This window comes from Bufo bufo, chromosome 5 (genome assembly GCF_905171765.1).
Source record: "Bufo bufo chromosome 5, aBufBuf1.1, whole genome shotgun sequence".
Taxonomy (NCBI): Eukaryota; Metazoa; Chordata; class Amphibia; order Anura; family Bufonidae; genus Bufo; species Bufo bufo.
The window spans coordinates 15,649,246-15,793,424 of record NC_053393.1 but is presented as its reverse complement, the minus strand read 5'-3'; the positions used below and the strand labels follow the sequence as shown (position 1 = coordinate 15,793,424).

At 47.3% G+C, this 144,179-nt stretch overlaps 1 protein-coding gene across 1 annotated transcript; it reads right to left on the bottom strand.

Moving 5' to 3' along the window:
* Positions 1-30,750: 30,750 nt before the first annotated feature.
* LOC121001342 (ly6/PLAUR domain-containing protein 2-like) lies at positions 30,751-127,303 on the bottom strand. The gene is made up of 3 exons (XM_040432373.1): positions 127,205-127,303; positions 31,697-31,813; positions 30,751-31,166 (listed from the first exon to the last, which is right to left on the bottom strand). Exons 1-3 carry the CDS (start codon positions 127,257-127,259, stop codon positions 30,967-30,969), a joined length of 372 nt encoding a protein of 123 aa, XP_040288307.1. The 5' UTR covers positions 127,260-127,303; the 3' UTR covers positions 30,751-30,966.
* Positions 127,304-144,179: the final 16,876 nt, after the last annotated feature.

Sequence of the window (144,179 nt, the reverse complement as noted above, 5' to 3'; positions counted from 1 at the left end):
TGGACTAGCCCACCCTGGGAATTCATTCAGCATTGCGACTTCCTCATTTTCCAGCTCCTGCTTCTCGACGGCTTGATCAATGACACAACGCAATGCACGCTCCAGAAAGAAGGCTTAAGGTATGATGTCACTGACTAGCTGCGACTGACCAGTTTGGTGATCTCATCAAATGGCCGCAGAAGTCTGCATGTGTCACGCATGAGCACTCACTGGCGCGGTAAAAAGAAACCAAGCTCCCAGAACCTATCCTGCTGCAGAGTTCGTACAGGTAGTCGTTAACGGCACGTTGCTGCTGGAGCAGCCTATCAAGCATATACAAGTAGTGTTGATCGAGCACCAGAGTGCTCGGGCTGAACACATCGGGTATAATGGAGTACACCAGAGTATAATGGAAGTCAATGGGAGAACCCGAGCATTAAACCAGATACCACCTGCTCTGAAGAGGGGAGGGTGCCTGGTTCATAGAAAAATGTCATAAATTGATGGAAACACCACCAAAATGGTTCAGGAACAGCATGATGAGGATGTCTGGATGCATCTTGGACTCCCAGGTCGCTGCTGTGAACGATGTTATCCGATTAGTACGCCACTTTTACAGACTGACAATAATCCGCACAAAACCAAAGATGAAATAAATTTTAGAGGGAAAATTTTTAGGAAACATTCTTTCTTGTATATTTAATTGTATATGAAGTGCAAGTTCAGCCAAAAATTTTGTTGATTTTCGGAACTAGGGCCATGATTAAGAAGGACGGCCGGTGGCATCCCTATTGCGCCGCTAGAGGTGAAATTCGTGAAGCGGCACTAGACGAACCACAGTGAAAGCATTTGCCAAGAATGTTTTCATTAATCACCAATAAAAGTCGGATGTTCTAAGACGATCCGACTGTGTTATTCCCATGACCTACCGAGCAGCTTCCGGGAAACCAAAGTCTTTGGGTTCCGGGGAGAGTATGGTTGCAAAGCTGAAACTTAAACTAATTAACAGAAGGGCACCACCAGGAGTGGAGCCTGCAGCTTAATTTGACTCAACACGGCAAACCTCAACCGGCCTGGACATGGAAAGGATTGACAGATTGATGCACAACGATGGCACGGTGGAAGGTGAAATGGAGGACAAATGGGAGGAAAGAGTAGAAGGAAAAGGAGAAGATGCAGGACGTGGAGTGCCGGGAGTGTGGCTTTGTGGGTTCTGACGGCGTTGCTCCCACTGGTCTCAGTGATGGGAGGACAGGTGACTTCTTAAGACGGTCGTCCCTAAGTGAGTGTTGGGCTTACTGCGACTTATGCGTTGACAGCGACTTATGCATTGACGGCGTCCTGTGATCGGAAGATTTGACCGTGCATGGTGGATGGCTCGCTTCAGATACATTTGCAGTCTGCTTTTTGCCCCCAATGCACTGCGAGTTCTGCCTGTTTCTCCTCCTTCTCCTCCCTATCTGCTGCTCCGTCTCTCCATCTGAACTCCCCTCCTCTTCCTCTCTTGTGGGAACCCACGTGACGTCCATCGACACGTCATCATTGTCACCTTCAGAACCACTGACATTAGAGATCTCGGAGTAGGCAGCAACAGCGGGTACCACCATCCTTGGGCTCATCTGGGTACTGTCGTCAGACCACTGGGTGGCGGCCGTTGCTACCTCCTCTTCCTCATCCGATGCCAAGAATGTCTGTGCATCGGTGAGGTCTGGGAATGGATGGGAAAATAATTCCTCTGACTCGAGTGGAGGGGCTATGGTGGTGGTGGTGTATTTGGGTGTGCACACAGCAGAGAGTGAGGAGGGTGCAGATACAGAGGATGAGGAGGGTACAGAAGCGGAAGGCTGAGTTAGCCACTCAACCAACTCTGGTGCATCCTTTGATGTAATCGCACGCACCTTCTCCAACTTTCCACTTAGGCTCTGGCCTGGTGCACATACCCAACCCCTACCACCCCTGCGGAATGGACTGCCTCTTCCTCTGCCTATCATTTTCAAAATGACCCTCCGCCAAAGTACCTAGATCAGTATTTGTGGAAGCAGGTATATCGCAGGCCTCAATCAGTATTTGTTGACAACAGGTATATCAATCCTCTTAATCAGTATTTTGTGCAAGCAGGTATATCACACCCCTCAATCTGTATTTTGTGGAAGCAGGTATATCGCACCCCTTAACCACCTCCCGTCCGCCATTGACTATAAACGTCCTGGAGGTGGTTCTCTATCTCTGAATGGACGTTTCTGAACGTCCATTCAGAGATGGCAGCTGCACTCTAATCGTGCAGCTGCAGAGCGGGTTGCCCGCTGTCAGTGACAGCAGGCCAACCCAGAGAGAAGGCAGGGACAGTTCCCAGGTGTCCCTGCCTTCTAGATCGCTGGGGCCTGGAGAGTGCAGGAGCTGTCGGGTCTTCTACAGACCTAGATCAGCCCTGCACTTAGGCTGTACAGCATTGTATTTTGCTGTACAGCCTCTCTGGGGGTGTATTTCCCCTGTAACTGGGGCTATTATTTCAGGAGAAATCATTAGTGGAAGCAGGTATATCAAACCCCTTAATCAGTATTTTGTGGAAGCAGGTATAACGCACCACTCAATCAATATTTTGTGGAAGCAGGTATATAGAACCCCTTAATCAGTATTTTGTGGAAGCAGGTATATCGCACCCCTCAATCAGTATTTTGTGGAAGCAGGTATATCGCACCCCTCAATCAGTATTTTGTGGAAGCAGGTATATCGCACCACTCAATCAGTATTTTGTGGAAGCAGGTATATAGTACCCCTTAGTCAATATTTGGTGGAAGAAGGTGTATCCTAGGCCTCAATAATATTTTGTGGGAGCAGGTATATAAAAATCCCTTAATTAGTATTTTGTTGAAGCAGGTATATTACACCGATCAATCTGTATTTTGTGGAAGCAGGTATATAGTACCCCTTAATGAATATTTGATGGAAGCCGGTATATCGCAGCCCTCAATCAGTATTTTGTTGAAGCAGGTATATAAAAAAATAAACTTAATCAGCAGGTATATTGCAGGCCTCAATCAGTATTTGTTGGAAGCTGGTATATCGCACCCCTTAATCAGTATTTTGTGGAAGCAGGTATATTGCACCCCTCAATCAGTTTTTTTGGGGGCAACAGGTATACCACATGCGTTGGAAATAGTTGTTTCAATAGTGCTTGTCCCTCTATATACCTGCTGTATCGCAGCAGAACCGCACACAACTGCTGCACAATACAAATGTACTATATACTTTCTATGTTAGAAAGTTTATTATAGGTATATCACACCCCTCAATCAGTTTTTTTGGGGGCAACAGGTATATCACACCAGTTGCAATTAGTTATTCCAATAACGTTTGTCCCTCTGTATAGCTGTGGTATTGCAGCAGAACCGCATACAACTGCTGCACAATGCAAATGCACTATATTATACTTTCTATGTTAGAAAGTATATTATAAGTATATCACACCCCTCTGTGTACCACACCTATTAATAGCACACCTATACCAGTACTTAAAAGTACTTTTGTGGCCCTATTAGCTAGCGTTTGGTGTCCCTAACAGCCTGTCCCTGCTCCACAAAGCAACCTCTCCCTACACTGGCAAAACACAGAATGTAAAATGGCTGCCAGATCAGGTTATGTTATAGGGTAGGGGGTATGTCCATGTGCTGAAATGTCTCAATTGGCTGTCCTGTCCCACCTGATGTGTGTTTCATAGGTCAAAGTTGGGCGCAATGCAAAAGAATATGGCGCTGGCGGACCTCGCCATATGTTCGAATGTTCGGCAAATTGTGAACGCGCAAAGTTTGCCGCGAATCGACCACCGGGCGAACCGCAAGGCTATCTCTAGTAACAAGTCAGACCACAGATCGGAAGAGGTCTGGGCCTGCATCGCAGATAGATGCAGAAAATTAGAGTGGGGGCAGTATTATATACTGCCACTGGGGGGCAGCATTATATACTGGCCCTAATGGGGGGAGCATTATATACTGGCACTAGGGGGAGAGGCAACATTATATATAGAGATGTCGCGAACATAACATTTTCCGTTCGTGAACGGTGAACGCGAATTTCCGCAAATGTTCGCAAACGGGCGAACCGGGTGAACCGCCATAGTCTTCAATAGGCAGGCGAATTTTAAAACCCACAGGGACTCTTTCTGGCCACAATAGTGATGGAAAAGTTGTTTCAAGGGGACTAACACCTGGACTATGGCATGCCAGAGGGGGATCCATGGCAAAACTCCCATGGAAAATTAGTAGTTGACGCAGAGTCGGGTTTTAATCCATAAAGGGCATAAATCACCTAACTTTCCTAAATTGTTTAGAACAACGTGCTTTAAAACATCAGGTATGATGTTGTATCGATCAGATAGTGTAAGGGTTATGCCCGCTTTACAGTGACAGACCAAACTCCCCGTTTAACGCACCGCAAACAACCGCAAACAGTCTATTTGCACAACCGCAAACTCCCCATTTGCACAAGGTTGGATACCAAGCTAGCCATGTACCGTTCCTTGTCCTCACTGACGTCATTGAAGGTCTCTTCCTCCACCCAGCCACGTACAACACCAAGGGTCCCCGAAAGGTGACAACCACCCCCCCGGGAAGCCTGCTGTGGTTGGTCTTCCACCTCTTCAAAGCCACCTTCCTCCTCTGACTCCTCTTCTTCAGACTCCTCTCTCTGCATTGCCGCAGGTCCAGCAATCAACGACGACAAGGCTGCTTCTGGTGGTGATGGTGAACACAACTCTTCCTCTTCCTCTCCATGCTCATCTACGGCCTGATTCAGCACTCTTCGCAGTTCACGCTCCAGAAAAAACGCATATCGGATGAGGTCAATGATGTTGCCTTGGGTTTGACTGACCAGGTTTGTCAACTCCGCAAAAGGAAGCATGAGCCTACAGCCATTGTGCATGAGCGTTCAGTAACGGGGCCAAAAAATACCCAGCTCCGTAGAGGCTGTCCTCTTTTTATTTTTTTATGAAAAAAATCTGTTCTTACCAGTTTAATCTCTGTTTTGTCCCCTATCAGGGGCCGGTGTGGTGTATGGAATAGATTTTAGGAACCGGGAGATGGAAAAAGATGGTTGGTCGGTCCTCTTACTTCCAATTTGGGGCACTGCGCGTGCGCCGTGCAATGTACTGTGCCATCCGATATGAGTGCTATGTTAAGTAGTACTATTCCTAGCAGTTTAATCCCTGTTACGTCCCCTATCAGGGGACGTGTATGGAATAGATTTTAGACAACCGCAAAGAGTTGTCAATAGTTGACACACTCACGACATAAATTTTATTCCTCTATGCGTCAATCTTGGTGTAGTGATGACTGTGCTCGTGCGCACGTTTGGGAGATTGCAGTCGATGGCGGTTTTTCAAAGCCTATGGTCGTGCTGAGGTAGTTCAGTGACAGTTAAGTGACCCAGAAAACAATGATTCTGCAGTGTGGGCCCATTGTTGGCCTAGTAGGCTTTAATGATCACCTTAGATGATCACAAAGAAAATTAATGTTTTTTCTATGCAAAATTATCCAGGCGATCGCTTTTGGTCTGTTCACAATGAAGCAACGACCTTATCATCTGGGGTGAGCCAACATTGCCATTGCCAACACACTCATAGAGGTGGTCGCTTCATTGTGATACGCAAGCCCCTTCACCACAACAAGGTAACGATCACGAAGGGGAATTGACACATGTATGTGCCTTTTTTTTTTGTTTTGTTTTTGCAGCCACAGTGCAGCACCAGAGGCCAGAAAAATTAGGTATGTACACATGCCTGAAAAATTTGGTATTGTTGGAGCCGCTGCTGTAGCAGCAGCCGGAAAAATGTATGATTTCCAGGCAGAAAGTGCCCTAAAACATTGCGGCTTGAACCCTAGTTGGTGGCGGAGAAGTCACGCAAGTCATCCGGCATTCAGAGATAAAATACAGCAGCGTGTGGACCATTTTTAGCCCAAGGCATCTCATCTCATCAGGCCTTTTTTAGTCAAATGCATCCCCCACTGTCAGTCCCTTCGGGATCCATTACTCATTCATCTTAATAAAGGTGAGGTAATCTAGACCTTTTTGACCTAGGCGACTTTTCTTCTCAGTGACAATACCTCCTGCTGCGCTGAAGGTCCTTTCTGACAGGACACTTGAAGCGGGGCAGGCCAGAAGTTCAATCGCAAATTGGGATAGCTCAGGCCACAGGTCAAGCCTGCACACCCAGTAGTCAAGGGGATCATCGCTCCTCAGAGTGTCGATATCTGCAGTTAAGGCGAGGTAGTCTGCTACCTGTCGGTTGAGTCGTTCTCTGAGGGTGGACCCCGAAGGGCTGTGGCGATGCGTAGGACTTAAAAAGCTCTGCATGTCCTCCATCAACAACACGTCTTTAAAGCGTCCTGTCCTTGCCGGCGTGGTCATGATAGGAGGAGGATTACTTTCAACTCTTCCCCTGGTAGATTCCTGTTGTGCTGTGACATCACCCTTATACGCTGTGTAAAGCATATTTTTTTACTTGTTTTGAACTGCTGCATCCTTTCCGACTTCCGGTAATTCAGTAACATTTCAGCCACTTTCTGCTTATACCGGGGGTCTAGTAGCGTGGCCGCCCAGTACAGGTCGTTCTCCTTCAGCCTTTTCATACGAGGGTCCCTCAACAGGCATGACAGCATGAAAGACCCCATTTGCACAAGGTTGGATGCCGAGCTACTTATTTCCCGTTCCTCGTCCTCACTGATGTCATTGAAGGTCTGTTCTTACCCCAAGCCACGTACAACACCACGGTTACCAGATAGTGACAACGAGCACCCTGGGATGCCTGCTTTGGTTGGTCTTCCTCCTCCTCAAAGCCACATTTCTCATCTGACTCCTCTTCCTCAGACTCCTCTTCCAGCGTTGCCGCAGGTCCAGCAAGCGATGCTGACAAGGCTGTTTCTGGTGGTGATGGTGACCACAACTCTTCACGCTCATCTATGGCCTGATCCAGCACTCTTCGCAGGGCACGCTCCAGGAAGAAAACAAATGGGATGATGTCACTGATGGTGCCTTCGGTGCGACTGACTAGGTTTGTCACCTCCTCAAACGGACGCATGAGCCTACAGGCATTGCGCATGAGCGTCCAGTAACGTGGCAAAAAAATACCCAGCTCCGCAGAGGCTGTCCTAGCACCCCGGTCATACAAATACTCGTTGACGGCTTTTTCTTGTTGGAGCAGGCGGTCGAACATTAGGAGTGTTGAATTCCAACGTATCGGGCTGTCGCAAATCAAGCGCCTCACTGGCATGTTGTTTCGCCGCTGAATATCTGAAAAGTGCGCCATGGCCGTGTGGGAACGCCTGAAATGGCTACACACCTTCCTGGCCTGCTTGAGGACGTCCTGTAAGCCTGGGTACTTATGCACAAAGCGTTGTACGATCAGATTACACACATGTGCCATGCACGGCACATGTGTCAACTTGCCCAAATTCAATGCCGCCAACAAATTGCTTCCGTTGTCACACACCACTTTGCCAATCTCCAGTTGGTGCGGAGTCAGCCACTGATCCACCTGTGCGTTCAGGGAGGACAGGAGTGCTGGTCCGGTGTGACTCTCTGCTTTCAGGCAAGTCAACCCCAAGACGGCGTGACACTGTCGTATCCGGGATGTGGAATAGCCCCTGGGGAGCTGGCGGGGTGCCGTTGATGTGGAGCAAGACGCAGCAGCAGAAGAGGACTCAGCCAAGGAGGTTAGCGAAGAGGATGGAGTAGGAGGCGTAGTGGAGGTGGCAGCAGGCCTGCCTGCAAGTCGTGGCGGTGTCACCAACTCCTCTGCAGAGTGTAAGAAGGAACAAGGAGCTGTCATTGACGTAAGATACGTGTCACCGAGGTTCCTGGCCTCGGTGAGGTAAGAACCGGATTTTTTCCTAAAGTGTCAGTTCTGTAGTGCAGTCTGACACTTCAGCTGTCAGAATGGCTGTAAAGCCAATCCGGGCCGGTTCTTATTGGGAGCAGCCAAAGAGCAGGGTGGGTGGCTGTTCCCCACGGTTCCAGGCCGGGTTTTGGCTGGGATATAAAAACCCAGCCAGCAAGTTCAGCTGTGTGGATTATCCTCCATCTGCTAGTGGAGTGCTGGCAGTCTGAGTGTTGGAGCTTGAGTGTTTGGGCCTGGACTAGGCCTGCTACATTGCTGGTGGACAAAAGCACAAGGACTTATGTGCTGCAGCCTGGTGTGAACAAACACCAGACTCAAGGTGACTGTTTTTCCTGAAATTGTTATTTTGTCACTTTACGTCTGTGTGAATAAAACACTGCACTATTTAAGTTAAAGATGTTGTCATTGCCTCTGTACTGCGTCCGCAAGCCTGTCTACCAGAGCAAATCCCCACAAGAGCCACGCATTCCATGCTTGGCAGCCGTCAGCAGGTTTACCCAATGCGCAGTGTAGGTGAAATACCTGCCCTGACCGTGCTTTGCAGACCAGCTATCAGTGGTCAGATGGACCCTTGCCCCAACACTGTGTGCCAGACATGCCATGACTTCCTTTTCCACAATAGAGTACAGGTGCAGCGTACTCAAGTTGTGTGTAATAGAGTTTCTGGGTGTAGTAGTGCAATGACACTAACCTGAGACGGCTGACTCTCTGCATAGGCAGGTGATGATAGAAATTGTTCGTGACACCAGTGCCAATTAAACGGTGGCACGCCGTTTGCGGATAGCAGGAATAAATTGAAGAACACGTGGTATTAAAACAGAACTCCAACTTTAGTAGTTTTCATGCAGAGACAATATTGGAATCGCAGTTCCTTGGCATACAGTCGATTTTGCAATACGGTTGATGCAGGCAATTACAGATTTAGCAAGGTGATTACAGAGTGTTGAACACAGGACTTGCAGTACAGGAGCTTGCACTCTATTTCTGTCTGATCCTGGAATATAGCAATTCTTCACCAAGGCCCAATAACCTAGTTCTGGCTTTATATCCTTGGCTATAGCTTTAGGAAGTACCTCCTCTGTTATTTTTAGTACCTCTTGCTTCTCTGCAGTTTGCCTCTGTCTCTCTCTGCTTCTTCCTCAGGCTCTTTAGCTAAGATATTCCTGTTTCTGCATATGGGAATTCAGGAGGGGATCTTCTCCTGGACAGCAGGCTTCAGGCCTGGACTGGTCTCTGACATTGTCTAATCTCCAACTGTAGATTACAGACACTAGACTCCGTCTCCCTTCTACTTCCCTGACTGGGCCTTATATAAACTAGGGCTCCCTAGCTCCCTCTAGTGACTAGAAGCTGGAATGACACCCCTAGCAGACCTGTACATGCAAGTGTCACAGCAACAGGGAAACACATAGCATTGCATTACATGACATTTTATAAAACTGACATATACCAACTTCTCCATAACTAAGGAGGGACGACAGCACACCAAGTGACACTTTGGGAGTGACGGGTATTACAGTTCCCGTACACTACACAGGTTGGGGATTGCCTTTTGTCAAAAGAAATTTCGGCCGGGTACCTTCCACTGCGGTGTCCCAATAGCTACAAATTTTTTGAAGGCCTCAGACTCCACCAGCTTGTATGGTAAAAGCTGGCGGGCTAAGAGTTCCGCCAAGCCAGCTGTCAGATGCCGGGCAAGGGGGTGACTCTGTGACATTGGCTTCTTACGCTCAAACATTTCCTTGACAGACACCTGGCAGATGAGCAGGAACTGCTGAAGGTGAGAGGCGGAGTGGCGGATGGTTGAGAGGGGGCAAGGAGGACAGCAGTGGTTGATGTGGCTGAAGATGCTGGACCAGGAGGAGGATGGTGGCTTTGAGTTTCTGTGCTGCTTGTACTCATGTGTTGATCCCATAGGAGTTTGTAATGTGCGATCATGTGCCTTCGCAAAGCAGTTGTACCTAGGTGGATGTTGGACTTCCCACGACTCAGTTTCTTTTGGCACAGGTGCAAATGGCATCGCTGTTATCAGAGGCAGACACACACAAAAAAATGCCACACTGCTGAGCTTTGCAATGACAGCATTCTGGTGGTGGCAAAAGCATGCGTTGATTGGCGTGCTGTCTGGCTGACCCCGGGTGCCGATACATGCTGTCTGACTGTGCCACTAGCTCCTTGCGACGACCTCCCCCTGCTTTTAGCTCGTCTCCTCCTCCTCTCTGTCTCCCCATCTGAACTTTCCCCCTGTTCTTCTTCTCTTCGAGCAGGCACCCACGTGACATCCACGGACACATCGTCATCATCAACCGCTTCACTTGTATCTGACAACTCAGCAAAGGAAGCAGCAGTGGATACAACATCATCATCATCACACCGTACGTCCATGTGTGTAATGCTGCCTGACTGAGACATATCCCTGTTATCTACATCCTCTGGCAATAATGGTTGTGCATCACTCATTTCTTCCAACTGATGTGTAAATAACTCCTCTGAGGGATCAAGTGAAGCGTCTGTGGTGCTAGTGTTGGTGGTGGCGGCAGGCGGGCGAGTGGTAACTTGAGAGGTGCCCGAAGCTGAGCTGGAGGAGGATGGTGCGTCAAGGTTCAGAGCGGAAGCTGTAGAAGATTGGGTGTCCTGTGTTAGCCAGTCAACTATGTCCTCCGAACTTTTCGAGTTCAGGGTACGTGGCCTCTGAACACTGGGCATTATTCTAGGGCCAAAGGGAAATCACATCACCACGACCACGACGGCCCCTGCGGGGTGGCCTGCCTCTGCCTGTCATTTTTTTTTCGATTAGTTGTACTATGCGTGCAAGATACTGTGCCACCCTATATGAGTGGTGGCACTGGGCACTAGCAGTAGTGGGCACAGTACACGCTGTAGGCCTGACACACACGCTGGCAGACAACTGCAATTAGATTACAGAGAAAAAATAAAAGCAGACTGATGTACCTGCCTTAAAAAGGGCTTTTTGGGGTGCTGTCAGGACGCTGTCCTTACAGCAGATGAGTCTTTGAGGACTGGAGTGGACACAGAACACTGGCCTAGCTAACGATTTCCCTATTAATTCAGCAGCAGCTGCACTCTCCCTGCTCTCACTAACACTGCAGCTTCAGAATGAATCTAAGAGGGCTGCCGTTCTTGCTTTTTGATAGGAGGTGGGAGGGTCTGGGAGGGAGGGTCTGCTGCTGATTGGCTGGAATGTGTCTGCTGACTGTGAGGTACAGGGTCAAAGTTTGCTCAATAATGACGAATAGGGGGCGGACCGAACATCGCATATGTTTGCCCACCGCGGCGAACGCGAACAAGCGATGTTCGCTGGGAACTGTTCGCCGGCGAATAGTTCGGGACATCTCTAATTATATACTGGCATTAGGGGGAGCATAATATACTGGCACTAGGGCTGGAGCATTATGTACTGGCACTAGGGGTGAGGCAGCATAATATACTAACACTAGGGGGGCATCATTATATACTGGCACTAAAGGGGGGAACATTATATACTGGCACTAGGGGAGGAGGCAGCATTATATACTGGCACTAGGGGAGGAGGCAGCATTATATACTGGCACTAGGGGAGGAGGCAGCATTATATACTGGCACTAGGGGAGGAGGCAGCATTATATACTGGCACTAGGGGAGGAGGCAGCATTATATACTGGCACTACGGGGATAGTGTTGGGTGCGAATATTCGAATCGCAAATTTTAATTGCGAATATTTAGAATATAGTGCTATCGTGAATATTCTAGATTTTTTTTTATCTGAACCCATGATCCCTCTCTGCTTCTTGCTTGTGGGCCAATGAGAAGGCTGCAATGTCTTTGTCAGAGCTTAGCAACATCCCTAGCAACCAATAGGAAAGTTGCCTGCCCCTTACTATATAAGAACCTCCCCAGCAGCCCTTGTATGCAGTATTTTGCAGATGTGAGAGAGAGAGCAGTGTTATTGCTGTGATTTGCTGTGTAATTACATGGCAAGTGCCCGACTGTATAGGGAGGGTGCTTAGGGACTGATGGTCCTCCCCCCCCCCCATTCCCCCTTTAGGTCATTCTGGGAGCTGGCCCCGTCATGCAAGGTTTAAGTAGGTGGTAGATCAGGATGGCCGTTAAGGGGTTAATTCTCTGGTGGAACCTCCTTGGACAGGATGGGGGCGGTGCAGGAATCCTGAAGGTACATATACCCCTCCCCCTGTTCCAGAACTTCCTCTTGCAAGTGGAAGCAGAAATTGGAGAGGTATGTCTCCCTCTTTGCTCTGTCCACTCCAAGCTTCCGCGGGATTTGCGGCCTCGTGGTCCTCCTGGCGAGTTTGTATGTGGAGGGTGAGGGTTTGCTGGCTCATTTATGAGCGTTCCGGGTTTCCCTGGCACCCTTCCCCCCCCTGCTCCTATTCACAGAACTGGCCGGGAGCTGCCGCATCATGCGGGCAGCCCCGTCACTTAAGCAACAGGGTCGGCGGTAACTCTTGCCCCCCCTCCCTCCCTGCTTCCCTCTCCCTGCTCTCTGCTCCATTTACAGGTCAGGAGCTGCCGCACCATGCGAGCAGCCTCACCGCCTAAGAGAGGGACCTGCGATCCGCACGGCAGCCCCCTCCCCCCTCTCCATTTCAGCCCTTATCTTACCTGCTGCCCTCTATTGAATGACCCGCAGGGACTTGCAGCGCTGCACCGTGGCCCTGCTCTTTCCCCTTATAGCCCCTACATGGCACCTGTGTGGCTGGCAATTATGTTCGGTGGTGGGGGCATGTGGAAATTTTTTCACCCCAACAACAGAGCTTCCCCTACTGCCCCCCCCCCCCTTTTTCCCTCCTACTAGCAGTACTCATGGGGTTCTGTGTTCATGCTGCTTTTTATGTGACCCCCTCCCCCTCCCCCCCCCCACCAGGGACTGGCTCCAGCACCACTGTGGCCCTAGCAGCACCCTCTTATTGTAGCCATATGGGTTTTTACTGTGCAGCTTCTCTCTCCGCACTTTCCATGCGAAATGCATATAAGCCTCTGCTGCCACCTACCTTGCCACACATATAATATTGCCTGTACAGCGGATTACTGGTGCCCTGTTAATTAATCCGTGCCCTCCTAACCATGGGGCACTATGGGTCTCAGTTTTGCCTGTTTGCATCTCCCTCCCTCCCCTCCCAATTTAGGAGCAGGGGTGGCTTTGTGTTTTTTCCTCCTTCTCGCAGGTGCCAGACGGCAAGGCCAAAGTGGGTCCCGCAAGCGCCGGGCCCGTCGCCGCTTCTGGTGGAAGTAGGCGCCCCAGTTCCTCCAGGCGGCGCTCGCCATCGTCTTTTGATGGTATGTCGGGTGCGTCTGAGGAGTCTGGTCTGATGTTGCAATCAAAACCGTAAGAGGCAGGTGCCTACCATCCATTCAGCCTGGTCACTGTAGTGGCCCTTTGGGTTGCAGTTCCTGTACCTGCTACTTCAGTTGTATAGTGATATAGTAATTATGGCACTCTTGGATGCGTGCACCCTTAAAAAAAAAAAAAAACTTCTAACGTTTTTTGGGTCTATAACTCTTAAATTTCTTTTAGCTTGCTGCTTTATGGAAGGTAAATGTCTTGCCTCTCATGTGAAAGGTTGTGAGTTCGGATCTCTGGAGAAACTTTCAATACAGTAAAAAAAAAAAATAATAATAATAATTTTAAATTACATATAGTTAAAATTTTGTTGATTGCCTAAGGGACGGAGTTGTGAGTTCATATCCCTGTTTGAACTTTAGTGCTATATCCGCTTGTGTATCTCGTACGCTATATGCTCATTTGTGGGTTCGGATCCCAGCAGAAACTTTTTGAAACTTTTCAGCAAAAAATAAATAAATAAATAAAAAATAAAATAAAAAAAGTGTCGCCGTATGCTGTACTCCAGGAAGCTCGTATGGCTGTGTGGGTAAATGCTTAAGGCAAGCTGGTAGCTCAAACGTCCAGGCTTTCTGAGTTCAAACCCCTTTCAGCCTTTAAAAAAAAATATGGAAATAAAAAATAAAATGTTTACTTGTTTTCACGTAAGTTCACCAACTACACAGCTTTCATAGCTGTGTGGGTAAATGCCTTGCTTCTGATGTGAAAGGTTGTCAGTTCAAGTCCCAGGAGAAACTTTTATCCAGCAATAAAATAAAAACAAAAAACAAAAAAACAAACAAAGGGTTTTATTTTGCAGGAGCATGGCGAGTTACAGCTTTAGCCATTGGTATAGTGACCCTCTTTGAGTATATCTCCCACTGGTTCATTCCCTGTAGTAGGATATAAAAAAAAAAATATATATATATATATATGTATGTTATAGATATACAAGTAATGACATAATATGCCGTGGTTATTTTCTCATATTCCGTAATAATATAATAAACTTAGTAGAGTATGGGTAGTGGTATATTCGGGTTCTTTCCTGTGTAAAGTAGTACTTCCTGTTGGGCTCCTACCTTTGGCACTATGCCGTGTGTATTTAATAAAAAAAAAAAAAGTTATAATAATCATTTAATATGTTCTATTTGTGCTTTCAATACTGTCATATATTGCGGGATTTTATTCATCATAGGGGGCCGGACAAAAAAAAAATAATAATAATAATAAAAAAGAAAAGGAACATGAAAAGATATCCCTCTTGTGTAGTGGTTGCCATATTTGCTTCTAGTATACAAGGTTGGTTGTAGTTTGAATTCTGGCAGAAACATTCAGTAATAGAGAGAACTTTGTATATTTACTTTTTTCTAAGCCCTGCGCTATGATACAGAAGCTGTGAGTTCGGACTCCCTCACAAATTTTTCTTGTTTATATTTCAATTGCCTCATGTCCAGTGTTACAGGAGTCGCAGTTCGGTGGGTTTCAGTAGGGACGAATCCAAGGCCTTATTCTAGTGCAGCTGGGTTGTTTGGCTCGGTGGTATTGGGCGCAGCGGTTGCAGGGTTTGTACGGCCCCCGCCGCCTCTGGTTGGGTGTATATTTCAGGATCCGTGTCTCGGGTATTCCGGAAATTAAGACGGAAGCGGACATCCGGGTCCGTTCATTTGTCACTCAGGGTAGAGCTTTAAAAAGATGCAAGCACAATTCATGTAATTTCACTTTAACCTGCAGCCTTTCAATCCCCGTTCTTATCAGTTTTGGAGCGGATCAGACACGCTGATTGGTCCTCTTATGCCTTCAGGCCGTCATTCTGACCCTCCAAAATATCATTTTCATGCATCGTTTCATTGTACGGTAGGCGATGCGGCTGTAATAAGTGAGTATTTTCTTTGGTAAGTTATGTTTCGCCTCCTTCAGCCTTCTGTTTTGGCTTATTTATATTTCATTAAAGGTGTTTGTCTCTTCATTCTAGGCCGCACTGCGTTTGGGGTTTATCCCAGGTTTTGTATGGGGTAATAGTTCTATTGGGCTTAGGGCCCGTCTATACATTACGATCCAGTGAATCTAAGTGGTGTGTACCACCTCTTCCGCCCGGTTTCGATCCGGTGGTTAGTTGGGTATTCAGTTATGACTTTACTATCGTGGGCCTTCAATTCCTTTTCCTCAGCGTGGTTTTTCATTTCACCAAAAAAAATAAAAAAAAAATAAAGAAAGAAAGAAAATAGAAAATATGTAACTAACTTAATACATAATTAAAAGATAAGAATAAAATTTGTAAAATGCCATTTGTATGGAATAGAGGTATTCTGTGGCTTGTTATATGATCGATCCTCTATGTGGTGGCTGCTCGGGCTAATTCTTTTTTCTTTCAGGTCGTGGCGTTCGGCAGTTTGCTGGTTGGCCTTTCGGATATCTTCCGTGGGTTCGGAGAGAGGACCACGGCCCGGTGGGCGTTTTTGGTTGGCGAGAGGTGGAAGTTTTTGGAACGGGATCCGGGATTCCAGGTGGTTGGTATAGAGTTGTGCCAGGGGCGCGGTGCTGCTGGAGACCCAGCTGAGATAATTCCCTGGCGTATTCCGTAGCTTTGGACCTCATGGTTCTTACGTATGTTTATCTCAGTTAATTTTTAGGAGGTTGGTGATAATCTCCCAGGTGGGTTGTTTCTGGGCTATATTTGGGAATGGTTAGGGATACAATACAAAGGTATAGATCAAGGGGTGGTGGTTTGTCACCGTTATCGGATGTTTCAGCTATATAGTGTAGTGCTTACAGCTGGATCAACGACCTCTCTAACCTTCTTTCTCCGGACGCAGGAGATTTCCTCTTTTCGTAACTCAGTCCTGTGGGTAGATTTATGGGAGTTGTGTTGCCTTCTTCTGAACCCTCTCCAGCTCCGGTATGTCTGCTTGTTTACGGGGCACCAGAACTATACACTGTCCTTCATGGTGGTTTGACTAGTATTTTAAATGGGGGTTGGGCTATGTTCTCCTCACGGGTTTCTATCCCCCGTTTTCATCAACTGGTTTTCTTATTGGCATTGGTTTTTGATGGTACATGTTGGCGTTTTGTATGCTAGTCAGTAATTCCTTTTCCGGCTTGTAAGAAGGTTTTAAATAGACTCTGTTCTGCTGGGTGGTGGTCAGAGCCCCGTTTGGAGAACGGGTCTCCTCCGTGGCGGCATTTGAGTACAGCGGAGATATGGTGGGAGCAGATGGCGTGCTTGCCCGCTCTGATGATTCCGCTCTGATGATTACGGTTTAACTTGCCCGCTGGGAGTCCAGCGTTTGGCATACTGCTCCGATATTATGGTTTATTAAGGTTTGCCGCTTTAATAAAGAAGCTGTGGCCGATCACCATCCAGCAATAAAATGATACAGTTGTCGGTGTTGTTTGTTATGGGTCAAGGTTGGGTAAAGGGGCCAGAGGTGATTAAAGGTGTTTTCCCCCCTTCCCATGTTTCCCTGAATACCGGCAGTCTTAGATAGTTAGTTAGCTCATATACAGAGGCGGCTCTTCCATTAGGCCACTTAGGCCACTCCCTAAGGCCTCGCGCTGGTGGGGGCCTCGCTCTGGCTCCCACCCGACACCACCACAAGTACTTGCGGCAGTGTCGGGTGGGAGCGTCCTTAGGTCAAAACATTCCAGGCCCCGAATGCTATTCCCCACGCCCCTTGTACTTGTCTGTCCACTAATCTGCTAGGCTGCTGCGCTGCGCGGTCATGAATTCAGTCACTTGACAGCGCAACCCAGTCGTGCGTTACGTGCGTAATCTCGCGAGACCGGCGGGAGATCACAGGTCTCGCAGGATTACGCGCCACAGGATGGGGTTATGCTGTCAAGTGACTGAAGTTGAACTCATGCCCGCGCAGCGTAGCAGATCAGCGGACAAGTACAAGGTGGGGGGGAAATTTCATAATATGAAGCAGTGTGTGCTGCTGTATAGCAAGTACAGCACAATGCGGTGTGTTGGGGGAGTGTCGAATTAGAGAACTGGGCCAGGGTTAATGCAAAGTGTTAATATGCACTGTGAATATAAGCCCTGTACTGTGTTGTCACTGTGCATATTAACCCTTTACTGTGATGTCACTGCATGTTAAAGGGGTACTCCGGGATAGGAAAATAAATCCCCTATCCAAAGGATAGGAGACAAGTGTCTGATCAGGGGGGTCTGGCCGTTGGGATCCCCCACGATCTCCTGTATGGTACTCCGGATCTCCTTGTGCCCGGAGCGGTGGTCAACACTCCCTCTCCATGTATCTATGGGAGAGTCGCAGATACGGCACTTGTGTATCTACGAGTCCTCCATAGAGATACATGGAGGGGGAGTGTTGACCACACCACCGCTCTCTTATTTCTTGAGGATTGAGGCGGGGCGCCGTACAGGAGATCACGAGCATCCCAACAATCTTTGTGGGGGGCCTCATGTTCGAGTTTCACCTAAGGCCTCACAAAGTCAAGAGCCGCCTCTGCTCATATATATATATAATGCAGATAGTTAGTGGGAGATAGTCAGTGTAGTTTATATATCCTGATATAGTGGAGCTGGTAGGATCCAGTGCAGGGTGTTAGGTAGCAGGGATCTCAAGTCTCCCGGAGGTTCAGGGAGTCTCCCTCTATTAGATAGCAGCTCCCTGACACCCACCGGAAAGGTTTACTGATAGCAGAGCAGAGATAAGAGAAGTGACAGATGACACAGAGTTTAGATTACAGGTTGAATTAACCCTTTAGGGTCAAATTGGCTTCTCAAGGAGATATATATGTTAAAGGCATCCCTTCTGTCTCATTCAGTAGCTATAGAACTATTGATAGAGATGTATTTTTTTAAAATACATTTACACATTTAACCCTCCATTTTAGGGCTCTTTCACACTTGCGTTGTTCTTTTCTTCCGGCATAGAGTTCCGTCGTCGGGGCTCTATGCCGGAAGAATCCTGATCAGTTTTATCCTAATGCATTCTGAATGGAGAGAAATCCGTTCAGGATGCATCAGGATGTCTTCAGTTCCGGAACGGAACGTTTTTTGGCCGGAGAAAATACCGCAGCATGCTGCGCTTTTTGCTCCGGCCAAAAATCCTGAACACTTGCTGCAAGGCCGGATCCGGAATTAATGCCCATTGAAAGGCATTGATCCGGATCCGGCCTTAAGCTAAACGTCGTTTCGGTGCATTACTGGATCTGACGTTTTAGCTTTTTCTGAATGGTTACCATGGCTGCCGGGACGCTAAAGTCCTGTTTGCCATGGTAAAGTGTAGTGGGGAGCGGGGGAGCAGTATACTTACCGTCCGTGCGGCTCCCCGGGGCGCTCCAGAGTGACGTCAGGGCGCCCCACGCGCATGGATGACGTGATCGCATGGACACGTCATCCATGCGCACGGGGCGCTCTGACGTCAATCTGGAGCGCCCCGGGAGCCGCACGGACGGTAAGTATACTGCTCCCCCGCTCCCCGCTACTACTATGGCAACCAGGACTTTAATAGCGTCCTGGCTGCCATAGTAACACTGAACGCATTTTGAAGACGGATCCGTCTTCAAATGCTTTAAGTTCACTTGCGTTTTTCCGGATCCGGCGTGTAATTCCGGCAAATGGAGTACACGCCGGATCCGGACAAAGCAAGTGTGAAAGAGCCCTTAATTATATTATTTACCCCAGTGTTAAATTCACCCCCCCCGGATGCTTGTCTTTTTCCTACAGAGGGGTAGATAATTACACACAGGGTTTTAAAGAATAAACTTCCTGACTCAGACCAAGAGCCGACTCAGCGAGTCAGCCAGTGAATGGAAGCATCCGCGCATGCGCATTGCACAACCTAAGCTTCGGTTCACTTGCTTCTTGTCTGCTCAGCGAATGAACCGAAGATTTGATTCATGATTCGGTTCATTTGAATGAAATGATTCAAATGAACCGATTCATGTGAAAGATCTGAACTTCCCATCTCTAGTTTACTCGCAGTAAACCTTTCCGGCAACCTGTAGCAGCGTCCCCTTCTTGGCGCGTGCGCACAGTGCAAAAAGAAGCCGATGCCAGCAGTCCGCAACGGCACATCAGGCTGAGCCTGTGCGCACGCGCAGGATCTCAAAGTGGGAGGAGGGGAGGGAGAGGCGGCACTGAGGAGTAGAAGGCGGCGCTGGGCACGAACGGCGATGCGTGCGGCCGGGCACCATGCATCCACAGACCTCCCCTGCTTGGGCACCTTAATTCAGTGATTGACAGGTTAGTAAAACCTGTTTTTCCCCTCACCCATGACGGCACCCAGTGCGACTCAGGACCTCCCATCAGGACAGGAAACCTGAGAAGATAAAAAGGACACACCTCCACCCAACACCAGTTCAGGTTTCCTGTCCTCCGGATGGGAGTTCCTGAGAAGCAGCAGTATTTCTGCGGGACGTACCTCAAAGAAGAAGCCAGCGCTGGGGGGGGGGTCTGTGGCATTGCCGTAGGAAGACCTATCCCTGGGGAGCGGTAGTTCTGTGGCCGTGCCGGAAGCCGCTCCCCACAAGTCTGCCTGCGCCCGCACTCGCTGCCGGTCCTGCGGGGAGCCGCTGTGGCCGTGTTCAGGCGGCTCCCCACGCTGGCTTGCCCAGTTTGAAAATGGAGCCATCTTTCGGAGGGCCGGCCGATGACGTCGGGGGGGCGGGGCTTCTCCCTCGACGCGCAGGACCCGGAAGTGAGGGCCGAGGCGCGTCTTTTAAATCTATAAATGCGGCGGCAGGTGCAGGCAGCCAGCGGAGGCACAGTGTGCTGAAGTAGGATCCAGCTAGCAAGCATGTCGGAGCCTACAGATGGACGCGCTGAACCCCTGGACCCCTTGAGGCCTGCAAGTCCGGTACTGGTCCTAAGGATGGGGAGGGAAAAATTCACATGGTGAGAACGTTCCTTTTTTTACTAATAAGGTGTTTCTGTCTTAGATCCCAAAGCCTCCAAAAAAGTCGTCTTCCAAGTCAAAACACAAAGAGTGTGCAGATTGTAAGACGACTCTATCTGCATCCTATCAGAAACCTCTGTGTACGGCATGTATAGACAAACTGGTAGCGGAACAGTCCCAGACCCTTACAAGATCTATGAGGTCCTTAATCAAAGCATCCTTCAAGACATTCAGTAAAGGCCGTGCCAGATCCCCGGATAAAGCCACAGAATGTGATAGTATGGAGATGGACTCGTCCGATAGTGAAGCCAGAGAATCCGGGCAGTTAGATTCCAGTAATTCAGATTCCTCGGACGAGGAATATTCAGGGAAGTCCTTCTTTTCCCCTGAGGATACGCAGCCATTATTAAAAGCGGTCCGAGCAACTATGCAGTTGGAAGACATTAAGCAGACCAGATCAGTTGCGGATCAGGCCTTTCAGGCATTAGGCCCTAAAAAGCATAGGGTTTTTTTCTATGCATGAAAGCATGCAGGCGATTATTAAAAAAGAGTGGAAGAATCCTGACAGAAAGTTCTTCATACCTTCCTCTGTTAAAAGAAAATACCCTTATGAAGAAAAAGTGTCCTCAAGCTGGGATAGGGCCCCTACGGTGTATGCACCAGTCGCCAAGATTGCAAAAAAGTCTGCCCTCCCATTTGATGATTTAGGTTGTCTTTCTGACCCGTTAGACAAGAAAGCGGACATATATCTTAAACGGGCTTGGGAGACGTCGGCCGCCTGTCTCAGGCCGGCAGTCGCAGCCACCTGGGTTTCCCGGTCGCTGAGACTATGGATTGACCAGCTAGAGTCACATCTTAAAGAAAAAAGACCTAGAGAAGAGCTCCTAGCTTCTCTCCCCACCTTCTCAAAAGCAGCTGATTTTTTAACGGATGCCTCCACTGATGTGATGCGCTTTTCCGCCAGAGCCTCTGCTATGTCAAACGCGGCTAGAAGAGCTATTTGGCTTAGATCCTGGAAAGGTGACCAGGGATCTAAGGCCAGACTCTGTGCCCTTCCGTGTGAAGGCGACAGATTATTTGGGTCATCTTTAGATGACATCCTGGAGAAGGCCTCTGACAAAAAAAGGGGGTTTCCTGTCCCTCAGAAGCCGCCCTTTTTTCGTAGGCCCCAGCAGAGCTTTAGAAGGCAGAGGGGCAAGCCCTACGATAGGAAAGAGAGAGATCGATTTCAGAGGAAATCTAGCGGTTTTCTTTTCAAATCCCAAGATAATAAAAAAGATAAGCAGCAATGACGCCGGGCTCCAGGTTGGGGGGAGACTCTCTTCCTTTCTCCCTGCTTGGTCAAAGGTCACCCAAAACAAATGGGTTTTGGGAGGGATAGCAGAGGGAGTCAGATTGGAGTTTCTCTCCTACCCCCAAAATTTCTTCACCCACACTCCAACTCCGAAAGATCCCTTAAAATCCACAGTTTTAGAGGCAGAGGTTCAGTTGTTATTGGACAAAGGAGTCGTTTGCCAAGTTCCCATAGAAGAGGAGGGCAGGGGGTATTACTCCCCACTCTTTCTAGTAAAGAAACCCAATGGGTCCTTTCGAATGATTCTAAATCTAAAACGACTAAACAAGTTCCTGAAATACAAAAGATTCCGGATGGAGACGATAAAGACAACTATAGATCTGTTATACAAAGATTGCTAAATGGCAAGTATAGACTTAGAGGATGCTTATTACCACATCCCTATTCATCCCTCCTCCCAAAAGTATTTGAGAACGGCAGTCCAAGTAAAGGGCCAGCTTCTGCACCTGCAATACAGGGCCCTCCCGTTTGGGGTCTCACAAGCCCCGAGAATTTTTACAAAGGTTGTGGCGGAGATGGTGGCATTCCTCCGATTGTCCAGGATAGTGTTAGTACCCTATCTGGACGATTTTTTGTTCATAGTCCAGACGAAGGTACAGTTACAGACGGATCTTGTCCTGGTGTGTTCTCTATTGAAAGATCTGGGATGGAAGGTCAATCGAGAAAAATCTTGCCTAACCCCCTCTCAAAATTGCATATTTTTAGTGATGCAGCTAGATTCCACGGCTCAGAAAACATTCCTTCCTCAGAAGAAAATAGTTTCAACAAAGGAACATGTTTGGATCCTTTTCCGCTCCTTCCGATGTTCCATCAGGAAGGCGATGGCAGTATTAGGGCACCTGACGGCTACGATTCCCGCAGTGCCGTTTGCTCAGATTCACACAAGATCGTTACAGTGGGATATCTTAAAGAAATGGAATGGTCTTCCACAAACACTAGAGGAAAAATTTCATCTCTCCTCCAGAGCAAGGTATTCCCTCCTATGGTGGACATCCGAAAAGAATCTTTCGGCAGGGATGCCCTGGTCCTTCATAGAACCCATACGGATAACAACAGACGCCAGTCCGTGGGGTTGGGGGGCTCATTCAGATGGGAAATATTGGCAGGGAAGATGGGATTTAAGAACCCGAGCCTGCACATCAAATTACAAGGAACTCAGGGCAGTAGAAAGAGTTCTAAGGGTGGCAGTTCCAGATGTCTTGAACAAAAAACTGGTCTTTTACTCGGACAATTCAACAACAGTGGCCTATATAAATCACCAGGGCGGAACAAAAATACCATCCCTAATCTTCCTCTGCCAGGAAATTTTCAAAATAGCAGAAGACAGGAACCTGCTCCTATCTGCAATACATCTAAAGGGAAAAGAGAACACGGTGGCCGACTTTTTAAGCCGAGTGGAACTCAGCCAGGCGGAATGGAGTCTGAACGGAGAAGTCTTTTCCCAGATTGTCTTAAGGTTTGGGACCCCAACTATAGACCTCTTCGCTACCCGGAAGAACAGGAAGACAGAGAGGTTCTTCTCCTTAAATCACACAGAGAACCCCACGGCCGTGGACAGTCTGGCCCAGGATTGGAGCCGAGAACGCGGCTATGCCTTCCCACCTATTTCCCTAATTCCACAGGTACTGAAGAAAGTACGGAGGGAGGGAGCCTCTATAATCCTGGTAGCCCCGAAATGGCCCAAAAGGATCTGGTACTCCACCCTGTTAAATCTAGCCAGAAGCCCCCCCTGGACGATCCCTCCAAGGGAGGACCTCCTTCTCCAGGGGCCTGTATGCCACCCCAATCCGGAGATTCTACAATTGGCAGTGTGGAGTTTGACAGGGGCATCTGGTTGAGTAGAGGGCTTTCTAACAAGGTTGTTTCCACCCTTTTAGGCAGTAGGAAAGCTACAACAGCCAGGAAATATAATAGAGTGTGGAATATCTTTGCTTCCTTTCTAGGGTCTAGCCCTGATCCATTTAAACCTCCAGAAATACCTAAAGTTCTAGACTTCTTGCAGGCAGGTTTAGACAAGGGACTCAAAGCCTCCACCCTAAAAGTACAAGTATCAGCCTTGAGCTATTTTTTCGACTACCAGTTAGCTATGCATCCTTGGGTCAAACGTTTTCTTTCTGCCGCGGCCAGAATCCATCCTTCTGTAAGGCCTCTTTCCCCCCCATGGGATTTAAACAGGGTCTTGACAGCCCTAACCGATAAGCCATTTGAGCCCTTGTTAGAGATCCCAATTGACATCCTGTCCATTAAAATGGCTTTTCTACTGGCAATCCCCTCTGCTAGGAGGGTCTCGGAGATCCAGGCCTTCTCTGCACATCCACCATATACTGTCATCCAGGACAATCAAGTAGTAATTAGGCCCCTGCCTTCCTTCCTTCCCAAAGTTGTCTCGGATTTTCACAGGAGCCAGGACATTGTGTTGCCTTCCTTTTTTCCTAACCCCTCCAATAGCAGGGAAAAAAGTTTTCATTGCTTGGACGTTAAAAGATGCTTGTTAGTTTACCTGGATGTTACGTCTTCATGGAGGAAAGACGAGAACCTTCTTGTCCAGTTTTTAGGGGGGAATAGGGGTAAGAAGGCATCCTGCGGGGTTATTGCCAGATGGGTGAAGAAGGCCATAACAAAGGCTTACATCTCCTTGGGTCTTTCCCCTCCTTCTGGGTTCGGGGCCCATTCTACTCGGGCAGTGTCTACTTCATGGGCTGAAAGGGCTGACGTGTCCTTAGCTCAGATTTGTAGGGCAGCTACATGGAGTTCCCCACATACCTTTCTCAAACATTATAGGTTGCAGCTCCATTCTGACGCCTCATTTGGGCAGAAGGTCCTGCAGGCTGTGGCCCCCCCTAGACTCTACTTATAGTCTATCTCGCACTGGGTGCCGTCATGGGTGAGGGGAAAACAACATTGCTTACCGGTAATCGTTTTTCTCGATACCCATGACGGCACCCGATAGTTCCCTCCCCATATATAGATACATATACAGATACATTTATAAATATTTAAAAGGTATCAGTCAGGTCTATATGAAGTAATATAGATTTAAAAAAAAAAAAAAAAAAAAAAAGGGTCTTTAATCCCTTATCACTTCTCTCCGGAGAACAATTTATTTCTTCCACTGGTGTTGGGTGGAGGTGTGTCCTTTTTATCTTCTCAGGTTTCCTGTCCTGATGGGAGGTCCTGAGTCGCACTGGGTGCCGTCATGGGTATCGAGAAAAACGATTACCGGTAAGCAATGTTGTTTTCCGCAGATTAAAGCCACAAATAGCTTTTATAAGGCCACCTTAGAAATCAGAATGCTGCCACCCTGGACATGAGCAGATGTTTAGCTCACAGGGCTTATAGGTGGTGACAGAATCCCTTTAATCACATAAATATGATAATTTGGGGCAGGGTAATGAGCCCAGTCCTCCGCACCATAGAGCACAGTGTGCAGATGCTGCAGATGTCTGGAAAATGGAATAAAAAGTTTGTGAAAGGAAAAAAAAAGAAAACCTCCCTGAAATGAGTTTTTGCAGGTTGGGATGTCTGAGGTAGTGAGAGGTTCTGCTGTCCTTACATACTGTACATACAGACATAGTGCTGTGATGTCACAACAATACTTAGTGCACCAGTCAGTAATATGTTGTCAGACCTGTTAAATGTGATGTTGCACCTATTGCCCCAAAATATGCGCATGATTAATTGCCGATTTGCGCAATTGCGAATATATTGAAGCACTTGATCTGCATATAAAGCTATTGTAATGTTCTGCCGTGCCGACCATTTTCTCCAGTCTCAGGAAACTTCTAGCAGCTTGAAAAATTTAGCTATAGTGACCCATGGCTGTATTGCGCGCTCAGTACGCGAATATTACATTGCCGATTTTCCCAATCAAGAAAATAATGGCGAATTCTCGAATTAGCGAATTTATGACAAATATTCGCCCAAATATTTGCGAAATATCACAAATTTGAATATTGCCACTCATCACTATACGGGGAGGAGGCAGCATTATATACTATCACTTATTATACAATGGCACTAGGGGCCAGGATTATATACTGGCGCTAAAGGGGGGAGCATTATATACTGGCAACAAGGGGGGCAGCATTATACACTGGTACTAGGGGGGCAGCATTATATACTGCCACTAAGGGGGGGAGCATTATACACTGGCATTATCTACTGGCAACAAGGGGGGCAGCATTATATCCTGGCACTAAGGGGGGGGGGGAGTATTATCTACTGGCAACAAGGGGGGCAGCATTATACACTGGCACTAGGAGGAGCAGCATTATATACTGGCACTAAGGGGGGCAGCATTATATCCTGGCACTAAGGGGGGGGGAGTATTATCTACTGGCAACAAGGGGGGCAGCATTATATCCTGGCACTAAGGGGGGGGAGTATTATCTACTGGCAACAAGGGGGGCAGCATTATACACTGGCACTAGGAGGAGCAGCATTATATACTGGCACTAAGGGGGGCAGCATTATATCCTGGCACTAAGGGGGGGGGGAGTATTATATCCTGGCACTAAGGGGGTGGAGCATTATACACTGGCATAGGGGGCAGCATCATATACTGGCACTAAGAGGGGAGCATTATACACTGGCACTGGGGGGCAACATTATATACTGGCACTGGTGGCAGCATTATACACTGACACTAGTTGGGGCAGCATTATGTACTGGCACTGAAGGGGGGAGCATTATACACTGGCATTATATACTGGCAACAAGGGGGGCAGCATTATACCCTGGCACTAGGCGGGGCAGCATTATATACTGGCACTGTAGGAGAGCATTATATACTGGCATTGTAGGGGAGCATTATATACTTGCACTGTGGGGCAGCATCATATACTGGCACTAAAGGTGGAGCATTATACACTGACACTAGTTGGGGCAGCATTATGTACTGGCACTAAGGGGGGCAACGTTACATACTGGCACTAAGGGGTGGAGCATTCTGTAACTGGGGGGGCAGCATTATATACTGGCACTACAGGGGGTCAAGGAGCATTATATACTATGGGGGGACATGATTTATATACTGGCATTATGGGGTGCATATATATATATATATATATATATATATATATATATATATATACAGTCGTGGCCAAAAGTTTTGAGAATGACACAAATATTAGTTTTCACAAAGTTTGCTGCTAAACTGCTTTTAGATCTTTGTTTCAGTTGTTTCTGTGATGTAGTGAAATATAATTACACGCACTTCATACGTTTCAAAGGCTTTTATCGACAATTACATGACATTGATGCAAAGAGTCAGTATTTGCAGTGTTGGCCCTTCTTTTTCAGGACCTCTGCAATCCGACTGGGCATGCTCTCAATCAACTTCTGGGCCAATTCCTGACTGATACAACCCATTCTTTCATAATCACTTCTTGGAGTTTGTCAGAATTAGTGGGTTTTTGTTTGTCCACCCGCCTCTTGAGGATTGACCACAAGTTCTCAATGGGATTAAGATCTGGGGAGTTTCCAGGCCATGGACCCAAAATGTCAACGTTTTGGTCCCTGAGCCACTTAGTTATCACTTTTGCCTTATGGCACGGTGCTCCATCGTGCTGGAAAATGCATTGTTCTTCACCAAACTGTTGTTGGATTGTTGGAAGAAGTTGCTGTTGGAGGGTGTTTTGGTGCCATTCTTTATTCATGGCTGTGTTTTTGGGCGAAATTGTGAGTGAGCCCACTCCCTTGGATGAGAAGCAACCCCACACATGAATGGTCTCAGGATGCTTTACTGTTGGCATGACACAGGACTGATGGTAGTGCTCACCCTTTCTTCTCCGGACAAGCCTTTTTCCAGATGCCCCAAACAATTGAAAAGAGGCTTCATCGGAGAATATGACTTTGACCCAGTCCTCAGCAGTCCATTCTCCATACTATCTGCAGAAGATCAATCTGTCCCTGATGTTTTTTTGGAGAGAAGTGGCTTCTTTGCTGCCCTTCTTGACACCAGGCCATCTTCCAAAAGTCTTGGCCTCACTGTGCGTGCAGATGCGCTCACACCTGCCTGCTGCCATTCCTGAGCAAGCTCTGCACTGGTGGCACTCCGATCCCGCAGCTGAATCCTCTTTAGGAGACGATCCTGGCGCTTGCTGGACTTTCTTGGACGCCCTGAAGCCTTCTTAACAAGAATTGAACCTTTTTCCTTGAAGTTCTTGATGATCCTATAAATTGTTGATCGAGGTGCAATCTTAGTAGCCACAATATCCTTTCCTGTGAAGCCATTTTTTTGCAACGCAATGATGGCTGCACGCGTTTCTTTGCAGGTCACCATGGTTAACAATGGAAGAACAATAATTTCAAGCATCACCCTCCTTTTAACATGTCAAGTCTGCCATTTTAACCCAATCAGCCTGACATAAAGATCTCCAGCCTTGTGCTCGTCAACATTCTCACCTGAGTTAACAAGACGATTACTGAAATGATCTCAGCAGGTCCTTTAATGACAGCAATGAAATGCAGTGGAATGTTTTTTTTGGGATTAAGTTAATTTTCATGGCAAAGAAGGACTATGCAATTCATCTGATCACTCTTCATAACATTCTGGAGTATATGCAAATTGCTATTATAAAAACCTAAGCAGCAACTTTTCCAATTTCCAAAATTTATGTAATTCTCAAAACTTTTGGCCACGACTGTGTGTGTGTGTGTGTGTGTGTGTGTGTGTGTGTGTGTATGTATGTATGTATATGTGTGTATACTGGCACTAGGGGGGCAGCATTATATACCAGCACCAGGGGAGCAGCATTGTATACTGCCACTAGTTGGGGCAACATTATTTACTGGCACTAAGGGGGCAGCAATATACACTGGCAATAAGGGGGGGCCATTATATACTGACACTGCAGGAGGAGTTCTATAAATACTAGGAGCACTATGGCTATATTATTACTACTCTTGGTATAGAAGGGGCATTATTATTATTGGGCACAATACATTATGTAGGCATTGCTGTTAATGGGGCACTCTTGGGGAGTATTGTCAGTATTGAGCTATTACTAATCAGGGCAGTCTGGGAGAACTATTACTATAGGGGACTATCTGCATGGCACTGTTATTTATGACAGTATAGGGCTTGTGTGCATGGGGGAGCACAGCTGGCACAGTATTGGAAGGAGCAGCAGGATGACAGTGGTCTGTATTAATTTGGGGGCCTATTTGCAAAATCTGTAACAGTCCCTCAGGTGCCATATAGTAATGTTGGTGTCTTTTTATGTGGCAGAGGGATCTGCACACCGTTGACCAAAGATGTCTGCCTGTGATGGTCTGGACCAAATGGAGGAAAAAAAAAGTGAAATCTGTGGAGACGTCAACTGTAAGTCACTGGATCTGGGGAAGGGGGGGGGGGGGGTAACCAATTTGCAAGGCAATCTACTGATAGATGCCCTTTAAAAAGTTTGTTTCCTTGATGCTCAAAAAATCCAAGGTGGCATCTTCAGAAAGCTAATAATTTTAATAGTTTCCTTTAATTAGCATCTGTACTCTGTGAACAGCTCAATGTTGTGAGAATATTCTGGATCACTTGGGTCATTCTCAATCCAGTGTGAGAATCACCAGGGGCAAACAAACACTGTTCTCATAGCAATCAACTAGTTAGTTTTATGCCCATAGACCCATTGTTAACAGTTAGTCCAAAAAAGAAAGGAGACCCAGAAGATCCTTGGATATTGCCCTTTCACAAGGTGCCTGTGTCTGCCTATGGCCACCCATGTTTTTTAATCGTGCAAAAAACTGATTTGTCATTGTAAATAACCAGAGGTAGACTTATTCCTGTCAATTGCCTGTCACCGCCAGCTCTTTGAGAAGGTCTGGCAGACGTTCTTCTGTACCTCTTGCATGATGTTCTTTGTTTTGGTTTCACTTTGTCATCTCCTTTCCTTCTCCCAGCTGTCATCTATTCACACTAATTGCCTCCCTTTATATTCCCTCCCATACTGCTTCACTTTGCGGTTTTTTACTACTTCCTGGATTGAAGTGATCACTGCTGGAGACTTCTGTTACTGCTTGTTCAGATAAGTCCTTTCTTGTATTGTGTTTCTTTTCTGGCTTGATTCTAGGTGACCCTGACTCCCTCCGTATTAAGTGCAGGGAGCCGGTGGTCGTGTCCCCTCACTATTATAGGGTTTTCAGGTGTCACACAGTCTTAGGTACGAGGGCATGCAATCGTCTACCTCTGAGACCTTTGTATGTGCTTAGCAGTCAGGGTGAGCTCTTAGGGTTTTATAGGGGTCACCTTTATGCTCCTTAGTTTGGGATCAAGCCAGTCGGATGTTTATCCATAACTTCCAGCTATCTGCAACATCATCCGTGACATTGCCCCATCCACATCACAGGCCACTGTAAAGGCTCTTTACACGCACTGTGCTTTGTATCAGAGGTGAAGCTTGAAGCTCCTGGGCCCAGATTAAAGCTATTCCTGCTCCCCCATCTTCAGTACTGCCATATATGAAGACCTCCACACACTACGAAAATGTAGAATCATCATACTATCTACTTACAGCCCTCCTATCTGGTAGAGGAGCTTGTAGACACCCTAGGCAGATGGGTCTGGATGCCATGACTTTTGTCATTCCACTGGTATGTACATTATATGTGTTCTCTTCTCCATATAGGACCTGGTGTCTGGGATTAGATAAACATGGCTGCTTTTTCCATAAACAGTGCTACACCTGCCCACAGGTTGTGTCTGGTATTGCAGCCCAGCTTCATCGAAATAAACAGAGCTGAGCTGGAATATTGCAGTCTCATGTTTTGTATGCAAGATCTGATATTTGCTGCCCAATATACTGATCATAGACCATAACCACATATATGAACTGGAAGCAGCTCCGGAACATCTTTATTAATGTGATATAATTATGTATCTCCAGTAATAATAGAAAATGCAGAAAGGAATTAAATCTGTATTTATATTGAGGTGCCATTATGTCGCCGTGAACCATGATCCAGCCCAGTATTTCCACCAGCATCATCTCTGGGGTACGAGGCACTTCTGTTAAAACTGGATGATCCCATCCCCAAGAGACAGGCTGAATGCTCCTCTAGCTGCGCATACCACTTTAAGGCTACACATAAACATGATCTATACAGTTGATGAGTCCATTGGAGATGACTAGAGATGAGCGAATTTCATATTTTGAAATTCGTTTACGCTTCGTTTGGTGGTAAAAGCAGAATTGCGTTATGAATTTCGCTACCACGGACCATAACGCAATTCTATGATGGAATGCCTTTAGAGGCATTCTGTTATTCATTCCGTCATAATAGAAGTCTATGGGCTGCAAAACGGATCCGTCCCGTTTCCGTTATGCAGGGGAGTCCTCTTCCGTGGTAACAGAATCCATAGCACAATTCTGCTTTTACTACCAAACGAAGCGTGAACGAATTATATAACATGAAATTTGCTCATCTCTAGAGATGACCAACAAAGCAGTTGGTGGTTACGCTAGATCATGTCTAGATCTGTAAGAGACCTGTGATGACCTCTGCACCCATGGTCAGGGCTGTGTAAGTTGTATGCATGGAAGCTTAGTTGATGGGTACTTGAGGGTTAGTTGGTTTTTGGGTGGTGGCATTGGTGGCGGGTTCGAGAATAAAACCTCCTTTGTTACAAAGATCAGTTTGGCAACAGCGGACCACCTCATCCACTCCTAGAGCGTTGGCTTCGGTTGGCTTACAGCTTTCGGCACAATCCTTGGTTACAGTCTCTTCTCCGTGGAATGGAAAACCTGCAAGAAAATATTGATGTGAAAGATGTAGATAAAGCTGAATGATGGTCAAGAACACAAAAATGAACCTACAGTAAAAACACCTAAAGAAAAAAAATATGAAAAGCCTGCCTGAAATCTATGATGGTTGGTGAAGGTTCCTTGATGGATTGTCCCAAAACAGGGATGCCTAACCTCCGGCCCTCCAGCTGTTGCAAAACTACAACTCCCAACTTGCTCTGATAGGCTGTCCAGGCATTTTGGGAGTTGTATTTTTGCAACAGCTGGAGGGCCGCAGGTTGGGCATCTCTGTTTTAGGACAATTCATCAAGGAACCTTCACCAACCATCATAGATTTCAAACAGGCTTTTTTTTTTTCTGTACTCAAGTCTTGCCAAAAGCTAAATTCAGAGTTCTACTGGCCTCCCACAACCAGATTGCAATGCATTGTGGGAAAGTAAATAGCAGTTACTGTTTAGTAATGAAATTAACCCTTTAAGTGTTCCCAGACCTGAACTGTGATTTCCAGATAACTGACTAAAGTTACTCACCAACGTCACCACTTTTAGTGATGGTTTGGCATGATGTTTGGGGCGTCAGACACTCCACTATCTCACTGCAGTTTCCAACAGTTTTTTTCACGCAGGTGTAACACTTCAATGTAAATGCTAAAAAGACAAAAGATGAAAATAACCTAAAAAAATTTTAAAACATGAAAACCCTATCTATTATATTTACTGTATGAGGCCCTACCCTGCACAGAGTAATAGCAGCCCCTAACCTGCACGGAGCAATGGAAGCCCCTCCTCTGTCCAGAGTAATAGCAGCCCCTAACCTGCACAGAATAATGGGAACCCCTCCCCTGCACATAGTAATAGGAGCCCTCCTGTCACGGCCTTTGGTGTGTGCCGTGACACGGTTGCCGTGCATGCTACTGCCAGTGGCAACGTGTTGTGGTTGCAGCATGTAGGTGCCTCCTCCTTTCTCCTGGGGGCTTTCCTGTCTGGTGCTGGAGCGGTTAAATAGGTTCCCTGTGTGGTGAGCCTCCGGAAGGGTGTGTCAGGGTTCCCCGGAGGGGGAACTACCAGTCAGCAAGCAGTATTGTTCCACCCAGTCGTTGTGGCAGGTAAGTGCTGTTGTTCCATTGCTTCTCGTTTTGTGCTGGGCCCTTACCTGCTGCTATGTGTTTTTGCTTGCTGTCTGCTCCTTCCTAGTTGCTAGGCCTGTGTGAGACTCCGGTTCATCCGTGTCGTGGATGAACTGGTTGTCTCCTCGCCCTGACATTATTTCCAGGGATCTCTAGGGTTAGTAAGTTCTGGGTATGAGCCCTCCCCCCATCAGGGTTGGCTCATATAGTCAGGAGGTCAGGGATTGTATTTAGGGACGCATAGGAGGTGACCTGCTCCCTTATCCAGACCTAATTGTATTCTTGTATACCCACCCGGGGGCGGACTGACCATTAGGGCACTCGGGAATGGACCGAGGGCCAGTGACCACTAGGGGGCCCTGGCCCTGTGAGAGGCTCCTCCTCCTCCTCCTGCAGGGCAAGCTGTCTGCCCCTCGTACCAGTCAGTCACTATCAAAGTAGCGCAGCAGGCAGGCCTGCCCGGACTGCAGTGTAAGCGTAACGTCACTCACTCCGTCACGCGCCTGCTCCGCCTGCTTCATTTATAAAGTGGGAGGAGCAGGCGCGTGACGCAGTGAGTGACGTTACACTGCCATCCGGCCGGCCTGCCTGCTATGCAGCGGCAACGCTCATGCGAGAGTGTGACTGTGCGATTATGTCAGACTTCCCTGCCACTGCCAGCCAACATCTTTATGGGCGCATTGGGCGATTAATTATTGGGCTGAGAATTAAAAACTGCAAAGGAATAAAAAAAAAATCCCTGGCCTTTCCGAACAGTTATGCTCAGGGCTCCATTAACTTGAATGAGGCATGACTGCATTGCTAGACACTGCCTGTGGATGACACATATCATAAGATGCTAATGCGATGTGTGATGATGACTCATAGCATCTTATGCTATATATGTGTCAGCCACAGGCAGTATCTAGTAATGCAGTAATGCCTCATTCAAGTTAATAGAGTTTATATGCAATTTCAAACAATACTTCATCCACGGATCCCCTCCATAAAAGTACATCATCCACGGATCCCCTCCATAACAGTGTGTCATCCACAGATGCCCCCATAACAGTGTGTCATCCACAGATGCCCCCATAACAGTGTGTCATCCACAGATGCCCCCATAACAGTGTGTCATCCACAGATGCCCCCATAACAGTGTGTCATCCACAGATGCCCCCATAACAGTGTGTCATCCACAGATGCCCCCATAACAGTGTGTCATCCACAGATGCCCCCATAACAGTGCGACTGAGGAGAGACAGAAAGGAGGGGAAAGAATCCGCGGAAGCAAGCAGAGGACGGCACAGCAGACGACTGAATAGCTTCTATTGTAAGTAAATTGTTTTATTATAAATGTAGTTTAATATCTGTTTTTGTCTTTTATTATATTCTGGCTTTTGCTTAAAGGGACAGTAAAAAAATCGCTTTTTTTTAGTTATGTATGATGCTTTTTGATAATAAATAAATTCTAAATGTAGTGGTGCTATAATGTGACCCCCAGGCCTCTCTGGTGTCCTGCAGGCTGGGCTGGCGCTGTGGCAGCATACGGTTGGCCAGGCAGCAGAAAGGCTCTGGGGCGGTCATTGTGTGCTCTGGAACTTTTCCCTTCACAGCCACTGCTATCTCCCTGTCCCTGCCTCGCGTACAGTGCGGACTCTGCAGGAGGCAGACTGTTTCATAGGTGCGCGGGATGAGCAGGCAGCACCTACTGAGGAGACAGAATGGGCAAGCAGGTAGCATGGCCACGGGAAGGCTTGCATTCTCTCTCTTGTGAGTCCTGCGTCCAGTAGTGCGTTAGAGTCCTGCGTCGAGTAGTGCGTTGCAGACTCCTGCGTCGAGTAGTGCGTTGCAGACTCCTGCGTCGAGTAGTGCGTTGCAGACTCCTGCGTCGAGTAGTGCGTTGCAGACTCCTGCGTCGAGTAGTGCGTTGCAGACTCCTGCGTCGAGTAGTGCGTTGCAGACTCCTGCGTCGAGTAGTGCGTTGCAGACTCCTGCGTCGAGTAGTGCGTTGCAGACTCCTGCGTCGAGTAGTGCGTTGCAGACTCCTGCGTCGAGTAGTGCGTTGCAGACTCCTGCGTCGAGTAGTGCGTTGCAGACTCCTGCGTCGAGTAGTGCGTTGCAGACTCCTGCGTCGAGTAGTGCGTTGCAGACTCCTGCGTCGAGTAGTGCGTTGCAGACTCCTGCGTCGAGTAGTGCGTTGCAGACTCCTGCGTCGAGTAGTGCGTTGCAGACTCCTGCGTCGAGTAGTGCGTTGCAGACTCCTGCGTCGAGTAGTGCGTTGCAGACTCCTGCGTCGAGTAGTGCGTTGCAGACTCCTGCGTCGAGTAGTGCGTTGCAGACTCCTGCGTCGAGTAGTGCTTTGCAGACTCCTGCGTCCTGTAGTGCGTTGCAGACTCCTGCGTCCAGGACAGGCACATTCACTCACAGGTTACATAAGCTGGCCATACACCTATAAATTATCTGCAGATTTTCTATGGTCAGATGGAAAAAGTGCAACCGGTTCCTCCATCTACACTTAAGTGTGCGGATGGAGGAATTTCCCACTGGGCCAAGCTTCAGTATACTGCTAGACGGCCCCGCTGACTGTCAAAATACCTGAGCATTGCCTGCCTCCAATCAGATTGTTCAGGTATTTTGAGAGCCAGCGAGGCCGTCTAGCAGTATACTGAAGCTTGGCCCAGTGGGAGATTCCTCCATCCGCACAGTTTAGCGTAGATGGAGGAACCTGTTGCACTTTGTCCATCTGACCATAGAAAGTCTGCAGATAATCTATAGGTGTATGGCCAGCTTTCACCTCGTCCAAAACAGCCGAATTAGAAATATTTTCAAAATTGGCTACCATGGAATGGATTTTGCAATCCCCTTGCCAGTTCACTACAAGCCAATTTGGAAATGTACAATTGTTGCACTTTATTTAATGTAAGTATTTCTAATTTATTTATTTTTTTAAATTAGTAAACATTTATTTTGAACATAGTAAAGAGAAATTCTGTACCAAGTGTAGGTGATGTGGGCGGCGCAATATGTGGGTGGGGCTGTGTGTGGGTGTGGGCGGGGACACAGGGGCCCCATAATCTCCTGTTGCCCGGGGGCCCCATGAGTTGTTAGTCCGCCCCTGATACCCACCTTATTGTACTGTGGGGAGTTTCCCCCACTCCCCACCGTGACAGTATGTCCAACTTAGGCCACTCTGTGTCGGCCTTCGGAAGAGGGTGCCAGCATGTGTCGCCTTCTGTTTTCTGACATGCATGCTTGTCCTCCGGAGGGAGGCTGAAAGGGGAGATCCTGTTAACGGTGCGGTTCTCCTTAACTGCGGTTGCAGGTGGTGTGAACCGTTACTTGTGTTTGTGTCTCCCCTTGTCCATGTCTCAGTGGTTCAGTCGCTTGTGTTGTGTGGCTGGTTGCATTCCTTGTTGTACTGGCTCTGGTGTTTGCTGGTTAGGGATGCATGCTGGCAGCGACCTGGTGTGAACTGTGTCTGAATGTGGACGCAGTGTTCAGTGCGGTCTCTCCTGGCTGTTTGTTGGCTGGCTGCCTGGTTCCTAGTTGGTGGTTCCGGGGTGCTGGCGGCAGTCTTGGGGAGACTCTCTTGCGATGACGCTGATTATTTACCACCACCCCCGCGTTGTTGTAGGTGTTCCATTTAGTTACCCTTTTTTCAGTTGGGAGGGCTTTGAGGGGTCGGAGTGTGACAGCCTCGGTGTTGTGCACTGGGACACTTTAGCCGTGCATGCTGGTTGCCAGGGGCAATGCGTTGTGTTCGCAGCATGCTTTGCTCACCTTCTACAGGTTCCTCCCCTGTTTGGTGTCTTTGGGGTTAACTATCTGGCTGGGTATGTCCACTGGGTTCATATTGCCTGTGGCTTCCAGGCTGGGGTCTGTTGTCCTCCAGCCTTGGTGTGTGCTGGAGTTGCTCCTGTCCTGGATATGTCATCGATCCAGTTTGAGGGCCACCTAGTTGGACATAATGTCACAGTGGGGGAAACTGTACAATAAGGGAGCAGGTCACCTCCTATGCATCCCTAAATACAATCCCTGACCTCCGGACTATATGGATGAACCGGAGTCTCACACAGGCCTAGCAACTAGAAAGGAGCAGACAGCAAGCAAAAACACATAGCAGCAGGTAAGAGCCCAGCGCAAAATGAGAAGCAATGGAACAACAGCACTTAGCTGCCACAACGACTGGGTGGAACAACTACTGCTTGCTGACTTGTAGTTCCCCCTCCGGGGGAACCCTGACACCCCCTTCCGGAGGCACACCACACAGGAAACATGTCTAGCAAACATGCTGGACTATAGACACCAACAGACCAGACATGTAACAACCACTAGACAAAACAACAACCACCCATACATAAACAACACCAAACATATGCAAGGGTAGTAAGGGGAAGAATGGGAACATAGGGGAGACATCATGGTGACCTTGATGTTCTACAAGGAGGCCCTTTAGCACTGGGCAGATAGTAGAGGCCTGGCAGGAGTACAGCTCCAGCATACAGCAAGGCTGGAGGAACACTAAACCCAGCCAACAGGCCACAGGCAATATAAACCTCGTGGCCACACCCAGGACACACCTAAATCCCCACCAGCTAGATAATTAACCCCTCCGGCACCAGACAGGGAAGGCCCCAGGAGAAAGGAGGAGGCACCTACATGCTGCAACAACAACACATTGCCACTGGCAACAGCATGCACGGCAACCGTGTCACGGCACACACCAAAGGCCGTGACACCTCCCCTGTACATGGTAATAGGAGCCCCTAACCTGCACAGAGTAATGGGAGCCCTTCCACTGAACATAGTAATAGCAGCTCCTCCCCTGCACAGAATAATGGGAGCCCCTCCCCTGCACAAAGTACAGAATAATAGCAGCCCTCTCAGGCACTGACTAATAGGAGCCCCTCCAGGTGCAAGGTAATAGCAGCCCATAACCTGCACAGAATAATCAGAGTCCCTCCTCTGCACACAGTAATAGCATCTCTCCCCTGCACAGAGTAATAATAGCCCCTCCCCTGTACAGAATAAAGGGAGCCCCTCTCCTGCACAGAATAAAGGGAGCCCCTCTCCTGCACAGAATAAAGGGAGCCCCTCTCCTGCACAGAATAAAGGGAGCCCCTCTCCTGCACAGAATAAAGGGAGCCCCTCTCCTGCACAGAATAATCGGAGCTCATCCCTGATTAGAATAATAGCAAACCCTCCTCTGCACAGAGTAATGGGAGCTCCTCCCCTGAGTAATAGGAGCCCCTCTCCTGTCCAGAGTAATAGAAGCCCCTCACCTGCACAGAATAATAGCAGACCCTCCTCTGCACTGAGTGATAGCAGCCCCTCTCCTGCACAGAATAATGGGAGCCCCCTATCCTAAACAGAATAATGGGAGCCCCTATCCTAAACAGAATAATTTTAGCAGCCCCTCCCCTGCACAGAGTAATGGGAGTCCCTCCCTGTACAGAGTAGTAGCAGCCCCTTAGCTGCACAGACTAATAGGAGCCCCTGCCCTGCACAGAGCAATAGGATCTCCTCCCCTGAGTAATAGGAGCCCCTTATCTGCACAGAATAGCAGCCCCTCCCCTGCACAGAGTAATGGGAGACCCTCCCTGTACAGAGTAGTAGCAGCCCCTTAGCTGCACAGACTAATAGGAGCCCCTCCCCTGCACAGAATATTATCAGCCCCTCCCCTGCACAGAATAATAGCATCTCCTCCCCTGCACAGAGTAATTGGAGCCCCTCCCCTGCGTAATAGGAGCCCCTCCCCTGCACAGAGTAATAGGAGCCCCTTTCCTGCACAGAGTAATGGGAGCCCCTTTCCTGCACAGAGTAATGGGAGCCCCTTTCCTGCTTTGAGTGATAGCAGCCCCTCCCCTGCACAGAACAATAGAAGACCCTCTACTGCACGGAGTATTAGGAGTCCTTCCCTGCACTGAGAGATAGCAGCCCCTCCACTGTGCAGAGTATTAGGAGTCCTTCCCTGCACTGAGTGATAGCAGCCCCTCCACTGCGCAGAGTATTAGGAGTCCTTCCCTGCACTGAGAGATAGCAGCCCCTCCACTGTGCAGAGTATTAGGAGTCCTTCCCTGCACTGAGTGATAGCAGCCCCTCCACTGCGCAGAGTATTAGGAGTCCTTCCCTGCACTGAGAGATAGCAGCCCCTCCACTGTGCAGAGTATTAGGAGTCCTTCCCTGCACTGAGAGATAGCAGCCCCTCCACTGTGCAGAGTATTAGGAGTCCTTCCCTGCACTGAGTGATAGCAGCCCCTCCACTGCGCAGAGTATTAGGAGTCTTTACCTGTACACAGTAATGAGAGACCCTCCCTTTCCCACAGTTAGAGGAGCCCCTTCCCTGCATAAAGCAATGACTTGGTGCACACTGTGGTCACTGTTATAGTCTTATTACTACATCGAAGCAGCTCCGGGGATATGACAAATAGTTTCCTAATAGTTTGTTTATACAGTCTGCTGACATCTTGGACACTACTCATGATCTACATATATGGGGTCATTTGTCAAACTGGTGTAAAGTAGAACTGGTTTTGTTGCCCATAGCATCCAATCAGATTTCTCTTTTCATTTTTGACACCTCCTTTGGAAAATGTAAGGTGGAATCTGATTGGGCAAGTAAGTTCTAATACACCAGTTATAAATAATATATGATAAATGACTCCAATAGTATATGACATTTGGATGAAACATAGAGACAAAGTTATACATTTCCATTCTACAATTTTGAAGCGTCATAAAATGGGTTGTCTCACTTCACTCATTTCCAGAGTTACGACCACCATGCAATCCAGCAGTGATGGTCGGTCGTGCTTGCACACTATTGGAAAAAATGACAGCCTCTCTGGTGGCTGGGACCTTGGCATCACACATAGGCATGCCTCGTATCTGCGAGGCTTAGAAAAATGAATCCAGCCAGCAAAGGAGGCAATATGGAGAATCACAATACATTAGTAAGTGCCTGGTATGTATTAACTTTCTCTACATGATAAATGCCATTTGCTGAAGTGAGACAAGCCCTTTAGGGGACCTGTCACAGGGATTGTTTGTATAGAGCTGAGGACATGGGTTGCTAGATGACCGCTAGCACATCCGCAATACCCAGTCCATCTAGCAGTCACTGTGATGGACCATGTGATGGACCATGTGATGAGCGCAGTGACGTCACCACAGGTCCTTTTCCTCCTGGGAATCAAAGAAGAAGACAGAAGAGAAGCCGGAAGTGGATGAGGTGAGCTAAATTATTTTTTATTTTTTTTAACCCCTCCAGTCCTATTGTACTATGCATTCTGTATTAAGAATGCTATTATTTTCCCTTATAACCATGTTATAAGGGAAAATAATAAAATCTACACAACACCGAACCCAAACCCGAACTTCTGTGAAGAAGTTCGGGTACCAAACATGCCGATTTTTCTCACGTGCATGCAAAACGCATTAAAACTAGAGTTGAGCGAACACCTGGATGTTTGGGTTCGAGAAGTTCGGCCGAACTTCCCGGAAATGTTCGGGTTCGGGATCCGAACCCGACCCGAACTTCGTCCCGAACTCGAACCCCATTGAAGTCAATGGGGACCCGAACTTTTCGGCACTAAAAAGGCTGTAAAACAGCCCAGGAAAGAGCTAGAGGGCTGCAAAAGGCAGCAACATGTAGGTAAATCCCCTGCAAACAAATGTGGATAGGGAAATGAATTAAAATAAAAATAAATAAAAATTAACCAATATCAATTGGACAGAGGTCCCATAGCAGAGAATCTGGCTTCACGTCAGCAGAGAATCAGTCTCTTCATGCCATAGCAGAGAATCTGGCTTCATGTCAGCACAGAATCAGTCTTCATGTCATAGCAGAGAATCAGGCTTCACGTCACCCACCACTGGAACAGGCCACTGTCAGATATTTAGGCCCAGGCACCCAGACAGAGGAGAGAGGTCCCGTAACAGAGAATCAGGCCTTATGTCAGCACAGAATCTGTCTTCATGTCATAGCAGAGAATCAGGCTTCATGTCAGCACAGAATCAGTCTTCATGTCATAGCAGAGAATCAGGCTTCATGTCAGCACAGAATCAGTCTTCATGTCATAGCAGAGAATCAGGCTTCACGTCACCCACCACTGGAACAGGCCACTGTCATATATTTAGGCCCAGGCACCCAGACAGAGGAGAGAGGTCCCGTAACAGAGAATCAGGCTTCATGTCAGCGCAGAATCAGTCTTCATGTCATAGCAGAAAATCAGGCTTCACGTCACCCACCACTGGAACAGGCCACTGTCACATTTAGGCCCCGGCACCCAGACAGAGGAGAGGTTCATTCAACTTTGGGTTGCCCCGCAATATAATGGTAAAATGAAAATAAAAATAGTATTGAATGAGGAAGTGCCCTGGAGTAGAATAATATATTGTTAAGGGGAGGTAGTTAATGTCTAATCTGCACAAGGGATGGACAGGTCCTGTGGGATCCATGCCTGGTTCATTTTTATGAACGTCAGCTTGTCCACATTGGCTGTAGTGACGCCCCCTGTCGTGCTGAATACACGTTCAGACAAAACGCTGGCCGCCGGGCAGGCCAGCACCTCCAAGGCATAAAAGGCTAGCTCTGGCCACGTGGACAATTTGGAGACCCAGAATTTGAATGAGTCAGTACGTGGAGGTGTGTGCACAGGTACTGTTCCACCATGTTAGTGAAATGTTGCCTCCTGCTAACACGTTCCGTATCTGTAACAGTCCTACAGGCTCACCTGAGTCAGAGGACCGCTGGCTGGAGGTAGGAGTGGAGCCCAGTGGCAAGGACCGCAGGCAGGTAGTAAGCGTGGTCAGACAATCCGGATGACAACGGTGGTAGCAGTTCAGTAGGTAGGGATAAGGCAGAAGAGTAGTCGGTAGGCAGGCGGTGAGTCAGGGCAGGCGGCAGTAAGCGTGGTCAGACAATCCGGATGGCAACGGTGGTAGCAGTTCAGTAGGTAGGGATAAGGCAGAAGAGTAGTCGGTAGGCAATTCCTGGTCAGCAGTAGCAGGAGCAACAGATGAGGAGAAGCTTGATCAAGGCTCAGGAGCTCAATAATCAGCAAACTGGAGTGCAAGGGGCTGGACTATATAGGGAAGTACCAGGTGTGGGGAATCAAGGGTAATGAGCAAGGCTAGGCAAGACTGAGGTTAACTAATAGGCTTCAGGGAGGAATGTCCAGAGAGGACGGTAGCCTAGTAAGCAGGGCTACCGCCTGGGATGTGGCTGGTCACGGGTTCGAATCCCGACAGTACTCCCCCCCCCCTTCCAAGGTGACCTCTGGGCACCGCAGGGGCAGGCTTACCGGGGTGCCGTTGGTGGAACTCTTTTACCAGTCTGGGGGCGTGGACATTTTCTTCTCGCTCCCAGGAGTTATCCTCGGGAGGGTAACCCTCCCACCCAATTAGGTATTGTAGTCTTCCCCGGTGGATCCTGGAGAATCTTTGCGACAACGTATTCTTCTTCACCCTGTACCCTCACAGGTGGTGGAGGGGGCGAGTGGCGGCCTGTGAAGGTGTTCTCCACGTATGGCTTGAGGAGAGAGCAATGGAAGACAGGGTGCACCCTAATGGAGTCCGGGAGGTCGAGCCGGAACGTGACCTCGTTGATTTGTGCGGTGATCCGGAACGGACCCATGTATCTTTGGGCAAATTTTTTGGAGGGGACCTTCAATCTGAGGTTCCTGGTGGACAGCCACACCTTGTCTCCCACATGGAAGCCCGGGGTGGGTTTGCGACGTCTGTCTGCTCCCTGTTTAAAGCGCCTCTGGGCAAGCTGGAGGTTGTCTATAATGTTCTCTTGTGCCTCCTGTAGGGTTGTTAGGCGTTCGGCCACTGCTGGGAGGGTGGAGGCAACGGGTAGGTGGGGAATGAACACCGGGTGCGAGCCTGTGTTAGCAAAGAAGGGGCTGTGCTTGGTTGAGCTGTGCTCAGCATTGTTGTAGGCGAACTCGGCCGTGGGGAGATGATCAAGCCAGTCATCCTGCAGGTGGGAGCTGAAACAGCGTAGGTATTGCTCTAGGGTCTGATTAGTTCTCTCCGTCTGCCCGTTTGACTGAGGGTGGAAAGCAGAGGACAGGTTCACTTTAACCCCGAGCGCCAGGCAGAAGTTCTTCCAGAACTTTGAGGCAAATTGTACGCCTCGGTCGGAGACCACGTCGTCCGGGATCCCATGCAGCCTGAAGACCTCTCTGAGAATAAGATCGGCCGTCTGTTTGGCTGTGGGTAGGCCTTTGTAGGGGATGAAATGGGCCATCTTGGTGAGACGGTCGACCACGGCCAGGATGGTGTTCATCCCTTTTGAAGGAGGAAGGTCTACCACAAAGTCCATGGAGATCGAGCCCCAGGGGCGGGAGGGAATCGGGAGGGGTTGTAACAGACCCACTGGAGAGGAACGAGGAGTCTTATTGCGGGCACAGACCGTGCACGAGGAGATGTACCTCTTGATGTCCTCCTTGTATGTTGGCCACCAGAAGGAGCGGGAGAGAAGCTCCTGGGTCTTTCTTGTGCCAAAATGACCGGCCACCTTGGAGTCATGGTTGAGTTTGAGCACTTCGAGCCGTGCGATTTCTGGTACATATAGTTGTAGGTCCTGATGAAACCAATGACCGTTCTTAAACGTAAGGCTGACATTGCCTGTGGGGTGGGAGAGGAAGGGGTCATTTTCATATCCTTCTTTGATTGTGCCCAGGAGTTCTTTAGAGTAGGTGGCCCCTACGACCCTTCTCTCGGGTAAGATGTTATTTTGGCCCTTGTTACTCTGTGAGGGCTCGGAAAACATTCTGGAGAGGGCGTCAGCCTTGCCGTTTTTTGATCCAGGGCGATAGGTGATGAGATAGTTGAAGCGGGAAAAGAATAGGCTCCATCTGGCCTGTCTGGCTGAGAGTCTCTTAGCGCTGCGGATGAACTCGAGGTTCTTGTGGTCAGTTAGTACGATTATGGGGTTGGTGGCTCCCTCCAGCAGGTGTCTCCACTCGGAGAAGGCATCCTTGATCGCCAGTAGTTCTTTGTTCCCGATGTCATAGTTCTTCTCGGAGGGGGACATCTGGCGGGAGAAATATGCGCACGGGTGTAATAGCATCCTCTCCCCTGTCCGTTGTGACAAAACTGCCCCCACCGCAGAGTCTGATGCATCCACTTCGACTGTAAATGGGAGCTCGGGGTTCGGGTGGATTAGGATTGGGGCAGAAGTGAAGAGGAGTTTCAACTTGGTGAAGGCCTCCTGGGCCTCGGGTGTCCAGGAGAGGGGGACTGCCTTCTTGGTGAGTTGGGTGATTGGTGCTATGACCTTGGAGAAGTTCCGGATAAACTTCCGATAGAAGTTGGCGAAGCCAATGAATCTTTGTATCTCCTTCTCGTTTTTCGGAACGGGCCAGTTCATCACAGCTTGGACCTTCCCCGGGTCCATACTTAGGCCCGCTGGGGAGATGATGTATCCGAGGAACTGAGTGGTGGTTCGCTCAAACTCGCATTTCTCTAGCTTAATATAGAGAGAGTTCTGTCTGAGCCTCTGCAGTACCCTGCGGACGTGTTCGCGGTGCTGCTCCAGGTCTTCAGAGAAGATCAAGATGTCGTCCAGGTAAACGACTACAAACAGATCCAGCATGTCCCTGAGGACGTCGTTAATGAAGTGCTGGAAGGTGGCGGGAGCATTGCAGAGTCCGAAAGGCATGACCAGGTACTCGAAATGACCATAACGTGTCCGGAAGGCGGTCTTCCATTCGTCCCCAGGGCGGATTCGGACGAGGTTGTAGGCCCCTCGAAGGTCGAGTTTGGTGAAGATCTTCGCTTCCCGGAGTCTCTCAAGGAGTTCGGAAATCAGTGGGAGCGGGTACCGGTTTTTTACGGTTATGTCATTAAGCTTTCTGTAGTCTATGCAGGGACGCAGGGAGGAGTCTTTTTTCTCTACGAAGAAAAAGGGGGCTCCCGCGGGGGAGGTGGAGGGCCGGATGAACCCCTTCCTCAGGTCCTCGTCCAGGTACTCTTTCAGAGCCTTGAGTTCAGGCTCTGAGAGGGAGTAGATACTGCCAAAGGGTATTTCGGCCCCGGGCAACAGTTCTATAGGGCAGTCGTAGGGTCGGTGTGGTGGCAGCTTGTCTGCGTTTTTCTTGTCGCAGACATCCTGGAACTCGCTGTATTGAGGGGGTAGCAGATCCTTGACGGATAGCTTTGAGATGGTGGTGTCTTCGGGTGGAAGGACGGGTCTGTGGGAGCAATTTAGCGAGCAGAACTCGGACGGGAATCGTATGCAGCGGGTTTCCCAGTCTACCGAGGGGTTGTGGGTGGCCAACCAAGGGATGCCCAAGATCACCGGGAACTTCGGGGAAGCGATCAGCGAGAAGTGGATCTTTTCGCGGTGATCGGGTTCTATGAGGAGTTGTAGTTCGGTGGTCTCGTGAGTGGCCGGCCCCGAGGAGAGTGGGGATCCGTCGACGGTTTCCAGGTCAACGGGGGCTGCCTTGATTGTCAGTGGAATGTTCTTTTCACGGGCGAAGGTTAAGTCCATGAAGTTGCCTCCCGCCCCGGAGTCTAACATCGCTGAACAGGGGAGTTGTCGCCCCTCAATGTCGATGAGGATGGGAATGATGAAATGGGATCCATGAGCCGCCGTATTGTTATTTTCCGGGGCTGTTTACGGGGTTGGAGTCTGTGGTTGCTCCTTTAGTTCCGTGACGGCAATAGTCTTTCGGATCTTATAAAGACATTTGATGGCAAAATGACCCGGCTCCCCACAGTAGAGGCAGAGGTTTTCGGCCAGCCGTCTCTCCTTCTCAGCTGTAGATAGAGACCTACGTAGAGCGTCGACCTGCATAGGTTCAGTTGCTGATTGGGGGTCGCGCTGGGCGTTGGAAGAGAAGGTGTAAGTGGGTCTGTGGTCCGAGGACCAGAGTCTTTCTCTCTTCCTCTCGGAGAGTCTTTGATCTATCCGGATGCATAACTGAATGAAGTCATCCAGATCGTCCGGGGCCTCAACTCTGGCGAGTTCGTCCTTTATTAATTCTGACAGGCCTCGCCGGAATTGGCTCCTCTGTGCCGCTGGGTTCCAGGTGGTGTCCGTGACCCAACGGCGAAACTCGGCGGTGTATTCGGCGACGGAGTGTCTCCCTTGCCGCAGACCATGTAGTCGCGCCTCAGCTGTCGCACAGCGGTTGGGGTCGTCGAAGACTTGGCTCATGGCGGTGATGAAGTTGTTTAGGTCGTCCAGGAGCTGACTGTTAGTCTCCACGTAAGGTGATGCCCATGCTAATGCTTCTTCCGTCAGGAGATTGACCATGAATAGCACCTTCTTTTTCTCGGTGGTGAAGGGGGCCGGGTACATCTGAAAATAGATGCGGCATTGGTTTAGAAACCCCCGATACTGGCGTCTGTCGCCGCCGAATCTTGATGGGAGTGGCATGCGGGTGTCTGCGGCCGCGCTGCGGACGTCCAGGTGTTGCCTCTGTAGTTCAATAATCTCCCTTTGCTGGCTTTGGACTACGCCTTGGAGCTGGGCAAATTTCTCCTGATATGTAGTACCAAATTCTTGAAGTTCGGAGACCTGCTTACGCAGAGTGGCCATTGCGGACTCCATAGTGGGGCTGATTATTCTGTAACAGTCCTACAGGCTCACCTGAGTCAGGAGGACCGCTGGCTGGAGGTAGGAGTGGAGCCCAGTGGCAAGGACCGCAGGCAGGTAGTAAGCGTGGTCAGACAATCCGGATGACAACGGTGGTAGCAGTTCAGTAGGTAGGGATAAGGCAGAAGAGTAGTCGGTAGGCAGGCGGTGAGTCAGGGCAGGCGGCAGTAAGCGTGGTCAGACAATCCGGATGGCAACGGTGGTAGCAGTTCAGTAGGTAGGGATAAGGCAGAAGAGTAGTCGGTAGGCAATTCCTGGTCAGCAGTAGCAGGAGCAACAGATGAGGAGAAGCTTGATCAAGGCTCAGGAGCTCAATAATCAGCAAACTGGAGTGCAAGGGGCTGGACTATATAGGGAAGTACCAGGTGTGGGGAATCAAGGGTAATGAGCAAGGCTAGGCAAGACTGAGGTTAACTAATAGGCTTCAGGGAGGAATTCGCAGTTAGCTGTGGCGTGGTGACAAAACTTTTCCACATCTCTGCCATGCTAACCCTGCCCTCAGAGGAGCTGGCCGTGACACAGCTGCGTTGGCGACCTCTTGCTCCTCCTCTGCCTTCACCTTGGGCTTCCACTTGTTCCCCTGTGACATTTGGGAATGCTCTCAGTAGCGCGTCTACCAACGTGCGCTTGTACTCGCGCATCTTACTATCACGCTCCAGTGCATGAAGTAAGGTGGGCACATTGTCTTTGTACCGTGGATCCAGCAGGGTGGCAACCCAGTAGTCCGCACACGTTAAAATGTGGGCAACTCTGCTGTCGTTGCGCAGGCACTGCAGCATGTAGTCGCTCATGTGTGCCAGGCTGCCCAGAGGTAAGGACAAGCTGTCCTCTGTGGGAGGCGTATCGTCATTGTCCTGCGTTTCCCCCCAGCCACGCACCAGTGATGGGCCCGAGCTGCGTTGGGTGCCACCCCGCTGTGAACATGCTTCATCCTCATCCTCCTCCACCTCCTCCTCATCCTCGTCCTCCTCGTCCTCCAGTGGTGGACCCTGTCTGGCCACATTTGTACCTGGCCTCTGGTGTTGCAAAAAACCTCCCTCTGAGTCACTTCGAAGAGAATGGCCTGAAAGTGCTAAAAATGACCCCTCTTCCTCCTCTTCCTCCTGGGCCACCTCCTCTTCCATCATCGCCCTAAGTGTTTTTTCAAGGAGACATAGAAGTGGTATTGTAACGCTGATAACGGCGTCATCGTCACTGGCCATGTTGGTGGAGTACTCGAAACAGCGCAACAGGGCACACAGGTCTCGCATGGAGGCCCAGTCATTGGTGGTGAAGTGGGGCTGATCCGCAGTGCGACTGATCCGTGCGTGCTGCAGCTGAAACTCCACTATGGCCTGCTGCTGCTTGCACAGTCTGTCCAGCATGTGCAAGGTGGAGTTCCACCTGGTGGGCACATCGCATATGAGGCGGTGAGCGGGAAGGCCGAAGTTACGCTGTAGCGCAGACAGGCGAGCAGCGGCAGGGTGTGAACGCCGGAAGCGCGAACAGACGGCCCGCACTTTATGCAGCAGCTCTGACATGTCGGGGTAGTTGTGAATTAACTTCTGCACCACCAAATTCAGCACATGCGCCAGGCAAGGGATGTGCGTCAAACCGGCTAGTCCCAGAGCTGCAACGAGATTTCGCCCATTATCGCACACCACCAGGCCGGGCTTGAGGCTCACCGGCAGCAACCACTCGTCGGTCTGTTGTTCTATACCCCCCCACAACTCCTGTGCGGTGTGGGTCCTGTCCCCCAAACATATGAGTTTCAGAACGGCCTGCTGACGTTTACTCCGGGCTGTGCTGAAGTTGGTGGTGAAGGTGTGTGGCTGACTGGATGAGCAGGTGGAAGAAGAGGAGGAGGAAGCTGAGTAGGAGGAGGAGGAGACAGGAGGCAAAGAATGTTGCCCTGCGATCCTTGGCGGCGGAAGAACGTGCGCCAAACAGCTCTCCGCCTGGGGCCCAGCCGCCACTACATTTACCCAGTGTGCAGTTAGGGAGATATAGCGTCCCTGGCCGTGCTTACTGGTCCACGTATCTGTGGTTAGGTGGACCTTGCCACAGATGGCGTTGCGCAGTGCACACTTGATTTTATCGGATACTTGGTTGTGCAGGGAAGGCACGGCTCTCTTGGAGAAGTAGTGCCGGCTGGGAACAACATACTGTGGGACAGCAAGCGACATGAGCTGTTTGAAGCTGTGTGTGTCCACCAGCCTAAATGACAGCATTTCATAGGCCAGTAGTTTAGAAATGCTGGCATTCAGGGCCAGGGATCGAGGGTGGCTAGGTGGGAATTTACGCTTTCTCTCAAATGTTTGTGAGATGGAGAGCTAAACGCTGCCGTGTGACATGGTTGAGATGCTTGGTGACGCAGGTGGTGGTGTTGGTGGTACATCCCATGTTTGCTGGGCGGCAGGTGCCAACGTTCCTCCAGAGGCAGAGGAAGATGCCGAGGCGGCGGCAGCAGCAGCAGAAGAGGCCGAGGCGGCAGCAGCAGAAGAGGCCGAGGCGGCAGCAGCAGAAGAGGTAGCAGGGGGAGCCTGAGTGACTTCCTTGTTTTTAAGGTGTTTACTCCACTGCAGTTCATGCTTTGCATGCAGGTGCCTGGTCATGCAGGTTGTGCTAAGGTTCAGAACGTTAATGCCTCGCTTCAGGCTCTGATGGCACAGCGTGCAAACCACTCGGGTCTTGTCGTCAGCACATTGTTTGAAGAAGTGCCATGCCAGGGAACTCCTTTAAGCTGCCTTTGGGGTGCTCGGTCCCAGATGGCGGCGGTCAGTAGCAGGCGGAGTCTCTTGGCGGCGGGTGTTCTGATTTTGCCCACTGCTCCCTCTTTGTCTTTTGCTACGCTGTTGGTTCGGTCTCACCACTGCCTCTTCCTCCGAACTGTGAAAGTCAGTGGCACGACCATCATTCCATGTGGGGTCTAGGACCTCATCGTCCCCTGCATCGTCTTCATCCCTGACCTCCTATTCAGTCTGCACACTGCAGAAAGATGCAGCAGTTGGAACCTGTGTTTCGTCATCATCAGAGACGTGCTGAGGTGGTATTCCCATGTCCTCATCATCAGGAAACATAAGTGGTTGTGCGTTAGTGCATTCTATGTCTTCCACCGCTGGGGAAGGTCTAGGTGGATGCCCTTGGGAAACCCTGCCAGCAGAGTCTTCAAACAGCATAAGAGACTGCTGCATAACTTGAGGCTCAGACAGTTTCCCTGATATGCATGGGGGTGATGTGACAGACTGATGGGCTTGGTTTTCATGCGCCATCTGTGCGCTTTCTGCAGAAGACTGGGTGGGAGATAATGTGAACGTGCTGGATGCACTGTCGGCCACCCAATTGACTAATGGCTGTACCTGCTCATGCCTTACCATCCTTAGAACGGCATTGGGCCCCACCAAATATCGCTGTAAATTCTGCTGGCTACTGGGACCTGAGGTAGTTGGTACACTAGGACGTGTGGCTGTGGTAGAACGCCACGTCCTCTCCCAGCACCAGAGGGTCCACTAACACCACCACGACCATGTCCACGTCCGCGTCCCTTACTAGATGTTTTCCTCATTTTTACCGTTCACCACAATAAGAAAAATATTATTCGGGCCAATGTATTGAATTCAAATTCAGGCCTTTTTTTACAGACACCTAACACTATCTGGCTATCTATTTAGGTACCGTATTACACTAATACAGGCACAGCCGTAATGACAGATTTAGCTGAATATAAATTTGAGGCCTATTATTTAGGCGCTGGGTGACAGGTATACGTTTAATCACAGAATTAGACTTGGAATTGCACAGTAGCGTGTGTGTGAAGTTATTGAGAATAACCCTATCTGCATTTCGAATCTTATATACCCTTTTATGGATAGATTTAAAGTAGGCCTGATACAGCAGAAACCACTAATTTAGAGAATTGCAAAATTGGGAATTGTATTTCAACCCAGAACAAAAACTGTGCTTTGACGGACACTAAATAACTTGACCAGCTAAAGCAGTAATGACAGATTTGGATGAATATAAATGTGAGGCCTATTTTTTTAGGCGCTGGGTGACAGGTATACGTTTACACACAGAATTAGACTTGGATCTGCACAGTAGCGTGTGTGTGAAGTTATTGAGAATAACTTGGGGGACACAGGCTCAGCTTGCCCCTGATGTAGTATATGGCCAAAAAATAACCACACTATTGATGGTTAAATGCACTTGGTGGCAGCTTGTGCTGGCGCACCACAAGCCACAAAATGGCCGCCGATCACCCCAGAAAAAAGTGACTGAAAAACGCTCTGGGCAGCCTAAAAACAGTGAGCAATTGAATAGAAGCAGTTCAATGATCCACAGCTGGAGATCGATCACAGAATGAAGTCTTTTGGAGGAGTTAATCACTGCCTAATCTCGCCCAAACGTCGCAGCTGCAACCTCTCCCTATACTGATCATAGCAGAGTGACGTGCGGCGCTACGTGACTCCAGCTTATATAGAGGCTGGGTCACATGCTGCACTGGCCAATCACAGCCATGCCAATAGTAGGCAAGGCTGTGATGGCCTCTTGGGGCAAGTAGTATGACGCTTGTTGATTGGATGCTTTGCAGCCTTTCAAAAAGCGCCAAGAAAGCGCCGAACACCGAACCCGGACTTTTACGAGCGGGTTCGCTCATCCCTAATTTGCACTCGTGCGTAAAAATCGTGCATTTTCCAGCGACGCACCCGCTCGTGTGAAAGAGGCCTAAATCTCTGAACGTAGGAAACGACCCAAAGACTATGAGAATCTCAAAAACGTTTTTTCCTCTGTGATGGCGCCATCCGCTCTCATACTCAGCACTCTGTAATTCTTGTGCAATGATAACAGGTGAACACACTGTTTGAATTACATCGGCACGCCCTCATAATCCACCTCGATTTTCTGCTTCAGCTGTAAGAAACTCACATTACTAACACTTAGCACTGGCTGAAGTCCAGGGGAGAACGACTCAACCACCTGCATTATTCATAGACCTGTGCAGGGATGGTTATCTGCGAAAATGGAAGGTAACCCGCTCCGAGTGCAGCTAATCCCCAAACTGATTATATGGGCGCCACAACCAATAATTGTGGACTTACTTGGAGAAGCAAAATATCTGACTTGGTCCACATGTTGTAAACTTTAGGTTACCTTTGTATAACCCCATGAAGCACAATGTATTAATAGGTCATGGAAGATTAAAAGATCATGGAAATACAGTAAGGATTAAAAACAGGAAGAAACTAATGCAGGCAACAAAAAAACATATTAACTTTATTCTAATGCCGCTTTGATAAGTCACCACTCACCACCATCCCAAGTCCTCAAATACTTCCATCGCATGGAGAAAAATATAACAGCTATAAAACTGCACAACATACTGTACATGAATTTAATGGGTGATCTGGGTTCATTTTATATTGATGGCCAATCCTCAGAAATTGTCATCAATATTAGATCGGTGGGTGCACGCTGCCCATTAGCTGTTCCAAGAGGCCACATCGAAACGTGAGTATTCAGGCCTCTTCGTAGGCTGATAAATATACCATACGTCGTTCACCTGGTCTAGACGCAGCTCACTCCCATTAAAGTCAATGAGGCTGAGCTGCAATACCAAGCACAGCCTCTAAAAAATATATGGCGCTGTGCTTAGTTAGCTGTTCAGAGACTGCAGCGCTCATTGGAGCTCCAGTGAGCTCAGCGACCTCTTTATACAGCTCATCGCTGGGCCTGCCGGAAATCAGACACCTGTCGATCTAATATTAACGGCCTGTCCTGAGGATAAGCCATCAATACTAAATTTCCGTAAAACCCATTTAATACTGCTAATTTGTAAACAAGTATAAAAGCTACGTTACGGACTCTGCCTATGTACAAGAACATAACCACAACAATACTGCTCTTATGTACAAGAATATAATTACTATAATACTGCTCCCATGTACAAGAATATAACTACTATAATACTGCTCCTATGTACAAGAATATAACTACTATAATACTGCCTTCTATGTACAAGATTATAACTACTATAATACTGCTCCTATGTACAAGAATATAACTACTATAATACTGCTCCTATGTACAAGAATATAACTACTATAATACTGCTCCTATGTACAAGAATATAACTACTATAATACTGCTCCTATGTACAAGAATATAACTACTATAATACTGCTCCTATGTACAAGAATATAACTACTATAACACTGCCTCCTATGTACAAGAATATAACTACTATAATACTGCTCCTATGTACAAGAATATAACTACTATAATACTGCCTCCTATGTACAAGAATATAACTACTATAATACTGCTCCTTTGTACAAGAATATAACTACTATAATACTGCTCCTATGTACAAGAATATAACTACTATAATACTGCTCCTATGTACAAGAATATAACTACTATAATACTGCCTCCTATGTACAAGAATATAACTACTATAATGCTGCCTCCTATGTACAAGAATATAACTACTATAATGCTGCCTCCTATGTACAAGAATATAACTACTGTAATACTGCTCCTATGTACAAGAATATAACTACTATAATGCTGCTCCTATGTACAAGAATATAACTACTATAATACTGCTGAAGGCTGCAAACCCAGGAAAGGAGGCCGTTCTGGACAAGAAGCTGGACTCACTGGCCAAGGAACTTGCTGACAATGTGTAGGTGATTGACTCTGTCTTGGAGAAAATGGGACCAGTGGGAGAGACATATGTAACACCCAATAGTTGTGTTACTACATGCCTCTACCCTGCTACTGTCTCCTAAGAGCCTTTACCTTGTCATCTGATATGATTCTGCTCATGTCTTCACAACTGTGCATTTAAAACTATGTTAAACGTAAATTTCCTTGTAATTTTCCATGTTCACCAGCAGGTGGCAGCAATGCCTTGGTAAGGAATTAGTTTCAGTTTAGTGTATCTAGGCTGGAATGGATCATTCCAGTTTAGCTCCCCTTCTGTGGAGGTGTGGACTGTTCCCACATCCTGCACCTTGGGTGGAGAAGGAAGTTAGGTTCAGTGTAGCCCACCCCCTGCTAGTGGTAGGGTGTGTGTGTGTAAGGAGTCCCCCTGTATAGGGAAGAAAGCCAGGATCTTGTCTCGGCTCAGACATTGATATAATACCCAGGGCTGGCGCTACCATAAGGCAGACCAAGCGGCTGTGTGCTGTTCCAGCCTTTATTCTTCTATTCTACTAATTGTTGTGTTTGCATTATCTTATCATTTACTATGTTGTGTAACGCTGCCACCCTGTGGTTATTCTTATAATACATCTTTTAGTGTGTTATGTAAATTATCCATTGCATTGCTCTCCTCCCTCTTTTGTGACATCACATCCTCTGTAAGGTCCTTCGTACTTCCACTTTGTCGCAGACCTTCAAGCTGGCAAATCAATAAATGATCAAAGCTTCACCATTGTATTCTCCTCACTGGGTCATCACATGCAACTTGTGCCTATATCTGGAGATATTAGTGAGTTCAGCTATCTACCATTGCTTGTACAGGGGCTATCACTCACAACCAATCAGGGGATTTTCTCTAACGTACATCTGTGGCAGAATAGTCAAAAAGAAGCTTAAATCTACAGTCTTGCATGTCTACACACAGTCTGCCAGCGAGCTTAAAGCTGTCCGTCATCTTACACGCACGTGGCTTCATAAGCACAGTGCACAAGCTGGAATACCCTCTTAAAGAGACAGTACCGCTTAAACAGGAATAACATGTCCACAAGAGGCTTAGTGGATCTCTCAGTAACTGAACATACAGAAAGTCACCCTGCTCCCAAAAACTCAGATATGCAGGAAGCAGAATTCATGTTAACTGAAGAACAAGCAGTACGATCTAAACGTGTTATCAAGCCAACACAAAAGATTAGAGAGAACTTTGAGACGACCAAAGAAGAGTTCAGTGACAATTTAAACGATTTATGGCAGAGAACTGAACACTATATAGCAGCTCTTTTACGATATAACAACGACCCAACAAAGTTAACCACAACGTTGAATCGCTTAACTAACTCCTATGTCCGCTATCAGCGACTCTCTGCTAAGTACATCACTTTCCTGAGCGACTCTGATTTTGACGAAGCCTCAGAGGAGCTGAGTGAGAGAAAGAATCTCCTTGAAGAGAAGGATGCCCTAGTACAAGATGCTAAGAGCAAGGCAGAACTCCGCATCGCACATTTACAGGAGGCGAGATCCCATCGATCAACTTCAAGTAAACATACAAAATATACCCTTTCATCTTCCAAAACCTCTCGTTCCGGAAGGTCAGCCTTGCATGACAAGCTTATAGAAGTCCGGGCAGAAGCAGAGGAAGCTAGCGTAAGAAGTTCCTTTGCTAATAAGGAGGCGGAGATTACGAAGAAGAAAGCAGAAATGGAGGCTAAAAAAGCAGAAATGGAGGCTAAGATAGCAGAAATGGAGGCTGAGACAGAAGCCCAGCTAAAGATCCTCCAGACAGAAAGGGAAGAAGCAGCTACCTTAGCTAAACTAAAGGTCCTTGAGCAAGCATTAGGCCAAGGTACCGACCCAGACTGTTTCGTTCCAGGAGAAGAGGAAGACCCAGCCGACCGCACTGCCAGGTATGTGCTAAGGCAACTATCGCCTACTCCTCCTGCTAACACGCATGCAGCAACGCCACTTCTAACTCACCAACTGGGCGAACCCACAGAGTACCAGAAATCGCTACATCCCAGTAATAAGGTAATATCTAGCACCAAGCGGGTTGACCATCCAGAGACTAAACCGCAGCTTAATCCTTATGCCACATCATTCCATCCTGATCAATCTCAACCTTATCTGCCAGAGCCCCTACATGCTCTAGAGACACCACAATGCAATACAGCAATATGGAATGGGAGATCAGACATGTCAGACTTTGCCAGATACATGATGCGCAGGGAGCTGATTAACATTAGTCTCTCAAGGTTTGATGACCGTGCCGAAAACTACAGGGCGTGGAAATCGACCTTTAAAGCAGTAATCGGTGATATAAACCTCACTGCCATGGAGGAACTTGACTTGCTCATCAAATGGTAAGGCCCAGAATCTGCAGAACGCATAAAGACATTAAGAGCAGTTCATGCAGGCCACTCAGAGGAAGGTCTCGCTGCAGCATGGGAGAGACTTGAACAGACCTATGGCAGTCCAGAAGCTATAGAAAGTGCCTTATTAAGGAGACTTCAAGCCTTCCCAAGGATAACTGGCAAAGACAATCGCAAACTCCAGGATCTGAGCGACCAACTAAAAGAACTTGAATTGGCAAAAATGGACCCACGTCTGCCAGGACTGAGTTACCTTGATACCGCCCATGGCGTCAATCCAATAGTGTCGAAACTACCACATGGCATGCAAGAGAAATGGGCAGACCAGGGCTCCAGATACAAGAGAGAACACAATGTGTCTTTTCCCTCTTTCTCTTATTTTACCAGATTCATCAGTGACCAAGCTTGGAAGAAGAATGACCCCAGCTTTGACTTCACTAAATCCACTCTACCTGCTTCATCTTCATGTTCAAGGTATGACAACACCGATAAACGTAGAGACTTAAGGGGGACAGTATCCATTAGGAAAACCAATGTTCCACTCATTTCAACCTGCACTACTAGGAAGGAATACCCTGTCCTCAAAGAAAAGGACCCTAACCGCATGTGCCCCATCCATAAAAGACCTCATCCTTTAAAGGAGTGTCGTGGGCTCAGGGCAAAGACCTTGCAAGAACGCAGAGAGATACTCAAAGAGCTTGGAGTGTGTTACAAGTGTTGTGCCTTATCTAATCATATGGCGAAAGACTGTAAGGTTATTATCAAGTGTGCAGAATGCAACAGTGACAAGCACGTTACAGCAATGCATCCTACCTTGCCTTCAGACAACGCACCATCTCAAGCTGCAACCAATGCCGTCGCACTTCATGGCGGGGAGCCACCGGCTCAAGAATTAGCTACAACTACTATTTCCTCTTCCTGTATGGCGATATGTGGCAAGGAGGCTGATTCTAAGTGCTGTGCAAAGGTGTGTTTAGTCAACGTCTACCCAGAAGGGCAATCTGAAAAGGCCATCAGAATGTACGCAATTATTGATGAACAAAGCAATAGGTCTCTGGCAAAACCTAAATTCTTTGAGATTTTCGACATAGCAGGAGAAGCAACACCATATACCCTCAACACTTGTTCTGGTCGTGTAGAGACTTATGGCAGAAGAGCCACTGGATACCTTATCTCCTCCATAAAAGGGAACGTTCATATACCCTTGCCAACGTTAATTGATGAAATTCCTACTCCAGAAGCTGCATATCATCATTCCCACTTGAAACATCTAGCTAGTGAGATCCCCCCTATGTACATGAATGCTGACATCCTACTTCTGCTTGGGAGAGACATTCTGAGGGTCCACAAGGTGCGTCAACAATGCAACGGTCCTGATAATGCCCCATATGCACAGAGACTCGATTTAGGCTGGGTAATCGTGGGCGATGTATGTATAAATAAGAGCCACAAACCATCTCAAGTGAACTCCTTCAAAACCTTTGTGCTCAACAATGGTCGCACATCTCATTTTAAGCCATGTGTTCATCATTATGAGGTGAAGGAAAGGTTTCCTAACCTCTTAAAGACACCAGACATCATTCCTACCAGTTATGACAACTTAGGAAAAACTGTGTTTTGTACAACAGCAGACGACGACAAACTGGCCTTGTCCATGGATGACAAAGAGTTTATTAAAATAATGGACGATGAATTCTTCAAAGATGCCTCTAACCACTGGGTTGCACCTTTACCTTTCCGTGCTGTAAGAGCCAGACTCCCTGACAACCGGGAACAAGCACTCTCCAGATTCATCTCCTTGCAACGTACGTTAAAAAACAAACCAGAAATGAAAAGTCATTTTGTGGCCTTCATGGAAAAGATATTTCGCAATGATCATGCAGAGCTGGCTCCACCCTTACAAGAGCATGAAGAATGCTGGTACCTTCCATCCTTTGGGGTATATCACCCACAGAAGCCAAACCAAATAAGAGTGGTATTCGATTCAAGTGCCAAACATAACGGCGTATCTCTGAACGAAGTCCTTCTCATCGGTCCGAACCTGACCAATAATCTGGTGGGAGTGCTCATGAGATTCAGAAAGGAGCCAGTAGCCATTACTGATGACATTGAACAAATGTTCCATTGCTTTATCGTGCGGCAAGATCATAGAAACTACCTCAGGTTTCTTTGGCACAGAGACAATGACACCAGCAAAGAAATGGTTGAATGCCGCATGAAGGTGCACGTGTTTGGTAACAGTCCTTCACCTGCTGTTGCTACATATGGCCTACGTAGGGTTGCCTTAGATAGTGAGTCAGAATTTGGGGAACATGCCAGAAACTTTGTCGTGAGAGACTTCTATGTGGACGACGCACTTAAATCCTTCCCTAAAGCGGAGGAGGCCATAGATCTACTCAAAAGGACACAAGATTGAGCCACCAGACCGGCATCTGGAAGAGCCTCACCAACTTCTTCTTGGTTGACAGGTCCAGAGTTTCTGCTGAACCAGGATGAAGAAACTCCTACCCAAGATGTCTTCAGTCTCCAGGACCCTCATGAAGATCCAGAGATTAGGCCTGAAGTTAGTACCTTCGTCACCAAGTCTGAAAGGAGGGCTGGCTTGGGCTGTCATCGCTTTGAACGCTTCTCTAGATGGTCAAGACTCATTCACATCATTGCAAGGTTAGTCCACATTGTTCATTGTTTTCATGCTGAGAAGCATAACACTGACTGTCGCAGTTGGCACCTGTGCCATAAACCTCTAACGGCAGAAGACATTATTCTAAGTGAATTGCTTGTTATACGTAACGTACAGCAGAGTGCCTTTAAAATGGAACTAAAATGTATACATGACAAGCAAGATATACCAAAAGGCAGCCCCATTGTCAACTTGAAACCAGTAATTGATGATCGTGGCATGCTGAGAGTTGGTGGTCGCCTAAACAAGGCTAAGCTAGAGATTGCAGAAATGAATCCCCTCATTATTCCTGCCAAACACCACGTTACTACACTGCTGATACGGCATTATCATGAAAGAGTCCAGCATCAAGGCCGACATTTCACTGAGGGCGCTTTAAGAGCCGCAGGTCTTTGGATAGTGGGAGCAAAAAGACAGGTTGCTCATATTGTTCACCATTGCATTAAATGTCGCAAGGCAAGGGGAAAACTGCAACATCAACAAATGTCTGATTTGCCAGTTGATAGGACAAACACCGAACCACCGTTCACTTATATTGGTCTGGATGTCTTTGGGCCATGGACAGTCACTGCACGTAAGACCAGAGGTGGTCATGCAGAAAGCAAACGATGGGCAGTGTTGTTTACATGCTTAAAGGGCTTCTGTCACCCCACTAAACAGTTTTGTTTTTTTTTTGGTTAGTTTTAATCCCTATACTGCGTTTTTTTAATACATACTGTAATTAATCATTTCGGTTCAGTAGATTATGTTAAAAACGTATTTTTAAAATATGCTAATTACCTTGCTACCAGCAAGTAGGGCGGTTACTTGCTGGTAGCAGCCGCATCCTCCTATCCTAAAGACGCCCCCTCCGCATGTTGATTGACAGGGCCAGCGAACGGGATCGTCCTCTGGCTTGTCCTGTCTGCTATCAAGATCTCGTGCCTGCGCCGTAACGGTATTCAGTCGGCGCAGGCGCACTGAGAGGAGGGCGCTCGCTCGGCCGCTCCATCCTCAATGCGCCTGCGCCGATGACGTCATCAAGTACACCCGGAAGAGAAGACGCCGGCATCGCTGGAAGGAGGCGGAGAGTCTGGTGACGTCGCTGGATGCTCGAATCAGGTAAGTATGTACGTAATAAGCATGCTGCCACAAAAACCACCAACGAAATGGGAATAAATAATTTTATAAAAATGACAGTTATTAACACTATACCACCAACGATTATTAATAATAAATCTCTTCCGGGTGTACTTGATGACGTCATCGGCGCAGGCGCATTGAGGATGGAGTGGCCGAGCGAGCGTCCTCCTCTCAGTGCGCCTGCGCCGACTGAATACTGTTACGGTGCAGGATCTTGATAGCAGACAGGACCAGCCAGAGGACAATCCCGTCCGTTGGCCCTGTCAATCAACATGCGGAGGGGTCGTCTTTAGGATAGGAGGATGCGGCTGCTACCAGCAAGTAGACGCCCTACTTGCTGGTAGCAAGGTAATTTGCATATTTTAAAAATACGTTTTTAACATAATCTGCTGAACCGAAAACATTAATTACAGTATGTATGCATAAATCGCAGTATAGGGATTATAACTAACCAAAAAAAAAAAAAAACTGTTTAGTGGGGTGACAGAAGCCCTTTAACCACCTCAGCCCCCAGTGCTTAAACACCCTGAAAGACCAGGCCACTTTTTACACTTCTGACCTACACTACTTTCACCGTTTATTGCTCGGTCATGCAACTTACCACCCAAATGAATTTTACCTCCTTTTCTTCTCACTAATAGAGCTTTCATTTGGTGGTATTTCTTTACTGCTGACATTTTTACTTTTTTTGTTATTAATCGAAATTTAACGATTTTTTTTGCAAAAAAATGACATTTTTCACTTTCAGTTGTAAAATTTTGCAAAAAAAACGACATCCATATATAAATTTTGCTCTAAATTTATTGTTATAGATGTCTTTGTTAAAAAAAAAATGTTTGGGTAAAAAAAAATGGTTTGGGTAAAAGTTATAGCGTTTACAAACTATGGAACAAAAATGTGAATTTCCGCTTTTTGAAGCAGCTCTGACTTTCTGAGCACCTGTCATGTTTCCTGAGGTTCTACAATGCCCAGACAATAGAAAAACCCCACAAATGACCCCATTTCGGAAAGTAGACACCCTAAGGTATTCGCTGATGGGCATAGTGAGTTCATAGAACTTTTTATTTTTTGTCACAAGTTAGTGGAATATGAGACTTTGCAAGAAAAAAATAAAAATAAAAAAATCATCATTTTCCACTAACTTGTGACAAAAAATAAATTCTAGGAACTCGCCATGCCCCTCACGGAATACCTTGGGGTGTCTTCTTTCCAAAATGGGGTCACTTGTGGGGTAGTTATACTGCCCTGGCATTCTAGGGGCCCAAATGTGTGGTAAGGAGTTTGAAATCTAATTCTGTAAAAAATGACCGGTGAAATCCGAAAGGTGCTCTTTGGAATATGGGCCCCTTTGCCCACCTAGGCTGCAAAAAAGTGTCACACATGTGGTATCTCCGTACTCAGGAGAAGTTGGGGAATGTGTTTTGGGGTGTCATTTTACATATATCCATGCTGGGTGAGAGAAATATCTTGGCAAAAGACAACTTTTCCCATTTTTTTATACAAAGTTGGCATTTGACCAAGATATTTATCTCACCCAGCATGGGTATATGTAAAATGACACCCCAAAACACATTCCCCAACTTCTCCTGAATACGGAGATACCACGTGTGACACTTTTTTGCAGCCTAGGTGGGCAAAGGGGCCCACATTCCAAAGAGCACCTTTCGGATTTCACCGGTCATTTTTTACAGAATTTGATTTCAAACTCCTTACCACACATTTGGGCCCCTAGAATGCCAGGGCAGTATAACTACCCCACAAGTGACCCCATTTTGGAAAGAAGACACCCCAAGGTATTCGCTGATGGGCATAGTGAGTTCATGGAAGTTTTTATTTTTTGTCACAAGTTAGTGGAATATGAGACTTTGTAAGGAAAAAAAAAAAAAAAATCATCATTTTCCACTAACTTGTGACAAAAAAATAAAAAATTCTAGGAACTCACCATGCCCCTCACGGAATACCTTGGGGTGTCTTCTTTCCAAAATGGGGTCACTTGTGGGGTAGTTATACTGCCCTGGCATTTTCCAGGGGCCCTAATGTGTGGTAAGTAGGTAAATGACCTGTGAAATCCGAAAGGTGCTCTTTGGAATGTGGGCCCCTTTGCCCACCTAGGCTGTAAAAAAGTGCCACACATGTGGTATCGCCGTACTCAGGAGAAGTTGGGGAATGTGTTTTGGGGTGTCATTTTACATATACCCATGCTGGGTGAGATAAATATCTTGGTCAAATGCCAACTTTGTATAAAAAAATGGGAAAAGTTGTCTTTTGCCAAGATATTTCTCTCACCCAGCATGGGTATATGTAAAATGACACCCCAAAACACATTCCCCAACTTCTCCTGAGTACGGCGATACCACATGTGTGGCACTTTTTTACAGCCTAGATGCGCAAAGGGGCCCACATTCCTTTTATGAGGGCATTTTTAGACATTTGGATCCCAGACTTCTTCTCACGCTTTAGGGCCCCTAAAATGCCAGGGCAGTATAAATACCCCACATGTGACTCCATTTTGGAAAGAAGACACCCCAAGGTATTCAATGAGGGGCATGGCGAGTTCATAGAAATTTTTTTTTTTTGGCACAAGTTAGCGGAAATTGATTTTATTTATTTTTTTCTCACAAAGTCTCCCTTTCCGCTAACTTGGGACAAAAATTTCAATCTTTCATGGACTCTATATGCCCCTCACGGAATACCTTGGGGTGTCTTCTTTCCGAAATGGGGTCGCATGTGGGGTATTTATACTGCCCTGGCATTCTAGGGGCCCTAAAGCGGGAGAAGAAGTCTGGAATATAAATGTCTAAAAAATTTTACGCATTTGGATTCCGTTAGGGGTATGGTGAGTTCATGTGAGATTTTATTTTTTGACACAAGTTAGTGGAATATGAGACTTTGTAAGAAAAAAAAAATCCGCTAACTTGGGCCAAAAAAATGTCTGAATGGAGCCTTACAGAGGGGTGATCAATGACAGGGGGGTGATCAATGACAGGGGGGTGATCAGGGAGTCTATATGGGGTGATCACCCCCCTGTCATTGATCACCCCCCTATAAGGCTCCATTCAGATGTCCGTATGTGTTTTGCGGATCCGATCCATGTATCCGTGGATCCGTAAAAATCATACGGACATCTGAATGCAGCCTGACAGGGGGGGTGATCAATGACAGGGCGGTGATCAGGGAGTCTATATGGGGTGATCACCACAGTCATTGATCACGCCCCTGTAAGGCTCTATTCAGACGTCCGTATGCGTTTTGTGGATCCGATCAGTCTATCAGTGGATCCGTAAAAATCATGCGGACATCTGAATGGAGCTTTACAGGGGGGTGATCAATGACAGGGGGGGTAATCAATGACAGGGGGGTGATCAGGGAGTCTATATGGGGTGATCACCACAGTCATTGATCACGCCCCTGTATGGCTCCATTCAGACGTCCGTATGCGTTTTGCGGATCCGATCAGTCTATCAGTGGATCCGTAAAAATCATGCGGACATCTGAATGGAACTTTACAGGGGGGTGATCAATGACAGGGGGGTAATCAATGACAGGGGGGTGATCAGGGAGTCTATATGGGGTGATCAGGGGTGATCAAGGGTGATCAAGGGTGAATAAGGGGTTAATAAGTGACAGGGGGGGGGTGTAGTGTAGTGGTGCTTGGTGCAACATATTACTGAGCTATCTGTGTCCTCTGGTGGTCGATCCAAACAAAGGGGACCACCAGAGGACCAGGTAGCAGGTATATTAGACGCTGTTATCAAAACAGCGTCTAATATACCTGTTAGGGGTTAAAAAAATCACATCTCCAGCCTGCCAGTGAACGATCGCCGCTGGCAGGCTGGAGATCCACTCGCTTACCTTCCGATCCTGTGAACGCGCGCGCCTGTGTGCGCGCGTTCACAGGAAATCTCGCGTCTCGCGAGATGACGCATATATGCGTGACTGCGCAGGGCTGCCACCTCCGGAACGCGATCCTGCGTTAGGCGGTCCGGAGGTGGTTAAGTGTACGTGCTATACACATTGAAGCAATAGAATCCATGAACGCTTCTAGCTTCATCAATGCTTTAAGACGATTCCTTGCCATCAGAGGACCAGTAAAGCAAATAAGATCTGACTGTGGAACCAACTTCATAGGAGCCTGTCGAGAGTTGCAAATTGACTGGTTGTACATAGATCCTTAACCCCCCGCATGCCTCTCATATGGGCAGTTCATGGGAAAGAATGATAGGCATCACCCGCAAAATATTGGACTGTATGCTGATGGACTCTAACTTCTCAAGGCTCACCCATGAGACTTTGACTACCTTCCTGGCTGAGGTATCCGCTATTGTCAACTCAAGACCTCTTGTACCTGTATCTATGGATCCAGAATCCCCTGCCATTCTCACTCCAGCAACTCTTCTCACTCAGAAGTTTGGATCTGTTCCTAATCCACCTGAAGAGTCTTCTTCTAGTAACATATATCTGAAACAGTGGAAGCACGTTCAACATCTGGCCAACTGTTTCTGGAGCAGGTGGAAAAAAGAGTACTTAACGCTTCTGCAAGCTCGTAGAAAGTGGCAACAGGTGAAGCCAAACTTACCGATAGGAGATCTTGTACTCATGAAAGACCAGAACGTGGAAAGAAACTCCTGGCCCATGGGACTCATCACAAAAGTCTTCATCAGTGAAGATGGCAAAGTTCGCAAGGTCGGAGTCACCATCGCAAAACAAGGCCATCCCAAATCCTTTATCAGGCCTGCATCTGAGATTGTTCTCCTCTTACCCGTAGAGGAATGATTCTTTTACTTGAGGAACTTTATTCCTGGGATCCAGAAGACTCCAAAATGTCCAGTATGTTCTTTTGTTTGTTTTTTGTTTCAGGTTCCAACGTTTCATGGACATTTTGTAGTTGCATATATAGTGAAATCCAAGGATTTCAGACGGGGAGTGTGCTGTTCCAGCCTTTATTCTTCTATTCTACTAATTGTTGTGTTTGCATTATCTTATCATTTACTATGTTGTGTAACGCTGCCACCCTGTGGTTATTCTTATAATACATCTTTTAGTGTGTTATGTAAATTATCCATTGCATTGCTCTCCTCCCTCTTTTGTGACATCACATCCTCTGTAAGTTCCTTCGTACTTCCACTTTGTCGCAGACCTTTAAGCTGGCAAATCAATAAATGATCAAAGCTTCACCATTGTATTCTCGTCACTGGGTCATCACATGCAACTGGTGCCTATATCTGGAGATATTAGTGAGTTCAGCTATCTACCATTGCTTGTACAGGGGCTATCACTCACAACCAATCAGGGGATTTTCTCTAACGTACATCTGTGGCAGAACAGGCTGCCTTAGGACGCACCCTTGGAGAGGGCGGAAAAATAAACCTTCTTTTTATTTTTATTTATTTATTTTTTAAATCACTTACTTGTGAGTTGTGCCGCAGCGCCGCCGGGCGCCCGACCCCAGCCTGCGTGTGCCGTGCGGCCCCAGCCCTCACTCGCAGTGTGGCACGGGCCCGGCAGCACGGCAACACGATCATGGGGTCAGGCAAGGGGGGGTGTGACTGGCGAGTGGTGCAGCGGCGGTGGGCGGCAGCAGGGACTGGAGCTGACTGGGTCTGACTCACAGCCAGATTGCCATGGCAGCAGGACAGGTGGGTAGCTGATCACTGATGAGCGCACTAGCACCAGAGTGCACGGCATAAATGTGTATAAAAAAATTATTACACAAACAATCATAAATGGAGGGGGGGTAGTGACCGTGACATGACGGGAGGGGGGACAATGTCTGTAGTCTGTGGCATGGTAATTGGACCAGGGCCGGCCGGGGGGGGGAGTGATGTGTCATGGGGGGGGACTGAAATGTGACACAATAGGTGGTAATGATGTAATCATGATGTGACACGAAGGGGGTGATGTGACATGGTTTGGAGGGGAAGAACTGTGACAAGGAGGGGGAGAAATGTGACTTGGAGGGCTGATTTGACATGGAGGTGGAAAAATTTGACATTGAGGCCTTGAGGGGAGAAATGTGACATTGAGGGGGTGAAATGTGACATTGAGGGGGTGAAATGTGACATTGAGGGGGTGAAATGTGACATGGAGGGGGAGAAATGTGACATGGGGAAGAAATGTGACATGGGGGAAGAAATGTGACATGGGGGTGATGTGACAGAGGGGATTATGTAAAAAGGAGGGGGGAAATGTGACATGGAGGGCTGATGTGACATAGGGTGGTGATTAGACATGGAGAGGGAGAAATGTGACATGGGGGGCTGATGGCTGACATGGGGTCATGATGGCTTACATGGGGGCTAATGGCTGACATGGGGGCATGATGGCTGACATGGGAGCATGATGGATGGGGGCTAATGACATGGGGGTCTCATCTGAGGCATTGGAGGTCTGATCTGAGGTCTGATTAACATTGGGGGTCTGATTGCTGGTCTGACCTGAGGTGTAATGGAAAATATTTTTTTCTTATTATCCTTCTCTAAAACCTAGGTGCGTCTTAGAGGGCGTAAAATATGGTCCTCAAACCAGCGATTTTCTGAAGCAGAGAAAAGATACCAGGACCACACAGAGGAGAAGCCAGCTGCTGCAGATGGGACCAGGGCCAGGTGAGCTGCGAGGTGGGGGGCGCCAAAATGTAGCTTCGCTTGTGTTGGCAAAAATCCTTGCACTGGCCCTGCAAATACCCAGACTGAGCCCTGCAGCCTCAGCTGGATGACAGAAACGGCAGACAACCTCCAGAGTTCCAGGACGAAAGCATTCCCTGAGAGCCTATCTGTGAGTCAAGTCCAGAGACCTAGGAGAAGCCATATTCCTCCTCAGCTAGTCAGTCCCCACAGAGCAGAAGACAAAGAGAAGTGTAGAAGCTAAATTCCTGCCAACCATTGCCAAAACTAAGCAGACATCTTTTCCTGCAAGCTCCCAAGTTATAGTGCAGAAGATTTATTCCTGCCAACCATTGCCAAAACCTGCTGGGACCAAAGACCAAAGCTGTATTCCGCTTGGATGAAAGTTATCTTCAGTAAAGAAAAGTTTGAACTTCACCTAAAGCTCTGGACATCAATTTCTGCTGCAAAAATTCCTCTATTACTCCTAGGGCATCATGAACAAACTATAGACTATTAACCACCCATATCCTGGCCCACTGCATAAGTGGCATCAGCGTACCCGTATTCTGCTCTGTTGCACATACAGGAACCAGCAGAGGTTTGAGAAAGATAAGAACTCTGAGACTACATCAACATCTAGGTCTGAAATCCTGCAGTCCCACGTAAGACCCATATTACAGCCAGCAACTCTTCCTTTTGAGGAGAGAGAGTTGTACAAGAAAAGAACATCTGAGCAACAACAGCAAAGTCCGGCATCAGCCCCCGGGGAGGTGCTACAGATCTCAGCAGTAAGTACTGCACAAAATGAAACTGTGGGCTCTTACCTGACGACAGCAATGAAGTGGCAGTGCAGACACCACAAGTCCCAGGAGGCAGTGCACTATAGGAGGACTTGTAATGCCCCAGAGGTGCATTACCACCTTTTACACCCGCCCACTATCTTCTATGGTTGATTTAATGTCATCAAGCGTATTTATTCCAGGTCCTGCACATTGTGTATTTGTATTCCTGATTTTGTAACTGTTAACATGTAATGTGCCTGTTTCACCAGCAGATGGCGGCAGTAATGGCGGAGCTAGTTTATCTGGAATGGAGCCTTTCTTTCCATTCTAGCCCTCTCTAGAGAGGGAGGAGTTTTAGTTAGTGAAGTTCAGTTGAGAGTACCCCCTCTAAGGGGAAGGAAGCAGGCCCTCGTCCCTGCTAAAGCCAGCAGAGCACCATCAGCTCTGCTGGACCTAGAGGCCAAAGCCTGAAGCCTCTAAAACCAAGGAGAAAGTTCCCTGGATAAAGAAAGTTAGAGACAGACCAGACTACAGAAATTTAGGCACAGCAAAGGAAAAGTTCCTATTTAATCCTTTCAGCACAGCAAAGCCAGAGAGTAACAGATGTAGCAGAGCTGAGTGTGTTGGTCAGCCAGAATTTATGCCAAAGCCTGCTGGTGACCAAGAAAAAGTTGGAAGAAGTTTATTCAAGTAAAGCTGTTATCAAGTTCATCGCAAGGTCTGGACTCAATTTATTTCATCATCCCCCTTCACCAACTGCCTCTTTTTCTGCAATGGACGACCACGCCTGGGGTTACTGGATATCCAGGTAGGAGCACCGTTACACGTGCATCGACCACATCTAAAGGGACATTATAGGCTACCTTTACACTACTCTGGCATCCCTACACCGGGACCACCATATCACTAAAAGGGGGCCCTGTGCCCTCATTGCTGCAATGCAACTAGTGTCAAGACAAACACTTATACCATCTTAAAGTGACCCCTTGCCACGGCTGGTCCACCGCAGACTGTGGACTGACTCTTGCAGGTAACACTGTAGCAGCACCCCAGGGTGTATATGAGCAGGATGCTCAGGACTGTGATGTGCAGGGCGCTAATACTGAGGACTGTAATGCTGCTGATATGTGTGATGTTGCTGATGTCTCTGTGAGTGATAATGTCCCAGCTGAGGAGTCATCTATGGCATCTGGTAACATAGAGAACCCTGGTATTGATGGTGGGGAGGGGGCAGTGCAGTCTCAGGCTGAGGAGTTCCCCCATTTAGTTACACCACAGGCAGTAGAGCCACATAGTATGGGCGGTCAGCAGCCCACACATCGCCCCCTGCAGGACACCAGTACTGGTCAGACATCTGGAAATGCTTGGAGTCGGGGTTCTCCATCATTTCCCTCTAACACCAGATACACTAACGTTGTCAGGTTTAGAGATAAAGGGGCAAAAGATCTACCCGACAGAAGGTGTGTGGTCAGAGACATGTTGTGTACCCAGATGGGCTTCCTGCCAACCAGCATCCTGGCAGTAATAAACCTTCCAGACAGACAGGGTTGGTGAGCACCAGACCATTTAGGGAGGGTGGGCAGGGACTGGGGTCCCCCCTGTGTTCCCTATCCCTGTTTGGTGTAGTTACGGACCCCTAGTGTGGCTGGTCAAGGTTAATTCAGTGGTTGTGGGGTTAATGATGAAGGGGCGGGCAGTGTGCTGGGCATATAAAATACTCTGTCCCACCTCTCATCTTCCTCTTGGCAGAAGCGCTGTGTCTGGTAAGAGAACCCCAGCGTTCAGTCTGCATGGAGGAATGTATGCCCCCCTGAGGAATATGTTTATGTCACGGATGGCGGAGGGAGGCGAGGAATGGCTGCGTTCCTTACTATGCAGCCTTAGCTCCCCTCTGCCTCCCCACCCTGTCCTTGCGCTTGCCGCTAGGAAGCCTGATAGATTGTTAGCCGGCTCCAGTGCCTCGTCGGGGGCAGGCGGTCTGCCCGGCATATCCGACCCCCCCGCGAGGCTTGGTCATAGCCCTCCCCCCTCACATACCTTAAGCGCTGTTAGTAGCGCTGTTGCGGTCCCTGCCGGCCGGCGTAGTTTATCATCAGCGGCATTGGCTCCGCCCCTTCCGGCCTCTTCCTTGCCTGCACTTCCGGTCCCAGCGTGTTTGCCGGCAGAGCGGCGTGGTTTGAGTGTGGCAGTAATGGGGGCGAATTCCCCCTACTCCCCCTGCATCTCAACCCCCACCCCCCTGCGCTTCATGAGCAGGGGGATATTGAGTCCATGATGCCACCTGCCTCTGTGAGAGGTGAAACGGCCCCTCAGACTGTTGTAGAGGTACCTCTACAAGGGAATGCAGGCGTCCCATATCATTCAATCTTTTAGGCAGGCTCATCACTAAGCTCCCTGAGGTCTGCGTGTCCCCATTCGAGGTTGCTCTGTTTGTTGCCGGTAGCTTTTGTATAGCCTTTTTCGCGGCGCTGCGTATCAGCGAGTTAGTAGCCCCTTCTAGTCGCAAACCGGGTGGTCTTTCTTGTACTGATGTTGTTCTGGGTAATAACTCATTGAGGATTCGGGTGAGTCGTTCCAAGACGGACCAGTTTGGTAGCGGCACTGGGATCCCTCTGCACCCGGTTCCCGGTGTGGCTTGCCCGGTTCAACTGATGTCTAGCTATATTTCACTGCGTAAGTCTGGCCATAGTTTCTTTGCGCATGCGGATGGCTCCACTCTGACCAAGTTCCAGTTCAGTGCGGTTTTTAGGACCTGTTTAGAGCTGGCGGGTATGAATCCCAAGGAATTTGGCACTCACTCATTCCGCATTGGGGCAGCGACGGAAGCCGCTAGGGTAGGTTTGCCAGAGTCTGAGGTGATGAGAATCGGCAGATAGAAGTCTGCTTGCTTATCGAGGTATATTAGACCGGAACTTTTATAAAAAATTTAAAAAAAGGAGTGATTTGTCACCAGGTTCTCCCTTATTGAGTCAGTTCTGTTTGTTCTTCTGGATTTCTACATATGTGGCATGTTATTCTAACGGTTGTTTCTTCGCAGGTGCAGTGAGACAGACTGTATGGATGATTGGCCATTCTTACATATTTTGGGCCACGCAGAGAGCTGAATGCCGACCTGGTGGGAGATCCCTTGGCTTCTGCGAAGTAGGGGTGTCGTGGAGGGGGATTTGTGGCCTCAGATGGTCTCCGCTCCTTTCACAAGTGGTTGAGATCGGTATGCAAGCAGGTGGTGCAGTGATTTTGGTCGTCCACGCAGGTGGCAACGATATTGGGTCCATGCCATTGATGGAGCTCTTGACATTGACGTCCAATCTAGAGCGGTTTCCATCCTTCTTTCGAGAGGTGGTATTGGTATGGTCCGAGATCGTTCCAAGGGTGGTATGGCAAGGAGGTAGGGACGGTGAGGCGATTGAAAAGTGTAGGCGCACGGTGAACGCGCGGATATCCCATTTCGTTAGGGCCCATGGTGGTGTGGTTGTTCGTCATCGACAGTTGGAGGGCGACAACCGTACATTGATGAGGCCGGACGGTGTTCACCTGTCGGATATTGGCCTGGACATTTTTCTTTCTGGTCTCCAAGATAGGGTTGAGCAGGCCTTGTTCTTGTTGGGTGGTGGTCGGAGCCCCGTTTGAGGGCGGGTCTCCTCCTTGGCGGCAGGTAAAGAAGAGTAAAATGTTGGAGTAAGAAAATTGGCATAACTGCCCGCTGGGAGGCCAACGGCCGGCAGATAGCACGGTTTTGGTTTATGTTTATGCCATTAATAAATAGCTGTGGCCGACTACCATCCAACAATGACAATAACGATTATAAAGAGAGATTTGTTGTCAGTGTCGTTTATGGCTGGTTCAACATGGAGGGGGCCAGAAGTGTTGAGGGGGGCTTACCCCTCCCCCCCCCTTTTTCCCTAATGTGATTTCCGACAGTCTATGATATTAGCTTCAGGCTCATGTCTGATCTGGACCAGTTCTGGGCTCTCTACACCCGGGTCAGAGATACTGAGGGGTGGAATAAGTTCAGCTTTATTCCCATCTCTAAGCCGGACACTGTAAATGTCACCATCATTTTCTGGAACTGTCCCCCCTCAGGATATTATTATCTGGCTCAGGAGGCATTGTGACCTCAAGTCAAGCCTGACCAAGACCAGGGATGAGCATGGAATCTGGACCGGGGGGTGGAGGGTCCTGGTTACATTACACCAGCACCAGAACATCACCCATCACCTTCCTAATTCCTTCTTCATTGGCCGGGAGAAAGAAAGGTGTTTGTTTCTATGCTGGTCAGCCCAGGCCATGCTTTAAGTGTGGGAAATCGGGTCACATGGCGAGTGTCTGCACCATGAGGAAGTGCAGCCTGTGCGGGAACATCGGTCATGTGAGCGCCACCTGCCAGAACATAAGGTGTAACCTGTGCGGTAAGATCGGTCACCCCCATAGAGACTGTCCTGAAGCGTGGCATAACATCTGCAGAGATCTACCTGATGAGCAGTGGCGTAGCGTGGGTTGCCACAACCCGGGGCAAGCGCCCCCCCCTCCCCCCCTCCCCCCCCCCCACACACACCTGTGGACACGCCCCTTTTTACAGATAATGTAGTAGATGTCACCTGCAGTCCTATGTAACACTACAGATAACACAGGGATACCTCTCTGAGTACAGATAATGTAGTAGATGTCACCTGCAGTCCTATGTAACACCACAAATAACACAGTGATAGCTCTCTGAGTACAGATAATGTAGTAGATGGGTGTGAGCCCCCAGAATTCAGAGCTTGCACAGTGTGACCTGAAGTCTGGCGCCAGGCTGTGGCAGTGTGGGCCAAGTTCTATATCCACCCTTCCATCACTACAGAATGTACAGGGTCATACAGCGCCACATACCTCTTACATCCAGTGACGGCTCTTTGATGTAGATTAGCGATGATCGAGCATGCTCGGCCGAACACCTGTCGATGCTCAGCACATGGCGGCACTCGGACAATAAACGTGCAGGTAAGTACTGCCCTCACGGTAATGCCAGTAGCCATGTTGGCTATATAACACCCGATGACGCATGTTCAGTGCATTTGTAGTCAGGGAGAGCTAAGCATAGGAAGGGACAGAGAGTGTAATTGAATATTTTTGGGGTACCAAACCATTTCAGAGTCCCAAAAGTCCTTGTAAGGACTATTGTGTGTGACAGCAGCAATATATATTTTGTGCGCATCCCTAAAATATCAGCGACATCCAGTGCACTTTTTCTGTAGACACTGCGAACAGTGACAGTACCTGTGGTACCTGTCCTGTATAACGTTTCCTTATCACAAATACCTTTTTAAATTTGCGCATACACTTCCAAATCCTATGCTACTGTACGTGTGACAGACTTTCAAGCATATATCACATTTAAAATGAAGAAGGCGAGCAGAAGGGGACGGGAAAGTGGCCGTGCTGCTGATGGTGCACGCAGAGGCCGTGGCCCTGGGCGCGGGGAAACTGTGCCTGCTGCCAGAGCACAAAAACACACTCATCCACGATACCTAGCTTCATGTCCCAGTTTGCAGGGCGGCACAGGACACCACTCTTGAAGTCAGACCAGTGCGAGCAGGTGGTCGGTTCGATTGCAGCAGATAATGCTTCCAGTCTGTTAAGCACCACCCTGTCTTCCACCAAGTCCAGTCTCAGTAGCCAAGAGACTGGTCAACAGAATCCTCACCCTGATCCACCTTCCTCCCACCAGGTATAGTCTGGCCAAACAAGTGATCCCACACTCGGATATTCCGATGACCTCTTTTCATCCCCATTACTTGATTTGGCCCTCTCGCCAAGTACGCTTGAATAGGGACATGAGATCTTGTGCACTGATGCCCAACCTCTTGAGCATCCACAGTCACAGGAACATGACGGTGGGGAACGGCAATTAGTGTTTCACGAGGTGGATGATGATGAGACACAGTTGCCAATGAGTCAACCGCAATTACTGTCTCAAGAGGTTAATAAAGAGCAGGCATGCTCAACCTGCGGCCCTCCAGCTGTTGCAAAACTACAACTGCCAGCATGCGCGAACAGCTATCAGCCTACAGCAGGGCATTGTGGGAGTTGTAGTTTTACAACAGCTGGAGGGCCGCAGGTTGAGCATGCCTGATGAAGAGGATGAGACACAGTTGTCAATCACTGAGGTTGTGGTTAGGTCAACAAATCAGGAGGATGATCAGAGTAAGGAAGTGGAAGAGGAGGTGGTGGATGATGAGGTCACTGACCCAACCTGGGAAGGTGGAAAGCCGAACGAGGACAGCAGTATAGAGGGGGAGGGATCTGCAGCACTGCAACAGGCTGGAAGAGGCAGTGGGGAGGCAAAAGGGAGAAGGCAGGCCACACCAAACGGGCCCGCAACTGTTCCACGGAGCACCCCCTTTCGGAATTCTCCCTTGCCAAGGGGTACATGTTCTGCAGTATGGCGCTTTTTTGAGGAAAGTGCAAACGACAAAAGAATAGTAGTTTGCAACCTGTGCCATAGGAAAATGAGCTGGGGCGTGAACACTAGCAACCTCACCACCACCAGCATGATCCGCCACATGGCATCCAAGCACCGTAATAAGTGGGACGAACGCCTGGGTCCACAATCTGTGTCTGCGGGTCACACCCCTGCCTCCTCTTCCCCTGTGTTACGTGCTAGCCAATCCCCTGTCCAAGACGCAGGCCTCCCGCCCTGCACCTGGAGCTTCGCAAGCACCTTCAGCTAGCACATCCACTTCCCTGTCCCAGTGCAGCGTCCAAATGTCATTACCCCAGGCCTTTGAACGCAAGAGAAAATACCCAGCCACCCACCCATAAGCCATAGCACTAAATGCACAGCTTTTCAAATTACTGGCCGTGGAAATCTTGCTATTTATGCTTGTGGACACTGAGGCCTTCCGCAGCCTGATGTCAGCGGCCATCCCGCGTTACGTAGGCCCCAGACTCCACTATTTTTCAAGGTGTGCTGTGCCCGCCTTACACCAACATGTGTCCTGTAACATCACACGTGCCCTGACCAACGCAGTTACTGGGAAGGTACACTTAACCACGGACACATGGACAAGTGCATTCGGCCAGGTACGCTACATTTACCTGACGGCACACTGGGTGAATGTTGTGGAGGCCGGGAGCGAGTCGTACCCTGGGATGGCACAGGTGCTACCGACGACAAGGATTGCGGGCCCTACGTCTATCGGGGTTTCCACGAGCACTTACGTTAGTGGCTTCAAACCCCACTTCTCCTTCTCTGCCTCCTCCTTCACTTCCGCGTGCAGCACCAGTCAGTCATCAGTCGGTAGCTGGAAGCAGTGTAGCACTGCAGTGGGGAAGCGGCAACAGGCCGTGCAGAAGCTGATATGCTTAGGAGAAAACAGCACACCACCGCAGAGCTGTGGCAGGGGATAAGAGACCAGACTGAGCTGTGGCTCTCGCCACTCAACCTAGAACCAGGCATGGTTGTGTCTGATAATGGTCAGAACTTGGTGGCGGCTTTGGAGCTCGGCAAGCTCACACACATCCCATGCCTAGCCCACGTGTTCAACCTTGTGGTTCAGCAGTTTCTCAAAACATACCCCAATTTGCCTGAGCTACTGGTGAAGGTGCACCACGTGTGTGCACATTTCCGCAAGTCATCGACAGCTTCAGCCGGTCTGTCAACGCTGCAGCAGCGCTTGAAATTGCCAGCTCACCGACTGTTGTGCAACGTGAGCACGCGCTAGAACTCCACGTTCCAAGTGTTGGCCAGGCTTTGTGAGCAGCAGAGGGTAGTAGTGGAATACCAGCTGCAACATGGTCGTCACCTTTCCAGTCAGCTTCCGCTATTCACAAGCGAGCAGTGGGCATGGATGTCTGACCTCTGTGAGGTTTTAAGAAACTTTGAGCAATCAACACAGATGGTGAGCGGCAATAACGCTATTATCAGCGTAACCTTCTCACTTCTGTATCTACTCAAACGCTCGCTTCTCACAATTAAGGATGACGCTTTGCATGTGGAAGAGGTGGAAATGGGGGAAGACATTACACAGGGTAATAGCCAGACCACCCTCAGTTAATCTACTCAGCGCAAATTGGACGATGAAGAGGAGGAGAAGGAGGAGCAGGAGACGGTTGCCTCCACTACAGAGGGTAGTACTCATGGAAGTTTAATTCCATCTGTTCAGCGTGGGTGAGCAGAAGAGCAGGGAGAGGATGAGGAGATTGAGAGTGATCTTCCTGATGACAACAGCGAAGTCTTGCCTGTTGGTACTCTGTGTCACGGAACCATGAACCAGACGTACAACAAGAGATAAGTGAAAATAAGAAGGCTTTATTGAAAATAAAGCTGTAACGCAAAAGTCCAAGCGGATGGCGAAACCGAAGCAGAGTCTTTGCGAAGACAGAGGTCAGGAACCAGAAGGGTAGTCAGACGAGGCCAGGATCAGGAACCAGCAGGGTAGTCAGACGAAGCCAGGATCAGGAACCAGCAGGGTATTCGGACGAAACCAGGATCAGGAACCAGCAGGGTAGTCGGACGAAACCAGGATCAGGAACCAGAAGCAGCAGCAGTCTAGAAGCATGTGAACACAGGAGGACCAAGCAAGGAACTGAAGCCACAGACCTCCTATAAATATGAGCTAGGCATCCAGCTCCTCCCAGTGGGAAGGAGAAGCCGCAGGGTGGGAGGCTACAAGAAACCCAGAAACCAAGATGGCCGCCAGCACATGTCAAACGAAGGAGAACAGCAAGAAGGTAAGACCATGACAGTACCTCCCCCTCAAGGGCCCCTCCTCCGCGGAGTAAAGAACGGTTTCTGAGGGAAGCGTGCGTGGAAGGCTCGGAGCAAGGCAGGAGCATGGACATCTGCGGAGGGAACCCAGGAACGCTCCTCTGGACCATAACCACGCCAATGGACCAAAAACTGCACCCGACCGCGGACCAGGCGTGAGTCCAGGATATTGCTCACCTCATACTCCTCACGATTACCCACTTGGACCGGACGAGGCCGAGGAACCGAGGAAGTGAAACGATTACACACCAGTGGCTTCAACAGGGAGACATGAAACACGTTGGAGATCCGCATGCCAGGAGGAAGCGCAAGGGCATAGGCTACCGGGTTAACCCTGCGAAGCACTCGGAAGGGACCAACAAAGCGAGGCGCCAGCTTGGGAGTGGGCACTCGAAGGTTGAGGTTGCGGGTGGACAACCATACACGGTCTCCGACCTGGTAGGAAGGAGCAGGCGCTCGTCTGCGATCAGCCTGGAGTCTCTGGCGCTGTGCAGAGACCTCAAGGGACTTCTGGATCAGTACCCAAGAAGCACGTAGAACGGAAAGGTGATCCTCCACAGCCAGAATATCCTGGGGAGAGAATACCTCCGGTAACACGGCAGGTTGGAACCCATAATTGGCCATGAAGGGAGACGTCCCAGAGGAAGAGTTCACCGCCGTGTTCCTGGCAAACTCAGCCCAAGGCAGGAGGTCAACCCAATTGTCTTGGTGATCGGAGACATAGCAACGAAGGAATTGCTCCAAGGCCTGATTGGATCGTTCTGCGGCCCCATTGGACTGAGGGTGGTAGGCCGAGGAGAAGGAGAGATGAATCCCCAACTGGGAGCAAAAGGCGCGCCAGAACCTGGACACAAACTGACTCCCCCGATCCGACACAATCTCCTTGGGCAAACCGTGCAACCGGGAGACCTCCCTGGCAAAAATCGTGGCCAACTTTTGTGCAGAGGGTAACTTCTTGAGAGGAACACAGTGGCACATTTTGGAAAACCGATCCACAATCATGAGAATGACCGTATGGCCTCGGGATGCAGGGAGGTCCACAATGAAATCCATCCCCAGGTGTGACCATGGGCGCTCCCCGGTGGCTATGGGTTGCAGAAGGCCCAACGGAAGGTGCCGAGGGGACTTACTCTGGGCACAAACGGACCATGCCGCTACATATGCGGCGATGTCGGAACGTAGGGAAGGCCACCAGAACAGACGTGAAACAGCCCAGGACAGCTGATTCTTTCCAGGATGCCCCGCGGTCTTGGAGTTATGGTAGGTTCGCAACAACCGAGTGCGCAACTCCTCAGGCACAAAACATCTGCCGTTGGGTCTCCCAGAGGGAGCACCAGATTGAGCCGCCAAAATCTGCTCACCCAGGGGAGAGGTCAGGCTGGTGCGAATGGCGGCCAAGATCTGATTCGGAGGTATGACCGAAGTCAGAATCGACGCCTCCCTGGACAGCTCGGAGTACTGCCGTGATAAGGCATCCGCCCTGATGTTCTTGGAACCGGGTAGGTAGGAGACCACGTAATTAAAACGTGACAAGAACAGAGCCCATCTGGCCTGACGTGGTGTCAATCTCTTGGCCTCAGAAAGGTAGGTCAGATTCTTGTGGTCCGTCAGGATGAGGACCGGAACCACCGAACCCTCGAGCAAGTGCCTCCGTTCTTTAAGGGCCTGCACGATGGCCAATAACTCCCTGTCACCAATCTGATAGTTGCACTCCGCGGAAGACAGTTTCCGGGAGTAAAACCCACAAGGAAGCAGAGGACCCTCTGGTGTTCTACGCTGAGACAGAAGGGCGCCTACTCCCGTCTCAGACGCGTCCACCTCGAGGACAAAGGGCAACCCAGGGTTGGGATGCGACAGAATCGGAGCCGACACAAAGGCGGACTTTAGAGCCTCAAAAGCTCGGATGGCCTCGAGCGGCCAGACCTGGGAATTACTGCCCTTCCTGGTCAGATCCGTGAGAGGCTTGGCTAGCATGGAAAAGTCCCTGATGAACTTCCGATAATAATTGGCGAAGCGCAAAAAGCGCTGCAGGGAACGAAGACCACTGGGCTGGGGCCACTGTAAGACAGCCGAAACCTTCTCAGGATCCATGGAGAACCCCTCAGCGGAAATGATGTAACCTAAGAAGGTTACCTGGGATCGGTGAAATTCGCATTTCTCAAGCTTACCGAACAGCTTGTTCTCTCGTAACCGTTGCAACACTCGTCTGACATCCAGAATGTGGGCCTCCATGGATTCAGAATATACCAAGATGTCATCCAAATATACCACCACACACTGCTGCAACAGGTCACGGAAAACATCGTTGATGAATTCCTGAAAGACTGCGGGCGCATTGCACAACCCAAAGAGCATAACCAAGGATTCATAATGACCGGTCCTGGTGTTAAACGCGGTCTTCCACTCATCGCCCGCCTTGATCCTTACCAGGTTATATGCCGCCCTCAGGTCGAGTTTGGTAAAGACCGTGGCCCCTTTAAGGCGATCGAACAGCTCGGAAATCAAGGGTATCGGGTAAGCGTTCTTGATCGTGATGCGATTGAGACCCCTGTAATCGATGCAAGGCCTCAACTCACCGCCCTTCTTTTTCACAAAGAAAAATCCAGCCCCTGCCGGGGACGAGGATTTGCGAATGTGTCCGCGTGAAAGCGCCTCCCTCACGTACTCCTCCATGGCCTCATTCTCCGCTACCGACAGTGGATAGACTTTGCCACGAGGAGGAACGGCAACAGATTGTAACTCTATGGCACAATCGTATGGGCGGTGCGGAGGTAGGGCAACCGCGCGCACCTTATCGAATACATCCCGGTACTCCTTGTATTCAGGAGGCAACAGAGAGTCCGAGGAAGTACACAGCAACTTGACAGACCCATGGATGCAACTAGCCCCACACTGCGGTGACCACGAGAGGATCTCGGCCGATCTCCAATCGAAAGTCGGATTATGCTTCCGGAGCCAGGGGTACCCCAAGACCACCGAGTAGTGTGGAGACGAAATAACCTGGAGGCAGACCGACTCTCTGTGAACGGCACCAATGGCTATCCCCACTGGAAGGGTCTCATGAGTCACATGTGGCGGCAGAAGGGGTCTGCCGTCTATCGCCTCAAGAGCCAGTGGGGAACCTCGAGCCTGCAGAGGAATGGAATTGGCGGCAGCGAACACATTATCAATGAACAAACCACCAGCACCAGAGTCCACCAACGCCTGGGTCGTCACCGAGCCCCCGACCCAGGAGAGGACAACAGTGATCAGTGGTTTGTCAACACGGGAAACCGGGGACGAGGAGACTCCACCCAAGATCTGCCCCCGACAGGATCTCAGGTGCGAGTGTTTCCCGGACGGTTCGGACATGCCAACCGAAAATGCCCACCGAGACCACAGTACATGCATCGGCCCTCGCGTCTCCGGAGTACCCTCTCCCCCTCGGACAGGCGAGCAAACCCCAGCTGCATGGTCATCCCCAGGAGGCGTGGGAGGAGAGGGAGGCACGGGTGGGACAGCAAACGTAGGCGCCAATCTGTTAGAAAACCTCCGCAGGCTCTCCTTAAAGGAAGGTCTCTCCCTGAGTCTGGTGTCAATCAAAATCAGGAAAGAAATAAGAGACTCGAGCTCCACTGGTAGGTCCTTAGCTGCAACCTCATCCTTCCTTCAAGGCATCCGAGAGACCATGAGAGAAAGCAGCGACCAGAGCCTCATTATTCCAGCCCACCTCTGCTGCCAGGGTACGAAACTCAATGGCGTATTCAGCTACGGATAGTGAACCCTGTCTGATGGACATAAGGAGCTTCGCAGCAGAGGCAGCACGAGCCGGCACATCGAATACCTTCCGAAGAGAAGCAACAAAACCGGAAAACTCGGCAACCACCGGATTGTTGTTCTCCCATAAAGGGCTGGCCCAGGCCAAGGCCTTGTCCGAGAGCAGCGAGATCAAGAAGCCCACCTTTGATCTCTCAGTAGGAAAGGCATGTGGCAGCAACTCGAAATAAATGCCCACCTGGTTAAGGAAACCTCGGCACTGAGTTGGCTCTCCCCCAAAGCGCTGTGGAAGAGGGGCAGAACCGGTCATACCCCGAAACACCGCAGGTGCAACAACAGGTGTCGGGGTAGACTCTGGCGCAACAACCGGAGCGGCAGTAGGAGCGGGCCCAGGAGCGACAACCGACCCATCGGCAACGGGAGCGAAATGAGCCGTGCGTTCAAGCAGGGTTTGCAACGCCACAGCGAACCGACCCAACAGGTGATCCTGCTGATCAAGTCTGGCAACCAGCGTGGGTAGCGAGGATGGCCCTGTACCGTCAGAATTCATGGCTTGGTCCTAATGTCACGGAACCATGAACCAGACGTACAACAAGAGATAAGTGAAAATAAGAAGGCTTTATTGAAAATAAAGCTGTAACGCAAAAGTCCAAGCGGATGGCGAAACCGAAGCAGAGTCTTTGCGAAGCCAGAGGTCAGGAACCAGAAGGGTAGTCAGACGAGGCCAGGATCAGGAACCAGCAGGGTAGTCAGACGAAGCTAGGATCAGGAACCAGCAGGGTAGTCGGACGAAACCAGGATCAGGAACCAGCAGGGTAGTCGGACGAAACCAGGATCAGGAACCAGAAGCAGCAGCAGTCTAGAAGCATGTGAACACAGGAGGACCAAGCAAGGAACTGAAGCCACAGACCTCCTATAAATATGAGCTAGGCATCCAGCTCCTCCCAGTGGGAAGGAGAAGCCGCAGGGTGGGAGGCTACAAGAAACCCAGAAACCAAGATGGCCGCCAGCACATGTCAAACGAAGGAGAACAGCAAGAAGGTAAGACCATGACACTCTGGCACACATGGCTGACTTCATGTTAGGCTGCCTTTGCCGCGACCCGCGCGTTTTACGCATTTTAGACAACACTGATTACTGGTTGTTCAGCCTTCTCGACCCCCGCTACAAAGATAACTTCTCATCTCTCATTCCTGTGGTGGAGAGGACGAGCAAAACGGTGCATTACCAGAAGGTCCTTGATGAAAAATTGCTACAAAAATTTCCATCTGACAACGCTGGCGGCAGAGTCCGTAATTCGTTGGCCAACCGAGGAGGGGAGACAAGGGGAACACACAGCAGTTCCAACAGAGAAAGGGCAACACTCTCCAAAGCCTGGGACAGTTTCATGGCACCCCGTCAGCACCCTCACCCTGATGCGCAGCCTAGTGTCACAAGGAGGGAACATTTTTGGAAGATGGTGAAGGAGTACATAGCAGACCGTGTCAGCGTCCTCAATGATCCCTCAGTGCCTTACAACTACTGGGTGTCCAAGCTGGACACGTGGCATGAACAGGCGCTCTACTCCTTGGAGGTGCTGGCCTTCCCTGCTGCCAGCCTTTTGTCTGAGCGGGTATTTAGTGCTGCTGGTGGCATAATAACTGATAAGTGTATCTGCCTGTCAACTGAAAATGCTGACAGGTTGACTTTTATAAAAATGAACAAGGCCTGGATTGACCATGACTTCTCGACTCCACCAGAGGAAAGCGGATGAACATAAAGACACTTTAAATGTGTTGTTTAATGTACTCAATACACTGTATTCCCATGCACCCCTTCCACCAGCAGGCCCTCGCATATAATGTTTTACAAGGTCAGCTCACGAACAGGCCTTCACCTACAATATTTTACAGGGTCAGCTCACCTGAAGCCCCCCGCATATAATGTTTTAGAGGTTCAGCTCACCAGCAGGCCCTCACCTGCAACCTCTTAGAGGGTCATCTCACCAGCAGGCCCGCGCCTAAAATCTTTTACAGGGTCAGCTCACCAGCAGGCCCGCTACTAAAATCTTTTACAGGGTCAGTTCACCTGACGGCCCTCGCATATAATGTTTTAGAGGGTCAGCTCACCTGCAGGCCCTCGCCTACAACCTCTTAGAGGGTCAGCTCACCAGCAGGCCCGCACCTAAAATCTTTTACAGGGTCAGCTCACCAGCAGGCCCTCGCATATAGTTTTTTACAGGGTCAGCTCACCAGCAGGCCCTCGCATATAATTTTTTACAGGGTCAGCTCACCAGCAGACCCTCGCATATAATGTTTTACAGGGTCAGCTCACCAGCAGGCCCTCGCATATAGTTTTTTACAGGGTCAGCTCACCAGCAGGCCCTCGCATATAATGTTTTACAGGGTCAGCTCACCAGCAGGCCCTCGCATATAGTTTTTTACAGGGTCAGCTCACCAGCAGGCCCTCGCATATAATGTTTTACAGGGTCAGCTCACCAGCAGGCCCTCGCATATAATGTTTTACAGGGTCAGCTCACCAGCAGGCCCTCGCATATAATGTTTTACAGGGTCAGCTCACCAGCAGGCCCTCGCATATAATTTTTTACAGGGTCAGCTCACCAGCAGGCCTTCACCTACAACCTTTTACAGGGTCAGCTCACCTGCAGGCCTGAACCTAATTATACCTAATAGGTAATTTTCACGCATGCTGCCTTCCTTGGATGTGGTAGCCATTTCTCAGGCTACCTCTCCGGCATGGAACCCTGATTCCCCGTTACCCGTAGTCACCATGGTTTGCACTGACAATAACATCGAAAGTTGATAGGGCAGACATCCGAATGGATCGTCGCCAAAGCGGCAGCAGGCCCTCACCCATAATGTTTTAGATGGTCAGATCAGCAGGCCCTTGCTCCAAATGTTTTTGAGGGTCACCAGCGTATATTATACCCCGTACCTCACATATAAGTACATTGCTGTATATACTATATACCTGTACACACTGCATATATTATGCCCTGTACCTCACATATCAGAACACTAGGGAATATACTATATACCTGTACACACCCATCTATTATACCTCTTTTGTGTGCCAGGGCTGTTTTGTAATCCCAATCCGGCCCTGATGGCATAAATTATAAAACGCAGCAGCAAGAATAGTTCATGGAACAAAAGGAGGGTCTATAAAAGGGGTATGGGGGCCCAATTTAGATTCCTGCTATGGGGCCCAGTGATTTTTATGAACGCCCCTGGTTTTATCTTCATGTATATTCTAATGGATTGCCTTCCTTGTACAATGTTATAATATACTTTCTATGTTAGACGGTATATTATAGTGCCTTTGTATTGTGCGGCAGTTGTGTGCGGTTCTGCTGCGATACTGCAGGTATACAGAGGGACAAGCGTTAGTGGAACAAATAATTTCTACTGGTGTGATATACGACTCCCCCCCAAAGAAAACTGATTGAAGCGGGGTGTTATATACCAATATACTTTCTTTATAGTGCATTTGGGTATTGTATAGTGCATTTGTGCAAATTATATTGCCGATATTTTGCATTGAAAAAATTTATGAATGGTGATCGCAAATTCGAATAATCCATCTGGTATGTCACTGTCCATGTTGTGGGACTATTTGCGCACTTCTAGTAATTATTTCTTGGCTGAAAATATGAGCTTAAGGTTTTTCAGGTTCGCCTGCCACTAAAATGAATGGGACCCGCCGCGAACTTGCGGTTCGCGAACATTTGATAGCGTTCGCGAACCGTCCCGGCAGATGTTCATCCATCACTAATGAGCGGACCTCCCGCAGGCAGGTAACACCGAGGGGGACATGGAGGTTGTGGAGCAGCCTATAGAGCATCTCCTATAGGCTGTCTCCTCCCCTGCACCAGCAAAAAACTGAAAAAAGATAAGTCGAGCCACAGGCCTGAGGGTGCATGGACCACCGTTCAAAATCCCACTAAAATGAGAGTGGACAGACAGGCTGATGTAACTGTAACAACCAACAGATACAGAGTGCTGTCCGAGTCAGATGGAGAGGCAGAAATAGAGAGCGAGCTCAAGCGTATGATGGCGGAATGTGATGACGACCCAGGAGGGGATCCTCCCACAAAAAGGAGACGTCTTCATGCCGAGTCACAGTCTGTATGTGATATGGAAACTGGTAGTCAGCAAGACAACTCTGACTCTGATTTATGATGATGGGGGTTATGATAAACATTCCCTATCTAAACATTATAAAGAGATGCATAATCAGGATCCATCAAGTCTGGTGTTTACGGCACTGGAGAAGATGGAGAAACACTGGAGAGGCGGGGATTTTATTAGACAAATGTCTAGGATAGAATCCAGACGCATTTATGAATTTGGATCTCTACAACCGAAAGGCCTTAATTCGGAGTTGGAAATTTTGGATTTATGTAGGTTGGGTGTCTCGTGGCCGACGGCACGTCGCATGCTAGGCAGTCTATCGGCGCTGCGACGTGTCCTTGGCTCCGAGATACCGACCCTTCTTTCTCTATCAAATCCGAATAATTGTATCAAACTCTAGGATTCCTATGAAACTTTCAAGATTCCTCACATTTATTATTTATTGTTTTACATTCTTATATTGATATTTTAATCTTGAAAATTTGTTTAATAATATTTTATTATAAAAAGTCATTTTATAAGTGTTAGCAATCAGATATCAAGTTTATATTTCACACAATGATATATCACACCAATTGGGACATCTGGGCCAAAAAACGCATGGAAACTGCAAGAAAAAAATAAATAAAAATCAAGGCTGTATAGAATTATCCCCTGATTATGTGGGAGGATTCCCTGGCCAACTGGGAGTAGTATGAATAACAGGTGTCCGAAATTTGGGAAGCAATTAAAGGAATGGATAAAAATGGAGGCAGAGCAGGCAGACACTCGACCACTGAGGAAGGGAGAGTGAATCTACCCGAAATGCGTATGGTGAAACAAGTGATGTACCTGCATTGAATAGCCTCCGATAACACTGTATGGCCATACAGAAGAAAATCTCTACAGTAAAGGAACAACTATTCTTATCGTCGAAAGCTGCACCGAAGAAAATTGCGGAACAGAGTGGCAACTCCTGCGATCTTTGGAACTCCCGCGAAATTTAAACCAGATTGCTGTATGGAGCGACTGAATAAGCCGGCAAATATTTAAAGCTCCATTGAAGCAATAGGGAGACAGCAGACGCTAGACGGTAAGCCAAATATCGATTTTAAAGTTTTCTTCGATTCAAAGCTCATATCGACCTTAAAAGGATATGCTATAAGAGACTTCTCACATTATCAGGATTCCTGTGGACCCAGTGAATACACCTACAACATTTTCAGTGACATTCAGTTTCCCAAATTGGGATAGAGCGCTAGAAGATAATACCCCCTCTTTCCCAAACAGCAGCATATACTTGAAGTTTTTTGGTGTGATATATATTATTGAATTTATCGACACTATTGAGTGGTATCGAATATTCTATTGAATATTTCAACATTGAATTTTCTATCGAATATATTTTTATCGAATACTAGTATCGATCATATCTACCACAATATATGTGACTGTAATGTTGTATATTATTGCTACATTGTTCTTATAAATTTTATTACTTGTATTTTATGGGGATTTAATAAATATTTTCTGCACATGTTAATTTGGTTGCCAAGTGTATGAGTGCTCGCTCATTTTCCTATTACTATGATGTGGGTTATATTTCTTCTTCTTCTCCTGATGGCAGACTTCCATCTTAAAGTGGTCACTATAGATAGCCTTGCGGTTGGCCCAGAGGTGGTTTCACGGCGAACTTTGCTCGTTCGCGATTCGTCGAACATGCAAACATATAGCGATATTCGCGCGCGCCATATTTTTTTGCATAGCGCCGAACTTTGACCCATGACACATCCATCAGGTGGGACAGGACAGCCAATTGAGAGGTTTCAGCACATGGACATACCCCCTATCCTATAACAGAACCTGATCTGGCCGCCATTTTACATTCAGTCTTTTGCCAGTGTAGGGAGAGGTTGCTTTGTGGAGCAGGGACAGGCTGTTAGGGACACCAAACGCTAGATAATAGGGCCACAAAAGTCCTTTTAAGGACTGGTATAGGTGTGCTATCGATAGGTGTGATATACTGAGGGGTGTAATATACTTATAATATACTTTCTATATAGTGCATTTGTATTGTGCAGCAGTTGTGTGCGGTTCTGCTGAGATACTGCAGCTATACAGATGGACAAACGCTATTGGAATAACTAATTGCAATGAGTGTGATATACCTGTTGCCCCCGAAAAAACTGCTTGAGGGCTGCGATATGCCTTCTTCCACAAAATCCTGATTGAGGGGTGCTATATACCTGTTTCTGCCAAATACTGATTGAGGGGTGCTATATACCTGTTTCTGCCAAATACTGATTGAGGGGTGCTATATACCTTCTTACACAAAATACTGATTGCGAGAGATGCTGCATTCTGCTGTTGCGTGTGCTGGCAGGGGAATTTCCACCCACAGTGAAACAGGTGCAGGTACCAATCCTACCACGCTTGCAAAAAGAGGGCGGTTTGAAGATGTGTTGGTCACTTCGGATATGAGATCATTCTTGTAGCCAACCCATCGACAGCCGCCCTCCAGATCCAGCCTCAGGGAATGCCTAGACTGACAGGTGTCCGACTACATCGGGTTATAGGCTGATGTGGACGCCCTGAGAAGCGAGGAACCCCTGGACTACTGGGTGTGCAGGGATGACCTGTGGCCAGAGCTGGCACAATTTGCCATGGAACTCTTGGCTTGCCCCTCGTCGAGTGTCCTGTCTGAAAGGACACTCAGCGCAGCAGGGGGGATCGTGACCGATAAGCGCACTCGCCCAGCTCACGACAGTGTGGACTACCTCACATTTTTTAAAATGAATGAGGCATGGCTCTCTGAGGAATTCAACACCTGTGACGACCACGTTTAATTGAATTTCCTCATGCCAGCCCAAACATATCCGCCACCACCCAGAACAAAGAATGGTCCTTGACTTATGTATATACAGCGGCATAAAAGGCCTTTTATGTCCGGTGAATGCCTAATTTTTGTGGCCTGTACTGGCCGACAGTTACATATTTATCCTGTGACCGCCTAATGTACCTCCAGCCACAGAATCCAAAGTTCTTTGCTGTCAGGTGAATGCCTATTGCCTAATTTTTGGGGCCTGTACTGGCCGACAGTTACATTTTTTATCTCTAGCCACATTAATCCCACCCTTGTCTCCCTCCTCTGCCTCTCATTATGGTGGAGTATGAACCGCATTCACCATAAGGACCTTCTAATGTCACAGGGTCATGTGACTGTTCCCCCCACCCCATACTGTGCCCCCTTATACCCTGCATTGTGCCCTCTTACCACACCCTGTGCGGTGCCCCTAGTCATTCCCTGTACTGTGCCCTCTTATACCCTTTTATTCGATCACAGTATGGCGGTGTAATCTGGTCATACTATACTGTGCCCTGTATTTCCCAGTAGAAAATGATCCTTGGGAAGCACAGTCCTCATCCCTGACCACCAGGACCAGGTAAGACTGAGCTAGAGCTAGAAGGACCAGACATGCCATCTACGAACACCTGAGATACCTCAAGGTCGATGTGTTATCCTTGCAGGAAATTTTTTTAATTGGTCAGAAAGACCACAGTTTGTCTCTGGGTTAATACGTGCTACTAAATGTATCAATTATTTATATATAAAATTTAACGTTTATTTGATACTTTTAAAATTTAAATACCTTGAACTCACGCATTAAAATTATCAGTGGTGCCTGCCCTGTTGCAATGTATCTTATATTGTGTCTTTTTATAATATGCTAATTGACCACTGGGGGGCCCTCAAACTTTTCCCTTTGGTAATTCCTGCTATCTCAGTTCAACAGTGATCGCCGTTGTTTTCAAAGCGCACTCTTATTTCCACAGTGCACTACTCCAAGCAGCGGGCTTCTTCCCAGTGTGCTGATTCATGACTGACATGTGATGCTTTTGCTTGGCGTGGCACTCACTGCCTATAAACACATTTAACACACTCTGCCCCCCGACATGTTTCACCAAGCTCTCTTGGCGTCTTCAGGGGAATGGGCAGTGTTTGTGTTGGGGGCGGAACTCGGCTTTTAACACCTCCCATTCAGTGTCATAATCGTATTGCCCTATGTGCATCTCTCTTGCTGTACTCCATACTCTTCTAACCAATCCGTACTAATGTTAGGTACGGTGTTCCGTGGTGAGATCCTCCCACTTCTCTCTCCTCCAACCCTCATTCAGCTGCGCCGCTCGTCTGTGCGCACAGACTCGGTGCAAGCTGCTGCTAACACTCGTTAACCCTCAGTCCGCATGCCCAGGCACTTTAATGCTACCTTCCATTGTTTACTGGTAAGGCGCCTGCGTCGGGACTTGATGTCGGTCATTAATGCTGCATACTCTTTGCGCATGCTCCAGAACTTAGTGATCTGTTCGGCTTTACTTCAAGTTTCTATGCGCATGCGTCCGGACTTAGTGCCGGCAATAAGAGTGCGCTTTGAAACTACGGCGATCACTGTTGAACTGAGATAGCAGGAATTACCAAAGGGAAAAGTTTGAGGGCCCCCCAGTGGTCAATAAGCATATTATAAAAAGACACAATATAAGATACATTGCAACAAGGCAGGCACCACTGATAATTTTAATGTGTGAGTTCAAGGTATTTAAATTTTAAAAGTATCTAATAAACGTTAAATTTTATATATAAATAATTGATACATTTAGTAGCACGTATTAACCCAGAGACAAACTGTGGTCTTTCTGACCAATAATTTTTTTTTTCGTATGCTGAGTCTCAATACGTGCTAGTGGGTCGTATGTAATTTTCATATATCCTTGCAGGAGACACGCTTAAACACCTTAGGTCTCATACGAGAGGCAGAGCGAGAGTGGCAGTCTGGTCCGTCCTTTTAGTCGATGTCTGTGGAGCCTTATGCCGGGGTTACTATCTTGTTTAACACCCGTGATGTAATTGTACATAGACTAACGGAGGTCTTGATGGGAAGGTGCCTGCTGCACTAGATTACCATCCGAGGTAGAAGACTCTGACTTATTAACATCTATGGGCCACAGACAGTGAGCGAAAGGACTTTTTTAATGACGTTAAGCCATATTTATTCACTTCCATTCCTGTTATCATGGCTGGAGACTTTAGTGCCACCACTACAACCAGTGACAGGCCTAGAGGTAGACCCCTTACTAGGGACTGTAAGGTCCTAAGCAGCATTATTCTGCAGGCCGGCCTGTCTGATGTTTTTGTACAAGGTGGTAGGAGTCCAAAATTCACTTACACCTGTGCAGGACGCAGTAGTAGGATAGATCTGGCTCTGGTGAGTCCTACTGAAGCCATCAGTGAAAGAAGGGAAAACACAGTCCCTTATTCTGATCATTTGGCCTTGTACTTTTGTTTGGGTGCCACTAAGCATCCAGATGTTGGTAGAGGGCTATGGAGACTGAATTCTAGTCTTTTAGATGATTCTGTCCAGGAATACATTCACTCTTTCGTTCAGAATCGACTTGATAGAGTGGATTTCTATGACAACATGGCTGACTGGTGGGAGGACGTCAAGTTGGAGATCCGGTCCCTCTTACAGAGACTGTCAATTAAGGCTACTTTCACACCTGCGTTAGGTGCGGATCCGCACCGATAATGCAAACGCTTGTATCCGTTCAGAACGGATCCGTTTGCATTACCATAAACAAAATAATTACCATGATAATGCAAACGGATCCGTTTTGACTTACACTAAAAGTCAATGGGAGGCGGATCCGTTTTCAATTGCACCATATTGTGTCAGTGAAAACGGATCCGTCGCCATTGACTTACATTGTAAGTCAGGACAGATACGTCTGGCTCCGCATGATGGAGGCTGAACGGAGGGAAACTGATGCATTCTCAGCGGATCCTTATCCATTCAGAATGCATTGGGGCTGAACTGATCCGTTTGGGGCCGCTTGTGAGAGCCCTGAAACGGATCTCACAAGCGGACCCAGAAACGCCAGTGTGAAAGTAGCCTAAGAAGGGGAAGAGTAAGTATGGCCAGTATCTGAGACTGCGCAAAGATCTGGAGTTACTCTATTTTGCGGGTGGGGGTGACCAACAAAGGATTGACCGGCTGAAATCTGAGATAAGGCAGTATCGGTACAGAAGGTACACCTCCCTGGTAGCTGAACGGGATTATGGGTCCTTAGGGTCACCTGATCCCTTTGAGAATTTCCAGGAGCGAGTGGCTAAAAACTGATCACAGGTCTCACTGACTCCCAGGGTGTTTTACAAGAATATCAGGAGGGCATCCTGGGGGTGGTGAGATCCTACTATACTACTATACTGAGGATAAATGGGAGAGCTTTAAATCCACATTGAGTAATTGTAGTGAAAAATGTATTCCTTTAGGGAACAAGTATAAATGGCTAAAATTAAACCCCAATGGCTTACAGCTACTGTAAAAAGGGCAATAAAAGACAAAAAAAAGGGCATTTAAAAAATACAAATCTGAGGGGTCAGCTGAAGATTACAAAGGGCTTAATAAAATATGTAAAAAGGAGATAAAATTAGCAGAAATACAAAACGAACAGCAGGTGGCTAAATAACAAATCCCCAAAAATTCTTTAGATATGTGTAAGGCCGATTCATTGGCCTGTATTTGTGGGAGGGGCTTGGCTGTCTACTTCAACGGCCGGCGCCCTCCCACAATCGTACGACGTACCATTTCCATGTTTTCAGTTTCGCAGGAAGCGTGCGCTCGTACCTGGCACTTCAAGTCAAGCAGGCAGGGTAAGTGGATGTCCGGTCGGCGGTCGGCCCTTAGGTGAGCAGGGGCCCTCATGCTCCGGACCACATCACGGCAGGGATCTAAGCAGCAGGGGGCGGGACCTCGACGGAGGGAAGGTTCCCTCCTACCCCGTCCATGGCTACGGTGCACTGTCTGTCTCCGGTGGAGGGGGCGGAGCCCGATGGAGACAGCGCTCCCCTTCTCCGCCGCCCGGAGTACCAGCGTGGCAGTCACTTACCGGCGGGGGGCGGGGCCTGTGATTGAGAGGGGACCCCCCCCCGCCTCCGATGTCTGGCCAGTGCTGCGCCGTTCCCTCACGTGGTGGGCGGGCTCAACCGGCGGTGGGTCGGCCCCCCAAGTGGAGGGGAGGCACCCCTGCACCGAACGCCCTGCCAGGGAACGGGGTAGCACCACGTGGCACCTCTTTTTTCGATAAAGGGGTGGGCCAAGCCACATAAGGCCTCCCCCCTGTCCCGACTCAATGCCAGGGGGCGGCGCCGTTTCCCCACGCGGTGGGTGTGCCCAGCCGGCGGTGGGTCGGCCCCTCAAACGCAGGGGGGCACCCCCGCACTGGGCGCACTGCCAGGGAGCGGTGAGGCCCCCCACGCGGCAATATCCACTGATCGGTAAGGTGGGGCCCTCGTTGTCTGGGGGCCCCCCCTATGCCGGTTTCATGCCAGAGAGCTGCACTACTCCCCACGCGATCGAAATGCTCAGCCGGCAGGCGGGTCGGCCCCTTGGGCAGAGGGGGCACCCCCCGCACTGGGCATTCTACCAGGGAGCCGCGTTAGCGCTCCACGTGGCGCCCAATCCGTGTCGGTGTGGGCGCGGGCCGTTGCCCAAGGACACCCCCCACCCTAGTCCACGGTGCCAGGGAGCTCTGCGCTCCCCACACGGTTATCATGGAGGGGTGCGGGGGACGCAATGGCCCCGCTCCTCGCCTACACTAAAGTCTGGCACGGGCCGCCGTGCCGCTTAGATAGGTAGGGGTCCGTCACAACGCCAGGTACAGCCGGGGGGGGGACAACATCAGTCAGCAGCTACTCCCTTCCACCAGTCAACCCTTGGCTCGCAGCTCACGTTTTATCAGTTTGTGTCTTACGCATTGATTGGTTTTTTTTTCCCAGGTCCGAATTGGTCTTGATCTCTTTCTGTGATTGTGGCTTATCGGCAAGGTAGTAGGGGTACACGTTGGGGGAGGGGGAGGTGCTGCCCATTAGCAGGGTTGTGTCTCATGCACTATTTCACGTCCAGGTTGTTCTATTTTCAAAAACTTCCGCGGGGGTCAGTGTGTAGAGTTCTGAATAGGTAAGTACATCATATCTCCTCTGCGTGCACTTCTGGGTGGCGGTTCCTGGCCACTCCCTCACGGTTCTTCTGGTGTTAGTGTGCGTTACTACACAGGGACAGTACACCCTTTTCCATACGTTGCTAAGCAGTTTCACGGATACTGGTGGTCGTCCAGTTTAGCCGGTCACTTTACGTTACTGTTTTCACAGCTGTGATGTCACACGCATCAGACATTGTCGAGGCGTCCGTGGACGAGAACGTAGCAGGAATGTCCGAGGGGGGCAGTATACCGTCCCTACGTGCATGGACCATCCCCAGGCTTATGGCGGAGCTGACGAAGTGGGGCGTCCCTTTCCCGGCATCCGCCAGAAAGGCGGAACTATATCGGCTATGGAAAGACTCCTTGGTGCCCAGTAGTGATGATCCCCCCACGACCACGATGCAAACGTCGCTTGCTCAGTTGCACGTTATGCTGAACAGTCTGACATCTGCTGTCACTTCAATGCAGGCGAGATTGGAGTCAGTCGAGGCTCACAGCTCGGTCTTTCCAGTTTCTTCCCTCGAGGTTCCGGTCGCTACCACCTCTGCTATAGGGGAGATCCGTACTGTCCAGGCCATCCCTAACGTGACTCCATCTCATTTCGTCCCGATCAGTATCAGGAAAGACATCCTAGAGGGTAGGGATGTTAACCTCGCTTCACTGCTGATAGCCTCCAGGGACTTATCTGACAACAAAGTCATAGCTTGCGGGGAAGTCTCGGTGGTGCTGAGGAGCCGCGACCACAGGCTCAACCGCAAGTTAACCATCCCGGAGTTCGTCATGGCCTTTAGCCTGTTCAGGGATGTCATATGTACTGCCAGGCTGGACAGGAGGGAGGAACTTGATCTGTACCTCTTTCGGGTTACAGAGTTGGGTCATAGGTATGGAGGGACCTCATTCTACGATTATCACTGTTCATTTTCAGCCAAGGCGGCAGCTGCTCTCTCTCAGTTCCAACATGTCACAGATTGGTCCAACCTAGATACAGAGCTATTCTGCAGGCATTTTGCAGGCCTGAAAGCTCCCTCCTGTTCCGCCTGTCAGTCTATCTTCCACTCCGTAGAGTGGTGCCACAAGTCAGCTGCCAGCACTTCATCATACCCCCTCCAGCTCGTCAGCTGGGCCACTCGACGTTTTCAGACCCCCCAGTTCGGTGGATAAGCTAGGCCGGCCCATTGTTCAGTTAGGAAGGGCTCAGATCTGTAACAATTACAATTACGCGTCTTGTAATTTCGGGCAATGCCGTCTGTTACACATCTGCACCAACTGTTTCAGGGTCCATCCCCGAGTCGCATGCTCATTAAAATCAATGAAGAATTACATGAGTGTGGTCAATACCAGTTGTTTACAGGAGTACTTGCGAGGTCACCACAATCCAGGATTCGTACAGTTCCTGGTGTCAGGGTTTCACGAGGGCTTCCATACGGGGTTAATCACGACTCCAGAATTTACATACGAGTGCAGGAACCTTCAGTTAGCTGAAAGGAATCCCGCTTCTGTAGACATACTAATAGAGTCCGAGTTGAACAAAGGGTTCTTGATCGGTCCTTTCGAAGTACCTCCTTTTCAACGGTGGAGAGTCAGTCCTGTGGGGGTGGTCACGGGCAAGTTCAGCAAAAAGGAGAGACTCATTATTGACTTGTCTGCCCCACATGGCTCCCAGGTCCCCAGCCTCAACTCCCTCATTCCTTCAGAAGAAGTGGGCATGAGATATTTCTCAATCGACCAGGCTATCGCCATCATCATGAAAACGGGTCCCGGGTCCATGTTGTCCAAAGCCGACATATCGGATGCCTTCAAATTGCTTCCCATCATGCCAGCACTCTGGCAATGGCACGGCATCAAGTGGAAGGGCCTGTATTATTTCTCCACCAAACTCACCTTCGGTTCTAAGAGCAGCCCGTGGCTCTTCGATCAGTTGGCTCAGGCCCTCCACTGGGTTTTGGAACACAAGATTCGCTGTGAATTTGTCATCCACTACTTAGATGACTTTCTGCTGATCGAGAGGCCAGGGGCAGCCCCACTAGGGTTGGGGAAGTTGCTGAGGTGTTTTTCCCAGTTAGGTGTCCCGGTCTCCCCCAAGAAAGTACAGGGCCCGTCCACAGTTATCACCTTTCTGGACATCGAGTTAGACTCCCAGGACATGTTAGCTAGGTTGCCTGCGGATAAACTAATAAGAATTAGAGAAGTCATCCATAGGTTTGCAATCACAACCGTGGTCACTAAGACTGATTTACAGTCACTACTGGGCATGTAAAATTTCGCCATGCGCATCATTCCGCAAGGCAGGTCGTTCATATCCCGCCTGCTGGCGCTCTTAGGCACTGCCCCAGAGCAGGACAGCCCAGTGTGTCTGGACAGTCAGGCCTTAGCTGATCTCCACATGTGGGATCAATTTCTGGGCCGGTGGAATGGGGTTTCCCTATTCGTGCCCGAGCTGTCGTGTCAATCTCCTATAGTCTTCTCAGATGCGGCCGCAGGCTCAGGTTTTGCCGCCATTTTTGGCACCCACTGGGTTGCAGACGAATGGCCTGCCGAGGTGAGACAGATCTCAGGGTTCCTCCAAACCTCGGCGCTGTTCGAGCTGTACCCCATTGTGGTAGCCGCCCACATATGGGGCAATCTCTGGGCGAATCGGTCTGTTTTGTTTGTGACTGACAATACAGCAGTGGTAGATATTGTAAACAGTGGGTTGTCAAAATCAGCCCACATCATGTGTTTCCTTAGACGGTTAGTGCAACTCTCCCTACGTTACCATTTCCATGTTTTCAGTACGCATGTGCCAGGTGCGCAAAACTTGGCTGCTGACGCCTTGTCGAGGGCTAATTTCTCCCTTTTCCTACAGGTCATGCCAGAGGCGGATGTAGCAGGCGCTACCGTCCCTCCTCACGAGTCCTTAATGCTAGCGTAACCAGTCACCTTGAGACGGCCCACGATTTGATATCCAATTCCCTTTCACCTAACACGACCAGGGCATATAACACCGGGTGGAAGGCGTTTTGCAGATTTCAGGGGGAATGTCCTCAGGGAGAATCCAGTTTTGCAGAGTACATCCTGGCGTTCATTGGCTACTGCCACTCAGTACACAAGCTCTCCCACAATACGGTGAGGTCATACCTAGCGGGAGTGCAACATTTCCTCTCCGTCAGTCATCCCGAACGAGCGTCGGTGTTCTCCATGCATGCTGTCAAAGCCGCGCTTAAGGGTTTGAGCAAATGTGGACCCCAAGGCCAAGTGCGTAGGCAACCGGTCACCGGGCCCCTTTTCCGTAGGCTATCTAACGTCCTGGACAGTAATCCTTTCGGGGTTTTGCCCAGCTTGGTGCTCAAATCCAACATCTATTTAGCCTTCTACGGCTTCTTGAGACCTGGGGAGTTCACTTGTTCTCCTGGCAGTAGCAGGTTTCTCACGGTCGACCAGCTGGTCCAGAACACCGAAGGGTATGTACTACTGCTAAAGACGTCCAAAACCTCACAGGTGGGCCCCCCAGTCCCGGTGTCCTTTTTTCCCACGTCTCACCAGTGGTGCCCCGTCATGGTTCTCCGTCAACTACGGTCAGCCTTATCGGGGTCCGGGCCAAATAGTCCACTGTTGCCCTTCGGGGTGGTTCCACTCACCACCCAACAGTTCGTATCCCATGTACACTCCCTCATGGCCAGCTTGGACGGCGACCCTGCCACAATTTCAGGACATTCGTTCCGCATAGGCGCTGCGTCCGCGGCCTCCAAAATCAAGTGCCTGCGCATGTCATTCAGAAATTAGGGCGTTGGCACTCGTCGTGTTTTAGCCGTTACATACCTCACCCCGAAACTGAAATGTCAGCAGCTTTTCAGAATTTGGTTTTGTAATTACGTTGTAATAAATTACTCCTGCCAATCAGAATGTCTTTTTGCCCTCTTTCAGGCGTCCCTCCACGACGTGGTTGCGGCACAACTCTAACCGCTTAGGGGTAGGGTATCCCAGGTAGGACTAGGTACGTACTTGGTTGCCACGACCACAAGTGTAAGGCCGATTCATTGGCCTGTATTTGTGGGAGAGGCTTGGCTGTCTACTTCCACCGCCGGCGCCCTCCCACAATCGTACGACGTGCAGAGTTCTCCCTCCCACCCACCCTTTTCACCTGTTACTCTCAAAGGGGATGCCCTCTTTCAGGCGTCCCTCCACGACGCGGTTGCGGCACAACTCTAACCGCTTAGGGGTAGGGTATCCCAGGTAGGACTAGGTACGTACTTGGTTGCCACGACCACAAATAAATGCTAAAAAAACAAGGTCTGAGCAGGTAGGCCCCCTAAATATTGGTAAAGGGAGAGGGGGGGTAGTCACTGAAGATAAGGAAATGTTTTTTTTATATACAAAAGAAGAGAAAGGAGCTGATATCTGTGGTGCCGGGGCTGTTAGTACATCCAGTAATATACTCAATTGGCTAACTATAGATATGGTCCAAGATAAGTTAAATAAGGTAAATGTGAACAAGGCTCCGGGTCCAGATGGATTACACCCAAGAATTCTTAAAGAGCTCAGTTCAGTCATTGCTGTGCCCCTGTTTATAATTTTTTAAGATTCTCTAGGTACTGGTACAGAGCCAAGTGATTGGCGCAAGGCAAATGTGGTGCCCATATTCTAAAAAAGATCTAGGTCCTCCACAGGTAATTATAGACCAGTTAGTTTAATTTCTGTTGTGGGAAAAATGTTTGAAGGACTCTTAAGGGACTATATACAGGAGTATGTGACTGTAAATAATATTATAACTGATAACCAGCATGGGTTTACCAAGGAAAGAAGTTGTCAGACTAACCTGATTTGTTTTTATGAGGTGGTGAGTAGTAGCCTGGACAGAGGGGTGGCTGTGGATGTAGTGAGGTGAGTAGAAGCCTGGACAGAGGGGCGGCTGTGGATGTAGTGAGAGTGAGTAGAAGCCTGGACAGAGGGGCGGCTGTGGATGTAGTGAGGTAAATAGAAGCTTGGACAGAGGGTTTACCCTGTGGATATAGTAAGGTAAGTAGAAGCCTGGACAGAGGGGCGGCTGTGGATGTAGCGAGGCAAGTGGAAGCCTGGACAGAGGGGCGTCTGTGGATGTAGTGAGGTGAGTAGTAGCCTGGACAGAGGGGCGGCTGTGAATGTAGTGAGGTGAGTAGAAGCCTGGACAGAGGGGCGGCTGTGGATGTAGTGAGGTGAGTAGTAGCCTGGACAGAGGGGTGGCTGTGGATGTAGTGAGGTGAGTAGAAGCCTGGACAGAGGGGAGGCTGTGGATATAGTGAGGTTAGTAGTAGCCTGGAGAGAGGGGCGGCTGTGGATGTAGTGAGGTGAGTAGTAGCCTGGACAGAGGGGCGTCTGTGGATGTAGTGAGGTAAGTAGAAGCCTGGACAGAGGGGCGGCTGTGGATGTAGTGAGGTGAGAAGCCTGGACAGAGGGGCGGCTTTGGATGTAGTGAGGTGAGTAGAAGCCTGGACAGAGGGGAGGCTGTGGATATAGTGAGGTAAGTAGAAGCCTGGACAGACGGGCGGCTGTGGATGTAGTAAGGTAAGTAGTAGCCTGGACAGATGGGCAGCTGTGGATATAGTGAGGTGAGTAGTAGCCTGGACAGAGGGGTGGCTGTGGATGTAGTGAGGTGAGTAGAAGCCTGGACAGAGGGGAGGCTGTGGATATAGTGAGGTTAGTAGTAGCCTGGAGAGAGGGGCGGCTGTGGATGTAGTGAGGTGAGTAGTAGCCTGGACAGAGGGGCGTCTGTGGATGTAGTGAGGTAAGTAGAAGCCTGGACAGAGGGGTGGCTGTGGATGTAGTGAGGTGAGTAGAAGCCTGGACAGAGGGGCGGCTAAGGATGTAGTGAGGTGAGTAGTAGCCTGGACAGAGGGGCGTCTGTGGATGTAGTGAGGTAAGTAGAGGCCTGGACAGAGGGGCGGTATCACGGTCGGCGTGGCTATTACATACGTGACACAGAGGGAGGGAACGAGGAAGGCCCTGCCCAAGTGAGAGGGAAGGTGGTGACCCCTGACTCACCTGGCGGCTGGCACCTGGCTGCCCTGACGTCCCTAGACGGGTTCCTCACCCGTACGCCGATCACGTGCCTAAAGCCCTGGCTTTCCCTGAGCTGAGCCCTAGATAGTGAACAGGGCGATGGGAACACTAGTCCGCACCACTAGCTCTAAGGGAAAACACCAAGGGGAGGACAGACAACACAGACTCAACATATAATCCCAGGTGGGCGACAACAGGAGACAACAATAAGCCCAACAGGGATCCGGAGGGTAGCGCTCTGGAACGACAACCAGGATTCACAACTCCAGTGGGTCAGTATAGATGTCCAGGCAGGAAGCTCTATAACTGGCAACTAGAGAAGTGTGAGGGGAGAATATAAGGAGGTTGGGAGTGGCAGACAAGAAACAGCTGAGGAGGAGAAGCTACGGATCCCTGAGTGAGACAAAAAGGATAGCAAGGCAAACACAGAAAACAATCACTAAGAAACAACGTGATCTTTAGATATAGAGCGCGCAGCCACCCGCTGCGACTTCCTGACCCCGGGTATAACGGAGTCAGACGTGGCTCTTGATACCCTCGTGACAGTACCCCTCCTTTCACGAGGGGCCTCCGGACACTCAGGACCAGGTCTCTCCGGATGAGAGGCATGGAAAGTCTGAATTAACCTGTTGGCGTTTACCTCTGACGCTGGAACCCACATTCTTTCCTCGGGACCGTAACCCCTCCAATGCACCAGATACTGAAGAGAGCGGCGGACCCGACGAGAATCAACAATTCTGGCTATTTGAAACTCCAGATTACCAGCCACAATGACAGGAGGAGGTGGCAGCGGCGATGGTTCTAGAGGTGGAACATACTTCTTGAGTAACGATTTATGGAAGACGTTATGGATCTTAAAAGTCTGAGGTAGCTCCAGGCGAAAAGCCACAGGGTTAATGACGGCTACTATTTTATAGGGACCAATGAACCTAGGACCCAGTTTCCAAGAAGGAACCTTCAACTTAATATTCCTAGTAGACAACCACACATAGTCATTCACTCCTAGGTCCGGACCTGGCGACCGTTTCTTATCGGCCATGCATTTATATTTACCACTCATCTTTTTCAAGTTAACTTGCACCTTCTGCCATACCGATGAAAGAGATGAAGAAAACCTTTCCTCTTCGGGAACCCCAGAAGACCCCCCCTCTTTGAAAGTACAAAATTGGGGATGAAAACCGTATGCACCAAGGAATGGTGACTTGCCAGTGGACTCCTGATAATGATTATTTATGGCAAACTCAGCTAACGGTAAATATGATGACCACAACTCTTGGTTTTCAGACACAAAACACCTTAAATATGTTTCTAGGTTTTGGTTGGTACGCTCAGTCTGTCCATTCGACTGAGGATGGAAAGCTGAGGAAAAGGACAAGTGAACCCCCAAACGGGAACAAAAAGCTTTCCAAAACTTAGAAATAAACTGGGTTCCCCGATCCGAAACCACATCGGAAGGGACCCCGTGAAGCTTCACGATTTCACTGATAAACACCTGAGCGAGAGTTTTAGCATTAGGAAGTGCGGGTAGCGCAATAAAGTGTACCATTTTGCTAAACCTGTCTACTACTACCAAGATAACTGTTTTACCCGCCGACAACGGTAAGTCAGTGATGAAATCCATTGACAGATGTGTCCATGGCCTATTGGGGATGAAAAGTGGCAATAAAGACCCTGCTGGACGTGTATGAGAGACTTTCGCGCGTGCACAAGTAGAACAAGTAGACACGAAATCCATTACATCCTGACGCAACCTTGGCCACCAAAAACGACGAGATAAAAGCTCCAAGGTTGCTTTACTACCCGGGTGTCCAGCAAGTGCCGAATTATGATGTTCTTTTAATAATTCAAGACGCAGGTTTAACGGTACAAACAATTTCTCTGAGGGGCAAGAGGCCGGGGCGTCCCCCTGAGCCTCTAACACCTTTCCCTCTAGAACAGAGTGTACAGCAGAGACAACCACTCCTCTTTGTAAAATAGGTACCGGATCACAAACATTACCCCCTCCAGGGAAACTACGAGATAATGCGTCTGCCTTGGTATTTTTTGCCCCAGGACGATAGGTGATTACAAAGTTAAATCTGGTAAAGAATAGCGACCACCTAGCTTGTCTAGGGGTGAGACGCTTAGCCGATTCTAGGTACAGAAGGTTCTTGTGATCCGTAATCACCGTGACGGGGTGGATTGCCCCCTCTAAGAAGTGACGCCACTCTTCAAGCGCCAGTTTAATCGCCAACAGTTCCCTATTTCCAATATCATAATTCTTCTCCGCAGAAGATAATTTTTGGGAAAAGAAAGCGCAAGGACGCCATTTGCCAGGAGACGGACCCTGAGACAGTACAGCTCCCACTCCCACCTCTGAAGCATCTACCTCGACAATAAAAGGCTGGGAGACATCAGGTTGAATTAGAACAGGTGCCGAGGTAAACCTCTCTTTAAGAGAGGAAAATGCATTTTTAGCGGCGTCAGACCATTTGGAAAAATCCGTCCCCTTCCTAGTCATGTCGGTAAGGGGTTTAACGATCACTGAATAATTTTTAATGAACTTTCTATAGAAATTAGCGAAACCCAAAAAACGTTGTAGGGCTTTAAGGTTCTCAGGAAGATCCCAATCTAAAATTGCCTGGACCTTCCCAGGATCCATGCGGAAACCTGAAGCAGATAATAGATATCCCAGGAACTGTAATTCCTGAACGGCGAAGACACATTTTTCAATTTTCGCATATAATTTATTCGTCCGTAGGACCTGCAGTACTTGCCTGACATGCACCTCATGTGTTTTCAGATCAGCCGAATAAATTAAGATATCATCTAGGTATATGACTACAAACCTGCCGATGAGATGACTAAAAATATCATTAACGAAATGTTGGAAGACAGCAGGGGCATTGGTCAGACCGAAAGGCATAACTAGATTTTCATAATGCCCCTCAGGGGTGTTAAAAGCTGTCTTCCACTCATCCCCTTCCTTGATACGAATCAGATTGTAGGCCCCCCTAAGATCAAGTTTGGAGAACCACTTAGCACCCGCAATCTGATTAAAAAGGTCAGGAATGAGAGGAAGAGGGTATGGGTCACGGACGGTTATCTGGTTTAGCTCACGGAAATCTAAGCAAGGACGCAGGCCCCCATCTTTCTTTTTAACAAAGAAAAACCCTGCAGCCACGGGTGAAGAAGAGGGTCTGATGTGTCCCTTAGCCAGACTCTCGGAGATATAATCTTTCATGGCTTGTCTCTCGGGACCCGAAAGATTATACAACCTGGACTTGGGTAATTTTGTCCCGGGAATCAGGTTAACCGGGCAATCATAAGGACGATGAGGTGGTAGTTTCTGACAACCCTTTTCAGAAAAAACGTCCTCAAAGTCCGAAATAAATGTAGGTAGGGAAGCTATGGAGGCGATTAAGCAATTGTTATTTAAGCAATTCTCTCTGCAATGCTCACTCCACTCCAATATCTCCCTGGCCTGCCAATCCACCACTGGATTGTGCGCTACCAACCAGGGAAGACCCAATACCACCGGAGAGGGAAGGCCCTCCAGAACGTAACATGAAAGACACTCATTATGGTGGTCCCCTACCCGAAGGTGTAAATTATGAACAATGTGGGTGAGGTTTCTCTGAGACAGAGGAGCAGAATCTATAGCGAATACGGGAATAGGTCTCTGCAGCGTGAAGAGAGACAAACCCATAGTGCGGGCAAAATGGGCATCAATCAAGTTTACCCCTGCTCCACTGTCTAGAAAAAAAGAAATAGACTCCGTCTTAACACCAAAAACAATGACCGCTGGTAACACAAATTGAGATGTTCGTATGGAGGAAACGTATACCCCCCGGCTGACCTCCTCCGCACAGCCCGGGGTTAGTAGTTTTCCGACGGTCTTTTGTTTTTGAGAAAGGAGGGACAGACATTAATGAAATGACTCTTCCCCCCACAGAAAAAACAAGACCCCCCCTACGGCGAACCTCGGGAGGGCGGACCTGACGAGAAGTTCCGCCTAGCTGCATAGGCTCATCTAAGTCAGTACAGGCTGACTGTTGCTTGGGGGAGGTAACCAATTGCTCCGGAATTTTCGATCTCTCCCTAAGACGTCTATCTATTCTGATAGAGAGGGACATAACAGCATCAAGGGAAAGGGGGGTCTCATACAGCGCCAGTGCATCCTTAACCCTTTCAGATAACCCAGAGCAGAACTGACTCCTGAGAGCCGGGTCGTTCCACTGAGTATCCGTAGCCCACCTACGGAACTCTGAGCAATATTCCTCTGCTGACCGATCTCCCTGTAGGAGTCTCCGTAACTTCGACTCAGCCAGGGCGACTCGGTCAGGGTCATCATATATGAGACCCAAAGCTCCAAAAAATCCCTCCACTGACCGAAGAGCCTGAGAACCAGGGGGTAACGAGAACGCCCAGGATTGCGGATCCCCCTGAAGCAGGGAAATGACAATCCCTACCCGCTGTTCTTCATGACCAGAGGAGTAAGGGCGCAACTTAAAATATAATTTGCAGGCCTCACGGAACGTCGCAAATTTGTCCCTTCCCCCAGAAAATCTGTCGGGAAGAGCAACCTTGGGTTCTGTGACAACCTGGTTACCCATAGCAACCGCTGAGGGTGCGGTCTGCTGCATTTGCTGCTGTTGTTGGAGAACAGACGCCTTCAATCCTGCCACCTCCAAAGACAGGCTCTGAAGCTGTTCTGCCAAGGCATCAATAGGATCCATATTGGATTCTAAGTAGAGAAAAAAAAACAACAAATAAAAAATTATATAATTTTTTATTTATTTTTTTCTCAAAAAGTAATGGCCAGTTATAATATCACGGTCGGCGTGGCTATCACATACGTGACACAAAGGGAGGGAACGAGGAAGGCCCTGCCCAAGTGAGAGGGAAGGTGGTGACCCCTGACTCACCTGGCGGCTGGCGACTGGCTGCCCTGACGTCCCTAGACGGGTTCCTCACCCGTACGCCGATCATGTGCCTAAAGCCCTGGCTTTCCCTGAGCTGAGCCCTAGATAGTGAACAGGGCGATGGGAACACTAGTCCGCACCACTAGCTCTAAGGGAAAACACCAAGGGGAGGACAGACAACACAGACTCAACATATAATCCCAGGTGGGCGACAACAGGAGACAACAATAAGCCCAATAGGGATCCGGAGGGTAGCGCTCTGGAACGACAACCAGGATTCACAACTCCAGTGGGTCAGTATAGATGTCCAGGCAGGAAGCTCTATAACTGGCAACTAGAGAAGTGTGAGGGGAGAATATAAGGAGGTTGGGAGTGGCAGACAAGAAACAGCTGAGGAGGAGAAGCTACGGATCCCTGAGTGAGACAAAAAGGATAGCAAGGCAAACACAGAAAACAATCACTAAGAAACAACGTGATCTTTAGATATAGAGCGCGCAGCCACCCGCTGCGACTTCCTGACCCCGGGTATAACGGAGTCAGACGTGGCTCTTGATACCCTCGTGACAGGCGGCTGTGGATGTAGTGAGGTGAGTAGTAGCCTGGACAGAGGGGCGGCTGTGGATGTAGTGAGGTGAGAAGCCTGGACAGAGGGGCGGCTTTGGATGTAGTGAGGTGAGTAGAAGCCTGGACAGAGGGGAGGCTGTGGATATAGTGAGGTAAGTAGAAGCCTGGACAGACGGGCGGCTGTGGATGTAGTAAAGTAAGTAGTAGCCTGGACAGATGGGCAGCTGTGGATGTAGTGAGGTAAGTAGGAGCCTGGACAGAGGGGCGGCTGTGGATGTAGTGAGGTAAGTAGAAGCCTGGACAGAGGGGCGTCTGTGGATGTAGTGAGGTAAGTAGAAGCCTGGACAGACGGGCGGCTGTGGATGTAGTGAGGTGAGTAGTAGCCTGGACAAAGGGGCGGCTGTGGATGTAATGAGGTGAGTAGAAGCCTGGACAGAGGGGCGGCTGAGGATGTAGTGAGGTGAGTAGTAGCCTGGACCGAGGTGCGGCTGTGGATGTAGTGAGGTAAGTAGTAGCCTGGACAGAGGAGCGGCTGTGGATGTAGTGTTTCTGGATTTTGCTGAGGCTTTTGATACTGTCCCTCATAGACGTTTGATAGGTAAAGTAAGGTCTATAGGCTTGGAAAGTATAATTTGTTATTTGATTGAATACTGGCTGAAGGACCGTGTCCAGTTGTGGTCAATGATTTGTGGTCAATAATTCCTATTCAGAATGGTCCCGGGTTATAAGTGGTGACCCCAAGGTTCAGTGCTGGGTCCTCTATTATTTAATTTATTTATTAATGATATTGAGGACGGGATTAATAGTACCATTTCTATTTTTGCAGATGACACTAAGCTGTGTAGTGCTGTACAGTCTATGGAAGATAACCAGGGTTATATACTGCTGTCATATTCAGGTATTAAACTAACACTTTTGGGCAAAAAAAATTAGTTGGCAACCTTTGCGGCAGATGTCATTGTGAGATACACCCTTTATATATTTGGGTTATATTCAGATATTTGAAATACCGCCATTTTGTGCACAGGGTGTGTGAGATACACTCTGTATATGCAGGGCTTATATTCTTCTATTAATAAAACACCCTTTTTGGGGCAAAATACACAATTGTTGCGCCCTTACATAATCAAGACATTTGAAATTCCCTTTAAATACAGGGATTTTATTCAGGTATTTGAAATACAGCCATTTTTGGCAAGCAAATTTAATTGAGGCCTAGTCTAGAAACATAGAATGTGTCGGCAGATAAGAACCATTTGGCCCATCTAGTCTGCCCAATATACTGAATACTATGGATAGCCCCTGGCCCTATCTTATATGAAGGATGGCCTTATGCCTATCCCATGCATGCTTAAACCCCTTCACTGTATTTGCAGCTACCACTTCTGCAGGAAGGCTATTCCATGCATCCACTACTCTCTCAGTAAAGTAATACTTCCTGATATTACTTTTAAACCTTTGCCCTTCTAATTTAAAACTATGTCCTCTTGTAGCAGTTTTTCTTCTTTTAAATCTTCTCTCCTCTTTTACCTTGTTGATTCCCTTTATGTATTTAAAAGTTTCTATCATATCCCCTCTGTCTCGTCTTTCTTCCAAGCTATACATGTTAAGGTCCTTTAATCTTTCCTGGTTAGGGCTCTTTCACACTTGCGTTGTTCTTTTCTTCCGGCATAGAGTTCCGTCGTCGGGGCTCTATGCCGGAAGAATCCTGATCAGGATTATCCTAATGCATTCTGAATAGAGAGAAATCCGTTCAGGATGCATCAGGATGTCTTCAGTTCCGGAACGGAACGTTTTTTGGCCGGAGAAAATACCGCAGCATGCTGCGCTTTTTGCTCCGGCCAAAAATCCGGAACACTTGCCGCAAGGCCGGATCCGGAATTAATGCCCATTGAAAGGCATTTATCCGGATCCGGCCTTAAGCTAAACGTCGTTTTGGCGCATTGCCCGAGCCGACATTTAGCTTTTTCTGAATGGTTACCATGGCTGCCGGGACGCTAAAGTCCTGACAGCCATGGTAAAGTGTAGCGGGGAGCGGGGGAGCAGTATACTTACCGTCTGTGCGGCTCCCCGGGCGCTCGAGAGTGACGTCAGGGCGCCCCAAGCGCATGGATCATGTGATCACATGGATCACGTCATCCATGCGCATGGGGTGCTCTGACATCATTCTGGAGCGCCCCGGGAGCCGCACGGACTGTAAGTATACCGCTCCCCCGCTCCCCGCTCCTACTATGGCAACCAGGACTTTAATAGCGTCCTGGCTGCCATAGTAACACTGAAAGCATTTGGAAGACGGTTCCGTCTTCAAATGCTTTCAGTACACTTGCGTTTTTCCGGATCTGGAGTGTAATTCCGGCAAGTGGAGTACACGCCGGATCCGGACAACGCAAGTGTGAAAGAGGCCTAAGTTTTATCCTGCAATCCATGTACCAGTTTAGTAGCTCTTCTCTGAACTCTCTCCAAAGTATCAATATCCTTCTGGAGATATGGTCTCCAGTACTGAGCACAATACTCCAAATGAGGTCTCACTAGTGCTCTGTAGAGCGGCATCCCTCTGTCCACTGGTAAGCCTCTCCCTATACACCCAAGCATTCTGCTAGCATCTCCTGCTGCTCTATGACATTGTCTGACCCCTAAATCCCTTTCCTCAGATACTGAGGTTAGGACTGTGTAGTGTACGGGGACTGTAATACCCGTCACTACCAAAGTGTCACTTGGTGTGCTGTCGTCCCTCCTTAGTTATGGAGAAGTTGGTATATGTCAGTTTTATAAAATGTCATGTAATGCAGTGCTATGTGTTTCCCTGTTACTGTGAAACTTGCATGTACAGGCCTGCAGGGGTGTCATTCCAGCTTCTAGTCGCTAGAGGGAGCTAGAGAGCCCTAGTTTATATAAGGCCAGACAGGGAAGCAAAAGTCTGTCTAGACCACAGCTCAGAAGTTTCTAGAGCCTGAGGAAGTGTCCAGAAGTTGAGAGAGACAGAAGCAAAGATCAGGAAAGCAAGAGGTACTCAGAAAGACAGAGGAGGTACTTATTAAAGCTATAGCCAAGGATATAAAGCCAGAACTAGGTTAATGGGCCTTGGTGAAGATATGCTATATTCCAGGATCAGACAGAATTAGAGTGCAAGCTCCTGTGCTGCAAGTCCTGTGTTCAACACTCTGTAATTACCCTGCTATAACTGAATTGCCTGCATCGACCGAATTGCAAAATCGACTGTATGCTTAGGAACTGCATTTCCTATATTGTCTCTGCTTGCAAAACTACTAAAGTTGGAGTTCTGTTTTAATACTACGTTTCCTCAATTTATTCCTGCATCCGCAAACGGCGTGCCACCGTTTACTTGGCACTGGCGTCACGAACTATTTCTACCTATACCTGCCCTTGCAGAGAGTCAGCTGTACCAGGTTAGTGTATATTGCACTACATCACCCAGAAACACCTATTGCACACAACTTGAGTACGCTGCACCTCTCTTTTGGCGTCACGAACAGGATACGCACGCTTTCTAGTGCAAGAAGCGTGAACTTTGTGCCTTATACCGTTGCCCTGTGACCAAAGTGACAAATTGCCTGTTTATTGCAAGTGGACTTTGTGGACTGAAAATCATACCCAAAGTGTACCAAAAAACCTCTAAAAAGCGCTGTGCAGTATTGCGCTGCACAGAGGAAGAAAACCGCCGCATTGGAGTGTGGTTTTGTGGACTTTAAACATTCCTGCTTGCCGTCAGTGAATAGACAGCGTTTGTACCTAAAGATGGCCGCTGAGCTTGCTGAATTTACTGCTGCGTCACCTTCATCCCGAAAAGGCGGGAAAAATTGGCGCCTTTCTGAGGAAAAAGCGGGAAGAAGGTCAAGGGCAGGCGCCACGGCTTATCTGGACATTTGCATGTCTGCCAGCATGGACACCGCCTTCCCTATACTAGAATACCTGGGGGGCGGCCTCCCAGTGCAATGGGAGGAGCTGGCTACTCTAATTGACGCGACCCTATCGCTCTCCTCAGAAGGATCGAGCATGTTGGATTGTGAGCAGAGTGTTGCTGCAGCGTCCGCACCTGAAATTGTAAAGATGACTGACATCGGTGTAGAGCTAGAGGAGGCTCCACCGGTCTACGTTCCGGGACCGGAGCAACCCGCCTGCCGCCCAAGGGAGAAAGAACCCGAGCCCTACTATGGCTCGTGGAGGGACTTTTTCCAGCCATCTTTCAAATGGTCTTCCCTGATGGCGGAGATCCGAGAGGCCGCTATAAAGCGGAATACAAAGACTAAAATTGTCTATGAGGAACTAACCAAGACCATACATGAGAAGCATACGCACACCCAACCCCGCCTGGAAAGGAGAAAGGGAGTGGTGCTTTCATTTGACAAATCCCGTGGCTACGGGTTTATTCAGGACTATCTAACTGGCAGAGACCTCTATGTTAATCGAAGGTCTGTCAAAAGAGACTACCTCCCTTCGTACCAGCACAGCCTCCGCGAGGGAGAGGAAGTGGAGTACACCCCTGCCGAGAGCCTACGAGGCCCTTATGCGACTGCTGTGACCCGTCCCAAGCGAGCACCTGAGGACTGGGAGGCAGAAGAAAGAGAAGACTACTCTGGCTGCGAGCGAGAACCAAAACGCTCTCCAGAGCCGGCCCATCACGCCTTTCAGGAGCGGAGCTCCTTCATTGGGCCAAACGTCTTCTGGCAGCCAACCGTGTTGGAAAAATGGGTGAGCCCTTACCCTTCCCCCGAGCTGCCTCGTCGGGAGAAGACAATATCTGAGCTGGAGCAGTTAAGAGGACTTAGTGCTACCTTCCAGAACATCCGGATGGGACGGAGACCAGACGCATCGCCAGAACCTGCAGAGGCCGAGTCCGCGCCATCGGTGACTGTACCTGCGCCGGCGGCGCCAGCAGAGGACAGCGACTCCGACACAGACAGCATCGGTGAGCAGATCGTCCGGCTGGAGGAGAAGTTGCGGGAGTTGCGCAAGACATACACCGCCAGGATCCAGACACCGCCGAGGAAGGATGAGGTAAGGGTGCCTGTCACCACCCGCCGACCGCCTTCTGTTGCCACCGCTCCGTCAGTGCCCCAGACCGGACCCGCGATTGCCGTAAACTGCTGCACCCAGAGCACCGGACCGCTTGCTGCGGCGGTGCCAAGCACGTCACACCCTGCAGTGATCATGCCAGGGCCGGCACGGTCCATCAGAGGGTTCACCCCTAGGCCTATGGGGCCAATACCTATTAGGGGCCCCTTTACCCTGCAGCTGCCCCCTGATACTGTTATGTGGGCACATCCTCCTGTAGAGGACTACTACAGACGATACCTGCCAGCAGAGCCAAGCAGCTACAATATGCCACTGTGATCAGCCTGCTAGGCCTTTGATTTATTTCTTCAGAAGGTGATGTTAACCCTTCCAGGACAGGAGTCCTATGTTGCTGGTCCTTTGTTGCGGCTGCCAGTTTGTCCACGGCTCAGTGATAGGTGTTGACCACTGAAATTACAAAGTCAGCAAGGCCACGTTTGTTTCCAGGACCTCCTGCCTGCTTTTGTTACCCCACGCCAAGTTGTGCCTGTTCCTTTGTTGCACTTTTACCCTTCACCCCCTTTTCAGGTTGATCAGGGGTATTACAGCACTTGTCTTTGCTGTCCGTTTGTTGTGCAACTTCATACTAAGGAACCGTGCCCGGAGACAGACTCAAAAGTACCTGAGCCTCTGAGATTCTTACTCTTTTAAAAGTATTGTGCCCAGGGATGGACTCCACCGCACGAGAGCCTCTGTGATTAATAAGAAATAACCTGGGTACGGACTCATGTTTGTTATTTGAGCCTCCAAGAACTTTTATACTGTTTTCTACTGTTTTATCATGGACTTATTCATTGTCATGGACTATCCTGGTTATAATGTTACGCTGTGCCAGGTCAGCGCCCCCGTTCCATTCATTATCCTGAGAGAAGAGAACGACGCCCCTTGTCACTACCCTTCACTTTTGCCAATTGGACCTGATGTAAATGTAAATGCAGATGAATTACATGTATGTATGCCTGCATGTCTCTATTTTCTATTTCAGGTAGAGATTCCAGTTGGGCGACCCATGATGGAGTACGAGGTCGTACTCAGCTTAAAGCAGTGGGGTATGTAGTGTACGGGAACTGTAATACCCGTCACTACCAAAGTGTCACTTGGTGTGCTGTCGTCCCTCCTTAGTTATGGAGAAGTTGGTATATGTCAGTTTTATAAAATGTCATGTAATGCAGTGCTATGTGTTTCCCTGTTACTGTGAAACTTGCATGTACAGGCCTGCAGGGGTGTCATTCCAGCTTCTAGTCGCTAGAGGGAGCTAGAGAGCCCTAGTTTATATAAGGCCAGACAGGGAAGCAAAAGTCAGTCTAGACCACAGCTCAGAAGTTTCTAGAGCCTGAGGAAGTGCCCAGAAGTTGAGAGAGACAGAAGCAAAGATCAGGAAAGCCAGAGGTACTCAGAAAGACAGAGGAGGTACTGATTAAAGCTATAGCCAAGGATATAAAGCCAGAACTAGGTTAATGGGCCTTGGTGAAGATATGCTATATTCCAGGATCAGACAGAATTAGAGTGCAAGCTCCTGTGCTGCAAGTCCTGTGTTCAACACTGTAATTACCCTGCTATAACTGAATTGCCTGCATCGACCGAATTGCAAAATCGACTGTATGCTTAGGAACTGCATTTCCTATATTGTCTCTGCTTGCAAAACTACTAAAGTTGGAGTTCTGTTTTAAGACTACGTTTCCTCAATTTATTCCTGCATCCGCAAACGGCGTGCCACCGTTTACTTGGCACTGGCGTCACGAACTATTTCTACCTATACCTGCCCTTGCAGAGAGTCAGCTGTACCAGGTTAGTGTATATTGCACTACATCACCCAGAAACACCTATTGCACACAACTTGAGTACGCTGCAACTGTATCACTGATTTTATAGTCTGCTCTTGGGTTTTTACGCCAGTCTGGTTCAGGGCGTGTGATATACACCCTGTACATACTGTCGTTTTATTCTACTATTAATTAAACACTCATTTAGGGCAAGATCCTAAATTTGCAATCAGAGCCTGAAGCGAGGCATAAACGTTCTAAACCTGAGCACAACCTGCATGACCAGGCATTTAAGTGCAAAGCACGAGCTGCATTGGAGTAGACACCTCAAAAACCAAGAAAGGTCTCTGGCTCCTCCTGCTTCCTCTTCTGCTGCAGTCTCGGCCTCTTCATCCACCTCTGGAGTGACAGTGCCACCTGCCACCCCGCAAACAGAGGATCTGCCAGCAACACCAACACCTGGGTCACCAATGATCTCCACAATGTCCCACGGAAGCGTTCAGCTCTCCATCTCCCAAACGCTGGAGAGGAAGAGGAAGTACCCCCCTACCCACCCGCGATCCCTAGCCCTGAATGCCAGCATTTCTAAATTACTGGCCTTTGAAATGCTGTCATTCTGTCTGGTGAAGACGGATAGTTTTAAAAGCCTTATGGCGGTGGCTGTCCCACAGTACGTCGTGCCCATTCGCCACTACTTTTCCAGGCGAGCCATCCCTTCCCTGCACAACCAAGTAGGGGACAAAATCAGGTGTGCACTGAGCAACGCCATCTGTGGCAAGGTGCACCTCACTACGGATACGTGGACCAGTAAGCACGGTCAGGGCCGTTATATCTCCATAACAGCACACTGGGTAAATGCAGTGGCGGCTGGGCCTGAGGCGGATAGCTGTTTGGCGCATGTCCTTCCACCACCGAGGATTGCTTCCATTTGCCTCTTGTTGCTTCTTCTTTCTATTCCGCTTCCTCATCCTCTACCGGCTCCTCATCCGGTCAGCGTAACACCTTCACCACCAACTTCAGCACAGCCCGGGGTAAACGACAGCAGGTAGTTTTAAAACTTATCTGTTTGGGGGACAAACCCCACAGCGCAGGAGCTGTGGACGGGCCTTGAACAACAGACCGATGAGTAGTTGGTGCCAGTGAGCCTCAAGCCCGGCCTGGTGGTGTGCGATAATGGGCGAAATCTCGTAGCAGCTCTGGCACTAGCCGGATTGACGCACATCCCTTGTCTGGCGCATGTGCTGAATTTGGTGGTGCAGAGGTTCCTTAAAAATTACCCCGACATGTCAGAGCTTCTGCATAAAGTGCGGGGCGTCTGTGCGCGCTTTCGGCGTTCTCACCCTGCTGCTGCTCACCTGTCAGCGATGCAGCGTAACTTCGGCCGTTTCGCTCACCGCCTCATATGCGACGTGCCCACAAGGTGGAACTCCACCTTGCACATGCTGGCCAGACTGTGCGAGCAGCATCAGGCCATAGTGGAGTTTCAGCTGCAGCACGCACGGGTCAGTCGCTCTGCGGAACAGCACCACTTCACTACCAATGACTGGGCCTCCATGCGAGACCTGTGTTCCTTGTTGCGCTGTTTTGAGTACTCCACCAACATGGCCAGTACCGATAACGCCGTTCTCAGCGTTACTATCCCACTTCTATGCCTCCTTGAAAAAACGCTGCTGGCGATGATGGAAGAGGATGTGGCACAGGAGGAGGAAGAGGAGTCATTTCGTAGGGTTTCAGGACAGTCATTCCCAAGTGGCTCCGAGGGTGAGTTCCTGCACCCACAAACCCAAGGTACACAATTGTCCAGCCAGGGCACAGTTCTGGAGGATGAGGAGATGGAGGAGGAGGAACCATGTTCACAGAAGGGTGGCACCCAGACCAGCTCATGGCCATCACTGGTGCGTGGATGGGGGGATAGAGAGGACAAAGACGATACACCTCCCACAGAGGACAGCTTTTCGCTGCCTCTGGGCAGCCTGGCACACATGAGCGATTACATGCTGCAGTGTCTCCGCAACGACCTCCGAGTTGCCCACATTCTAACTTGTGCTGCTGATTACTGGGTGGCCACCCTGCTGGATCCCCGTTACAAGGACAACGTACCGTCCTTAATTCCATCACTGGAGCGTGATCGTAAGATGCGCAAATACAAGCGCACGCTGGTAGACGCGCTGCTGGTGGCATTCCCACCTGACAGCGGGGGCACAGTGGAAGCACAAGGCAAAGGCAGAGGAGGAGGAAGAGGTCGCCAACGCAGCTGGGGCACCGCCAGCACCTCAGAAGGCAGGGTTAGCATGGCCGAAATGTGGAAAAGCTTTGTCAGCGCGCCACAACAACCAGCACCACCAGCTGATATGGAACGTCTTAGCAGGAGGCAGCATTTAACCAACATGGTGGAACAGTATGTGTGCACACGCCTACACGTACTGAATGACGGGTCTGCCCCCTTCAACTTCTGGGTCTCCAAATTGGGCACATGGCCTGAGCTTGCCCTTTACGCCTTGGAGGTGCTGGCCTGCCCTGCAGCCAGTGTATTATCTGAATGTGTGTTTAGCACGGCAGGGGGCGTCATCACAGACAAGCGCAGCCGCCTGTCCACAGCAAACGTGGACAAGCTCACGTTCATTAAAATGAACCAGGCCTGGATCCCTCAGGACTTGTCCGTACCTTGTGCAGAATAGACATGTATACCGGCACTAACCAGCCATTGTTATACTGCAGCGCAATTGCTCATTCTTGTATTTTGGATATTTCCCACTCTTTCGGAGTGTACCCTAATTTTAAAAAATAAAAGTAAAACCAAAAACCAGTGTAGGCTACCTCGTCCTCCTCCACCGCCGCTTCCACTTACACCGCTACGTCCACCGCCTCCTCAAACTCCTACTCCATATAGAACTCCACCTCATAAATAAAAATAAAAAAAAATGTATTTGTACGTATTTTAGTTTATTTCATTTCAAAACTTTGTCAGTTACATTTTCTGGTGAAATTCACTAATTTTTAGGTTAAAAAAAATAATTGTCAGTTACATTTTCTGGTCAAATTCACCAATTTTTGGGTGTGATGTACCACTAGTAGACGGGTAAAAAAATAAAATAAATTTGTCTGTTTCATTTTCGGGTGAAATTCACCAATTTTTGGGTGTGAAGTACCACTGCTATACCTAGTTGACAGCTTAATAAATTTCAATAATTTTTCTTTAACATTTTCGGGTGACAATAAACAATTTTTTTCTGTCATAGACCCCTGCTCTACCAAGTAAACATGTTAATAAATTTCACTAATTTTTCTGTTACATTCTTGGGTTGACATACAATTTTAGATGTGAATAAACCCCTGCTCTGCATAGGTGACAGGGAATAATTGATGCGCGCCACCTCCTTTGATTCAATGCTTAAACTTGAACAAGTTGTACCACATTTGCACTTCAATAATTTGTCCCACAATTCCTCTTTACTCTTTTGGCCAACATTTAGGCTTTTGTAATTTGCACCACATTTGCGCCTCAATAACTTTTCCCACAATTCCTCTTTACTCTTTTGGCCCACATTTGGGCTTCTGTATTTGTCCCACATTTGCGATTTAACTCGATCCCAATTTTTTAAAATAAATTTATCTCCCTTAAATTTGGTCTTTTTTTCTCACGCTCCCTCTCCGGCGTGGAACCCTGATTCGCCGATAACCGTGATCAAAATGGTAGGCTCAGAAAAGAACATCAAAGTTGATAGAGAAGATATCGAAATGGATGGTGGACGTCACTGGGGCACCTCTACATAGGTGACAGGAACATAAATTAAAAAAAATTGTCAATTACATTGTCAGGTGACATTTTTCAAATTTTGCCGGATAGAAACCCCTGCTCTGCATAGTTGACAGGGAATAAAATTTTATAAATTCTTCATTAATTAATGCGCGCCACATCCTTTTATTCAATGCTTAAACTTTAAAAAGTTGTCCCACTTTTACACTTTAATAATTTGTCCCATAATTCCACTCTATAATTTGACATTTTAAAAAAATTAATCCTCCCTTGGATGTGGTCTCTCTTTCTCACGCACCCTCTCCGGCATGGAAACCTGATTCCCCGCCAACCATGATCACCATGGTAGGCGCATAAAAGAACATCGAAAGTTGATAGAGCAGATATTAAATTGGATCGTGAACATCACGGGGACGTACGACATGGTGGGGCAGTATGTGTGCACACGCCTACACGAACTGACTGACAGGGGTCAGCCCCTGCAACTTCTGGGTCTCCAAATTGGGCACCTTGCCTGAGCTTGCCCTTTATCCCTTGGAGGTGCTGGCCTGCCTTGCAGCCGGTTTATTGTCTGAACGTGTGTTTAGCATGACTGGAGGGGGTTATCACAGGTTATATTTCCCAATGTTTTAGGGTGTACCCTAATTTAAACAAATAAAAATAAATTTAAAACCAAAAAGCAGTGTAGGCTACCTCCTCCTCCTCCACCGCCGCTTCCACCTACACCACCACATCCACCGCCTCCTCAACCTCCTACTCCATATGGACCTCGTCCTCCTAGATCAAGATTATTATTTTTTATTTTTAGGTCTGGCCGCATCTGTAACAACCAGCTGTATAAAAATATCATCCCAAATAACCTCTCCAGGTGGACACCTTTCAAAACAAAAATGTAAAACTCTCAAAAAATGTTTTTGGACAACTTTTATCACAAAAAGGTGTAATAGCAAGCGATCACAAAGTCAGATGCACCACAAAATAAAGGTTTAAAGGTTTAATAAGAATTGCAAATAATGTTCATATATATATTTTTTTCAAACAGTACTGAAGACATTGAAGGCCAAATTGGCCAAAATGCACAAGGAGCAGCGCAACCATATGCGGGCCTTTCAGGAGCGGATGAAGGCCATGGAGTAGAGGCAACGCCAGGCCATGAAGGGGGTGCAGGAGATGATCCTGCTATTGGAAATTTTTTTTATATTTTTTCTAATAAGTTATATAAATCGTTTATACAGTTATAACGTGTATTTTGTTTTTTGTAATATTGCTCTGTTTTAGTGTAATAGCTCGGCCTAAATCAGCCAGAACTGACAGCAGCCGGTAAATACATGTCAAATACATATAGGGTCTATTCACACGTCTGTAAAATGGGTCCGCATCCGTTCCACAATTTAGCGGAATGTTTACAGACCCATTGATTTTCAATTCCAGTCTGAAAAATTAGGCATTCACAGGATAAAGGAGTAAGTGTCGGCCAGTACAGGCCCCAAAAATTAGCCAACAGGCGTTCACCTAACAGCAAAGCATTTTTTAGTCTGTGGCCGGTGGTACATTAGGCATTCACAGGATAAATAAGTGTCAGCCATTACAGGCCCCAAAAATTAGGCATTCAACGGACATAAAAGGCCTTTTATGCCGCTGTATTTACCGAAGACAGGGACCATAAATTGTTATGAGGAATTTGAATCAAACATGGTCTACTCGTCACATGTGTTGAATTCCTCAGAGATCCATGCCTCATTCATTTTTAGAAATGTGAGGTAGTCAACACTGTCGTGAGCTAGGCGAGTGCGCTTATCGGTCACGATCCCCCCTGCTGCGCTGAACTTCCTTTCGGACAGGACACTTGATGAGGGACAAGCCAACAGTTCCATTGCAAATTGTGCAAGCTCTGGCCAGAGGTCAAGCCTGCCCACCCAGTAGTCCAGGGGTTCATCACTTCTCACAGCGTCCACATCGGACGATAACCCGATGTAGTCGGACACCTGTCGGTCTAGGCGTTCCCTGAGGCTGGATCCGGAGGACAGCTGTCGATGGGTCGGCTGAAAGAATGATCTCATATCAGAAGTGACCAACACATCTTCAAACCGCCCTCTTCTTGCAGGCGCTGTTGGATTGGTACCCACAACTGCTTCTCTGTGAGTGGAAATTCCTCTGCCAGCACCCGCAAAAGCAGAATGCAGCATTTCTCGGTGGTAACGTTTCCGCCATTTTTTGTTTGTACCGGGGGTCTAAGTACGTTGCCACCCAGTACTGGTCCTTGCCCTTTATGCTTTTTATATGGGTGTCCCTCTTAAAACACTGGAGCATGAAGGCCCCCATCTGTACTAAACTGGAAGCGTTGTAGTGGCCTGGCTCCTGCTCATCATCCAGGATAAAGTCGTCCTCGTTCTCCTCCCCCCATCCACGGACAACACCAGGGGTCCCAGAAAGGTTTAAAGCATGCTCTTCTTGCTCCTTCTCATCCGCCCCGGCACCATCCTCCTCTGACTCCTCTTCAGACTCCTGCTGACTTGTCTCAGATGATGTAGCCCCCCCTGGGAATTCATCCAGCATTGCGACTTCCTAGACGGCTTGATCAATGACATGACGCAATGCACACTCCAGAAAGAAGGCAAAAGGTACGATGTCACTGATGGCACCCTGGCTGTGACTGACCAGTTTTGTGATCTCATCAAATGGCCGCAGAAGCCTGCATGTGTCGCACATGAGCAGCCACTGGAGCGGTGAAAAAAAAACAAGCTCCCCAGAACCTGTCCTGCTGCAGAGTTCGTACAGGTAGTCATTAACTGCACGTTTCTGCTGGAGCAGCCTATCGAGCATATACAAGGTTGAGTTCCATCGCGTAGGGCAGTCACAAATAAGACGTCTGACGTGCAGGTTCTGTCGCCGCTGAATGTTAGCAAGGCGAGCCATGGCCATGTAAGATCTTCTAAAATAGCTTGAGATTTTCCTGGCCTGCCGCAAGACGTCCTGGACCCCGGGGTATTTGACAACGAATCGCAGCACGACCAAGTTCAGGGCGTGTGCCATGCACGGCACGTGTGTCATTTTGCCCTGTTTCAGCGCGCTCAGCAGATTGGCACCGTTGTCGCACACCACTTTACCAACTGTCAAATTGAGCGGGGTTAGCCACTGATCGGCCTGTGACCGCAGAGCTGAAAGGAGTGCAGGACCGGTGTGGCTCTTGGCTTCCAGGCACAACAGACGCAGCACAGCATGGCAACGTCTCACCTGGCATGTCGAATAGGTCCTGGGGATCTTAAGCGGCACAGCGGAAGAGACGGTAGCAGCGGAAAAGGAGGAATCAGCCGAGGAGGAGACGGAGGATGGAATTGGAGGAGGAGAAGAAGAGGCAGGCCTGCATGCAATCCGTGGCGGTAAAACCAAATTTACACGGGTGCCACGGGTTACATGCTTGACGGCTGTCAGAAGGTTCACCCAGTGGACAGTAAAAATTATATACCTTCCCTGCCCGTGTTTGCTCGACCACGTGTCTGTGGTCAGATGTATCTTGGCACCGACACTGTGTGCTAGAGATACATTCATGGATGCTCCCTAGGCAAAGCCTAGGCTCCAAGGCCTAATCTGGAAAACTATTTCCAGTCCTCTCAATCTGTGGTTGAAAATCCCAAAGTTCTTCTGAAGAAAGTAAATGTGCAGAATGTCGTCAGTCATGGTGTCAGCAGTCCCAGTGCAGCAAGAAACCACGATGGGAAGAAAGTAACAGCAGAGAAGAAAGAAGCAGCAGTAAGTAAGAGTGTGATGAATCCACCTACCAGTGTGAATGTGCAGCATCCTGAAGGAAAAACCACAGTGCAGGAATACTCTGAAGCAAGAGGCCAGCAGAATTTGCTGGAGGTGAAGCAGACTCCATTGAAGGTGTGCAGCCCACCCCTTCCCCATGCAGACAGAGAAGAACTTCTCTGGAAAGACAAACGATTCAGCAAAACCTGAAACAAAATGTTCCGATACCATCTGACTGTACAAGATCTGGGAGCAGGAGCAAAAAAGTTGCAAAAAGTGTGGATAAGACCAAAGATGGAAAAGCAGGAAGGTTTCAACGTGCAGCCACTGGAAAAAACTTGGGAACCGGTCCCCAATCTGGAGATTGTGCACCCACCAAAGTGACGGCAGCCGCAGCAACTCCAAAGCCACAAGTTTTTTCACCAGCAGTGCAGAGGCTTAGGCTGGAAACAAGTGGAGTAGCAACTACTACACCTATGAGAGGTCATCCTGTGAGTCCACAGCCTGCAATACCCAGCAATGGACAGTCTGCTAGAGGGGGAGAGCGCTCATCTGAGCTCTGCCTGGCTGATGAGATCCCAGCACTGGTGCAGAGAATGGAGACTCTGACGAAAACGGAAGCTTCAGAAACAGATAGACTGTATGTACAAGCTGAAGGCAGCAAACCCTGACCGCCAGGAGCTTCATTAGCGCAAGCTGAGCTCCCTGGCCATACAGCTCGCTGACACTGTAAGGGAGATGGACTCTGTGCTAGAACAACTGGGACCTGTTGGAGAAACATTCAGGAACCAGCAGTGATTTGACTCTTTCCAAAATGGCGTCCGGCAGTCACATGTAAGACCATTACTGCAGCCAGCAAGTTTCTCCTTTAAAGAAGGAACTTTGTACAGAGGGGAAACAAGCGTCCAGCACCAGCAAGCACCTGAAGCAGGAGGACAGTGGACCCTTACCTGAAGGTAACCCTGTAGTAGCAGTGTAGTCACCACAAGCGCCAAGGGGCAGTACTGTCGACTCCTATATAGCTATGTCCATATATGGAGTCAGTGCTTGGGGACACTGCAGTGTATTTAAATCTAATTTAGCCTGTATTCCAGAAAAGTTTCTGCCAGGATTCGAACTCACGACCTTCTGTATTAGAGGCAAGGCACTTAACCACTCAGCTATAATAGCTGCATAGCCAGTTACTTGTGTTATTTTAATAAAAATAAATATATATATATATATATATATATATAAAACTTCTACTGTACTGTACTTCTACTGAGACCTATACAGTAGAAGTCTCATTTTTTTATTTTATTTTTTAGTGACTGGCTATGCATCTATATAGTGTAGTGGTTAAAGTGCTGCGCTGTGATGCAAAAGCTGTGAGTTCAAATCCATGTCACAAACTTTTTCAGAAATAGAGGCTAAACTTAATTTAAACTTATATATGTAAGTTTTTAGCCATAATATATTTACACATATTATTATATATTTAGAATTAATAGAATAATAGAAATAATAAAAATAAATAGAAATATATATTATAATATATGTAAATATATTATGGCTAAAACATCAGTAGTAGTTTTCCACATATTATGCATACATATATATGAGAAGTATGATTTTATATATATTACAAAAAAATATATAAAATATATAAATCTAATTTAACCTCTATTTCTGAAAAAGTTTGTGATGGGATTTGAACTTACAGCTTCTGCATCAAAGCCCAGGGCTTTAACCACTACACTATATATCTGCATAGCCAGTCACTAAAATAAAATAAAATATAAAATGTATAGGTCTCAGTTTTATTTTTTATTTTATTTTTTAGTTACTGGCTATGCAGCTAATATAGCTCAGTGGTTAAGTGCCTTGCCTCTAATGCAAAAGTTTGTAAGTTCGAATCCTTGCAGAAACTTTTCTGAAATACAGGCTAAATTAGATTTAGATACACTGGGGTGTCCCCAAGCACTGACTCCATATATGGGCATAGCTATATATGGAGTCAGAGTAGCGACTCCTAAGCCGTGGGCTCACACTGAGGGATTCCCTCACTGTACATAGAAGAAATAGAGAAATAGAGGCTAAATTAGATTTAAATACACTGACCCGAGCATCGCGCTGGAGCACACTAGGTGTTCGGCCGAACTCTGCGATGTGCCAAGCATAGCGATGCTCGAGCCGAACTGGTGTTTGGCAGAGCATGCTTGCTCAACACTAGTGGAGAAGTTGGTCATGTAAGTGCAAATTGCTAGGTCATTAGATGTAATTTGTGTGGTAAGATTGGTCATCCCCACAAGGACTGTCCTGACGCCTGGCATAACATCTGCAAAGACTTTCCAGTCGATGACTTAGTAGCAGGGACAGATGACCTAGAAGAGGATGCGTTGATATCAGGGTCAGTACCGACAGGGACACAGTTTCAACAGGACGTACCACACAATGATCCAACACAAACCCAACCCGAGTCAGAAATCATTGAGGGGAACATGGAAGTGGTCACACAGGGTGTAGACTCAGAGGCTGTCTCTTCTTCTGCTCCAGTGTCCACCACTGGGGAGAATAAGCATTCTAAAAGAAAGAAGAAAGATAAGTCCAGCCATAAGTCAGAGGGTGAGTGGACCACTATCCAAAAGCCAAGTAAGGTGAAAGTGGACAGTAGACCAGATGGGACAATGACCGCCAATAGATTTAGTGTCTTGTCTGAGTCAGACGCAGAGGCAGAAATGGAGAGTGAGCTAAAGCGTATGATGGCTGAGTATGATAGGGACCCAAATGATGATCCTCCCTCTAAAAAGAGACCCATTCAAGTTGAGGGACAGTATGATTCAGACATGGATACTGGTAGTCAGCGGGAGTGCTCAGACTCTGATTTATGATGATTTGGTCAGTCTCTCTGTTTTTTGTACTTTGTCTTAGGCTACATGCACACGACTGTGCAGTTGCGGATCCGCAAAAAACAGAAGCCACCCATGTGCCTTCCGCAATTTGCGGAACAGAACGAGCGGCCCATTGTAGACATGCCTATTCTTGTCCGCAAAACGGACAAGAATAGGACATTCTATATTTTTTTTGCGGGGCCTCACAACAGAGGAACAGATGTGGACAGCGGGGCCACGACAACTGCGGCTCGGATGCGGACCATAACTACGGTCGTGTGCATGTGGCCTTACTCTGATGGCTTATTTTTAGCTTAAAGTCATCTCAAGTAATGTGAATAGCATGAAAGTAAGGAAACCAAGGCATGCTGTGTATGAACATCTGAAGTATTTGGATGCCGATGTCTTCTTCTTGCAGGAGACTCATCTAAATACTTTGGGACTTGTACGAGAGGCAGAGAGAGAATGGCGGTCTGGTCCTTCCTTCTGGTCACTCCCTGTGGAACCATATGCTGGGGTCTCCATTAGTGATGAGCGGCAGGGGCAATATTGGAATTCGTGAAATTTTGCAAATATTTGGGCGAATATTCATCATATATTCTCAAATTCGATAATTCGTGATCTCGGCAATCGGAAAATTCGCAATAAAAATTTGCCATACGAAAATTTGCAATCAACACTACTCCTAAAGTCAAAGATATTTCAGCCTTCTCATTGGCCCACAAGCAATGAGCATGAGGGATCATGGGTACTGATGAAAAAAAAATCTAGAATATTCGCAATTACGAAGCTATAGCACTACATTCTAGATATTTGCGAATTCTCAAAGTGCCAATATTCGCGATAAAAATTTGCAATTAGAATATTCGCGATCAACACTAGTCTCCATACTGTTTAACACCAGTGATGTGACCATACATAGATTAACTGAGGTTTTGATGGGAAGGTGTATAGTCCTGGAGATTACTATCCGAGGTAGAAGACTCCGGCTCAGCAATATCTATGGTCCGCAGACAGTGACTGAGAGTATTGACCTTTTTAATGAGGTAAAGCTATACCTGTTCACATCTGTTCCTGTGGTTATGGCGGGGGACTTTAACGCTGTTATGACACCAAGTGACAGACCTACTGGCAGACCCCTTACTAAAGACTCTAAGGTCCTAAACAGGATGATTCTTCAGGCTAGCCTGTCCGATGTGTTTGTGTGTGGTGGTAGAAAGCCAAAGTTTACCTATTCTTGAGCTGGCAGAAGCAGTTGGATAGACTTAGCTCTGGTGAGTCCTTCTGAAAATATTAGTGAGAGGAGGGAAAAAGTAGTTTCTTATTCTGACCACGTGACCTTGTCTTTCTGTTTAGGAGCCACCAAGCTCTCTGTTGTGGGAGAGGCTTATGGAAACTCAACTCTATTCTCTTGGATGATCCTTATATCCAGAGCTGCATCCACTCCCTTCTTGAAGATCAGCTAGAGAGAGGATTTTTATGAAAACATGGCTGACTGGTGGGAGGATGTTAAAGGATAACTGTCACATTTAGATCCTAATTTCAATTTTCATATATGTAGTTACTAATAACATGATATTCCAGAATCAGTTACTATTAGACTGGCTTACCCCATATTTAATAAGATTCAGCTCTTAGCAAACAGTCTGCATAAAACTGCAATTTGACTATTCAGTTAAGATGGCCGCCACTGCCCTCACCCTGAGGCTAATCCCGCCTGCCCTCACTAGCCAGTAACAATAGCCCCCCAAAAGTGTCAGTAACCAGAGCCCTCCCCCCTAAAAGGTTAATCTCCTGCAGCACAAAGGGGACCTCTTACCACATGTTGCTTTCATTTATACACTGAGCAGATGGCAGATCTCCCTTCCCTGGTCTGCGCTGCTCCAACTCTGCCTTCTCCAGCTCTGCTGAGTGAGGGAGCGTCTGCCAAGGGACAGGGAGAAGTGCACACAGCCCAGGCACTGTTATCAGCTGCTGGGGAGGACCTGGCTGTAATCATTTACTTACAGTCCCTGGCTGTCAGTAATGTGACCTTGCACGCTGCGTGCTCCGTCCTTCAACAGATAGACGGACCATGCCTAGCAACCCTATTTTAAGCACTAAGCACTATTTTAAGCACAGATAAAAAAAGGCAGTACAGGGAACAAAAATGTGGAATTAAGGGGTAATTGAATACACAGTGAAAAGTTGAAATAGGGCCACCAAGGAGATATTAATCACCACAATCCAATAGTCCAAAATAAATAAATACGACAGTTATCCTTTAAGGATGAGATCAGATCCCTCTTAAAGAGGCTGTCAGTTAAAAGAGGGAAGAGTAAGTACAGCCAGTATCTCAGCTGCGGAAAGAATTTGAGACGCTGTATTAGGCAGATGGGGAGGATGAACAAAAGATTGACCGACTTAAATCTGAGATATGGCAGTATCAGTACAGCAGGTAAACCTTCCTAGTTCTTGAACAGGATTATGGGTCCTTAGGGTCACCTGATCCCTTTGAGAACTGCCAGGAGCGTGTTGCTAACAAAGTGGTCACAGGTCTCACTGACTCCCAGGGTGTTTTGCAGGAATCTCGGGAGGGTATCCTGGGGGGTGGTGAAATCTTTCTTACTATGCTGACTTAATTTAGAAAAAGGTTTTGGATAAAGAAAAGATGACTCAATTCTTGGAGGCTACTTCAGGCCCTGATACTAATGATTTGGACTTTTCTCCGTTAACAGCAGAATTAACGGTGGAGGAGGCCATTGATAAGTTATATCTGGAGAAGGCACCAGGTTCAGATGGTATTATCGCAGAATTTTATAAGACGTTCAGAGACCACTTAGCTCCAATCCTCGTGGACGTGTACAAAAATTGTCTAGAAAACCTAATTAATTCTGCTGTCTAAAGGTAAGGAGCCTAGTGACATCAAGAACTGGAGGCCAATTGCCCTCTTGAATGTCGACAGGAAGATTCTGGCAAAAATCCTGTTCTCTAGGTTAGTCTGTTTGTCCCGGGCACTGTTGGCAGGCTGTCAGTTTGGCACAGTTAAAGGGCGGAACATCTCTGGAGCAGTCATCTCGATAAGCTGACCAGGCTAAAGCCTTCGATAGAGTAGACCATGATACTCAGTAGACCATAAGTATCTATGGGCCACTTTGTCGAAGTACGGTATTCCAGGACAATTTATTGATTGGCTGAAAACTTTTAGCCCCTCAGCGTGCGCTGCCGCCGGAGCTCTGCCCCTGCCACCATTATAGTCAATGGGGACGGAGCCGCAGTCCGGGGACACACGGAAACAAGCCGCAGGACGGATCCGACAGGCTGTTCACCAGCCGGAACAGCCTGCCGGAGTCCCCTGCCGCTAGTGTTAAAGTACCTTAATACTGCTCCTATGTACAAGAATATAACTACTATAATACTGCTCGTATGTACAAGAATAAAACTACTATAATACTGCTCCTATGTACAAGAATATAACTACTATAATACTGCTCCTATATACAAGAATATAGCTACTATAATACTGCTCCTATGTACAAGAATATAACTACTATAATACTGCTCCTATGTACAAGAATATAACTACTATAATACTGCCTCCTATGTACAAGAATATAACTACTATAATACTGCCTCCTGTGTACAAGAATATAACTACTATAATACTGTCTCCTATGTACAAGAATATAACTACTATAATACTGCCTCCTATGTACAAGAATATAACTACTATAATACTGCTCCTACTGTATGTACAAGAATATAACTACTATAATACTGCTCCTATGTACAAGAATATAACTACTATAATACTGCCTCCTATGTACAAGAATATAACTACTACAATACTGCTCCTATGTATTAGAATATAACTACTATAATACTGTCTCCTATGTACAAGAATATAACTACTATAATACTGCTCCTATCTACAAGAATATAACTACTATAATACTGCTCCTATGTACAAGAATATAACTACTATAATACTGCTCCTATGTACAAGAATATAACTACTATAATACTGCTCCTATGTACAAGAATATAACTACTATAATACTGCTCCTATGTACAAGAATATAACTACTATAATACTGTCTCCTATGTACAAGAATATAACTACTATAATACTGCTCCTATCTACAAGAATATAACTACTATAATACTGCTCGTATGTACAAGAATAAAACTACTATAATACTGCTCCTATCTACAAGAATATAACTACTATAATACTGCCTCTATGTACAAGAATAAAATAATTTTCCATGCACATGTTTGGCAAATATTTATCACCGTGGATACATTTTTATGAAGTTGTAACTAGACATGAGCGAATCTATTAATAAATAAATATAGTTCACAGACACAGCCCACTCTATATCAGGTCTCACATGCATATCAGAGAGAAACAAACAAGCCATGAGGAGTATAGGACTTTCTGTAGAGCTCAGAGACAGGATTGCATGGTGCTACAGATCTGGCAAAAGATATACAATATTTTTGCTGCATAACAAGAAAATATAGACAGAATTGTAGAAATGTTTGCAAATGTTTTGAAAAGGGAAAACTAAAATTTCTAATTGACATAAGTATTCAGACCTTTTGTTATGACACTGCATATTTCGCTCTGGGGCCTCCCATTTCCCTTGATCGTCTTTGAGATGTTCTACACCTTGATTGGAGTCACCTGTTGTAAATTCAGTGGATTGGACATGATTTGGAAAGACACAGTCCTGTCTATATAAGGTCTCACAGCTTACAATGTATATCAGAGCAAAAACCAAGCCATGAGAAGGAAAGAACTGCCTGTAGAGCTCAGAGACAGGATTGTGTGGAGGCACAGATCTGGAGAAGGGGAGAAAACATTTCTGTTGCACTGAAAGTTCTCAAAAGCACAGTGGCCTCTATAATTCCAAAATGGAAGTACTTTGGAACAAGTAGGACTATTCCTAGAGCTGCTGCCCCCCAAACTAAGTAATCAGGCAAAAGGGCCTTGGTAAAAGAGGTGACCAGGAACCCAATGGTCACTCTGGCTGAGCTCCAAAGATCCTGTGTGCAGATGAGAGAAACTTCCAGAAGGTCATCCATCACTGTAGTCTCCACTAATCTGGCTTTTATGACAGAGTAGCCAGAAAGAAAGATCTCCTTTCTAAAAGATACATGAAAACCGCCCGGAGTTTGTATAAAAGCATCTAAAGGACTCTTAGACTGAGGGAAACAAGATTCTCTGGTCTGATAAAATCAAGATTGAGCAAAGTGCAGAGATATTTTTAAAGCGACTGTCACCATGATCAAACCCTAATAAACCAACCATACCAGCTGGTAGTGCTCCTCATCCTGATTAAAACTATGCCTTTCTTTTGTCTGTATGCTAAATAGCTACAGAGATATCTGTACTTTTATGTATGCAAATGAGAAGTTTGAGCCCCAAGAGGCAGGGCAGAATCTTTTGAGCACTGCTTTGTAACACCCTCTGTGCTCTGCACACTCCCCCCCCCCACCACCACCACCTTGATTGATAGGGTTAGACATGCTGAGGGCAGAGCTTTGTCCTAGCATCTACATATCATATAATCTATGTACCGTAGCATAACCACACGGAGATCTGCTCAGAAAGCTAATCTACATATTACTGCTTTATATTACTGGATTCAGCCCCACCTCCTCGTGCTTGAATTTCTAATTTGCATATGAATAAAAATGCAGATATCTCTGCAGATATTTAACATACTAGAGAAAGAAATAGTTTTAATCAGCATGATGAGCCCTAATAGACAGTATGTGGTTTAATAGGGTTGATTCTGGTGACAGAGCCTCTTTAATGAAAACCTGATGAAGAGCTCTGGACCTTAGACTGGTTCACCATCCAACAAGACAATGACCCTGAGCACACGGCCAAGACAACACAGGAGCCACTTAGGGACAACTCTGGGAATGTCATTGAGTGGAACATCTCTGAAGAGAACTGACAATGGCTGTCCACCGACGGCCCCATCCAACGTGACAGACCTGGAAAGATTCTGCAGAGAAGAACTGCCAAAAATCCCCAATTCCAGGTGTAAACCTTGTGGAATCATCCCCAAGAAGACTGGATGCTGGAATCACTGCCAAAGGGGTTTCAACTGAGTCCTGGGGTAAAGGGTCTGAATACTTATGTCCTGAATAAAGGGGCTGAAGACATGTCCTGAGTAAAGGGTCTGAATACTTAAGAGGGACTGAATACTTATGTCTTGAATAAAGGGGCTGAATACTTATGTCTTGGGTAAAGGGGCTGAATATTTATGTCCTGAGTAAAGGGGCTGAATTCCTTTGTCAATGCAAGATTTTAGTTTTTCCTTTTCAATAAATCAGTAAAGATTTCTACCATTCTGTTCTCACTATCTCATTTTGGGGGACTGAGTGCAGAAAGATGGGTCTGAAGACTTTCCGAATGTACTGTGTATATATTTTTTTTAATAATACCAAACCTGTTGATACTCCCCAATAAGGGATAATTTTTGGATCACCTATTATAAACAGCAAGCCACTGCACCTCCAAAACCAATGTGTGTGTAAGTTCCCGCACATATCTTTCCCCAATAAGGGGACATTTTTGGAATTTTTTTTTTTTTTTTTCATTTTAAAAAGCAAAATAACAAATAATCGGACAGCACAGTGTGGCATTAAACTAGTTGTTTGTTACCATCAACTGCCAGCAGTTTACCCACAGACATATATGTCATATTGACATTACTAATGCTGTCTTGGCGTTGAAGAGCTTGAAAGAGGTTGGAGACCCAGAAGACCCCAGTGTCACATACACAACTTTTCAGGGTATTTGGGTTTAAATTTATTCAGACCAAATAGAATTTGTCTATCAAATCGATAGAATCACAAAAAGAATTTCAGGAAATTCCCTCATCACTGTTTGTAATAACTAAAAAGAATAATAAAAAAAAAGGGGACATTTTTGGAATGTTTTTTTTTTTTTTTTCATTTTAAAAAGCAAAATAACAAATAATCGGACAGCACAGTGTGGCATTAAACTAGTTGTTTGTTACCATCAACTGCCAGCAGTTTACCCACAGACATATATGTCACATTGACATTACTAATGCTGTCTTGGCGTTGAAGAGCTTGAAAGAGGTTGGAGACCCAGAAGAGTCACATACACAACTTTTCAGGGTATTTGGGTTTAAATTTATTCAGACCAAATAGAATTTGTCTATCAAATCGATAGAATCACAAAAAGAATTTCAGGAAATTCCCTCATCACTGTTTGTAATAACTAAAAAGAATAATAAAAAAAAAGGGGACATTTTTGGAATGTTTTTTTTTTTTTTTTCATTTTAAAAAGCAAAATAACAAATAATCGGACAGCACAGTGTGGCATTAAACTAGTTGTTTGTTACCATCAACTGCCAGCAGTTTACCCACAGACATATATGTCACATTGACATTACTAATGCTGTCTTGGCGTTGAAGAGCTTGAAAGAGGTTGGAGACCCAGAAGAGTCACATACACAACTTTTCAGGGTATTTGGGTTTAAATTTATTCAGACCAAATAGAATTTGTCTATCAAATCGATAGAATCACAAAAAGAATTTCAGGAAATTCCCTCATCACTGTTTGTAATAACTAAAAAGAATAATAAAAAAAAAAAAAAAACATAAAAAGGTCTACAACCCTAAAGACAGCATCTAGACCTAGGAGAGAGAAGTGGAGCAGACAAGACAAATCTGTTTGATAACCTTACAAAATGTATTCTCTTACCCAAGTCCCCTAGAGCGGCCATGGCCAGGAGTAACATAACAAGTCTCTTCATCATGGATTCCTGCCGAATACGGTGCTGTGCGAGGAGATAAGGCTTTATAAGCCAGAGTTGTCCTCATTAAGATAAACTGCCAAATATAGATGAAAAGATAATGGGGAACTGTCTGTCCCATATTCCGCCACATCTTCCACACTTTTCCTTGCATGTCTAGTAATTCAAGTTTTAATTAATGTATTGCAAGCATTTGTTCCAATTAAATGAGTTGTCATAGTTTATGTAGGAAAGACCTATTATTATGCAAATCGTTAGTCCATTTAGAAGGCCCGACCAATTTAGAAACTTATCGGAGGACCTATTAGTAGATCCTCCACTCCTTCTCCAATGGTTTCTTTTTTCTTTACTGTTTCCAAAAAAATTACCAAATGACGCGTTCGATCCTGTGAAAGGATGATGGACAATATCTGTTATTGATGACATGGAGCCCCTGCTCCCACCAAGATTACCATCCTAGGTCTAATATGCAATTGATGGGACCTTACGAGAAGTAGGCCAGCCAAACACATGAGATAATGGCCGAATGCTCGTTCAACCAACTGCCAAATATCTTCCTAGTCTCCATCCTCACAATTAGAGATAGGTTGGCCAAGAAATGGAATCGGACAATTATTTAATGTTTATGGGTCAGATTTGGTGGTAGATTCTGGAGGATGTGAAAGTTTAAGGAGTTGAAGGTCGATTCTTTCTTTCTGTCGGAAATAAGTCCTTAAAGGGGTTCTCTGGTCACATGCCAAATTTTTTTATTTCATCTGCCCAGTGTTTCTCAAACGCATCATATTTTTGCCCCACAGCCCTATTTTTCATGTTGGTGCGTTCTGTTCCCTGTTCTCTTCTTTCGCATCAAGGCAGGATGTTTCCATGTACAACTTCCTGTTTTCATTGTTTTCCTCTGGAGTTTTCTAACCAATCCCACCATTTATTTTTAACACCTTAGTGGTTGGCCTGTTTTGGCCTTTAATGAACAAGCAATTATTATTATTTTTTTTCCTCACATTTCAAGAGCTATTACTTTTTTTTTTTTCTTCGATGTAGCCATATGAGGACTTTTTTTTTGTGGGATAAGTTGTAGTTTCTAGTTGTAAGTTGTAGTTGTGATGACTTTATTCTCTGGATTAGTACGATTACAGCAATACCAAATACATATTTTTTTTCACATTTTACTACTTTTGCACAATAAAAACCCGTCTTTTTAAGAAAATGTTTTTGCATCGCTGCATGCCAAGACCCCTAACTTTTTTTCTTTTCTTTTTTCTTTCTAAGGAGTTGTGTGAGGACTTGATTTTTGCAGGGTGACTTTAGTATCAGTTTTCATTAGTATCATTTTTGAGTTCACGACATTTTTTGGCGATCACTATGCAGGGTAAAATACATGATAAGTGTGTAGCGTGGGTTTTTATGGTCTCAGTGATACCAAATATGTTGTAGGCATTTTGTATCTGCAAATTTTTTTTTCATCGAAAAGCAGTTTTTGTTTATGGAAAAAAGATGGATTTTTTTTTTACTTGGAGATTTTTTTCAAACAAAATTTTTATTTTACTCTTATTTTTACCACTTATTAGTCCCACAAGGGGATTTTGACTTGCGACCCTCTGATCGCTTCCATAATACACTGTATTACTTATGTAGTACAGTGTATTGTACTGTCAGTAGGATACTTTCTGTCAATCTAATAGGTTGTGCCTCTGGCATAGCCTGATAGGTAAACACTGATTGCAGACCTAGGGGCTTTCGTTAGGCAATCTCATTCTGGGTGGTGTTGATACCTGACAGGGAGAGCCCCCCTTCTGAAATCACTTAGATGCCATGGTCACTGTTGACCATGGCATCTAAGTGGTTAAATGGCCGGGATCAGTGCTTCTGCTGATCCGGACCGCAAGGGCAGGAGCCCAGCTGTCATACAAGAGTCAAGCTCCTTCTCGTTGCTGCACGGGAGAATCATGCAGTGCTTAGACTAGGCCATCATTAAAAAATGCAGAGGCCGAGAATAAGACCCTTAATGACCACTGCAGAAAGGTATATTGCTGATCATTAAGGGGTTCATATTTGGGGGTCCTCTGTAAGGATTCATATTTGGGGATCCTCTGTTTAGTGGATAGGGGTTACATAGAGCATCTCTCATTCTGGAGGATCTGTCCTGCATCACACAGACAACCAACTAATGTGAACTGACACTTTATTTTGCCTGTGGGCTCCCTGCAAGGAGATTTCAATGAGGAAACACTAACCCAACACCTGGACCTGTCCAGATTCTGTTAAAACAAGCTTCAAACACTATAGGGTTTATGGTGATTTTTGGTTTGAATCTGAAGAACTGGGCCTCATGGGAGATTGTTGACCATGATGCTTTGCAACAAGGTATTGGATTAAAACTTCTAGAACTGGAGAGTGTGGTAGTGTCTTCTGTCTGGGCAAGAGGAACCTCCTTCCACAAACCATTGTTGAGCCACTTCTTGTGTTCTTGAGGGCCCTTCACCCTGCCTGCCTCAGCTGTCCATGGGGATTATGGTGCATTTAATCTCTAGGGAACATGGCGAATTCAGGGTTCCTAGTATCCCACTTCTCTAATGTAAAGGTACAACATTTGAATCCTGAGTTTGGCCATGTTAGGTTGATTGTATTAAGGGTCGAACTGGTACCCATAGCAGAGGTATTCCGTACTGAGCTGCCCCTTCTACCGAATGCAAAAAAAAATGAAAGCCACATTGGAACAGAATGTGATGCATGTTACGAGCGTAGCACGCCTCAGTTAAAGTGACGGGGGTTGGATTTGGCACTGATTATTTATAGAGGGAGCGTTAATGACTGGATGTTTATATGATATTTCCACATCTGTAAATCATCTGGAGATGGCAGAGATAACCGGGAATGGCGTAATATTACTGTGTCAACACAATGCAAAAGTTGTAGAAAATTTTGTATTCATGCCCAAACGAAGAGTTAAGAGTAGAAGTTTCAGAGAGAATGGATCAAAGATGGACTCCGAATAAAAACGGAGACTGGTTCTCTGCATCGACAAGACTTGTTTGAAGAGTCTCTTGACAATAGGCTGTGAAAGTGAGACTTTAACGATCAATATAACATATATATTTTCAGTGTCAGTTCCGCAGCTTATTTTTAGAGGACGCTTCGGACACTTCGGACAAAACGGGAGGATCCTTTAAATGGATTGTCCAGCAGGAATAAAATGATTTCTATTGTGTTTGTTAAATTGATTGGACTTACTTCTATGCTTTGATCTACCGCTGTCAGCTCCGAGCCTGGGACACAGGAGAACGCTTCCTATGGTGATGCGTGACCTCTGATGTGTGAATCGGTCTGACTAACTGGATTGCTACGCCATCACTGATTTCCCTGGGAAATAAGCTGGCACCAGAGGTATCTATAAATACAAAGAGCACCGCGCCCTCCCGTTTGAAGTCTGTTGAGCAAGGTAATACAGTGAGGAAAGAGGACAAAAACTCCCCAGATCGGGTTGTTATATTGGCACAACACTGGTACCACTGTGGTGTAGAAGCAGTTCCCTCTTGCAGCGGGATTTCCAGCTGGGATCCCATGTTATAGTAATAAGCAGAGGTAAAAATTTTACTAAAAGTACCACAATATTTTTTAAACAATTAAAACATTCTGTATATAAAATCTCAAACAAGACATGATACAGTAGAATGTGCAACGTGTTTCGGGCTGCCAGTTTCATCTGGCACTTATCAAGCAAAAACTCTTGCGCCACAATTTGAATGCTTAGATCAGAAGAAAAATGATGGTTAAGAATTAGTGCAAAGATCAAAGACACCAATAAGGAAACAATGTTGTTGTGAAGGTGACGTGAAAAGTTGTGGGAGCAATGTACAGGGTGGGCCATTTATATGGACACACCTTAATAAAATGGAAATGGTTGGTGATATTAACTTCCTGTTTGTGGCACATTAGTATATGTGAGGGGGGAAACTTTTCAAGATGGGTGGTGACCATGGTGGCCATTTTGAAGTTGGCCATTTTGAATCCAACTTTTGTTTTTTCAATAGGAAGAGGGTCATGTGACACATCAAACTAATTGGGAATTTCACACGAAAAACAATGGTGTGCTTGGTTTTAACGTAACTTTATTCTTTCATGAGTTATTTACAAGTTTCTGACCACTTATAAAATGTGTTCAATGTGCTGCCCATTGTGTTGGATTGTCAATGCAACCCTCTTCTCCCACTCTTCACACACTGATAGCAACACCGCAGGAGAAATGCTAGCACAGGCTTCCAGTATCCGTAGTTTCAGGTACTGCACATCTCGTATCTTCACAGCATAGACAATTGCCTTCAGATGACCCCAAAGATAAAAGTCTAAGGGGGTCAGATCGGGAGACCTTAGGGGCCATTCAACTGGCCCACGACGACCAATCCACTTTCCAGGAAACTGTTCATCTAGGAATGCTCGGACCTGACACCCATGATGTGGTGGTGCACCATCTTGCTGGAAAAACTCAGGGAACGTGCCAACTTCAGTGCATAAAGAGGGGAACACATCATCATGTAGCAATTTCGCATATCCAGTGGCCTTGAGGTTTCCATTGATGAAGAATGGCCCCACTATCTTTGTACCCCATATACCACACCATACCATCAATGTGTTTGTTCCAACAGTCTTGGAGGGATCTATCCAATGTGGGTTAGTGTCAGACCAATAACGGTGGTTTTGTTTGTTAACTTCACCATTCACATAAAAGTTTGCCTCATCACTGAACACAATCTTCTGCGTAAACTGAGGGTCCTGTTCCAATTTTTGTTTTGCCCATTCTGCAAATTCAGTGCGCCGATCTGGGTCATCCTCGTTGAGATGCTGCAGTAGCTGGAGTTTGTAAGGGGGCCATTTGTGAGTAGCTAATATCCGCCGAAGGGATGTTCGACTAATGCCACTCTCCAGTGACATGCGGCGAGTGCTACGCTGTGGGCTCTTGCTGAATGAAGCTAGGACAGCCACTGATGATTCTTCATTAGAGACAGATTTCATGTGTCCACATTTTGGCAAATCCAACACTGAACCAGTTTCACGAAACTTAGCAAGCAGTTTGCTAACTGTAGCATGGGAGATGGGTGGTCTCGTAGGGTGTCTTGCATTGAAATCTGCTGCAATGACCCGGTTACTGCGTTCACCAGACATCAACACAATTTCTATCCGCTCCTCACGTGTTAACCTGTCAATGGCTGTAAACAAAGAGAAACTTGTAAATAACTCATGAAAGAATAAAGTTACGCACACCATTGTTTTTCTTGTGAAATTCCCAATAAGTTTGATGTGTCACATGACCCTCTTCCTATTGAAAAAACAAAAGTTGGATTTAAAATGGCCGACTTCAAAATGGCCGCCATGGTCACCACCCATCTTGAAAAGTTTCCCCCCTCACATATACTAATGTGCCACAAACAGGAATTTAATATCACCAACCATTCCCATTTTATTAAGGTGTATCCATATAAATTGCCCACCCTGTATTGTGCTGGGATGACGATAATTATGATGACTGAAGTGTTACTCACTGGAGTGAGGGAAGTGATAATGTATTTAATGTCTTTCTTTATTACAAGTGAAAAATTGGAAGAAAGTTATAGGGTCGGAGAAAAACTGTCAATCAGTGATAGGAGGTAAAGGGAGAAAAAAAGAGGGTTAATCTTGTACTCCTGTGGAAGGAGATATGGGATAAACGCACAGTGCGCCAAAGGTGGAGACCAAAGTGTAAGAAGAGGTTAATAATGAATGAAAAAATGCTGAATTATAGTCCAGGAAATACTGAACAATGAGGTCGTAAAACAGAAGCAGGGCAGCCTAGGTGATGGACTATAAGCAGGGATGCAATATAGTATTAGTGAAATAAGGCAAAGGAAAAAAATCACCAAGTAGCGCCTGACCGCTAATAGAGTACAAATGTGTAAGCCAATAAAATAAATAAAATATACACCGATAGTAAGAGCTATGGATAAAAAATAACTAAAATATAAATGAATAGAAACCCCTTACCATAAAAAGGAGGGGGGCATAACGGTGCTCAATAACCATATGATAAAACCATGTATAATGGTGAATAATATCAGATGGAAGATATAAAAACAATTAGACGGTGATTGTGGCGAAACCAACCTCGCCACTGGGTTTTGGAGAGGCCTGTTTATCAGCCTCTTGCCCCAGAATTATGGGCCATATACTAACTTTTAAACCCCTGAACCTATTCAAGTGAATTTTGGATAGCTTTGTCCCCAAGTTATAATGTTTAAATTGATGTAAGTTATATGTATGGCCAATGTAAACTCACAAAGTTGTAACAATTTATAATAAGTGTAACTTGTCAGCTTGGGAGGAATATGCTGGGTGTGTTTCTATTGTGCCATTGTCCCATTGTGTGTTTAACCCTCCTCTTATGTTAGCTTTCTGTTACTATCCATGATGTTAACGGGTCGGTTTTGACCCGTGTCTTAAATCAGCCATAAAATACCCTCTGAACAATTATTTATCATCCAATTTGTTTCTTACCTCTTGGATACCTTGTTAGGCTTCTTTATCCTTGAAAAGATTGGTTTTAATATTTTTGGTGTGACCCCCTTAGACCTTTCTTTTGATAGCATACTTCTCATTTTCAAATTTAAAAAATGGTAAAATAAACCTCAATAGAATATTATAAGTAAATAGAAGGTTGTTATGTCACCAGAATGTTTCTGAGGAGTATTTGAACACATCTCTTAATTTTTTTTAAAATATTTTTATTTTTATTTTAAGAACATTAACTATAATAACATTGATGGTGTTAGGGTCAATTTTGACCCATATATATTTACTTCAAGAAAATAGCCAAAAGTCTTTTTTTTTTAACATAAAACGTTCATAAACAATGAAAAGCAAGTAATAATACAAAATGTAGACTTGCAAGGTCAAACAAACAAAAGACAATCAAGCAAGGCAAACCAATAGAAATCAAGTACTAGTTTCAAAGCATCTTTGTGCAAGAACTTGCATGTGTTTGTTTTTAGATGCATGTGTTGCAAAAGCTGACACTTTTAGCATATTCTTTGCAGATATATTTTTTACAGTGGAGGCATAATGTGTGTGTCTTTCTGTCCTTATTGCTGGGGCAGACCTGACACCTCTTTCTTTTAGAATCAGATGGCATCACTGGAGTTGTGGCTGTGGCTGTGCTGGTTGATGTTGAGGCAAGGCTAGATGATGATGAGGATGCTGGCACTGATTCTCTTTGTGTTGTTGATGGTGTGGATGGAGTGCTTGATGAACTCTGCATCTGTCTGATTACGGCTGCAGCGATTGGATCTCGAGACACCCGTTTCCTTTGCTCAATGTGTGCCTTGACAAGGGAACTTCCTAGCTCCTCGAGAAATATTATCCACTTGTTATTTTTTTTTGTGTTCCAACCTGGGTGGATGTGGGTCCATAACACAAATGCATTGTATGCAGACACATCTAGGATGTTAGAAAACACAGCCATCGGCCATCTTGACATATCTGCCTCTTGACTTGTCCCAGAGACTATCAGTGGCCTCATTATAGGATCTGTACACTCCAGCAAGAAGAAGAACACCAATATAAGCATCTAGGCATTCCTCATTTATGTCATTCCACATGTTGCCATGGACTTTTTTTCCTTCAAGGTTTGTCATTGCAATGATCACTTTTTTTAGTGACAATGGCATGAACAGTTAAAAACATGTTTTGATGTCACTTACTCTCGTCACAGCAAACCTTGTGATCCCAGGGGTCATTTTGATTACATCTGCAGCAGCTGCCCTGCCATGTAAGTCAGGAGGTTCTGAACTCCAACAGATCTTACCACTTTTGGATTTGAATGTTTCAGCAGGAACAGCAGCAGGTTCAGCACTGGTGGCCTCCTCATCAGACTCATCAGATGTGTCTGTGTATTCTGCTTGATACTCTACTTCATCTTCTGCCTCAGAAACCTGCTCATCCGTATCGCTATGCTGCTCTGTGTCATCTGCCTCATTTTCATCCAAGATATAATCCAGTATTTGGCTTCCTGCAAATCTTCTCACTCTTGCATGCTGCATATTGGAGATGATTACTCTGCAAGTCAGCAACTCTGAAATGTATTGGTCCTATGTTTCTTTACTTTATTTAGAGAAGCAGACAAGCAGGCAAAGAGATCGGCCCCTCCCTAACTACAGCTCACAGGGCTGAGAGGTGATTGGCTGTCAGTGTTACTAAGCAGAGAGAGTGTTTAGGATTTCAGTTATGGCACTTATTAGTGTCCTATAATCCTATATTATAACTGGGTCAGAATTGACCCTAACACCATAAACGTCTTAATTTTCACCACAGTATTTTATAATTTAGTGAAAAGGATTATTTTTCTATTACATTGTTTAAATAGAGGTTCCTGACAAAGTAAAAAAATCTTGATGCAATAAACAAATTTATGTGATACTTATAGACATTCAAAACCTGAAAACGGGTCGGTTCTGACCCTAACATAAGAGGAGGGTTAAATGGTGATGTCTGTTCTGTTGTCCTCACATGTGTATTGGCGATCTCCCTTTGTCCTCAGAGATAATTGGATTGCTCCTCAGGTTGTCTCTGGGACAGAGAGGAGGAGCCCATGATGCATTGTGGGGATATGTTGTCCTATGTCACAGTCTTCATTCTGGTCCTCTGGGGGTGTGAACGATTGGTTGCTGTAGTTACATTGTATGTGTTGTAAATTACTGATTGGTTGTATTTCAAACCCCTGTGGGCAGTACTATGTTTGTGGTTTATGAATAAAAGAGGCTGTACGTGAAGTACAGTCAGACCACTGTTTGACCCTCAACACGGAGCCTTGTCTCGTTATTGGTGGGATTCACTGTATGCTGTTAGAAGACCGATTGCCAGAAGTGTAAGCTGATCCCTGTTCGTCTGCTAGCAGCTATTCGTGAGGTTCCAGTTTGGAGTGCTACTTTGTATCCAGTTCGGGAGTTTGGTGTATCCTGCAGTAGCTGTGCCTGTCTCTCAGAAAGGGGCATATCGCCTGAACGGATTTGAACCCCTTGTCTGCTGAAACAGTCTGTTACAGTGATATACACCAAACTCACTTCACCAGGGAGGGGTGTAGTGGGATAAAACTCAAGACACCCAAAACAACCACCTCCCTCGCCTGGCTCGCTTGTAGATTGAATGGAAGATACGGCAGTCCACACCGGGAACCTCTGGTATAATCCTTTAATGTAAAAATAAATCAGGTGGGCTCAACGCATTTCGGGGATTACAGACCCCTTCCTCAGGAGCAGAGAAGGTATCAGGCTTTTAGTTATTTTTTATCCATAGCTCCTACTATCGGTGTATATTTTATTTATTTTATTGGCTTACACATTTGTACTCTATTAGCGGTCAGGCGCCACTTGGTGATTTTTTTCCTTTGCCTTAAATCAGTGATAGGGACGGAGAAAAACTGTCAATCAGTGATAGGGACAGAGAAAAACTGTCAATCAGTGACAGGATTGGAGAAAAACTGTCAATTGGTGATAGGGACCGAGAAAAACTGTCAATCAGCGATAGGGGCAGAGAAAAACTGTCAGTGATAGTCAGAGAAAAACTGTGTCACAGTGTAAGGGGAGGGGAGGAGCACCAGAATGACAACAGGAGGAAAATGATCAGGAACTAGGCCTCAAGGCTAGGGAAAGGTAAACGGTAACCACCTAGGAAACCCTAAACCTAGCCCTGACTCCTGTCAGTATGAATAGACACTGAAGGTAGGAATATTCATACACCGCAAACCTAGGCCCTAGTAACCCTGAAAATCCCTAGGAGTAGTGACAGGGTCTGAGACCACTGGCTCCTTCCCAGATGAACGAACCAGCATCTTCCTGAGGCCTGGTAAACAACGAGCAAATGGGAACAACAAAATACAAAGAGAAGTACACTTATCTTCAATAGAAAATGGATGAGCAGGAACTCAGATGAGGACCACACACCAGCTCTTCAAACTCCAGGCAGATAATATCAACAGCATGGTATGAAATGCTAGTCCAGACTAAATAGAGGAGCAGTAATGACCATAAGCTTCACCTGAGAGAAGAGGTGTGGTCATTACCAACAACAACACTGCAACAAGTGAAAACAAAGAGGCTGTCAGATAACCTCATGTGCAGCCAGTCTCTAAGATCTTCTAACCTCTGTCATGGGAGGAACCGTGACAAACTGTTAATCAGTGACAGGGTTGGAGAAAAACTGTCAATCAGTGATAGGGTAGGAGAAAAACTGTCAATCAGTGATAGGGTCAGAGAAAAACTGGCATTCAGTTATAGGGACGGAGAAAGACTGTCAATCAGTGACAGGGTTGGAGAAAAACTGTCAGTGATAGTGACGGAGAAATACTGTCAATCAATGATAGGGTCAGAGAAAAACTAGCAATCAGTGACAGGGTTGGAGAAAAACTGTCAATCAGTAATAGGGACGGAGAAATACTGTCAATCAGTGATAGGGATGGAGAAATACTGAGCAGTAATTTTGCAGCAGACACCCTAGTTTGGAAGCTGATAAGTTGTGGTTCTTAGAAGTTACTGCACTGGGGGCTAGAATAGTTTTTAAATTTACATTTCGATATGTTACCTATTAACACCGGATCATTAAGCAATGTCTGTTTTATTTTGCCATGGGCTGAAGTGTACGTGGTGATAACATTTTCTTTATTATTGGCTTTTCTTACCGACTCTTGTGGTTTCTTGTCATACCCTCTTTTTGTGTCAGAGAATGTGTGTTTTTTATGGGCAGTAGAGATAATTTGTGTAAATCTTTTAGGTAGGCTTTTTGCTTCTTTTTCAAAGTTCCCACTATCTAAACAGTTTTGGCCGTGGGGTTTATTACGCAGCCATTTTGAGAAGTGGCTTCTGAGGAAGTCCAGATAACGATTAACATCAAGAATTCTGAAGTGCAAGTTTTAGAACCATAAATTCTGGGATCTGCTGTATACAGCGTAACATCCAAGAAATCAATAGAATCTCCAGAAAAACTGGGAAAAGTTAAACTCGAGGTGTTTTTAATTAGTTCTTTCACAACGGTAACTGCTTCTTCAGAGCTACTGTTCCATATTATAAAAATAATAATAAACCTCTTATAGTAGGCAATATGGTGGGAAAATGTGCCGGACTGTGAGATGCGAAGGGACTCGAAGCGCCATCATCATTATCGTCCCAGCATGATGCAACACAACATTGTTTCCTTATCGGTTTCCTTGAACTTTGTACCAATTCTTAACCGTCATCTTTCTTCTGAGCACTTAAATTCTGGTACTAGAGTTTTTGCTCTTTAAGTGCCTGATGAAGCCGGCAGCCGGAAACGCGTTGCACATCCTACTGTATCATCTCTTATCTATTACTTTATATATGTTTTAAGAGATTAAAAAATATTGTGGTACTTTTAGTGCCACTCTAAAAATTACCTGCTCATTACCAGAGGTGTCTGGAAGTGGCTTACTTCTTATCGAGAACACATGCATGCTTGGCCGAGCTGAGTTTACATGTGTATAGGGAAAATGGGAACAGCAGCTGTAGGTCGAATGCTGACAATTGAAGGTATATAGGCCGCTTAACCCGTTAAGGAACTTGCCATTATTCACCTTAAGGAACAAGCAATTTTTGGGAAATTTGACATGTCATTTTATGTGGAAATAACTTTGGAACGCTTTTACTTATCCAAACCATTCTGAGATTGTTTTTTTGCGATACATTGTACTTAATGATAGTGAAAAATTTGAGTCAATATAATTCACCTTTATTTATTTTTAAAAATCGCTAATTGACATAAAATTTAGAAAAATTCACAATAATAAAAATTAGAATTTCTCTGCTTTTAAGGCAGATAGTGATACATCATATAATAGTTATTACCTTACATTTCCCATATGTCTACTTTATGTTTGGATCATTTTGTAAATGTAATTTTATTTTTTAGGATGTTAGATGGCTTAGAATTTTAGAAGCAAATTTTTAAGAAAATTTCCGAAACCCACTTTTTTCAGGACCAGTTCAGTTATGAAGTCACTGTTGGGTTTACATAAGAGCAGTGGCGGATACAGAGCCTGGTCTCGGGAGGGGCACTTCCCCGGGCAATAGGAGATTATGGGGCCCCTTTGTCCCTGCCCACCCTCAAACCACACCCACACACAGCCCCACCCATATATCGCGCCCATACCTCTTACATCCAGTGATGTCTCCTTTGATGCAGATGTTCTTTTTCTTCATCTTCTCCATTCAGACCAGAGCACCATGATGATTTCTTTCAGCCATCTCTCATCTCTGCACAGTTTGACAGACAGACAGGTATCTTAGTTTCCTACTTTTCCTCCCACCTTCTCAACATCCCATCATGCACCCCAATACGGAGACGCTGTGCCCCCCAAAACTATACTGTAGAAACAGATAAACCCCCTGAAAATACTAGTTACACACAGATAGCGCCCCTTCAATAATTATTGGAACACAATGCTCTAAAAAAAAAAACTGCACCCAGCAAACAGTGTCCCTGACACTAAAAGAGTAACCATAATGTTCCCCAAAAATAACTGTGGTAAGCTGATACTGCGCCCCCACAGTAATAGTGCTCCCCAAAATCCCAACAATAGTAATAATTCTGTGCCAGAGTCCACTTAGTAGTAATAGTGCTCCTACAGGGCCCCCAACAGTAATTGCATCCCAGAAGTAATAATGCTCCCATAGTCTCCCAGTTGTAATAAAGCCCCCTTATAATGTGCTCTAGTACAAAAAATGCTCCGTTGTATGGCAGTAAAAAAAATATACCTCCTCTTAGTGCCCCCAGTAGAGTCAATGTCCCCAGAGTGCCCTCATGTTATCCAATGACCCGTACTGTGTGCCACTACAAAAACACTTAGTGCCCCCAGTTGAGCTAAGGTGCCCATAGTGCCCCTATAATTTGTGCCAGTATAAAATACTCCTATATGATGCCCCCAGAAGATGCCCCATAGTGCTCCTCCCCATCCTATATAGTGCCCCCAGAAGATGCCCCATAGGGCTCCTCCCCGTCCCCATAGTGCCCTTCATAATGTGGCAGTATAATATGCCCCTATAGACTGCCCCACATAGATGCCCCCATAATGCTTCTCTCCCCCCTTCCCCATACTGGCACCAACATGGGTGCCAGTATTAAATGCCCCTATATAATGCCCTCATAGTGCTCTTTTCCCCCCTTCTCCACAGTGCCCCCTCATAATGTGCCAGTATATAGGACCCCCATTAGATGACACCATAGTGCTCCTTCCCCCCTTCTCCATAGTGCTCCCCCCATAATGGGCCAGTATATAGGGCCCCCACACCCCTTCTTGCCATACTGTACTAAAAATTATTAAAACAATAAACACTTATACTTACCTCCATGACACTACGATGCGATGCAGGCCTCTTCCGGCCTGTGTCCCGCTCTGTACGGCTCAGGCGGCACGATGACGTCAGGCCTAGTGCCTATAGCCTATCAGAGGAACAGGCAAGGGAGTCTCCTCTCTCCCTGCCGCTGCCACCGCCGCCGGAATGGTCAGTCCACCCCTGGCTCTGACTATATGCCCCGTTGCCTTCCCCCCCGGATCAGCCAATGCATAAAAGAAACCACCCATAAATGACTCCATTGGAAAAACTACACCCCTCAAGTTATTCAAAACTGATTTTACAAACTTTGTTAACCCTTTAGGTGTTCCACAAGAATTAAAGGAAAAAGGAGATTACATTTTTAAATTTTACTTTTTGGGCAGGATTAACAGCCAAAGAAAACTCAATATCTATTACCCTGATGCTGCAGTTTACAGAAACACCCCACATGTGGTGGTAAACTCACATAAGGGCACATGGCAGGGCGCAGAAGAAAAGGAGCGTCATATGGATTTTGGAGGGCGGATTTCACTGGGATAATTTTAAGTTGCCCTCTGATGCACCCCTAGAGTAGAAACTCCAAAAAAGTGACCCCATATTTGAACTTACGGGATAAGGTGACAGTTTTATTGATACTATTTTGGGGTACCGATGATTTTTAACTGCCCTATATTATGCTTTATGTAAAGCAAGGTAACCAAAAAATGGCTGTTCTGGCACAATTTTTTTATATTTTTTTTATTCAGGTTGTTACGGAAGTGACAATATCAAATATGTCTACTTTTATTTTTCTTTTGTTTCACTTTTACATAATAAAGCATTTTTTAAAAAAATCATATTTTTGTCTTTCCATTTTCTGAAAGCCAGATTTTTTTTATTTTTTGGCCAATTGTCTTAGATAGGGTCTCATTTTTTGTGGGATGAGATGACAGTTTGATTAGTACCATTTTGGGATACATAAGACTTTATGATTGCTTGATATTACACTTTTTGTGATAGAAGGTGATAAAAAAATTGCTTTTTTGGCACAGTTTTTATTTTAGTTTTTTTTTACGGCGTTCACCAGACGGGTGGGATCATGTGACATTTTTATAGAGCAGGTTGTTATGGATGCGACGATACCTAATCTATCTATTTTTTTTTAAATATATTTACATAATAAAAGCATTGTTCAAACAAAACAATGATGTTTTAGTGTTTCTGAGAGCCATATCTTTTTTTATTTTTTGAGCGATTGCTGTATTTAGGGCAAATTTTTTTTGCAGGATTAGATGATGGTTTGATTGATACTTTTTTTTGCCACAGTTTTTATTTTTATATTTTTATTGTGTTCACCAGAATGGGTAGATCATGTGATATTTTTGTAGAGCAGGTTGTTATTGATGCGGCGATACCTAATGTGTATTTTAATTTTTTTCCATATTTTTGCAGTTTTATATGTCTCTTTTTATGGGAAAGGAGATTTTTTTTTAACTTGAAACTTACATATTTTTTAATTACTAAAAACATTTTTTTTCCGTTTTCTTCTTTTTGCCCCACTACGGGACTTAACATTTCAGAGTTTGATCCCTGTTCCAATGCAGTACAAATCATTCAGGGAAAATTTGATTTGCTGCGAAGCAGAATTTTCTCGTGCTTCATGGTTGCGAAACAATTTCCCCTGAATGGCGGTAAAAAAAAAAAATCATAAACAAGCAAAAGAGCAGGCACACCACCTTCTGGAGTAAAAAATGTGACGACAATTTATTCAAATACAATAATAGACCATAAAATGGGATCATACGCTTAATAAAATCTGGAAACATACACCCAATAAAATAAAATAAACAATAAAATCAATCAAATATAGCGATATGTGTTTAAAGGAAGTCTTAGTATTGAATACACAGCAGTGTATATAGGAACACAGCCGAATGGATCTGATCACAGCCAAGTGGAAATGAGCGCGCAGCCATTCAGAGTTGCCTCACTGAGGCTCTTACCGCTCTGTTGGTGATACAGTGTCCGTTCCGTGTAGAGGCATAAAAGCCAACTGACGTGTAAATTCGGGCACTGGTTCCAGGAGACGGAGGGTAGTAAAACTCTGTGAGGACGATTCGCCCAGGACGCTGACTCCACGTCATGAAAGCGCTTAGCTCCGATACTTGGTTGGCGTGTGTAACTGTTGCGGAGGTCAGATGATCCGATCAGCTGGTTTGTTCGTCGGTCAGTGCACCGGAGCCCTCATTTGTATCAAGAATTAAAGTCTGTTTTTTTTTTCTCAGGAACGCTGCAAATGATTTTTACAAGACAGGTGTCATTTGGATAGGGTTGATTCTGCTGACAGGTGCTCCTTGGTGCTGCATCTAGATCAAGAAGAAGTCCTTAACGCAAACCCTTCAAGAACTGCAGCCTGCCGGCCATGGAGGTTAATTATAACAATATTTTAATCAGGTGCCAGATTCAGGATACTAAGATTTCAGATTCATAAAATATTTTATTCTGTGATCAGAAATAAAAAACAAACCTGTTACTCCCCGCTGTGCGGCCCCCAAGGCAGCTCAATGTGGGAGGGGCTTAGTGTGACTTTCCCAGTTGTCTCTGACAGGATGAAATATATGGATTGTGAAGGGTGTAATCCAGGGGCGTACATACAGGGGTCGCTGTTGCGACCGGGACGGCACTCCAGGGGGCCCGGACACCTGTGGACTCCTGGCCCCGCCCTGCAGACTAGTAGTGCTGTGACTGTGTTTGCGTAGCGTGGCGGCGCCGTAAACAGTATAACCCAGGCAGCCGGAACGGGGCCCGTCGCCCAGTGTTGCGTTTCTGCGTGGCCCGCCCTACCCTCCCTTGAGTCTCCTCCCCGGCCTGTGTTGAGTCGTGCGCCGGTGCGGCGTGCCTCGTCACTTCCTGTTGGGCGGCCGCACCGGACATGACGTTTCCCTGCACAGGCGCACAACGACGTCGAAACGCAGGGAGAAGTCACCAGAAGAAAGGGAGAGGAGCGGATGCAGCGTCCCACTCAGGACACATGGGAACTGCAAAATTACTGTGAAACGCCATTATCATATTGCATGTCATTTTGTATTACAACACCTGTTGTATCCCTGTTCATAGGCTAGTCTGGTGTAATTTATACATCCCACCACTAGATGGGGATAGTACTTAGGTCATATAAATACTTAGGTCAGGCCTAGGGATATGGATTAGGTTAGTGAGGAGATGAGAGGAGCAGAGCAGTTTGGTAAGCTGAGGCTACACACCACGGAATAGTGGGTGAAGCCAGCTGCAGAAATGAGGTAGAGCCAAGGTATGAGGCGCAGGAGAGCGTTTTCCTCCTGTGACCTTCTTAGATCCTAGATCCTATAACCAGAGGATAGTGTTTTCGTCCCTCGAAGAAGATAACCAAGCTAAAGAGAGACATCGGTGATAACAGCCATTACTAAAGGCTTAATGGGCACCTTTGCACATGGTGGAGGACAATCTAGCTACAGGCAGCCTCACCATATATTGAAGAATACAGATTAGCTACCTGTTAGAGGGCTTGGAAGAAACAGAAACAATAGAACTAAGCATACCA

Coding starts and splice junctions, on each gene's coding strand:
- LOC121001342 (XM_040432373.1), bottom strand. CDS start 127,259: ATGATGAAGAGACTTGTTATGTTACTCCTGGCCATGGCCGCTCTAGGG. Junction 31,814..127,204: donor GGCCGCTCTAGGGGACTTGG/GTAAGAGAATAC, acceptor TTGTCTTTTTAG/CATTTACATTGAAGTGTTAC. Junction 31,167..31,696: donor CACTAAAAGTGGTGACGTTG/GTGAGTAACTTT, acceptor ATTTTCTTGCAG/GTTTTCCATTCCACGGAGAA.